Genomic DNA, 123,327 nt, shown 5'->3' on the forward strand with positions numbered 1-123,327 from the left:
ACTCGATCGATTCGAATAAAAATAACACAAATAAAAATTTATCTTATCCCAAAATAGCTCAAAAAGTAATATAAAATAAAAAGAGATTTAACTATTTATAAATTTTGAGAGTTAAAGTTATTATTATGTTAATTTTAAACTTGGACAAAAAGAGTTCAAGTCCCAACGTGAGAATAATTGTCAAATACAATGCCTAACTTGGATAAAAAAATCCAAGCGCCAATTAATGTGAGGAAAGTTGCTAAGTTCAGGTCTTAAAAAGTTGCTAATTTTAAATTCTGTCGCTATTAATCAACTAGTGTCAATTTTTTTAAATAATTAAATAATTATTTTATAATTTTTTATTAAAAATAAATTTATTAATAAATAGTAATTCACCCTATACTTAATTAAGTTATGATATTTGTATCATGGGCCAATTGATGCAGATGGTCATCCCATTCTCCTCGAAAAGCCTCTTTACTCGTTTTTCATCGTGATGGACGTTGCCGGCCTAGCGAGCTCCTTGACCTCAGTGGTGATCTTCCTCTCTATCCTCACTTCTTCGCTCGAGTTCGAAGATTTTCGTCACCAACTGCCTCGGAACCTCTCGCTCGGTTTCATCTTTCTGTTCTTATCGGTCACCAGCACCATGCTGACCTTCACAGCCACCATTTTACTTCTAGTTCATTTGGAGAAGAAGGGGACTGCAACGCTAACGTATGCGGCTGCATTCCTTCCCATATGCGTATTTGCAATGTTTCAATTCCCTTTATACTACCAGTACTTCGTTGCTGCAATGGATAGCGTATTTGATTTCCTTAGGAATAATTTGCCTGGCAATTCGGAATTTCTAAGGATTAAAAATGATTACCGAAGGCCTGGAGTTTTGTTTAGTGTTATGTGTTTAGTTTTTTTTTTTTAATCACGTTACAGTATTTAATTTTATCGTTATTATTATAATAAATGCACCGCCCATAAAAAGGCAATATTTTGATGTTTGCTAATGCTATCCACTTTTGTTCCAACGTTTTTTCTTTATCTTGTTTTAAAATATATTATTATACAAATTAATTAAGTTTGAATCAATTCAAATTAATCGTAAAAGTTATTAAATTAAATTAAAAATAATCTAAACTTAAAATAACCTAACTGTTTAGAGATTACTTAACCTCGATATAAGAATTCAATTAAAATTTTTGAATGAAGTGAAATTAGAATAAATTAAACTCGAAACAATTCAAACATAATGATAAATTTTAAAATCTAGATTAACTTAGACTTTTTCAATTCTAATTTGAGGCTTTTTGATCTTCAAGATAAGTATAAGCAAGTGGGTTTTGTATTCTCTTGAGCCCAATTTTTATTTTGAGATGAAATCTAATTGAAAACATACATAGTTTATTTTTTAAATAGAATAAGAGGGATATTTTGTCTTAAAGATAAGTAGGAAAGGAGCATCTCATCTATTCTTTAAATTGCTTTTGTATTATTCTTAAGCTAAGAGCTTAAAATTAAAATGGTATTTCAACCTACCTATCCACACTTTATGGTTATTTTTTTTAAATTTTGGTACAACACTATATGATTGAATTAGTTAAAGCCATATGTTATACCCATATTATTACTATTATATCAAAGGAATTATTACTGTTATGATAATAGTTTTTCGATTTACATTAATATTATTGTTAATGTAAGAATTTTTGAGTTTGAGTGTACTAAAATATATTATTATCTTATTTATACGTTAAAAAAAAGTTATAAGTAATTCTCTAAGTATTATATAAAATAAATATTTTATTTAAAAAATAACTTTTTGGAAAAAATTAATAATATAGAAAATAAGTAATATCAATCAAAAATGCTTTTTGCTCCCAATTCCTACCACCAACCCCAACACCAACCAAAATCAAGGGTTAGGTAAAGGACAAACACCCATCCACCCAACTTCCTCTCTACTCCTTTAACTTCCCTTTTATATGTATCTAAATAATTATGATAAAAGATTTGGTTTAAGCGATTGAATTAAAAATTAATTTATTTCGTAATGTGATTAATGAATTAAATTGAATAATTAAAAAATAACAAAAATCAATGAAAAAAATTACTATATTTTAACTCATTTTTCTTATGAAAAATAAAATTTCATCATTTTTTTCATTTTTGAAAATTTTCTTGATTTTTATGTTTATATTATTTTAATAAACCACTCAATTCAAACAACTCCGGTTTTTTCAACCACGAAAGAAACCTACTGCCTACTAGACAATGAAACGGCGCTCTTCATTGTCGTTTCGCTCGTTCAAATCCCCTCAAAACACCGCCGTTTCCCTAACTGGAAAATGGCAAATGACACACAGAGAATGCAACAGTGTAAACAACGCAAATAAATATTAGTGTAATAAAAACCACTCTTATTGTTCTTACACAGATCCAAGCACCCAATCACAAAGCCGCCACCAATCAACTCACAAACTAAATAAACTAAAAAGAACAATGTATTCCTCATTGAATACTAACGGCAACGCTGCAGCCTTTGAAACAGGGCCGGTTTCGGGACGTTTCGCCGCCGTTTACAGTGAAGTCCAGAACAGTCGTATCGACCACGCTCTTCCTCTACCTTCCGTTCTTAGAAATCCTTTCAAAGTCGTCGAAGGTCCTCCTAGCTCCGCCGCCGGCAACCCTGGTTCGTCATTCTTCTTCTTTTTTGTTTACTTGCATGAAAAATGCAAGTAACGGTGAAGTCATTAGCTCAGTTTCACTGAACTGGAAACCTTGCTTTCATTTTTTGGCAGATGAGATTGCGAAGCTGTTTCCGAATCTATTCGGACAACCGTCGGCAATGTTGGTGCCGAACGAAGTGGATTCTCTCCGATCCGATCTGAAGTTGAAGATCGGCGTCGTTTTGTCTGGAGGACAGGCACCTGGAGGTCACAATGTGATTTCTGGAATTTTCGGTTAGTACTTTTTTTCCTTTCAATTTCACTTTTCATTGCTTGTGTTTTTTTAAGTATTATTGCTATTTGTGATAATGGAAGTCAAACGCCGCCGTTTTGAACGACAGATTACTTGCAAGATCGCGCCAAAGGTAGCATTTTGTATGGATTTAGAGGAGGCCCTGCTGGGATCATGAAATGCAAATACATTGAATTGAATGCTGATTATATTTACCCTTACAGAAATCAGGTATCTTTTCTTAGTTTATACATGATGGATTCGGTTATAAAAATTGAAAAACCGTTTTAACCGATCGAACTTAGCAAAGACTGAACATATGTTGATTCATTGGTTAAATCAAATTAGATCGGATTTAAATTTTGATTGAAAAAATATTATTTATGTATATTTAAAAGATAAAAAGATTATATATATATTCAAAGATAAAAATTTTTAAATTATCAAACATGGCTAAAAATTGCTCTTTCTGGAAAAATGCAACAGTTTAAACAGTTTGAAAGGTACAAGTTCATGTTATTACCAATGTTAGTCCTATGTTGTCTTATGCTTTCATGTATGTACATATACAACATGTCTGCTAAAGCAAAGATCACAACTGATTGTGTTTCTTTATTTATATTAACCAGGGTGGCTTTGATATGATCTGTAGTGGGAGAGACAAGATTGAAACTCCCGAGCAGGTAAGCGCCTTTCCATGATTCCTATAAGTTATTCGAGTTTTTTGTTATCAAGTAATGATGTCTGAGTAAAGCGGGTGTAACTTTCAGTTTAAGCAAGCTGAAGAAACAGCAGTGAAGCTCGACTTGGACGGGCTTGTGGTTATTGGTGGGGACGACTCGAACACGAACGCTTGCCTCCTTGCTGAAAACTTCAGGTACATATACCTCTATCCTGATCTCTTCGCTGGTGTAACATATACCTTATACCTTCTTTTCCTTTAGGGGTAAAAACTTGAAAACTCGAGTGATTGGGTGCCCAAAAACGATCGACGGTGATTTGAAATGCAAAGAGGTTCCAACAAGTTTCGGATTCGATACTGCCTGCAAGGTAAGGTTATATTTGCTTTCACATTTTATATACCGCGTCCGTCCGCTGGTACGTACTAATGTCTGGTTACCTTTGTATAGATATATGCAGAAATGATTGGCAACGTCATGATTGATGCACGGTCGACTGGAAAATATTATCACTGTAAGTGCTTCAAACGTACAAATTTCACGAACCTTTTGAAAAACGGTTCATACTTGTGTGTCTGTTCACTTACGCCACTAAACGCCTGTTTATTGTTTTTGTAGTTGTGCGGCTCATGGGACGTGCAGCTTCGCACATTACTTTGGAGTGTGCTTTGCAGACTCACCCTAACATTACCATTATCGGAGAAGAGGTATCGTTTTTTCCACCATCTTCCACTGCTTGTCGAGAATAAGTTTGATTCATTTCATTGGAGTATATCTTTTCGCAGGTTGCTGCCAAGAAGCAGACGCTTAAAAATGTTACGGACTACATGGTCGATGTCATTTGCAAACGTGCTGAACTCGGTTACAACTATGGTGTTATTCTCATACCCGAAGGTCTTATTGACTTTATTCCCGAGGTACTTTCGGTCTTCAGCTGGCCTATTGTCATAATGGTTTCATCATCCTGATATTTATCTGCTTTTACGTGCTTCCAGGTCCAGCAGCTTATCGCCGAACTAAACGAGATTCTGGCACATGATGTTGTCGATGAAGATGGGGTATGGAAAAAGAAACTTACCAACCAATCTCTAAAGCTTTTCGAGTTCTTACCTCAAGCAATTCAAGAACAATTGATGCTCGAAAGAGATCCTCATGGAAACGTTCAGGTATTACGATGTTCCTCAACCAATCTTTGTTTGCTGAAGTATTATTTGTTGGGTTTTCAACGTTTGTTTGGTCTGTTTTTTGTTACTGTTAGGTCGCTAAAATCGAAACGGAGAAAATGTTGATTCAAATGGTTGAAACAGAATTGGAGAAGAGGAAGCAAGAAGGATCTTATAAGGGCCATTTTAAAGGACAATCACACTTTTTTGGGTACATAATGCTAATGGCATCATAAGTAAGTTCAAACCTTGCCATAGAGAGTATTTTTCCTTATATGATTATTATATATATGCAGATATGAAGGAAGATGTGGTTTGCCAACTAACTTTGATGCCTCCTATTGCTATGCTTTGGGCTACGGCGCCGCAGCTCTCCTCCACAGTGGAAAAACTGGGTTGATATCATCAGTTCGTTTCCGCTTCTTAACTATTGTCCTTCTGCGTTGATATCGTTATTCAATTGTGTTTTTAAACTTGTGAACCAAGTATTTTGATTTTCTACGTTTGTAATGTTTGCAGGTGGGAAACTTGGGAGCCCCGGTTGAAGAATGGACGGTCGGAGGGACTGCTCTTACATCGTTAATGGATGTCGAGAGGAGGCACGGTATGGTTACTTCACCTTATCACTTCAAGCATTTTGATCACTTTACTAAAAAAAAAACCAGGCAAATTAGTCCTTTAGTTAAAAATTTCAGCATTTTTACTGTTTAAAATTGGCCATTGTACGTCATCATAATATACACATGGCATGCCATGTATTATTGTCTAATTATTCCGTCAACCACGTCAGTTGATAACCGTACAAATGGATGAAACTTTTAACAGAAAGGACCAATATACTCTTTGAACTAACATATAGGAATTAATTTGTTTATTTTTTTAATAGAAGGCGGCAAAATGCAATATAACTCCTAGTATATGGACCTCTATGGTGCTTTTACCGCTAGTGAAGTGTTCGGAAACTGTAAATGGAAAACATAATGAACACGAGATCAACATGGTATAAATTATGCTCACAAGAGATAATATTTAAAACATAGTTGCCCGATGGCCTAATCCACGAATGAGAGGAAAATCCACTAAATCCGAGGAGCTCTGAAACAAACCCAAAATTTTTGCTTTCCAGGAATACACTTTATCCCGTTATCCCGGTGTTTTACCAATTCCTTCTCACATCCCTACAAAACCCACCTTCTATACAGAGATCACATACTCTACATTTATAGATACTATTACTTGATCATTAAGAAACTTTATTCTCTACAATTTATGACCTTTATTAAATAAACTTAAACACCAAGTAAACTTCAACCAATATAATTGTACCATAACCCGAACTATTGAAATGTGTTTGCAGGTAAATTCAAGCCTGTTATCAAGAAGGCAATGGTAGAGCTTGAAGGTAACAATATAATTTTTGTTGTTTTTGTTCATTATGCTACTGGGTTCTTTTGTTGGACCAAATTGAAACAGAGGCAACAGTTAATTTATTTTCTTGTAAAAAATCATACAGGTGCTCCATTCAAGAAATTTGCTTCGGTGAGGGAGGATTGGGCACTTAAGAACTGCTACATTAGTCCTGGTAGGTTATGAATTTATTTTTAATAGTATAGGGGCTAAATTGATTAAGTTACTTAGTCACATTCACTTTTATGTTTTTGATGAATTTTTGGTTACAGGTCCCATTCAATTTGTTGGACCATCTTCCAATGCTGTTAGCCACACTCTTCTCCTTGAACTTGGTGCTCAAGCTTAGAATTATTGATTTAAAATTTCTGCTTTCACATTAGCTGAGCATGAATGAGAGACATTTTACATTTTTTAAACATAATTTTGTTGAAGATTATTATTATTATGCTTATTATTATTTTGAGGTTTTTTAAGGATTAAATTAATAATACATGGATATTGATGGTCTAAGAACCGATTATACGTTGCATTTCCTTTTTTATTTTTATTTTGTTATCATACCCGATTATACAAATCAGTAGATAATGTTTTGATTGATATGACTGGAATTGAGTGGAACAAATTGGTGAAGCAAGTTGATTGTCTAGAATAGTGCGTGCCTGTCGGAATGGTGCCAAATTAACAGGTTTGAACCTAATAAGTAGCATATCGGAAGGGAAACTAGGGTATGGGGGAAAATTAAAAAGGAGCTTTAAAGCGGTTAATTTTATTTAAGCGTTGAGCCGTCTAAATTTGAAGGTTCACTTAAATGTTACGTTTGAAAAATAGATTTAATAAAAATATTAAACTCTATTTAAAATAAGTGTTGTATGAACATGTTACGTGTAGTTATTTAATTATTTTATTAATTACGTTAATAAATAAAATTATAAAAATAATTAATTTATTTTTCAATCTAACAAATAAAAATATACTTATTTATTTTTAAATAAAAAAAACAAAATACAATTTAAGTATTCAACACTTTCTCGACTTTATTTCAAAACCCAAACGGTCCTTTTTTATCTCCATTAACATATAACAAACAAACCGTTTAAAATCAAGTACCAAAAAGAAAAGACTGTTTAAAATCAACCAATTGTACATATATTTTTTTTTATAATAACGTTGATTTGATGTTAAGTTCCTTTCTTTATTATATAATTATGTGGATAATAAGGTGATTCCGATGTGGGCCTTTAAAACCACTACTAGTCGATATAACCTTTTTTCCACTGGTTTTATTAGCTAAGACTAGAGACTTGGTGGAAAAAGTTTATAAGGTATTCGCACGAGAGTCGACAGTCGTTAGGGAAAGTTTTTAGAAGAATTATCAGAAGAGTTTAATGGTGTTTGTGTAGAGTTTCAGTCATGAAAAAGAGTTTTGGCGACTCTAAAAAACTAGGAAATTTAGGGTGTATTTACTCTTTTGTTTATCCGAGATTACTTGTTATTAGCCTTGTTGAAAGTATATACTATTTATGGTGACTTCATATTGAAATATTACAGCGAGGACTTGGAATATTTTTTTAGTAAAGTCTTTTGGTTTTTACCCTTTACTTTAAACGTGTTTTCTATGTAAAAATCATTTCTCATTTATTATCTTATTTTATGGTTATTATGGTTGCTTTGATGTTGATTGAAGATATATTATAGTATCGCATTTATTGTAATTGCCGACTTATATTCATTTGGAGAGAAAGCACATTTGTAAATTTAGTTTCTTTATGTTAAAGCTTTTATTAGATGCGATAGAAGTATTTATCTTAAATAAAATTTAACATAATTTTATAATGTCTCACGTGATTGTGAATATAAATGTTCTTAATTGGGTAAACCTTTAAATAAATTTGTCTATTTTAATCAAGTGATCGATCTTACTAGATATCTTGATGATGAGGTAAAATGAAATTTTTTATTATATTAGTAAGTTAAAATTAAGTATGTTGATTGAGAAATAATATGCACATATATAAATTACCCCAATTGATTATTGAAATTTAAATTTTAACAAAGTCAAATATTAAATAATAAAATCAGTCCAAGTCCAAATATTCAAATTAAGTAAGTACATACTATTAATTAATACTAATTAATTCACCAACCTCCTTTAGTTACTAGAAAGGGAAAAAAAGGCAATCAAATAAAGTACAAACTCAAAGCTTAATCATTCCACTTTAATACTTCAAATTGGGGTTTTAACTTTGAACCCTTAATCCTCTTCTTTTAAGGCATTTGCCACCATGTGCTAAGAAAAGTGTGTTGATAAAAAGTGGGAACTTACTATCTTAATTTCTCTTTTTTATTTTACCTTTTAATATAATCTAATAACATCTGATTTTTTAAATTTAATTTGTATAGTTAAAAAGTTGCTTCATTATCTATAGTTTTGTTATGATACTCGTTGGTTATTTGACTGGTCCCGACTCATAGTTTACATGGTTCGTACTTTAATTTCGTATGTGAAGTGTTCGCGTTCTTTCATAAGTTTATACAATATATATTTACACCAACATGCAAACGAACCCAACATAAAAACACGTATTAATATTAAAGTAGGGTATGTATTGACGTACATAAAATTTACCTGTACACTTACACAAAAATATGTAATAATTTTAATACGTGTTAGATGATGATACTGACATTATAACAAAAATAAAATAAAAGTGATTTGATAGATATGAAGAAAAAGAGAGGCTATCTTTATAATGATAATATTTTTTGAAATATTTTAAGTTATTGTTATAACGAATTTAGTAATTAATTATCCGTAATTTAATTTTGTTATTATCTCACTTAACCTTATAATTTAATGATAATATAATAGCATTAATTACCCAGACTTAAAAGATAATTACAATAATCAATAATAATGGTTGAAGGAGGAAGTGATGGTCAAATATATATATATACTCCAATATGATTTAATGTATCTGTGTTTCAAATTACTTGAAAACTTCATTTATAGAACCTCCTCTCACCACCATTCCAGGTAGCAGCAGCTGTTTATTCCTTGTTCACTTTCTTTTAAAAATTTTAATCACAATTTCTTATCATGCAACTGTTGATGGAAATGACGTAAAGTGAACAAGAAAAAAAAGCTTTAGTTGCTTGAATGGATTAGCCTTACATTGCCTGTCCCGCCATAATCTCCCGCCAGTTCACCATCACCAGTTCACCACCACCACCACCTTGGCTTCTCACTACATCAAACAACCAGTGACGTCTCTCTTTTAACCTTTTCCCTTTGCTCTTTTGTGATGGATTCCCATACCATATATATAATACAGACGAGTTTGTTGCTTTTAACCCTAAACGCTAAAAAACAATATCAACATGTCTAATGATTGATGGCATAAACCCTAACATCAACAACATAGTCTAGTCCAGAAAATCAATACACTCTGCGCCAATTTCATGCCAAGATGAAAGGAGCATAGCATATATATACACATAAACAGCTTTGCACCCAAAGTTTGATCTTTCTATGATTTCGTTCTTAATTTGAACAATACACCTGCATGCTTATATATTAACTAATTAAACAAACAATATCACGGAGTGGATTAGATTGAGAGTCGGATTATTGTTTATCTCTTTTAGTAAAAAAATTTAATCTATATACATTAGATTAAATAGTAAATTAATTATTTTATTAAAAAATATTTTTATTTTTATTATTAAAATTAATTTATATATATCAAAATAAATTACAAGTGGCACTGTGCGTGTAACTATATAATTATTCTATAAATCAAACTAATTTTTAACGATAAAAATTAATTAATTTAAAAATAATTAATTCACTTTTTAATCTTTATTGAAGGATTTATGATAATAATAATAAAACTATCGAATGAACCATTCAAGCATATCCTACTGGTGAAAGTACCATTCAAGCTTAACCACGATTATTTTCGAGGTTAAAACTAATGCAAGGCAGCCATTGCAGAACATAACTAAGCAGGCAGTGACAGAAAGTGGTAGTGTTAGAAAAAAATTAGGTTTGGTGGGATTTTTATCATAGGGAGACAATTTGTTGTAACTTGATTGAAGCCGTATCCTATGGTGTCCTAATCCCTAACACACACTCATAGTTTACAGCCAGACCTAGAGTGAGAAAGTACTCAGAGCCTTTAATGTTAGAGAGAGATTATATATTCGAAGTGTCCCACTAGCTTGACCAGCTTTCTTTTTTTTACAGTTGAAGTCCTTCACTTTTTTCTAGGTTAAATAATTGCGGATTAGATGCTATGACTGTGACTAACAATGAGTGTAAATAGGTAATTGAATTTTGTCCATTTTGTTCATCAATCCCTTAATCTTCACTTTACTTGCAGAAAATGCTTTTACATCAACTCACTTATCTCGCCTGTTACCCAACCATGAACAAAATTCTGGTTTTTGTTTAATCATTTTACAAGTTAGGAGTAAATATTTGCATATATACAAATATTATTAAAATCCAGTAAAAAAATTTATTATTTGACTTTTAAATTTGATAATTATTTTTATATTAAATTTAAATTTAGTAATTATTTTTAATTTATTGAAAAATATTTATTTTAATATTTTTAATATATTTAATATTTATATATTTTAAATTTAATTTTATATAAAATGATATTCAAATTTCAATTTTTTAAATTAAATTTAAACAAAATTTTAAATTTAGATTTTAAATCAAATTAAATCTTAAAATTTTATTTCGGTCCGACCTAGTCGGTGGTTACATAAGTTTTAGTCATATATTATAATAAAAAAATAAACTAACATTGCCTACACCTCACTAAAATATACTTCACCAAAAATCAATACTTCCTGCACGCCCTGCACGTGCAGCCCCATGTGGTCACTTTACAACCTAGACAAAGAAGCCAACGAAGTCAAGACCCTAATAACTCTTTAAGCACCCATGTGGTCACTAGAATGCGGATAAAATTTTAATTTTTTATAATTTATATTTTTATAATTTTTAAAAAATTAAATTAATTTTTTATAATTTTAAGAAGTTAAAGTATAATTTTATCTTTACTAATTTAAAATTTATAAAAAATCTCAATAACCTAAATAATAATTTTATATTTTAGAAAGAGTCGAAACCTACCAGCCCCCTAAATTTGTCCTTGGATCTCACCAAATGAGAGAGGGGATTTTATATACCGATCATACAAACACCATCCACTTCTTACATTTAGAATCTTTTTGGATAAATTAATGCATTTATTTATAATTTATTTTAGTTAATATAAAAATAATAACACTAAAATTAAATACTGTAACGTTAAATAAAAAAATTAAGACCCTTAATTAATTCTCTCACCAACAACTTCTTCACGATCTTGCAAATCTCTTTGTAGGACTCCATTTATTAAGTAAATCATTTTCAAGTCTAGCCTTGTCATTAGTATCAACAAATATATAATTTCTATCAGCCATATAAAAATTGAAGTCAAAGATCTCATTATAATAGAATATCGTGAGATTATTTTAAATTAACAGTTAAAATAAAAAAATATTAATTTACAGTTGATCATATAATTTATAATTTGTATCGAAAAATATGAGTTTACCTTTTATCAATTCAACAAAAGAAAATTTACGTATTCAATGATCAATTTATAGTCAATTTAACAAGAGAACATTAACGTATTCAATAATCAATTTAGTATATTTCATACTAATGGTATAATTTTTTCAATTTCTAACGTTACTTAATTAAAAATGAGTTAACTATAATAAAAACATTACCAAAAATTTCGCAAATAACACACATTCTAAAATTATGATATGTGAGGTAAACGGGTAGTAGGGTTTGAACCTTGAAGTAACATAACATAAATGCTAAAGTTGAATGAGTGGACCGATTGATAATGATAAACCCTAAAACCCAGTGTATGAACGAAAACTAAAGATCAGCACAGTACGTACAGATTTATATTCGGATTTGTTTGCTCTTCTTCCCCTTGATTTGATCGTTCCTTTCTTTTTCTAAAACAACAAAAATAAAATCCCCTCTCTTCTTTTTCTTTGATACTTTGCCAGTAATGGCAGCCATCACTGGCAGTAACTGCAGCAAAAGAAGGTGAGAGGTTTTTTTTTTTTCCTTCATCGGGAAGGTAAAAGCTTTAGCATATATATCCCTACTGCACTGTCAACATTGAACTTCAAAAACACTGCTATCTTGTCTTTCATGGTGCAAAAATGACTAGAAATATAAATCACCCACGTTTCACAGTTGGCTGGGTTTTGTAGCATAAATCTCGTGGAGAATTTTAGAGATATGGTTTAGTACCCTAAGTGAAGAACAACTAGGAAAAGATAAGACAGTGAGAGAGAAAGAGAAAGAGATAATGGAAGGTGGTTCCAATAGCACTTCTTGCATGTTGGCTTTTGGACACAACAATAATACTTGTAATGGACCATGTCATGTGTCTATGATGCCATCCATGTCTTCCCATCATCATCATATGGACTCGAATAATCCTTTATTTCTTCCTTTACCTCCCACCAACAATCAAGACCCGAACCATAATAGCACCAGTGGTTCACCCTCTATGATCCTCAACAATACAGGGTGTTATTTCATGGAGAACAATAATAATGATGATGATGGCAGCTCTTCTTCTTCTATGAAAGCCAAGATCATGTCTCACCCTCATTATCACCGTCTGTTGGCCGCTTATGTCAATTGTCAAAAGGTGAAACCTAAAAAAAGAACCAAAACATGTTTATAACCTTTGTTTCTTGTCATGTATCATTTAGTTTTTTGTAATAAAAAAATCTGCAGGTTGGAGCACCGCCTGAAGTGGTGGCGAGATTGGAAGAAGCATGCGCGACTGCTGCCACCGTGGGGGGTACTAGTAGCACCAGTTACATAGGTGAAGATCCAGCACTTGATCAGTTCATGGAAGCTTACTGTGAGATGCTGATTAAATATGAACAAGAGCTGTCTAAACCATTCAAGGAAGCCATGGTTTTCCTCCAAAGGATCGAGTGTCAATTCAAAGCCCTCACGGTCTCATCTTCAAATTCTGGTGATAATACTCCTCCAAAGTTAAAAACTCTCTACCATATGCATATCTGGGTTTCTTTGGACATGTTTAGCTGCAGTGATGATAACAAAATATTGTAAATGGTTTAGAGGAGATTGTTCCTAGGGCACTGCTCAAGTTTTTTTTTTTTTTTTAAATTTGAGATTGAACAAAATTCGTAAGAAATTAGGGTTTGATCAAACTAGGGTTAATATAGTGAAAAGTTAGTATTTGTAAGGGATATATTATATATGTGAATTAGAACCCTAAATTTAGTTGGTTCAATCAGTCGGGTTTTATTTTAACATGAGAAAATTGATCGGACCAATTTTAATTTAAAAAATGATCAAATCAAATCGATTTTGATTTGGTCGATTTTTCGATTAACTGACTTTGAGTTAGAGTTAGATTTAGGGTTATTAGGTTTGGTTTATATCAATATATATTTATTATATTTAAAATAATATAATGAAAGTCCGTGAAAACCAATAATTAATTGAATAAACTAATTAAATCAAGATCAAAACCGACCAATCAGTTTTACCCGATTAAACCGAAATCAAAAAAATCGAAAGGGTAAGCCTTTTCAGTTAAAACCAAAAATTGCTCTTACCTACTTAAATTTGTGACAAGGGTCTTGCAAAGTTGTAAAGGTTCATAGGATAAAGGCTGATGCTGGTAAGAGCATATATGCCACCAACAGCATAAATAAGTGGTGGTTAAGTTCCTTGATGGCATACCAAACCCCTGGGTTTCAACCCTATTCTTGTCATCCTTCCCACCAATTTGTAATATGTACCTATAAAATAGAATATATATACACCAATAAACACCGTGGGTTTTCACCACTTTGTGATGCTTCTCAAAGCATTTGATCATCTGTCCGTTACAGTTGCCATGAGGAGTGAAACTCATTAGCAGATTATATGTGTTTGAATGTTTTTTTTTTATTTTTATTTTTATTTTTATTTTATTGTCGCTGCTTGGCTTTGAGTTACTTGTTAGTAGTAATACATACACTAGCATCTCTATTGTAGACATTTGCAGTTCTTTTTGTTTCTTGCCGCTCATGTTCACGCTTCATTCAGACTTCAACTTACATTATTTAGCCCTTGCTACTTTATGATTGGTTTATATATCAAACAGGGTGCTCTCTTCATGTTAGCTACAAAAGTTATATATATATATATGAGCTTAAGCTATAATACTAATGTTTCTCCAATGTACTCTTCCATATTGATGTTGTTCTTAACTTAGTGAGGCCATAGTTGCTGTTAATGTTGTATCATATGAGGAGATCCTCATATGAATATGAACTTTTTTAGTTAATGGAAGGTTTAATTGAAGTAGACCCTTTTACCAAGAGATTGTATTTTGCTCCTCCTCAAAAAATGGAAAAATTACTCTCTGTACATTAAATCAAATAGTAAAAAGAATTTATCAATTTTTTGAGTAATGGAGCGAAATGTAATCAAACTTTTAGTATAAAGGTCTCCATGGTACTTTTACCAAATCTTTTAGTATAAGGGTCTCCATGGTACTTTTACCATATCTACATGTTCATGTGAGAAGCTTTACTAATTTTATTATGCATTTCAGCTTATGGTACTGAAACTTTTGAAAGGAATGGATCATCTGAAGAAGAAACTGATGTAAACAACAAAAGTTTCATCGATCCCCTCGCGGAAGATCGAGAACTTAAAGATAAACTTTTACAGAGATACAGCGGATATTTAGGCAGCTTAAAGCAAGAGTTTATGAAGAAAAGGAAGAAAGGTAAGCTACCTAAGGAAGCCAGGCAACAATTATTGGATTGGTGGAGTAGACATTACAAATGGCCATATCCTTCGGTAAGTATGACGTTCGACAACTTAATAGTGCCATCAACAGCTTATATCATCAACTTAAAATGACCGAAACTCGATCCGCAGGAGTCGCAAAAGCTTGCCCTGGCGGAATCAACCGGTTTGGATCAGAAACAAATCAACAACTGGTTCATTAACCAGAGGAAAAGGCATTGGAAACCATCTGAAGATATGCAGTTTGTGGTAATGGATGGTACACATAATCAACACTATTTTATGGATAATGTTATAGGCAATGCATTTCCAATGGATCTTAACCCTACATATCTCTAAAAGATGAATTATATATGGGAAGGAAATTTTAAAAATTGCATTTTATATGCAGACCTATTCATATTTATGCCATGTTATTTATATGCATGTACATGTTGTAAGCAACTTTTGAGGCTATAGTATTGCCACTTTTTTATGTAGTTTGATCTAGGATATGGAGATCATTGTTAGTTTTTGTGTTTTCTTCTAATAATTGTTATTACACATGGTTTTAAAATAATATCAGATTGCTATCAAACAACAATATGTGAATACTCTGTTTTAAAATAATATCAGATTGCTATCAAACAACAATATGTGAATACTCTGCAACGGCAGTTTTTTTTTTTTGGTAAAATTGCCATTGAGGTCCTTGGAGTAGTTGGATTATATTTTGCTCTCTATATATAAAATTGGGTAAATTAGTTTTTGCTGCTTAATTTTTGGTTAAAAATTCAATTTATTTTTATGCAAGTGTTGATGTTGTAGATAGTAATTAGACAATGACATGTATTTTATGTTAATTTGGATGAACTAATTTAACTAAAATAGATGAAATTTTTAATAAAAAGAAATAAATGTTATTTTAATAAATGTTATTTTCAATCGAGAGTAATATGTCATCATTTAATAATAAAAATAAATAAAATTTTAGTAGAATAATTAATTTATTCTTTAATAGTAAGGATTAAATTTGTTTATTTTTTAATAATAGCAAATGCAATTCGACTTTTATTATTCGGGATTTTATGACACTTTCACTTAGTTTCATGTATTTTCAAAATAAATAGGAAAGAAAAAATATCGTAGAGTTTCTTGTATTAAGAGTTAGATTATATTTTATATTATTATTTAAAAATATTTAAATTAGTTTTTATATGTTGGATGTATTTCATTTTGACGTATATAAATTAATTTTTAACCGTATAAATTAATAATCTTTAATCAAATTAATTTACTCTTTAATTTGAGATATAATAACTAATTTATTCATTTTCTAAATAAAAAAAATAAAATGTAACCCGCATTAAATTTTAATGCGTAGATTTATTACCAAGAACTGATTATGACATTTATCTAATGAACAAAAGGCAAGCGATTAAAAGGAAGTCTTTGAGCATTAAACATAAAAAGGACGCAAGTGTGCTGACACAACGAGTTTTTCTCTCTTTTCATCAACGAACATTGTCCTTTTCTGTCATACTTCTTTCTAAATGTCCATATTCCATTCACGCAACTTGTGTGGCAAATTCTAGTCGAATAGAGCCAAAGACAAGGTGATTGAACATGAGAAACAAAGACCAACTTGTGTAACATGGGAAATGTCACGTACTTGCTTGAAAACTACAGAAAATTATTATTTTATTACTATGATGCAAAAAACATGAATGTGCATCAGGTTGTCCAATAATACACCTATATATTTGCACTGTAAACACTATAATAAACTTTTAAAAAAAAGTGTCAATGTATGAGATATAATTACATAAACTTGATTTCTCTTTCGATTTACGGGATTGATGGTTTTCCCAGACCTTAAAATGAAAAGTCCCCTGCCTCATGATCTGGAGTCTTATACCCGAATCCCGATTCATCGCTTGGTCGCCGTTTCACAACACTTGCCCTTTGTACTAACCTCACTAACGCTTGCACGACCTCAGACATGGGAGGTCGAAACTCGGGTTCCGGCTGCAATAAAACAAACAAAATAAAAAAGTCAATAGTATGTCGTATGATCGTGTTCTTCACTTGATACTTTATGTACACTAGTAAGTTCCTTTACCTGAACACATAGAGCGATGATGTCGGCAAAACGCGACAGAGATTTTGCAGGATACATGCCATTGAGTGTAGGATCAACCATTTTTGCAAGGGCATCGATATCGTGTAGTTGTGGAGTGGCCCATCGGACAAGTGACTGTTCTGATCTCACCCTTGAACTAGCACAATGTAACGAAATTTTTAGTATTGTAACAATGGCAATATATAAAAGAACATTAGCTAGACAATGGGTTGTACCTGTCTAGTGGTTTCCGACCAGTTAGCAGCTCCAACATCACCACCCCGAAGCTATACACATCACTCTTTACGGTATATATTCCCGACAATGCAAACTCGGGAGCACTATAACCAAATGAACCAACCACCTGTGTTGAAACCTGCCGCTCGGTATTTGGATTAAGAGCAGCTAAGCCACAGTCGGACAAGTGCGGATTGAGTTCATCATCAAGTAAAATGTTTGCCGACTTGAAATTTCTATGTACAACTGAAGGCAAGCACACTTCATGCAAGTACCTGAAACAATGGTTCGTCAAAAACAGCTGAGGGATAGAGAGACTGAAAACAATCGTACACATATAACATACTCTAAAGCCCGAGCAGTGCCGAGTGCCACTCTGACACGTGCATTCCAGCTTAATGTCTTGCCACCGTCATCGGAAAAGTGCAGCATATCATGAAGGCTACCGTTGCCTACATATTCATATACCAAAAGACGCTGTCCATGCTCGGCACAGTATCCGGCCAATGTAACTATATTAGGATGTCTCAAACGTGACATATTGGAGATAGCTTCTAGAAAATTGTCTTCCTCTTGTAATGATAATGCAGCATTGTCTATTTTTTTAATAGCCATTGTCTAAGATCAAACAACGTAAAGAATCATTAGTTATCACAGTGAAAAATGATGTGTTGTTTAAAAAATGAAGCTACCTTTCCGTTTGGAAACTCGGCCTTGTAAACACGACCGAGTGAACCTTCGCCAATAAGGTATTCTTGACTGAAACTATTTGTTGCTGTTTGTAAAGCTGCGACGGTATATGATGTAGCGGTGATCGGTGACTTCATTCTGTTTAGAGATCCATTTTTGGAAATCCTATCGACTGTTGTCACCTTTTCTGCTGGTGGGGGTTTCAAATCTATAACGGCAGCAACACTTTTCACTCTCTGCTCTTGCATCTCGGTATGTCCTGTAAAAACGAAGCATAATACACGTCCAGCACCATTAGTACACTCAATGCAAAGCAACATTCGGTTTCACGGGTTCAAGCAATATTTAAAATATAACAATTTCACTAACATACCATCATTGAAGCCAGCTGAAAAACTTCCCTTTGAAGCTCTTGCACCGCTCACCTTCCTTTTATTTTTATGAATACAGAAAACAACAGCAAGTAGTACAAGGACAAGTAGCAACAAAGAACCAAGAACAATGCCTACAATTTGTCCAGCCGATGGTCCCTTATCTGAATCTGAAGATTGAGCATCGGAATCGAGGGATTTATGAGTTCCTGGTCGAGTTTTATGTTTATGACGAGATCTACCAGGTGGAGGTGGACTATATGGTAGTGGCAGAGGAGCAGGTCCATTGGCAAAGGAATTCCCATCATATCTGTTTCGTATTTTTTATAGCAAAGTCAAACATTTGCATAAATATCGAAAAATTTATATTGGCAGCAATGATATACATTGAGACTTACATAAAAGTCGGGAGTGAAAAAAGCTCTTGAGGAATCCATCCACTTAAATTGTTGTTGGCAACATTTCTGTTTCAGAATCTAGGATACATAAGAACATACAAGAGAACATGTAGACCAGACAGCAGTACACGAGAAAAGTTAAACTTACAGAGTGTTCAAAGGTAAACCCGAGAGAACATTAAGAGAACCGGAAAATTGATTGTTCTGCATATACCTGCCACAAGTTCATCAATAGAACTCGGTCACGCTTTATAAATATCTGAAACCCATTTTTCCTTTTGTTTTAGCTCTTAATGAAGCAACACTTACAGCGCCGAAAGAGTGGTCAATGAGCTAAATGAAACAGGTAGATCCCCACTAAAATTGTTGAAGGAAATATCCCTGCATATTAACAAGGAAACCGAATCTTATTCAGCATGGAAATAAACTACGAGTACCTATAATAATATGGTTTAATGTTATTAAGGTATTATACATAGAACAAAACCAATAGATTATAATAATACAAAAGATTGAGTTCTCTTACAAGGTCCCGAGGTCCGTAAGATTAGCAAAAACATCTCCAACTGAAGGGGAAAGTGAATTATGGCTTACGTTCCTATAACATGAGGATTTAGGATTAGGAAAACGAGAGGAAATTCGATTTGCCACTCGACTGTGAGATATATAACTTACAGGTAAGTAAGAGTAACCATAGTGGAAATGGAATAAGGAAGACTCCCACTTAAGTTATTACCTGCAACATTCCTGAATCATATAACAAATAAACCATTTTAACATTTAGCATCAAAATGAACTCATTATAATGATAGAAACAAAACGAATCAGAGACATTACAGGCTCGTAAGAATCGGTGGCAACTGATACGGAATCATGTCATGAATGTTGTTGTTACTCAAATCACTAACATAATACAAAGAAAAAAAAGGTAAATTAACTAGTTAGATGATTAATAAAAGAGAAACGTTCTCCATATATTGAAAACTCAAGCAATGAGACCATCTTACAGTGTTTTCAAGGACATGAGATCATTGAGCAAGTATCCCATAGTTCCAGAAAGTCCTAATCCAGAAACGTCACTGTTAAACAAATAACAACACCAATTAATGAACCAAAACTGATCAAGAAGGTACAAAATTCCAAAAAACCGAATAGATACATTCTAAAAATATGTACTTTCATACATGGAAACAACAGCTGAGCCTTCACAGGCAACACCTTTCCATGATTCTTCACATGGATCATTACCATCACTATTCCAATTTGTTAACTCGGTAGGACTGTTCAATGAAGTGTATAAAACCTGAAGAGCTTGAACTGCAAACAAATAAGTAAACAGCTTAATAACAAAATCCCATGTTCCAAAATCATAAATCAAATACAGATTATATTGAATTAAATCTTCCATCTATATGATAAAATGTCACCTCACCATAACCAAATATAACTAAAACCCAGAATTTGTAGCTTTCTTTTGCTATTGTATACTATAAAAAGTATCACATATTCCCCAAAAATAACAATATCACAAAATCAAAGCAAAATATTCATTTTCTCCCTTCTTTTCCTCACATTTTCAAAAGATCATACAACAAATCAATGAAGCCAATGCCAAAAAAAGAAACCCAAAAATCTAAAAAGAAAAAATTACCATCGGTAGAATCAGTGAAACATTGAGCTGGAATGAAAACAGAGATCACCAAACCGACTAAGATTAACTCAGTAAGAAACAAATGAGTCATGGGAAGAGAAAAAGCTTTGTTAATAAAACCCATTATCGGTAGCTTCATTTCTCTCTTTGGGGTGTGGAGAAAGTGGTCGTCTTTTAGTAGTAGTACTAGTGATAGTAGTTTACACTTTACAGTTGATTTTGAGCAGTGTTTAGAGAGGTGAAAGATCAGGTGAGGTGTAACATATGATAAATAACCATGGAGGAGCAAGCAAAGGTGAAGAAGAAGGATGAAGATGAAGTGAATGTGAAGAAGAAGAAGCTGTAGTTGTTGGGAGGTTCAGTGGTTGGGGACATCGCCATTAAAGGAGGAAAAAAAAAAAAAAGGTGAAAAGAAAATATATCGATTCGAAGCTTGAGAGTAGTAATGAAGAGAGAGTGTTAGTCCTTTTATATGTATATTATAATGTGAGAATGAGTGTTATGCTTTATTTGTGTCGGCGAAAATTGAAATAATTTTTTAAAATTTTAAGGTATTTTGATAGGTGATGCGTTTATCTGGCTTAATTTAAAAATAATCGTGGTAAAATTAAATATTATAATAATAATATATTGTGAAATAAAAATTATAATCATTAATTAATATTATTTTATTAATTATGATAATTCAATAATGTAATGTTATTGATAATGGGTAAATTTTTATTTTTAAAATTCATTTATTTTATAATTTTAATTTTATTAATATAATATTTTGGATAATTTAAATTTGAATAAAATAATTTGAATATTGTGATAATTTATTTCAAAATGTGTTTTTTTAATAAGTAGTTATTTACTAATTTATCATATTCTACCCTCTTTTTCTTGAAAATTTTAACCTTTATCAAACACATGACTTAATGAAAATTCAATATTAGTAAAAAAATGGTTTATTTTCCTCCGACCCTAGATTTTTAGAATTTTGAAATTTGATTATTTTATTTTTGATTCGAGAATTTGATCAATTAAAGTTTAATTGATTAAAATTGAATATTTTGGTATTTTAATAATTTAAAATTGTTGACGTGGATAATTTGACAAATTTATATTTAATGTATTAATTATGTATAAACCGTACTCAACAAATCACAAGATGCCACTTGTTAAAAATATAATAAATATTTTTTAAATTTTGCATTGGTTTAAAGATGATGTGTCGTAATATGATTCGTTGATGGTGTATGAACTCATATCCATTAGTGCATAAAATAAATCCTGATTTAACGAAATTTAATCTTTAATCTTTAGATCAAGGCTAAAATCGAGAAATTAAAAGGAAGATACTAAATTGAAAAGGTACAAAGAGTCCATGGACTAAGAACGAAATGAAACCAAAATTCAATGAATAAATATAGAAAATTTTGGTTCCGAGCAGGCAATGCAAGCAAGGTATGACACTTTCTCAAATTCTCACAACTGTCCCTTTCAAGTTTTTGATATATAATTATATATATATGAATTTTAATTTAATTTTAATTTTATAATTATTAATATTATTATTAACCTTACATCATTTTATATTTACATTTTACTTGTACAAATAATTATAAATGAAAGTACATGCAAAGTGTAAAATTGATCAGTTTAATCTCCGCACTATTTTAAAAATTAAATAAAACTAAATTGTAATAGAATTAACGATTTACTGTTTAAAAATAGCATAAAAATATTATTTTTATTTAAAATTCAACTCCAAACAAAAAGAATTATTTACAAAACCATAATTTTTTTTCAAATTATCAACTCTGTTAAACAAAAATTATTTTTAATGACAGTAAATGTTGACATTGTTGAAATTTAATTTTATTTAATTCTTTTTAACAGTACATGGGGTGAATTAATTCACTTAACAATAGAGATTAATTTGATTCAATCTTTACCAATAATTAAATTAACCTAAAATAAAAATAATAATTTTTTTCCAAATATGCTTAATTACTTTAATATTAAAAATTCTTATCAAATTAAAAATCAAATATCACATTTAATATTAAATATTAAGTCAAAATTGAGATGCAATTTTGAGAGTTATTGCTCATCATTGTCTAGATTGATTTGCTATATTATTTTAAATTCGGTAAAAATACTACGGAGATCATTATATTAGAAGTTAAATTGTATTTTGTTCCTTCTACTAAAAATTGGTAAATTAATCTTTGTATGTTGATTAAAGATTAAATTGGTCATTTTTGTTAAAAATTCCATCATGTTATATTATTAAAATTTGGCGTAATTGACGGAATAATCAGATAATAACACTTGACATTTTACATGTACCTCGTTTTAACTTGTGATAATTAGTTTTTAACTGTGAAGGACACAATTCACATTTTATCAAGAGTCTGTTCTTAAAGCAATAAAATGTCCCTACTCACAAAATTAAAAATATGAAACTTACCAAAAATGTCATATGCTCAATGTGACACCTTCCTTTCAATGGCTGGTAGGTCATAGGTGTAGCATGAGAAAATTGAACATTGATGAGAAAAAGAAAGATCAATATGTAAAATGCCAAAGTTAAATGGTATAATTCCCCTTGCAGTCCCGCTTAAAATTTTAGAGTTCAATGTTAATCCTTTTTTAGCTTTGATCTAATGAAAATTTACGTTTTTCATCATCCAAAGAATTATTTATTCAATTTGGACCATTTTAAAACAAATTTTTTTAGCTTTGGTTCCTCGAAAGTTTCTAGTTTTGTCTCAACAGCATCTAATACAAATTTCTCGAGTCCATCCTTAAAATTGATTAGAACTCAAATGGTTCAAACATGCTATGACTAACTGAAAAAACTTAAAATTAGTCTTCAAAATAACTCTAAACCTTAAAATGGTCGAAGCCATGACTCACTAAAAAAAACTTAAAACTAGTCTTCAAAATAACTCTAAATCTTAAAATGATCGAAATACGTAATAATATGACTAAAAAAATCCAAAAGCAACTCGAATTAACCCTAAACTAAAACCAATCTAAATCAAATTAATTCAAAAAATTTAAAACTCAAAGCAATCATATATATAAAAAAAAAAACCTTAATTATGGTAAAAGTATCATGAAGGTCCCTATATTAAGAGCCAAATTACAGTTTACCCTATTTACTCAAAAAATGAACAAATTAGTCCCTATACGTATTTTCAGAGAGCAAATTGATCTTTTTTTGTTAAAAATTTCATCTTATGCCTAACAGAATAACCAGACAGTTACATGTGGTGTGCCGTGTGTACCTCATGTTAATATATATAAACTAATTTTTAATAATAAAAATAGATAAAAAATTTAATAAAATAACTAATTTTTTATCTAATGTACATGGATTAATTAATTTTTTAGTAAAGATATAAAATATAATCTGACTATTAATACAATAAGTTAATTTTACCGCTAATTTGCCCAATTCACTGTGAGTGCGTGATATAGAAATGTGGATAGTGATGGTCCAAAGTCGGTGCAGGGACCCATGCAAATAAAGGCCCACCCTCCTAAAAGAGGGTATGACTCACTGAGTCAGGGTCCTGATTGAGTGACCAATCAGTTTCCCATTAGAGGAATTTATGAAAACGACTAAAATGTCCAGTTGTTTTTTCATGGGAAAACACAAAGCTTTTCCCCTTTTTTATAAATTTGGAAGCTTTTTGGATCCACTACTTTTTTTTTTTTTTTTTTTAGCTTTAAATTATGAAAATCCAATTTTACATAAGGAACCCACCTATTTATTAGTTTTTTACAAATTATATATCACTGTCCCTCACGGTCTTACCGAACAAAAAAGTCGTATTTTTTTACTGAGTATTATTAATAATAAAGAATGACGTGTGTTTGGATGTACTGACGTACATTATCTTCTTATTTATAGATTGGAGAAGAACTATAGATAGTTCTATGTATTGTGTTAAAAAAAACACAGATATAATCGGGATTTATAATAGAATTGTTTAAAAAAGTTGTAACTTTTGGTAAAAATATTATGAAGGTCATTATATTAAGAGTTATGTTATGTTTTACTTTATTTACTCAAAAATAGACAAATCAAATTATGTACATTGGATCAAAGAGTTTAATCATGTTTAGTGCTAAAAATTGGCGTGGCTAATGTGAAGATTTTACTATTTATAGAATTTTTACAAAGAAAATCTTTGTATTCATATATTTACACGAGAATATTTGATGTATTATTAATGAAAATCTACTAGTGCTTCTCTTATGTATCGTAGAACTTAGATACTTAAGACAATATATACGGAGTAAGCTTATTGGCTTGGATTTGTTTGTCATTTTCCTTCCACTTTTATTCTTTTTGCAATATTTAATGCATTATGATTTTACCTTCAAAATAAATTTAAATCATGTTCTTAAGATAATTATTAACAAAATCTTGATTAACACTAAATTTCATCATACTGCAACATGGGTGAATGAAAATATTTTATATTAGAAAATATATTTATAAAATTATTTTTTAAAAAATTATTATAGGTGGAGTGGTAAGAGATATTCACATGAATTTATTGATATTGTATTCGATTCTCAAATGACGTTTTTCAGTTGTTTTATTAGAAGATTATCTAAAAGTATGAAAATACTAAAATATCATTATAATAATATTAATCACTCTTTAAAATAAAGACATTTTAATAATTTCACATTTTAACAATTACTAATGAATTACAATTAGAGGTCTGGAAAAGCTAAAAAAGTAAAATTCTAATTTTGATCTTCTTACTACACTAAAATTTAATATTTAAATCCATATTTTAATTCGATATAATTTAATTTTTTATTTTTATAATATTAATTATTAATCTAATTTTTAACACAATTAATAATATTAACAAATCAAACTAACCAATAACATTACAAAAATAATAGCATCAAACTATGAAAAATTAAAAATATATTAATTAAAATTAAAATTTATCGTAATAAAAGACTAAATTCATAACATTTATAATTTTATTTTTATCTATATTTAAAAGTAATCAAAATTTATTATAAAATCGAATTAATAATAATATATTATTATTATTGGTTTAATATTGAGAAGTGAGAATCCAACATGTGTGACTTTGCCCGTGATCTGTCTTAGATTCCTTCAACCATTAAAAAAATAAAATGTAATAAGGAAAGATCCTAGTCAATGAGCACGCCATTTTGTTACTCAACTTATTCACGAGATCCATAAATTAATTTTAATCATATCATATTATAATATTATTTTTTATATATTAATAATTAGTACAGAGACGAAATCAGAAAAATTTTGAGAAGTTAGAATAAAATTTATATAATTTTTATGATTGTGAAAATATAATTTCATCATTTTAATAATTTACATATTTATAATTTTTAAATAATTAAATTAAAATTTTATATTTTATGATAAAATATAATTTTATCATTATTATTTTAAATTTTATTGATTATAAAATACATAAAAAAATTATTTTAAGAGAGATGGAGCCCTACCACACTCAATTGGGAAAGTTGATTGTATGTATGTCTATTATATTATACATTTGTCACTAACAAACACTTTTGCATTTTTATTACTAGAATCTTCATATATTGCTTTAAAAAAAATATTTCTATTTATGTTTATTAGAGTTGTGTGGCTCGGATACTGTTTAATCTAGTTTAAAAAGTTTGTGATGTAACTCACTTATATTAAAGAAATAAAATAGAGGGGCAAAATAGAGAATCTATGGGATGAAGGATCGAGGGCTGAGTCATGTCGCACAAGTTGAATTCGACAGAACTATACTTCTATTAGACATAATTGATTATAACAAGGTTGTTTAAACCCGTAAAATGTGCGTAGTCAAAAACCTTTTGTATTGTGGTTTTTCAACATTAGTGAATTTCTCCTCTTCTCCCCGTGATATTTCCCGATAAAGATTTTTATGTAAAATCTGTGTGTTCTTATTTTTTTTTCTTATTACTTTACGATCATTCCTACTACTATTATTAACGATAGTATAACAATACATATAATTTTATGTACCATTGGTAAATAAGAATGTGAATAAGGGCATAGTTAAAAGTTTTTGAGATCGAAATTAAATTATATATTTTCAAGAAAACTAAAATATAATTTTATCATTTTAATAGTTTATATCATTATTTAAAAAAACTAAATTAAAATTTTATCATTTGAAGGTAAAATACAATTTTACTATATAAATTTAAAATTTTATAAATTTTATTTTACCATATGAGACAAAGACAATAGAAAAGCTTAATCTTTCATATAACAATTATGGATGATCCATAGAGAATGGAGCTTATAATATAAACAAATTATATGGCTCAATTAGTACGGGAGAACAAAAAGTGAAATCTTATGTCTATTAGAGGATGTGGGAGCGTAGGCTTAGCCAAAACAAAACTGACTACTTTATACTCAAAAGTTCTTACACTTTTTTAAGGGTTTTTTTATTCGGTTAAATTATAATGTGGTCCATCTCCTATGCTTAAATTTAAATTTATATCCTTTAATTAGGCCTATCCAAATTATGACATTATGAAAATGGATGGTTAATATATGTTAAATTAAAGTATATAAATGAGAATTCAAATTCAAGCATATTAGAAGGACCAAAATTAGAAATTGACCTTTTATTCACATGAAAACATTGAAATTCGTTAAATAAATAATAATTTAATTAAGCAAAAAAAGGGTACTCGAAACATAATAAGATAAAAACAATACTTTTAAATTTTATTAGGGTAGAATTAAAAGGGTATATTTATCTAAAAAATTTAAAGAAGTCCCTGTCCTTATTACAAACATATATGAAAGAAGGTTGACAAGATGTACAGACCCACCATAATTCATAAACCATATTATTGCAATTATTTTTTTAAAGGAGACAAGAAAATCCAAACCAAAATCTAAGGAGAAAAATTAAGGAAAGAGTAGATTGGTCATAGAAGCCGGTGGATGACGATAAATATAGTAAACCATATTGTCTTGTTTTGTAATATTGCAAATTTTGGTTTGGCTGGCAATGGCAGGCTTGCTGGCAAGCGTCCATCGTTGCACCTCTCATGTCTAATCAATTTATTTACTTCCATGAGATGAAAATATATATAATCATTGCACCGGTTCATTCCAGAATTGATTGAGTATTGATTTTTGTTTAAATTGAGTTTTTTTTTTAATTTTAATAATTTTTTAACGAAATCGATTGAACTAACCAACTAGTATCATAATCGGTTCAACTATTAATTTGATTTTAAAAATATTATTTTAAAGAAAAGGGTTAATTCACTGAATACTTCTCTACTATTTGAGGTGATTCTAAATTATTTTTAAACTTTAAAATGTTTTAATTGAGAATTAAAAGCACTTACGATAATTAGGCCTTTCTATTAATCTAAAAGTCAATTTAGGCGTTAAATGTAAATCGGATTGTAAACATGTGTACTTATCGCATAAATATTTTGGATCTAACATGTTTTAAAAATATATATAGTGTCAGTAAAGTTTAGAAGGGCTATTTTCAATGGTGGATTTGGGATTAAGTTTTAAAGGTTTAATTAAAGTTTTTCAGAAGTCTAGGATTTAAATATTAGGGACCTAATAAAAATTTTAAAAGGTTTGATGATATTTTTAAAAATTTTGAGGGACTTAATGAAAAATTCTCAAAAATTTTAGGGGCTTAACGATATCCTAGCCCGATTATTTATGCTATTTCTAAATTAACCATGTAATAAACATGAATGAGTTTATAATTTAATTCATGTATTTTCTTTTTAGTTTTTTAAGGTATCTATTGGAACGAGTCAATGACTCTTACTATCTCATTTAATACATGATTAAGATAAAGATCGAACTCTCGACCACTAATTAAAATTAGAAAAACTCTACTATATCACTTAATTCTCGTGAATAATAACCCATTTATTTTAAATATGCTTCCCTTATGCTAATAGCTAAACTAAAGAAATAATTTAATTAAAAAGATATTATTACTTTTAAAACTCAATTAAAATATTTTAAATTTTAAAATTAATTTAAAATCCGAGTCATAATTTAAATCCTAAAAAATTCATTTGTTGAACGATGTTTTCAATTCTTTCATCACATAATAATAATAATAATAATAATAATAATAAATCACCAATTTGCTTTAAGATTAATTATTGCTTAATTTAGTATTTGAATGTATTATTTTTATTTATTAGTCTTAACAAGAGCGACAAGACAACGTAACATGCAAAAACAATATTATTTTAGTCACTTTAAACAAAAATAAATTCTTGATTGCACTCTAATTTTCCTACAAGACATAACAAGTGACCTAAAATTAACATAAATAAACCTTACTTTTGTTTCAAATTTACGAATTGTTTTAATAGTAAAATTTCCATGCATAGGTAAAAGGGTTGAAACATAATATTTTATTATAGTAATGTTTTAGATTTATGAGTAAATTATTTGCAAAGAATCAAAACATTTGTCAAATTATATTTCTATATCCAGGGTGGATGTAGTGCGTTTGTTTAAAATGAAAATTTTCATAAATTATAAAATTATATTTTAAACTTCCAAAAGATAAAAATTTAATAATTTAAAAATTATAAATATATAAACTATTAAAATAATAAAATTATATTTTTATTATAATAAAAAATATATAATTTAATTTCCATCCTTCAAAATTATTTCTAACTTTGTTCCTATTTTCTTAAATCATATTTATGGATTCTCCATTGATTATATTCGTATATATGTGAGTGATATCCACTTTGTTTTTGTCATTTTCTTCAACTATAAGTAAAATAACAGTAATAGACCACATGAGGGCCATATCATAAAAAGCTGGTTATTGGAAATTGTAATATAATAAGAAAATATTATATTACAATGCATGGTTGATTCAAAGAATAAACTATCTGCAATGAATATAACTTGGACCGATTTTGGGTAGAATGAATTTCAAGTTTGGGTTAAATTTTTATTTTATTTTATTTTTAATTTATTGAGAGTTTAGGGTTTGGGTTATTTTTATATTTGGATTGAATTTAAGTTTAGGGTTTAAAGTAAAATAAATTTGAGTTAAGTGAAAATCAAATTATCTATTTTTTTATAATTAAATCAGATTATTTGCATGGTGATATTTTAGTCAAAAGGTTCAACTTGTGAGATATGGGATCTTAAACTAGGATGAATTTATAAGTTTTCTTTAGAGAGGATAGGAATTGAGATAAATGTTTGAGAAATCAAAACAGATTTTATCGTTTTTATGGGATTAAATGTAATTTCTTTATTTTTAAAATTAAAGTATAATTTTATATTAAATTAAATTTTAATTTAATCATTTAATAGAATAAAATTTTTATTTAAAGGGATAAAATTTTTATTTAAAGGGACCAAAACCCTTACTTATCTTTGATTTACTCATACTCTCGACGTATGTGTATAAATATACCAATATGTCACTTTGTATTAATATAACTTCAAAGTTTCAATATTTTTCTTTGCGACCAAAGTGAAAATTTCAATCAATCAATTCAACAAGTTGACATGATATGGCGCGCACATACTTACATATATATATTGCAAAATTTTTCTGTATCCTATAATTATATTAAATTTTGATTAAATTTAAAGTTAAGTCAAATGCCTATTTAGAGAATAAATGTTTAATGATGCATTTTTTTTTCCATTGAGAGGCATTAAACTTCTTGACTCAATAGGCATTGAGATATATACTATTGTATAATTGTAAAAAGGGATAAACATTAAAATCATACATAAGTTTTGGCTTAACGTGCGATGTTTATACATGAACTTTGGGTTTGTGTGATTATCTATGAAATTTTGATATGATTCAATTTCAAAAATCATTAACAACACTATCGAATTAGCACTATTTTACGTTATATATTCTATACACAAATAATTATATCAATCTAATATAAAAATAAATGTAAAAATTGAATCAAAATCAAAATTTTATATATACATATAAACCATAATTCGAATTTAATGTATATAAATTACACCAAATTAAAACTCACATATTAAACTATAAATTGGACCAAAATTGATGCATGAATTTAATATTTATCCCTAATAAAAAGGAGTAAACTTTATTAGGCTAGCAAGCAAAGCAAAGCAAACGCAAAAGCAAAAAGCTTGTAATAAAAGAAGGTTCTTAACGGTTAGGTTCAACGACTCCAAATCTCACCAAACTCAAACGGTAAAAAAATAAAACTTTACTTTTGTGATAATGAAAATGAACTTTTTCTTTTATTTCTTATTTTTTATGATTGCATTTGAGGAAAAAAAAATAATGGTAATGTGGCCCAAACATTTGTTTGAAATGTGATAAGATTTTGATAAAAATATAAGTTTAGAAAAATAAGATTGGATAAAAAAAATAATGTCCATTTATTTCGAGTAAAATTTTTTTGTTCGGGCTTGTCTAACCGAATTTGTCCAAAAAAATTATTTTTATTTTGATACTTTTTGTTGTTATTTTACTATTATATTGTTATTATATTGTTGTTATTGTTTGAATATTTTTATAACTTTATTTTATTGTTAATTTTGTTATTATTTTAAAAATATTTACTTGTTTAGTTGCACTTATTTTAATATTATTTAAATATAAATATAATTTTTAATTTATTGAGAAATATTTATTTTAATATTTTAGTATATTTAATAAATTATTTTTATATAAAAATAATACAAAAATTTAATACAGGCGAGTTAAACTTTAAATTTAAATTTAAATTTAAATAAAATTTTAAACTTACTTTTCGGAGTAAATCAAACCCTAATCTATAGAACAGGTATAAATTTTTGTTACTGTCGGCCCGACCATCAAAATGTAAGATATGGGAACATGGATTATGGAAATTTAAAGTATAAAAAGGCTTAAGCTCACCAGCAGAGGCAGAGCTAGCCATCGAGCCCCAGTTTTGTGATAGATATAGGACCCAGCCCATCAATGCGATTGATAATAGATTCAGTACACCGAGCAAATCTAGAACCCATGTGACCCAAATCCTAACGATCCAACCCATAACCTAACCATTAACTCTAATTATTCCAACATCATCCCCCAAATCAAATCATGTAAATTAGTCGTTTAAATAAAAAAGTAAGTTAAAATTTTAACCCATTTTTATTGCAAAAAATTTTATTCTGTATGATAGCATGAGATAAATATGACACATCATGTATTATTGTTGGGTTATTCCGTCAACCACTTTAGTTTTTAACAGTACAATTGAATGCAATTTTTAACATAAAAAATCAATTTGCTCATTTTTTTTAGTAAATGAGACAAAATGCAATTTGGCTCCTAATATAGAGGCTTCCATGATACTCTTATAGAAGTGGACTTTAATAAATATAGGTTAAATTTTGTTATTAGTCCTTGTGCTTTGTTAATGTTGTAGATTTAATCCTTATATTTTAATTTGATCAAATTTGGTCATTGTACTTTTCTATTTGATCAATTTTAGTTTATGTACTTTTCAAAATTTTAAAATTTCAATCCTGAACCAAATAGTAACATTTAAATTTATTCAGTTAAATTTAATTATTAGTGTTGCATTATGCATACATTTGTAAATTTCATTCATAGTCTTCAATTGAGTCAATCGAAATCCCTATACTTTTCAAATTTGCAAATTTTAGTCTACGCATATGTCAATCGTTAATCCATTACTTGAATTTTTAGTGAGTAATATATGTAGATAACAAGTTGATATGTCATTACACAAATGATAATCTATTTACCGCATCAGATTTTGGAAATAATAAATGAATTTAACAGTTACCATTTTGATGAAGATTGAAAATTTAAAATTTGAAAAGAATAGGGACTAAATCCATAACTTTCGTAAAATGCAAAGACTAGTAGAATTTAACCATAAATATATATTTAATGTGAAATGTGAATTATGATATCAACAAAATTTATATATTTTAAACTCATATGTTTAGCTTGATAATCAAGAATTATTTACCCATAGAATTCATTCAAGTTCGAGCTATTAGGGGAGCAAGTGGTAAACCTTTATTTATGCAACTCCCTTTCTATATAATGTATGCGTGTGGGGATATTCCTACTATGTGTGTGTAAGTATTAATCCTCTAATTGTATAATATCCGGATAAATATTCTATGATTTTGTCGTAAAAAGTAAAAAAATAAAATAAAATGGAGCTTATTTAACTAAAACTTCAAAATGAGTTGAAATGAAGTGACTTAAAAACTTATTCAATAAAATTGAATGACTCGTATCTACAATTTATAATATCTCGTAGTGGTTATCTCTCTTTTTATTGATATTAGCCAAAAGCTTCACACGTGGTTAATGAAGAATAAATAAACTTATGCTTTAGGTCATTCTAATTCTTACACTTTTTTGACTTTTGAAATTTTTGTCCCGATAAAACACTAACTACCAAATTCGTTAAGTTAAGTTAAATTTTGTTATTTCTAAAATATTATGCTATAAACATATTATTATATTTGGAATGGCACATATTATTTAAATCATAATTAAAAATTCAAAATTAGATTAAATTAAATTGGTCAAAAATTGACCATTTCATCTCACTTTTTTTTGTTTTTTTTGTTTACCGCCTCCTTTCTTTTACCTTCTAGGACCAAATAGATTTCTTTATTACTAATTTAGTCCTTACGATACCACAAACGCTGTCGTTCTATGACTTCTTATCTGTTTCATTCTTTTTCGCTTTCTCAGTGCCTGTTCTGGTCGATAAGACTCATCGTCGGTTCAACGAAAACAATGTTTGAACATCAAACATTGGCGATTTTGTCGGATTATTTATATATATTTATATTCAATAGAAATGAATAAGAGAGCATTGGCCATTTTGATGCGAGCTAGAATGAGACCTAATCATCTCTCCAACTTCGCCCTTTCTCCCATTTCCGTAAGTGTTTTTTTTGTTGCAAAATTAGGATTTTTATTGTTTGATTTATTGTGCTCTGTTAGTTGAATTGGTTTTGATTAAAAGCGAAATTAATGAATTTTATTGATTTAGTTTTGAATTTTTAATTTTACGACGGAGTGAGGCTAATCAAAATTCTGTAGGTAATCAAATGATATTAAATAACCTACTCTGTTGGTTGAATCGTTTGACTAATTATGAATTCAAAATTTATTGCAGCTTGAAGACAAAATTAGGATTTTTTTTATTGTTTGATTCATTGTGCTTTTTAGTTGAATTGTTTTTGATTAATCACGAATTTAATGATTTTCGTTGATTTAGTTTTGAATTATGCATTTTACGACGGAATGAAGTTAATCAAATCGTATCAAATTCACTAAGAAATCAAATGCTATTAATTAATCTACTCCTTGGTTGAATCGTGTGACTAATCATGAATTTAGTTTGAATCATTAATTAACCGCAGAATGAGTTGAGTCAAATTCTGTCAAATTCTCATGGAAACCGATCCAGTGAAAATGGGGAGCATCATGCCATGGAACATGGAAAAGAAAAGCTCAATCATCAAAGGTTTATTATTTATGGTATTGATGTTTTTCACAGTTTGGAATACAATTCTTGAATTTTAAACTATGGGAAGTGTTTTTTGTTAACAAGATCATTTGAGGTTGTACGAGAATCAATGCACTCCGTGATATCAATGAATAAAACTGAAGTTGGTGATTCTGTACTTAATGAGTTTTTGGAGGTAAATTATCTGTAACAAGCGATTACTGATTAATTTGAGTTCTTGTGTTTACGTTGTGCTTGATAATGTTGTAAAATGTGGTATAATGCAGGGTTATTGTAGCCTTTCTTTTGAGAACCGTAGGAAATTATTGCTCGCACTTGCCAAAGAGTATGATCTCAACAGGGCACAAGTTCGTGAGCTCATAAAACAATATCTCGGACTTCAGCCACCTGGTGATGAGCTTACTGTTGCTGCTGTTTAACCTTTTTTGGATTCTTGTTTTTGTGGTTAGTGGGATTGAGTGGTGCAGAGTTTCGTTGTTTCAGGGAGTGAAGCTCAATCAGGAGGAGTTGAAGATGAAGGCTTTCTTTCAACTTTCTATCGCATAGAGAGAAATTTGAGACATTCCCTTAAACCAGTATATGAAACTCTATTTGAGAGACTTAACACGCACCCTGAAGGGCTGAAGTTTTTGACCATCATCCGGGCTGATATATTATCCATTCTCACGTAAGGTTATAATCCGTTTTATGAGATTTCACCTTATTTATCTTTGATTTATTCATCATACTAGTACTTTCGTTTTATTCAGTTGAAAAGCGTGTTAGAATGTGGTGTTTTTCACTTCTAAGTTATCATGCAAAGTCATAAAAAATAACGAACAAGAAATGGCTTTTGGCATTGGAATTCTTTGAAAGAGACAAGAGCTGAATTATTAAAAGATTTCTTTATATTGTTCACAGTTATTGTTGATGGCTTGTTGCAGATTTAGATCTCAGTTATACATTAAATTGTTAAAATATTGAAATAAAATTAATTCAAATGTATAATATGAACTAATTTTTTTTTCAGAGAAGGAAATATTGCTTCATTGCGAGCACTGGATTCTTATCTGAAGGAGAAGCTTACAACTTGGCTTAGTCCTGCTGCTTTAGAGCTCCATCAGATTACATGGGATGATCCTGCTTCTTTGCTAGAGAAAATAGTATTTTATGAAGTTTGTTTCTATTCCCCTTCTTGCTTGCTCATATTTTAGATTTTTTTTGTTATCCAGCCCTTTATTGTCTAATAATCAAATATTGTCCAGGCAGTGCATCCAATCAGTAATCTTATTGACCTTAAGAGAAGACTGGGAGTTGGTCGTCGTTGTTTCGGATATTTTCATTCAGCCATACCTCGTAAGTAGTTCCTTTTACTCCTTAGGGGGAGTGGGATTGTTAAGTATGATACTACCTGCAATTTCATCTGTCCTATTCAGTCTCTCTCTCTCTCTATCTAAGTGTTCCGTATTTCAGGTGAACCTCTTATTTTTATTGAAGTTGCACTTTTGAAGAATATAGCAGAGACAATACAGGTGAATTTCCTTTAACTGTACCAACTACCAAACTTTTTTTGTTGTCTTCTTGTTTGTAATATTCTTGTGATTGATAGGAAGTTTTGTGGGATAATCCTCCAATTGCTGAAAGTGAGGCAACTTGTGCATTATTTTACTCGATATCATCAACTCAGGTATAACGATTTTCTCCCCTCTTTTTTATTTGTAAAAGATATTAACTATATGGAACATAAAGAAAGATATCATAGCGGCTAGTTATATGGTTTATGTAAATGGACTTTTTGTAGCAAACTTCATTTCCTTGAACCTGATTGCCTTTCTTATCTTTCCCAGCCTGGCTTGGCTGGAATCAACCTAGGAAAGTTTCTTATCAAACGTGTTATAACGTTGGTGAAAATAGATATGCCACACATTTCTGTAAGTACTTTTCTTTGATCAGATTTCTTAATCAAACAAAGCTGCAAGATTAGTGTTGCATGTTCAGTTAGAATCCTCTTACTGTTCGCAATCTGCACTATGAGCTAGTATTCTGTCCTTGTTCGTTGTCTTGCAGTGGGACCAATATGTAGATATTTCTATAGATTTTCAATTATATACTTGGCATTGTACAGGACATTCCCTCGACCGGTTTTCTTACACATTCCTTGAGATCTGTGCACTGGGTTTGCACAACTTAAGTTTTGCTTGAGATGATGCTTACTGACACTTCTTTTCCACTTACCACGAAGGTGTTTGCTACGCTTAGCCCTATCCCAGGATTCATGCAATGGCTTCTGTCCAAGTTGGCATCTCAATCGAAACTTGCCAAAGCCGAGGACATATCACGCTCATCTGCTGATAGATCCAGATTAACTTTTTATGAGAATATACTTGAACCAGAAGAAGAAAGAGCACTAATAGACTCATCGGGGTAAGCTCCATTTTGTGTGTTTGTGTACGTGAGCTCAATCGGACTTTTGGATTTTCTGAAGTTGAATGGTTTCTAGAACACTTTTCATGCCATCTGGAATATGGTTTTTAGTAGAAGCCGATTCATAATATTAATTTCCCAATTTGAGACCATTGTGATTCTTAAAGTCGACTGAGTGATAACGAAGCACATGGAATATGGATGCTCAAGTCTGTTTGATGAATCATTATTCTGTATTTCCTAACCCTTATTGTGCTCTTGAAATGTGATTTACAGAGTCTGCATATTGCCGTTATCTGTTACAGGGATCTTGCTTCTGGAAAAAGTGGCATGGAAATAATGTTGAACTTGCTAACGCCGACAACTCATGAGTGGACTAATTCAGATAAATTGCTTTCAGCATTAAAACCGCCTCTAATGCGACTATGTGCCAGGTATATTCTCTCCATCGAAATTTCTGTCTGTTATTATCAACCAAGTAGCTTTATCTTTAATTTCTTTCATTCTTGTGCTACGAGGAACGGAAGAATAGAAACTCATTGAACTGTATAGAGTCAGATTTTTTGGTTCTGTACTTAACATATGGAGCTTATGTTCCTTTGGATAAAATCAGTTTGACTCTAATTCCTCGAATTTAGGTACCTTCTGCAAGAGAAAAAGAGAGGAAAAGCTCTAGATTCTGTTGCAAACTTCCATTTGCAGAACGGAGCGGTACGTAACGAGATTGCAATCATCTATCAACAAAGTCCTTTTTGCAAAACAGATTGATTAGTTTCAAGATTCCCCTCTATATCTTCAGAATTGGTTAAAAGAGTCTACGTTAATTTATCAATTAAGTGCTGCACTAATGGATCGACAAGGGTAACCAAGAGAAAATGTTTTTCGAAGATGCATGCTCTTCTCTCTCTTGCACATTCGTGTACTCTCGTTTTAAGTTCCGATTTCCACTCTTGTTTTAATCACTTCAAATATGGAACAGATGGTTCAAAGAATAAACTGGATGGCTGACCAATCGGAAAAAGGCTTAAAACAAAGTGCAGGTATCATGGTGAACTATGTCTACAGGTAATTTTTTCTGTCACAACTAAATAACAAAACTCTATAATTTATTTAAAACGATAATAATTATATTAAATAATGACTTTCAGGCCCGAGAATATTGAGGAATATGCTCAGTCATATTTCAGCAAAGGACATATCCACTCTTCCTATGATGTGAAACGTTACATTCAGGTACTTTAAATAGTGCATTCAACAGTATGAACTTTTGGTATGCATGGAAGATAAAAGTACCTTGGAGGCTCCTGTATTAGGAGTTAGATTACATTTTGCCCTATTTACTCAAAAAATGGACAAATTAGTTCCTGTACGTTAGATTAAATGTAAACTGATACTTTCTGTAACATTTTCTATCCATTTCTACAGTTAAAAACTGGTGTAACTAGTGGAATAACCAAATAGTTGCACATGATGTGCCATGTATACCTTGTACTAATGTACAACAATTGGTTTTTAACAGAAGAACCAATTTACTCTTTTATATAGCGTATAAGGATTCTTTTGTCCATTTTTTTAGTAGAAGAGGCAAAATGCAATTTGATTCCTAATACAACGGCTTCCATAGTACTTTTACCATGCATGGATAATCCTTGATTTGTTAAAGATTGCTTTATTGGTTTGATGTGTTTCCTTTGCCATACTTGATTTTGCAATTGCTATGGTTTCAGCCGGCATTGGAAAACGAATCCAAGGACAGCTTATGATGATCAACGGAAGATAATTCAAGTACGATTTACGACTTACAAACTTGTTATATACTTTTGATTTCTCAATATTCAAAGATACTTTGATGTTGCTGCCTGTGTATTTGCCTTAGCAATGCAATATCTTGTTCCATGAAAAACATTCTTAGATATTGTTCCTAACTTTCAATATAATGCTTCTATATATTACTTCTTTTTTATACACTGTATGTACTACAGATTTTGATACACCAGTACTGGGTACCCCGGAATAATCCCGTCAGTTATATGACCTATCTGATATCTTATCGGCAAGCTCAAGTCGAGCATCGGATCACTTGCCGGTTTCATTTTCAGTGGCAGGACTGGTTTCTAAAACATATTCCCTCATGAGTTTTGTATTGGATTCATCTACCATCTGCACAACAGACCAAGAAAAATACACAACTTTTATGAATAAGAATCCATTAGAATAACATCTAAGGCTTACACCATGAATATATATACATGTGTATGCATGCATGCATGCATGCACGCACGCACACATGCACACACGCACGCACGCACACATGCACGCACGCACGCACGCACGCACTAATACATACAATCTTGAGGATTAGCTAAGGGAAATGGTTTCTCTGACCTTGAAAGCTAAGCGCTTCAAGTTGTCCCACTCGAAGTCACGTTTGCAATATGCAGATCGAACCTATATATATATATATGTATATATAAATTATATAAAACAAGCTTTAGTCGATCAATTTTTAGCAGAAAAATGTAGAAGAAAAAATATTTTGCAGAAAATATCTAAGCTACTGACCTCTAGGATGCGTAGGGCTGTCGTGAGGCGGATGTGGTGCCAAATGGGGATTCCAATGAAATTTATTAAATATTGAATTGAACAAATCAATAAAAAGAATGGTGAAATTATGGTTTTGATCCTGCTCAAATGATATATTTATTATTTAATCTCTATACTTTAGTTTAATATTATCCAATTCAGTCTTCTACTTTTATAATATCATTACTTAATCCAAATAATTTACGCTTTAACTATTTTACTTAAAATATTAATATCGATTATTTTCTTAAATGACATGCCATTTTACTTCATCATGCAGGCATGGATTATTGTGCTGGTGGCATTTTAATCACAATAGTTGATTGTGTTGATTAGTTAAGAGTAACTAATAATGTTATAGAAGTAGAACATAAATTATGTCAAATCAAAATATATGTACTGAGTCTCTAATTTGAGTACAATAGAGGGATTGAAATTGAAATTTAACCTAAAAGAGATTGAGCATTAATTAATTTAAGGTACATACCTAGAGCTTTATGCCTAGAAGATTCCCTCATCAAGCTAGCGCAAAACTCATCCCCATCATTCAACGAGTGAGTATCCAAAAACTCCATCAACTCCTCGTAAGCTTCAGGGTTATAGCTCTGCCTCCCATCAAATAAACACATTAAATTGTTTAACAACAAGGTTTTAACAGTATCATGAAATCGAACCATGATTAATGAAGAGAAATATGAACCAGAAGAGGGTACCTCAAGCTGAGCACTGACAATCTTAACAGCTATATAATTAAAGAAATTATGGAGGTTTTTAGCTGCTTTGGCCTCTGGTGATGCTTCTCCAAACCCTGCAATTAAAAAAAAAAAAACACTTTTCTCTTTCATTGTGTTTTGATTCAATGAGAACAAGCCATGGATGATGAAAGAGGAAGGGGTATAATTACATACCAGGAACAAACATTTTGTGACAGTTTAAACGTGTGGGATTGTGGGGGCTGGAGCTGCTGCTTCTTTGTTTGCATGGCCAACAATGGAAAAAACCCTTTTCTCTATTTATTGGTAATTTAGAATTGAGAAAAGAAGGGTGAGGGAATGGAACAATGTTCACGGCAAGGCTCTCCATTGATGTTTGTATCAAGAAATGAATAATTTTGATTAGAGAGGGCTTCTTCGATTTTGGATAAAGTTATAAGCCTCAAAGCTCTGTTATGGACTGAAATATCTGCACTTCACTGCAAAAAAAAATCTACCGGCCAACATGTGGAATGTACACTTGTTATAGACCAGTGTGGACCACCCTTACAGGTGGAAATTCCAAGGGTTTATTTCTAGTTTTAGCCCTTCGTTTGTACTGAAAATTTGGATTTAACCCCTTTAGGATTTGGCATAATGTGGCTTCCTATTGTTATAATAGGGTAAACTATATCCAATGTTACTAAACTATTAGTAACTTTACGTTTTGGCTACTCAACTTCACATAGTTACAAAATGATAATTAAATTATTTGAAAGTTTTCATTTAAGTCATCGGGCTATTAAAATCGCTAATGTATGGCTTTTTCTAATTGCACAGCTTGCACTAATCGAAACATCTTCTTCCCTTTTTTTCTACAGTTTAATTTTTATCTGTGAACCAAAATACAAATAGCTTTCTTCTTTGATCTCTAACACTAACCGTTAGATCGATTTGGATCTAAGGTCTATTCTTATACTCATCAATGGGTATTGATCCACTGTATTACTCATTGAATTGTTGCTTAGAGCTAACTACCCAAATTAAAAAAAAAAAATTAACAACCCAGTGACTTAAATAAAAACTTTAAAATAATTTAATGACCATTTTATAACATTTTAAAATTGAGTGACCAAAATGTAAAGTTTTAAATAATTTAGTGATCTTGGGTGTCGCATACCCTTTATAATATCATCAATATGTTCAAATTTATAACACTGCTAGCTTTTTTAAGCCCAAATTCAAATATTAATTATTATGGGAGGGGTTTAATTGAATATCAACTAATCTGAACATAATTAGCCTCAGATTGTAAAAATGATGAGAACAATTGTAGTTATAAAAAAAAAAAAACCTTAAGCCTTTGGTTAATATATAATTTATTTGATACAATTGCGATTCAAACCCAATCTTATTCTAAGAAAAATGAACATTCGATCAATAAGTCATAACTTGATATTCAATATATAATTTATTTATTTAATAGAGCGAGTTTATCTAATTAATTTCTATATAGAATAGAGTGGCTATTAAAATGAATGGTTTACTGAGTATAAACTATGAATCAAAAATGGAAAATCATAAAGATGGAAAAAGCTTTCGATTCTAGTCATTTCATTATATTGAGAACGAGTTTCCGTTATTATATGTTTGCTCTAGTTTTTGGTGTTTTTGATGTTGAAATGGTTTTCTTATCCATGGACAATGAATTTCAATGTATTTGCATACTCGTATTCATAAAAACTTTTATTTTCGTACTTATCTTAATTGTTTTTTCAATTTATGCAAGACGAAAAGGAGCACTGAGATGGTTTTAATTCTTGAATATTCAAATAATAAAGAAACATAAAGTAAAAATAAGAATAACATTCAATGTGAACGTCCATCAATAGGTCACAACTTGGGGTTCAATGTATAATTTATTATTAATTGCACATAGTTAATTAAATTTTCAGTGATCATAATTTGTGAGACTAAGTGAAAAAAATTACATAATCATTTTAATCGCAGCTACTAAAATTATCGTTTAATAATATTATAAAAGTAGAGAAACAATATTATATTAAATTAAATTAAAAAATTAAATTTAAAATTTAAAACAATAAATAATATTAAAGGATAGTGATGGGCCTTGATTGTAAAATTAGAAAACCAATATGTTAGCAACTTAGGTGAACCATTCTCTTATTGGGTTTTACTTTTCAATCTTAACTTAAATTATAGAGAAAAGAAATGAAAAAGAAATATTTATTCATTTTAATTTAAACCTCAAAATTGTATACGATTAATTCTGTTCCATATAAAATAATTTAAAGTTGAAATAATACGAACAATAATAATTTGATTTAAAATACATGAGTCTCAAATTTAAATGATTCAAATTTATGACTCAAATTGTTAGAGATAATAATGGGCAATTTATTTTGTTTAGAATAAGACGTAAAATCGCATTTATAAGGTGATTTTGATGGAAAAAAAGAGAGATTGGAGTTAATGAGAGAGATAAGGAAGTGGTTGTGTTGCCTCTCCCCTTAGGTTGTAGACTATTTATATATATATAAATTTCATTGTCTCGAGGTGTTATGTGTTAAGTTATTATTAGTGGGTTTGAGGTAAGTAATTAAGTGATATGAGTTTATAAGTTTAAGTAAAGTGGTATTATGATGTGTCCTACATTACTTTGGATGGTATATGATAGTTGAAACTTGACGTGATAATTAGTAAACGAATTTCGTCTAAATTACATTAAATGAAATGTGATAATTGAAGTTTAGCATGACAATTAATAAGTAAGTCTCATTTGAATCACTTAAAATAACGTGTTATAATTAAAATCTCAAATTATAATTACTAAATGGGGCTCGCTATCAAAATAAAAAAATTTTGTGAGAGATTTGAATAACTTAAAATAACGTATTATAATTAAAATCTCGAATTATAATTAATAAGTAATGATCGCTATCAAAATCAGAAATTCTTGTGAGTCATTTATGATGTTGATGTCATAGTAAGAAAAAAACATTTTGCGTCAATAATTCAAAGGAATCACCAAGTGAAAGCACAAGGACAAACCTTCCCATACTTAATTCCCTTGTCCGATCTTCAAATTTTGAAGATACCAAAACACCATTACCAACAAATTTACATTACCCTCTTTTTGGCATTTCCCACCCAATTTTTCAATAATCTCTACCCCCCCCCCCCTTCAAAATGATCACATTCTCACCAATGAAATCGTCACCGCCTCCACCGATCTTCCCACTCTTTTTTCATACCCTTCTCTATTTATTCATCCATGTCCAAGCCAACTGCAAAACCGGATGCAGCCTCGCTTTCGCTTCGTATTACGTATGGGAAGGATCCAACCTCACTTACATCAGTACCCTCTTCAACAAACCAATCTCCGATATCCTTCCGTACAATCCCACCGTTTCGAATCCGGATAAAATCGATACCGGGACCCGGATCCACGTTCCGTTTTCGTGCGACTGTTTGAACGGGGATTTTTTGGGTCATACTTTTGGTTATTTGACGCAGTTTGGGGATACGTATGATAGGATTGCTAGCAACGCTTATGCGAATTTGACGACGGAGGATTGGGTACGAAGGGTTAATGTTTATGATCCCACCAGGATACCTGACGATGAAGTTATTAATGTTACGGTGAATTGTTCGTGCGGTGATCGATGGGTTTCGAGAGATTATGGGTTGTTCGCGACGTACCCTATTCGACCCGGTGAGGATTTGGAGGTCATTGCGGCGGAGGTGAACGTGGCGGCGGAGCTGATTCGGAGGTATAATCCGGCGGTTAATTTTAGTGCTGGAACTGGACTCGTGTTTGTGCCGGCAAAAGGTCAGTGATTAGTACTACTTTTTAAACTGACGTTATTACAGTTGAATGATACTTAATTACAAAACTGGCGCCTAAATTATACTGTCTTTTCATTTAAGTACTAAAGCAAAAGTATAGTTTAAACTATCAAATTTTTCCGTAAAAGAATCATAGAAGCCTCCATACTAGAAACTAGATTGTATTTTACCGTATTTACTATAAAAATGAGTCAATTAGTTTATGTATGTTAAATCAAATAGCGAATTAATTCTTTTATTTAATTTTTTTTATTTTTATTGTTAAAAACTGATCGCTTTACTCAGTATGAGGTACACATTTCGTCGACCACACTAATTTCTAATAGTAAAAAGATTAATTTATTCTTTTGTCTAACATATAGAGACTACTTTGCTTTTTTTTTTTTATATATAGAGATAAAATGCAATCTAACTTTCATGATACTTTTACTGCATCAATTGTCTTATTTTGCGTATAAAGTATACTACCTTCAATAAAAATGTGTTCATAGCATCATATTTTAGATAAAATAATACAAAATTAATAGTTTAATTATCATTAGATGCTTACATGGGAAATAATTTTTTTAACATTAATTTTATTACCAGTTCTTGTCATATATGCTCTTTTTGATGCAATGCCTAGAACTACTCATAATCCCTTCTCAATCCTTAAATGGGAAGATAATGTGCTTCAACGCACTCAAATTCACGTCCTTTTACACTAACAATAATACCGATGTCAATCAAACTAAAATTCAATCTGTAAAAAAAAAAAATTATACTGTTTAACATAATGCTTAAAATTATTTATAACCTTCTCTCTAACCCCTAAATGGGAGGATAATGTGATTAAGCGCACTCGAATCTACAGCCTTTTATACGGACAACAAAAGTCATACCAATTAACCTAAGACTCCATCAACAAATTATTATTTTTTTAAATGCTTGACTACTTAAATTTTTTCTAACAGTGTTACTGATTTAGAGTAAGATATAACATCAACATTAATTATAATGAAAAGATTAAATCATATTAAATTAAAGTAGATGGATTATATAAGTATAATATAGAAAGATGAAAGTTAGAATGGGGACATTTTATGTCAAAGGATGGGACAAAAACATGTGACGACAGCTGCAGCAATATATAGGAAAGGGTAGATGTTAAAAAGAGGTCCAAATTCATTCAGTGCTCAACTTTTTCTTATATTTTAGTCAACACGGTATGAGTTTAATCAAAGTTTTGACACCTTCTCCTTCTACCTTCGGTGGAGTGTAGGCGCGCACTTGTTGGAAGATAATGCCTATATGAGAGTTTCCATTTGGAAGTTGACTGGAAAACAAATATACTACCCAAGTTTCAATTCAACTGCTTATATATATATATATATATATATATATAAACCACAGGTGGAGTTAGGAAATTTGGATGGTAGGATTTAATTTTTTAAAAATAAAATAAAATGTTTATAAAAATTATATAAATTAATGTATAATACAGATGGATGTAAGATTATTTACATAGTGTTTATAATATGAAGTTGCTCACAAATCTAGATTGATTGTAAAGTTTTATAGTCTAAACTTAATTCTTTTGACTTTTTTCCACATTGATTTCATTAGTGAACTTTCTTTTAAAATATTTTTATTGATATTAAACATTAGGACAAATAAATTTAAGTTTTAAACACGAAAGTTTTATGAAACTATCATACAACTTGTAATTTTTTTCAAAAAAATTTAAGTAATTTTTGGTGTTACGAGAATACAATATATAAATTTTTAGGCTAAGGTTCACAATAATCATTTGGCAATAACAATTTCTAAATAAAAATACTGAATTTCTAATCAATATTCAAGAAATTCAAGATTATAAACACAATCATTCCTAATTTCTTTAAAGATTTGTATTGATTAACCTTTAAAATTATTATTCAATCAAGATGTTAGGGATCTCATATAAAATTAGTATCTCAAAATTATTCAATCAATAAGAAAATTAAATTTTATATATTAATTTTATAGATATTAGTGGATTTCAATGGGGAAAAGATTGAATTATTTTCATGTAAAATAATTTTTTTTCCAGAAAATTTCATCAATAACTTTTATCTTTTTTTTTTTTTGAAAGAAAAGAAAAATTACAATTAAGCTATATCAAAGGAATTAGCTATGAACTCATGTGACTTTTCTTTCCTATTAAAGGCTATTTTAGCCATTCGATCTGTTTTTGCGTTTTCTTCTCTAGGGATGTATTTGAGTGCCCATTTTTCGATATTCTTCAGGAGATGATGAATACGTCTGATTATCGTTGATTTCGAGAGTGTTGAATTCAGAATTTGGATAGGGTGTTGATTTCTTCTCCAAACTATCTGTTTGTATCAATACTTCATTTCTTTAATTTTTCTAAGTCAGTGATAGACCATCCAGTATTGAGCATTTCCCTAGCTGTCTATAAAAACCAATGATCCAATTTTCATGGTTGCCCGTCAAGATCCCTTCTGCAGCAGTATTGCCTGAATCTATTTCAACAGAACCACTAGATCTTAGTTTCAACCATCTGTCTGTTACGTTAACCTCAACTCTCGTCTTTTAAAAAATATAAAGTACAATTTTCTTTTTCTAAATGTCACCAATGTGCCTCCTCCCATGGTGAATAGAGAAAACAGTATTTTGGAATAAAGATAGCAACCAGGCAAGGTGAGGCTGGATGGTTGTTTGCCTGTCTAGACCCCAGTTTGATACACCCCAACATAACATGACCTCAACCCAAAGTTAAATATTAATTTATTTGCCTAGAATCTAACTTGAAAAATCAAAACTATACTTAACTCTAACTCAATCGGATATGCTCCAATATTTAATTTTTTTATATTTTTTAATCACAATAGAATAATTATATATAATTTTAATTATTTTTTAATGATAATTTTATTTGGTTTTTTTTTTAAATAATTAACTTTTCTCCTATGCAGACCAAACTGGAAATTTCCCACCATTAAAGATCAGGTAATAGATATTAACCATTTTTTCTTACATCCTTGGACTAATTTGTTAAATGCCCATTTTTATTCAGTTTAACTAATGATTCTATCATTGTTCTTTTTCTTTTTTCTTCATTGCAGCACAACTGGTAGGATCAATCATTACATATATACTCATATATATCTTCAATGCTCAAATGGTACTTGATGTTGTGGGATTTGAACCAGGGATCTCGAGTAAAGTTATCGCTGGCATATCTATTGCTGGAGTCACCGGCGCTTTACTGTTAGGATTTTTCGTACATGCAGGCATTTACAGAAGAAAGAAAGTCGTCAAAGCTTCGTTACACCCAGAAGCATCACCGGACCACTACATTCAACTCGGACACGGTGAGTTTTTCTGTCTTGTAATGGTTATTGTAATGTAAATTGTAGCTATTGAGGTTAAATTCTATGTATGCAATGGTATTGTGTATTTAGGTTCCGGAGGTACCCTGAAGAATAATTCAGAAACGACCGCTCTCGTCACTTCTCCGGGCCTCACCGGTATCACAGTGGACAAATCCGTTGAGTTCTCATACGAAGAGCTTGCCAAAGCAACCGATAACTTCAACATTGATAATAAGATCGGACAAGGAGGCTTCGGTTCCGTTTACCTCGCTGAATTACGAGGCGAGGTACCCTGTCCTAAGCTCTTGCTCGATGTTTAAACAAGCTAATGAAGTGTACCCCAAACTCGAAATGAATCCATTTTTTTCGGTCCTATTATATGCAGAAAGCTGCAATCAAGAAAATGGATATGCAAGCATCAAGGGAATTCCTTGCTGAACTAAAGGTTTTAACACATGTTCATCATTTGAACCTGGTAATGATAATTTCAACCGATCTCGAATCAATCTCAATCGTTAGCGTTTACGTGACGGTATATTAAAATTTCGTGCAGGTTCGTTTAATTGGATATTGTGTCGAAGGTTCCTTATTCTTAGTCTACGAGTTCATCGAGAACGGTAATTTAAGCCAACATTTACGCTGGCAAGGTGAGAAACAAGTACTATATTTACGAGTGATCTGTGCTCAGTGAGATATAACATGGTTTTCATTTTTGCAGATAGAGATCCGTTGCCATGGTTAGCAAGGGTGCAAATCGGTTTAGACTCGGCCAGAGGACTCGAATACATCCATGAACATACTGTCCCTCTCTACATTCATCGTGATATAAAATCGGCAAATATTTTAATCGACAAGAACTTTCGAGCTAAGGTTGTCGAATATTTTCTATATAACATACCAAGAACTAGTATAAACCGAAGTTAACGGGTGTATGAACAGGTGGCTGATTTTGGGTTGACGAAACTAACTGAATACGGAAACACTTCGTTGCAAACACGTCTCGTTGGTACTTTCGGATACATGCCACCAGAGTAAGAATATGCATATATAATTTTTCGGCTTTCTTGCTTGTTGAACAAGTAACTAATTTGCCTCAAATGTGGCATTGTATGAAGATATGCTCAATATGGTGAGGTTTCCCCTAAGGTTGATGTGTATGCTTTTGGAGTTGTTCTCTACGAACTGATATCCGCCAGGGAAGCTGTCGTCAAGACGAACGAAGAAGTAACTGAATCAATGGGACTCGTCGCATTGGTATTTAATCGACTTTATCTTATCCCTATTTAGTCACTACTCGTCATTTCAACGAAATCTGGTTTTATATCCGCAGTTCGAAGATGTTCTAAACCAACCCGATCCAAGACAAGATCTGCAAAAACTAGTTGACCCCAGACTCGGCGATAACTACTCTTTTGATGCCGTCTTCAAGGTGAATTCTAATTCCGAACCATAACCAATAACAGTACAGACTATGCTAACAAGCTGTTTTTACGGTTGCAGATGGCACGTCTCGCCAAGGCTTGTACGCAAGAAAATCCTCAGCTGAGACCGAGCATGAGAACTATTGTCGTCGCACTTATGACACTGTCGTCTTCAACCGATGATTGGGATGTTGGCTCGTTATACGAAAATAAAGCTCTAATGGACCTCATGTCGGGAAGGTAGCTTAGCCAGAGTCATTAAAGGGGTTAATCAATGAATAGGCTGTGAATACTTTAAATTTTAATAGGCTATGTACAGTTTCTTTCACCAAGTTCCTTTTATTCTGTGTTAAGTATTTCCCAAGAAATATTTTAGGGTTAAATTGGTGATGATGAGAAACAACAAAGCAAAAAAGATATAATTATTGTTGTTTACACTTTACACCACAGAATGATTTTTTTTTTTGGCATTATATATTTGACCATTATCTTCCCCACTAAGAACTACTACTTCATAATTGAGCTAAAACAAAGGAACAGTTCTCCTATTCTTTATAAATTTAGAATTTAGTCCTTTATTTTTACATTTTAAAATTCAAGTCCAATTATTAATAATAGTAAAATAATTTTGTTAAATTCAGGTTGATTATGACATCAATTTTTTAGTTACATTACTACTAAATGAGTGTATTTTTTTAAATTTCAAAATATCATAAACAAATTTACAGTCTCTTTGAAAAAAACATGATGGGCTTGTTGAATTAAACCTTAATAATGTTTTCTTTTAATAATCTTATTATAGATTCTGATCATATCCGTTCTTTTTAACAAAATGTCTAAAACTACTTATAGCTCCTCCCTACTCCATAAATAAGAGAATAATGCGTTTCAGCGCATTTGAACGTACATTCTCATGCTAATTAAACTAAAACTCAATCGACATTAATAAATTATTATATGTGAACCAAATGTATATATAAATTATAAATTGTAGCACCCAATTCATCATTAAATTAAATTCTTTAGATTAAATTTGAATTAATTTTATGTTTAGCTAATTTTTTGGTCAAATTTTAAGTTTTAACTGTTTTGAATTGATATCCTTTTAAATTTCAAATCAAATCATTACGAATATAAAATAATAGGACGTCCATTTTCAACATATTATGATGTTGGTTTTGTTTCAAAGAAGAAGCCAAGTCTTTCAAGTGGATAATATAGTCTTAAATAAAATAAAATAAAATAAACATGTTTTTTTAAATAATTCTATTTAGTCTATATAGTTTTCAAATTGGTCAATTTTAGTTCATTTATTTTCCAAAATTTTAAATTTTAGTCCTAACTTAAACAGTAGCATTGAATCTATTTGGTTAAATTGAATTACTAGTCCTGTACTATACATATAATTATTGATTTAGTTCATATTCTCCAACTAGATAATTCTAAATCTCTATATTTTTTTGAAATTTGGAATTTCAATCTTGACGTTACTAACAATCAAATAACTGGGTTTTTAGTGAGTAATATATGAAAATAACAAGCTAACATGATATTACACGATTAAAAAAGTTGACTGTATTAGCAATTTTTGACCTGAATTTTGAGATTTGAAAAGTGGAACGACTAAATTTCCTTAAACGAAAGTATAGGGACTAAATTCTAATTTTGTAAAAATTATAAGGACTTATTAAATATTTTGACCTTTGAAATTTAATGTAAGCCCTTTCTTTTTGCCTTTGAAAAATAAATTCCCCTACTAACAAAAAAGGAAAAAGAATAAAAGTTGGGAGAAAAGAAAGTAGGTGGGCATCACAAATTGCAAAGTCCATCTCTATGTATAGTTGCCAGATATTATTACAATAATGCAATGTATTGATTGTGATACATCCATTTGTATCTTTGTTTGAGTTTAATTATGTAGTTTTTATTAATGAAAATAGTAATTTCTAAAATTAAAATATTTAAGAGTAAAATTATTTTTTAACGAAAATGTTTATTAAAATATTAATTTTTTTATTAATTTTGGCATCACAACTAACGTAATAGTTTACATGTATTTCATGTTTGCATGACAAGATTTATCATATCTATCATGTCAACAAATAAGAACTAAATTAAACGATTTAAAAGATTGAGTATAATTTAACTAAAAAATAAGAACTAAATTTAAGGTTTAGGGTTTATAGTTTAACATTTATTTAATTTATTAGGTACACTTATTCTCGTTTTACTAATTCAATTCATATTTAGATATTTTAATTATTATCCATAGAGATCTTGGATATTAATATTTGAATATCTATTTTCTATCTTCAATTATTAAATCATGATATTTATTAGATTCAATATCCGAACAAAAATTAATTAATTAATGCTCGATGGTAAATGAATTTAGATTTTAAAGCATTTTTTGTATTCAAATTTTATAGAAATTATAAACATCTAATCGTTATTTGGGTTTGAGATTTGGATTTTTTGAATTAAGTCCGATTATTTTGAATTATCTGTGTAAAAATTTTACGTGAAAATGCTTTTGAGAAAAAAACACGAGTAGAAAAAAAGAAAATTTACTATGTCGAATTCGAATAATGCAATATGAAATACGTTTAAGTCTATTTATAGGCTTAAAAATTTTATTCTAGTTAAAGTCAAATATAAGTAATGCAGTAGGATTAAAACATCTTATTTTAATCAACATCAAATAGAGAAAGTAAACTTTTATACGGATTTTACTTGTATAATACTCGGCCTTCGCTATGATTTAAATCTGTGACTTTTGCAAATCAAATATAATTAAATCAAAATTTAATTTTAATTAAAATTTGGGACCCAAATTGAATATTCGAATTCTAGTAAGTCCCTCTTCACGTTTCTTCGTGTATTTTCTATTCTGTTCAGATAATGATTTCAATATGCAAGCAAAAGGAGATAAGATAAATGGACGGTTACTTAGAATGCACGTGTCAACTCTTTATACAACTTTGTAGATGGCCCAATTCCTAAACCTGCACTATTTTTAGTAGGGTTAATTGCGTTAAACACCCCAAAATTATGTCTTAAATTTGGAAACATTCAATTGAATCCTTAAATTAAAACATCATTCCAATTAGGTACTTTTGGTAATTTATCTATCAAATTTGATATTAAATGTCAGTTTTAACATCAAATTTTACGGTTAGACTGAAAATAACAACCTGATCGAAACGATACTTTAATTTGAGAATTTAATTGAAACGTTTGAATTTTAAGGACCAATTTAAAAATTTACCCGTAATTTGAGACTGTCTAACGAATTAACCCTTTTTAGTATTATACTGTTTGTACCCATAAATTCAATCCTTGTTGTCCTCTCTTATGATAGCCACGTCAGCTTACGTCATATGCACGCCACCACATCACCAATCCCGATCCAACTCTCCGAACAACTCACTCGCTTTCTCCATCATCTGTCTCTTTAATTTGATCGGTCGGTTTTCTCACTCTCCTCCGCCGCGACTCTTAACAGAATGCCCATCCACAAAATACAGTAACAGTAGCAACACCCACGTGGTAGCTTACCGACAGTTAAGGCAACCTTTTTCTCCTCCCAATCAATTTATTCCTCAAAATTTATAAAAACATCCTTGTGTTATGTAATTTTTATACATTTAGTCCTTACACAATAATTTAATTATTCCTAACCCTTTACTTTTTAAAACGTTTGTTTCTAAATTCATTTTTTTTCGTTAATTCTGTCGAGTAATTTGAGATGTTTTAAACCAGTGGTATACATATGTTGTTAGAGTTTATGTGACTCGAATCCAATTATTTGGGCGAGAATCAGATAGAATTATATTTTTACTATTTAATTTTGATTAGAACAAGTTTTAACCCTTAAATATATATATAATCGAAATTCTTCTTATATCATTTTTTTAACATTAGTGAATTTTTCTCTTCTACTAGTAGTTTTTTTCTAAAATAATTTTCACATAAAATCAGATTCTTGTTTTTCTTTTCTTATTATTTTACAATTATTTTATTGCCATTATCGACATTTATTATATCATATTTTATCATTTTTATAGAGTAATGATATACTATTTTTCATATTTTGTTTTCTTTTATAAATCAAAGTGTGTATATCACATCATCATTACATTGCTTAGAAAAGCATATTACATTAAATTATTGAGATAATACAACATTTAGTTTTTGAATTCGATAGTTTTTTAATTTGGTCCTTAAATTTTTTCATTGGCATTTTTAATATTTGATAACTTTTCTCAATTTAATCCTTAAACTTAGATTTCTTTAAAATACTTGAAAATTTTAAATACATATATATAAAATCTAAAAATAAAAATAAAATATTCAATTTTCAAAAATTGCATAGCATAATTTTATAGTGCCACGGTATTGAGAAAAATTGCTAAATTCTGAGATTAAAATGGACCAAAAAATATCAAATTCAAAGTCTGAATATTTCTTTATTCCTATATTATTTAAAAATTAACAGTAAAAATTAACCTCAAAACTAAAAAATAGGATTAAAATGAAAATTATAATAAAAAGACTAAAATCGAAAAGAACACATAATACAGGGATTTTATATAAAAATTGACATAATTTCACTAATTAGTAAGAACAGAAAGGAAAAAAAAGACAAATCGGTCAATTTAGAACAGGGACATGAAAAAGAAAGAAAGAAAGAAAGGATCCCTCAAATAATGACAACCCAAAGAAAAAACTAACACTGCAGTAACCACTCACCACCACCATTATATCTGTTTTAAGCCAAGACAAAATCTTTGTAGGGAAAAATAAATCCCACTAAATTGTTATAAAATACCCTTTGGTTTCTTTTAAATTACTGTTTCTAGCCTTTATTTTTGCTTTTTTATCCATTCCCTGTTATGGAAGAAGCTGGATTTTCTGTAATTGTTTACAATTGCGTGTGTTTCACTTTCCCTAGCTAAGTAATGGAGGAATGTTCTTGCTTTGTTTGATTTCTAAAGCGATCCAAACACCCACTAATTCAATTTATGATCTTCAACAACCAAACCAACAAGAAAATTAGAAAAAAAAAGGTACTTTCTTTGTCTATGGTTTTTTTTAGAACAGTATAAAAACTGTTCCTTTTTCTTTCACTTGAAGAGTCTCAAAAAAAAAAAAAGTAAGGATTTTTATTCCACTTGATTGAATCTGGGTTTTTTTTTGGTTTAGAAAATAGCTGAAACTTTGGGAAAAAAAAAGGAGAGGCGATTTTGCTATGTGTTTTTGCTTTTAAGACATGATTTAGCTGTTTGGTTTTTACGTTTTAGCTAGAATCTTACAACCTTAGAGGAGTTTAATTGTTTGATTATGGTTTTTTTTTCTTTTGCAGGGGGGTTTTTTCTTTTTATGTAAATGGCGACATTAGGTGATATAGGGGTTGCAGCAGCTTTTAATCTGCTTAGTGCATTTGTGTTCTTTATAGCTTTCGCTGTATTACGGCTTCAACCGTTCAACGACCGGGTTTATTTTCCGAAATGGTATCTTAAGGGTTTACGAACCAGTCCGGCTAGTTCCGGCGCGTTCGTGAGGAAATTCGTTAACTTGGATTTTCGATCTTACTTGAAGTTCTTGAATTGGATGCCTGAAGCATTGAAAATGCCCGAACTCGAGCTTGTCGATCATGCTGGGTTGGATTCGGCTGTTTATTTGCGCATTTACTTGATAGGGTATGCTTCATTTTACGGTGTTCGTTAATGTTGGGGCCTTTTTTGGTTCCTTTCCGGTCAAGTTTCGTTATATTCTTGATATTTTGTATGCAGGTTAAAGATTTTTGTCCCTATCACTATTGTGGCGTGGGCGGTTCTAGTACCAGTTAATTACACGAATAAAACATTGGAATTGCAGTTGAAGAATGTAACTTCGAGTAATATTGATAAGCTCTCGATTTCGAATATTCCACTCGAATCAGATAGGTCGGAGATCTTGATATCATTTGCTAATTACATTTGTGTTAAATCTGTTATTCTGATAGATGTTATACGGTGGAATAATACGTAGTCTTATGTTGTAGGTTTTGGACCCATATTGTTATGGCTTATGCTTTTACGTTTTGGACTTGCTTTGTGTTGCTAAAGGAGTATGAGACGGTCGCATCTATGAGGTTGCACTTTCTTGCATCAGAAAAACGTAGGCCGGATCAATTTACGGTAAGTGAACATTCACTTGAACATTGCCGTTAGTGTAGTTTGGTAAAAGTACTATGAATGCCCCTGTGGAGTCGGATTGCATTTTACTCCCTCTACTCAAGAAATGGGCAAATTAGTTCTTATTCGTTATATCATAGAGCAAACCAGTCTTTTCTCATAAAAGTTTCTTCCATTTGTACCCTTAAAAACTGGCATGACTGAAAGAATAATTAAACAGTGATACGTAGCATGCTATTGTACCTCATGCTGATGTATAGAGTAGTTTTGAATTGCAAAAATGGATGAAATTTTGACAGAAAGATTGATTTTCTTTTATTGTGAAGTTCTTAAGAGTATTGGCTACAATGAATCGTATATTTCGGTTTAGTGTAAATGCTTCTTCGTGGAATTCGATTGTTGTAGGTGCTTGTTCGGAACGTACCACCAGATCCCGATGAATCTGTTAGTGAGACCGTGGAGCATTTTTTCTTGGTCAATCACCCAGACACTTATCTTACAAATCAGGTGAGTTCCTTTTGCATTTGTTTTACTCGGTTAAAAGATTACCGTAGAATTCGGTTTACGGTTTAGCCCTTTTTGAAAATACATGTAGGTAGTATGTAATGCAAACAAACTTGCTAAGTTGGTGAAACAGAGGAAAAAAAAGCAAAATTGGCTTGATTATTACCAGCTGAAATACTCAAGAAATAATGCACAACGGCCTATTATGAAGGTAACTTGCTACGGTCCATCATCTGGTCCGTTTTTACTTTATGTTTCGTATTTCTTCATAAGCATCTTATTATCTCTTTTTATCAGACTGGTTTCCTCGGGCTTTGCGGTCAAAAAGTTGATGCAATTGAGCATCATGAAGCTGAAATCAAGAAGTTATCTAAGGAAGTAAGCATTTCTTTTTCAACTTGCATGCTCATTATGTATTTGTACTCCGTTTTATTTTCTTTCAACGTGTGATGATGTGAGTCACAACTTTTCATATTCAGATAGCTGAAGAGAGAGAAAGGGTAAAAAAAGATCCAAAAGCAATAATGCCGGCTGCGTTTGTTTCGTTTAAATCACGATGGGGAGCAGCTGTTTGTGCTCAAACACAACAATCCCGAGACCCAACTTCATGGTTAACAGAATGGGCACCCGAGCCATGTGATGTCTATTGGCCGAACCTACCGATTCCTTACGTCTCGTTGGCAATTAGGAGGTTGATCATGGCTGTAGCATTCTTTTTCTTGACTTTCTTTTTCATCATCCCTATCGCATCCGTACAAGCTTTGGCTAGCATCGAGGGACTCGAGAAAGTAGCACCCTTTTTGAAGCCCATAATCGATATGTGAGTTACTTTATAATAGTGAAACCTTGAGTAATCAATCAGAATTCATTACAATAACCATCAGTTTTGCTCCCTTGGCAGGAAATTTATTAAGTCGGTTATCCAAGGTATTCTACCCGGTCTTGCATTGAAGCTCTTTCTTATTTTTCTGCCGACTATATTGATGATTATGGCCAAGTTCGAAGGATTCACGTCAAAATCGTCTTTAGAGCGGAGAGCAGCAACTCGATACTATCTTTTCAATTTAGTGAATGTTTTCCTTGGCAGCATTGTTGCCGGTAGTGCACTCGAGCAACTAAACGCATTCATTAAGCAATCGGCAAATGAGTACGTATTCCTTTAAGGGTCAAACTATGATTTCGATTCGTTTTCTATGCTCAAATATAGGATTTATTCCCCGTGCTTTAATTTGGACTTACTAATGATGTTATAAAGTAGAGGGACCAAATTATGCAAGCACATGAACTAAATTCCAAATTCAACTATAGTAGAGGGATCAAAACCAGAAATTTACCTTGCTTTAAGTGATGCAATCATTTGGGAGATTTCTAAGTTTACAATTGTTTCTACCATTTCGAAAGTTGGATTTCTGTATTTTTCTTTAATTTTCGATCATTTGTTACAGAATTCCGAGAACAATTGGTGTAGCTGTACCATTGAGAGCAACGTTTTTCATTACTTATATCATGGTTGATGGATGGGCGGGAATAGCCGGAGAGATTTTGATGCTAAAACCGCTTATAATTTACCACCTGAAAAACTTTTTCTTGGTGAAAACTGAAAAGGATCGAGAGGAGGCAATGGATCCTGGGAGCTTGGGCTTCAACACTGGAGAACCTCAAATACAACTCTATTTTCTACTTGGCCTCGTTTATGCTGCCGTGACACCTGCTTTACTTCCTTTCATTGTAATCTTCTTCGGGCTAGCTTACGTCGTCTTCCGTCATCAGGTAATATTTGGGAAACGGTAAAACGAATCATTTTGTTTACATTTGTTTGATTTCCTTTTCTTTTTCCTTGAAAATGTAGATAATTAATGTTTACAATCAAGAGTATGAGAGTGCCGCGGCATTTTGGCCCGACGTCCACGGACGCATAATAATTGCATTGCTTATCTCACAAGTCGCCCTTATTGGATTATTAACTTCAAAGAAAGCTGCTCAGTCCACACCGTTTCTCATTGCTCTCGTCGTCCTCACGATATGGTTTTACACGTTATGCAAAGCCCGTTACGAACCTGCGTTTGTTCGATATCCTTTACAGGTTAGTTGTCTTTTCTTTTTCTTTGCATATTAGATTTAGTAGTGATGGTTTCTTCTGTGTCTCGAGATATTCAATTGTTAAAATATGCTTAAAGCTATTCTTGGTAGATTTTAAATTTAGTCCCTCTATTTCTATTTTAAGAGATTTAGTCTCTCTACTTTTACTTTTCCGTTTTAAAAATACTAGATCAATTGTTAACATCATTAAGATTCTTCCATAAATTCAAGTTTATTACAATGCGGTTTCTTTCTTTTTTTGTTATGTGGCTACCAAGTGTATGAAGATTACAAGGACTAAATTTCTAAAAATATAAGTAGTGGGGCTAAATTTTTAATTTACAAAGATTACACGAACCTGCTATTATCCCATATCCTTTACAGGTTGGTTGATGCCTTGATGATTTCTTCTGTGTTTTGAGATATTTGATGGTTAAAATATGCTTAGTCTTCATATTCTTCATACATTTGTTTCCAATTGTTAACACCGATAAAATTCTCTCTTTAAATTCAGGTTTGTTACAACACTTTGAGGATTCCATTCAAAAGTTTTGAAATTTATAGACCAATTTATAATCTAGGCAACAGGTAGAGGACGTTTATTGAAATTAACCCTTTATTTCCTTGTTCAGGAAGCAATGATGAAAGATACCTTGGAACGTGCAAGGGAACCAAACCTCAACTTAAAACCGTATCTTCAGAACGCATACATCCATCCGGTTTTCAAAGAGGAAGATGAAGAGGACGAATTTGATTTCAAGTCTGAAAACGAGAGTGTTTTAGTACCCACGAAACGTCAATCTCGAAGAAGCACTCCAGCACCTAGCAGAATTAGCGGTGCATCTTCACCATCGTTGCCGCCAGAGGTGGTTCCCGAACATCCGGAGCGTGCAAGTTAGGTACCGATGTGTGTTGCTTGATGTTGTCGTTTATACTGTATATTTGCAACATCATGAAGCTGTAAATTAAATGAACAAAATAGTGAGAAGAGGATAGCCAAGAGAAATGGTCTTGGGGACTACATTGTTAAAATAGACTTTGTATGAGGATGATAGAGTGAATATTTGTTTGAGGATTGCTTTTGATTTGTTTTATTAAACCCAATAAGTTAATATGCATGAAGTGGTGTGATTCGAATTTTAATTTAATTTAACATAAAAAATAATAAAAATGAAATTAAAATGTTTCTAAACTCATAATATTTAATTTCTACTCAAAATGTTAAAATCGAGTTAATTGCATCAAACATATTAACCGATATTTGATCAATTAAAATTACATATAATTTGTATTATTAATTATTAATTATTAAGTTGAGTTAATTCAGTTAATTACCTGATTTTGAACCGAATTATTCGGTAACCGAACTTTTAAAAAATCATTAACCGACCTCCAATTGCATTAGATCGGTTAATCGACCGATTAACCGAATTAGATCTGTTCGACTGATTAATTCGGTTTTAACCAAAATTTGAACACCCTTAATAAAAGAGCTCTGCAACAACATGGCCCATCGAAACGATTCTATATGAATTAAATTATATCATAGGAATAAATATCAAATTTATACATGAACTTTAATTTGGTGCAATTATACATATAAAGCTTGAATTGTGATTTATATATACACATGAAACTTTGATTTTGATTCAATTGTGCATATTTAAAGAAATGAATACATATATTTATTTTCATACCGGATTAATATAATTGTTTGCGCATGCGATATATCAACATAAAATGGTAACGGTAATGTTGTTACTGATTTATGAAAATTAAATCAAATCAAGATTTCGTGTATAGAATCGCTCAAAATTAAAGTTTATGTATTAAATTACACATTGGATCGAAATTCATATATAGTTTTGATATTTATTTTAAAATAATTTGTACTTAAAATGACTCGAGCATGTAATCCCAAATTACTTGAGCATTGAATGATTTGGCTCAGAAAATCAATTGATAAATTAAATGACTTAAACCTAAAATAATCAAAACTTAAAATAAATAAAACTCAAAATAATCAGAATCTAAAATGATCTAATCTGAAAAATCACCAGACAAATTAAATGGCTCGAATCCGTACTAACTTTAACTTCAAAATGAATGGTATAATGACTTTGTATTTATATTGATACCTAATCTTTTAAGATCAATATCTAAATTAGATAAAATATTCGACCCTTAATATTGAAGATATTAAACGCTTAAGGTTATTTAAACCATGATGTTTTAAATTATTGCAACAACAACAATTTCCATAAAAATTATACATATATTAACTTTCATGTAATAGAATTCTTTGTATATCGTATTCTATATAAATATAACGGGACATTGATTTTGACAACTAGATTCATTTTGATTCATGAATTTGGATTCTATCGGGATTTGATAATGTGATTAGTGTTACCGGAACAAGATCGGATCAAATGAATCGTGGACTGATCGATATAACGGTCTAAACAAATGGGTTGAATTGATTGATTTGGAAACTGTTTGAAATTAGTAAAAATAAAAAATTGAGACAAAAATCAACAATTAAACAGGTTGAACTAGTTTAATAAATCTTTTATGAATTTTTACTAATTATTTAAATATTGTTCATTTGTCAGTTCAACCTATCGAATTGGTGGTTAAATCTATTCAACCATTGGTTCAATTATGAAAATATTAAATGCGACACTCTGAAGCTTTACCACATCATCACTTGAAATTTTATACAATTTTTTTTTAATTTTCAAGTAATGAAACTACACAATCTTAGAATGTCTCATCATGAAACTTTCATATTTTGCAATGATCAAAATAAGTACAAGCGTCAAAGTGAAGAAAAAATATATAAGTACTAAAGTGAACTTAATTGCAAAATTTAAATATCAAAAATTATATTATCCCAAAACAAAAAAAAAAAAACAAGAACTCTAACTGAATTTGCTGTGGTCTTGTCTCGGAACCTCATCCATTAAAACGATATATTAAACCGTAAATTACATTAGTAGTTGCATAATTGTTAGTATAATTTATAACTGATGTAAGTAAAAGATTATGTAAAATATATTTATTAAAATTGCATATAAAAATTTTAAAGATTATGAATGATAATTATAAGTTTAAATCTTATCATAGATTATTTTATTAATTTTATATATAAATATATAAAAAAAAACACTCTAATTAAATTATAATAATAATATATTTATTAAAAAATTAATAGTATATATAAGCAGCCGCTACATAAACCTACACGGAAACAGATTTGAAATACTAGTCGCTGAAGCTAGTCCCCCGTTTCTTCTCTGGCAATTCCAATTTCTCTCGTTCTCTCGTTATCTTCGAAGAGAATCAAGAGATTCATCATATTTATTTACATCTGTAAAACTAAATAAATAAGGGAAAAACTATCAATTCTACGCCTTATAATCAACCATTGTTTAAATCTCAATAATCGGTACGTGTTTTTTCTTTTATCAGGTCGGTCTCAGACTCTTCAACTCTTGTATGATTTTTTTTTGTGTGTGTTTATTTTCGTTTTAAGAAACCTCAATTATGCTTTGCTTTGGTGTTATCTTTTTTATTATTTGCTTTAAAATTTTTGTTCTTCTTTGTAATGCTTTGCCGCCTCGATAAGATTTCTCCGCGGTGAATGAACGAATTTCTTGATAATCGAATTTTCATTAGATTTTTGTATGTTAATATTTTCTTTTTTAATGAATATAATTAGGTTTAGTTAATCTGAGTAAATGTAGGTGGTTTTGGTTTCGGATTTTGTTTTATTTCGAAGGATCATTGATTGATTTGAGCCTTTTTTTTTTTTTGTTATGAATTTAATCTTTAGATAATGTATGAGCTTTGGCTTTGATAATCACACTGGATCCATGACTAAAGTTTGTTGAGTTTGTTGCTTGCTTATATAATACTAACGAGGATTTTAGATTTTTTTTTGTACAAGGTGATTACTAGAAAATATGAAAAATCACAATTTTTTAACGTTTGATTAGCATTAGTTGTTACAAAGCATGAATATTTGTATAATCTTTGCAGTGAGAATGGCGGACATGGTTGCCAAGGGAGAACCGTCGAACAATCGTACTGGTCATGGTATGCAGGTAGGCTTTTCATGGCATGTTACAAGGAAAAGGAATGCTGGCAGAAAGAAAAGGAAGGGCAGTGCAGGACAGTTTTTGACCGGAAGCAGAAACAAGAATCCGTCAAAGAAAAGAAAGCTAAGGAAAGAGATTGAATTTTTAGAGGATGAGAAAGTTCCTAAGAGGCATCGGATTGGAATAGACAAGATGACTACTTCTGTGGAGGAAGATGTGTTAGATGAATGGGATGAAGAGGCTACCGTGTTTATGAACATTAAAAAGCGGAGCAAACGTAGAAATTTGGACAGTAAGATGACCGAAAGAATCCCTCAGGAGAATAAGAAGGATGCAATGAGTGAAAGAAGCTCTGAAGAGACTAAGAAGGAAAACTGCGATCGTTTTATGAACGTTAAAGTGCGGAGCAAAGGCAGAAACTTGGTTGGTGCGATGACAGAAAGAAGCCCTCAGGAGAGTGAGGAGAATGCAATGACTGAAAGTAGCCCTCAGGAGACTAAGAAGGAAAACTGTGATCTTTTTGTGAACATTAAAGCGCAGAGCAAGCACAGGAATTTGGACAGTGCTATGAATGAAAGAAGCCCTCGGGAGACTAAGAAGGATGCAATGATCGAAAGAAGCCCTCAGGAGACTAAAAAGGAAAATTGCTATCTTTCTATGAACATTAAAGCGAATCTGGACAGTGCTATGACTGAAAGAAGCCAGCAGGAGACTATGAAGGAAAACTGCGCTCTTTTTATGAACATTAAAGCACGGAGCAAACGTAGAAATCTGGACAGTGCGACAACCAAAAGAAGTCCTTGTGAGACTAAGAAGAAAAACTGTGATCTTTCTATAAACATTAAAGGGCGGAGCAAAGGCAGAAATTTGGACAGTGCAATGACTGAAAGAAGCGGCAATGATAGAAGCACAAAGAAAAATGTTGCGGTATTGAATTTATTTTTAGTTCTGCAACTGATATATCCTCTTCGTTTTGTTTATTCTTTTTGTTATCCTTCAAATGGAGATTATTCTATTTCATATTTGTTGCTTCACAGGAAATCGAGGGATCTTGCTTTAATCAGGACAAGAGAAAAAATTTCAAGTGTCATCAGTGCATGACTGGAAGAAAAGCTGTTGTTCCATGCTTGAAATGTAAAGAGAAAGTGTATTGCACCGTTTGTATAAGACAATGGTAACATTTTCAACATGATGATCTTGAACTTCTATTATTAATAATCTTGAAGTCTTGCTCATTTTTCTTTTCTGCTATGGTTATTATAGGTATCCGAATATACCAATAGAAGAAATTGCAAAGCAATGCCCATTTTGTTGCGGGAATTGCAACTGCAGTATCTGTTTACAATCCAGTGGATTAATTAAGGTCTGCTTTTCTCCTTAAGTGACTGGAAATTGAATTATGTACTGGATTAAGGTTTATTCTTTTAGATAAACTATCTATTAATTAATATGATAAACATGTATTAACCAAGATAACAATGACATTTTTTCTCTAGCATGGGACCATGAAAAATCAATGGAACTTTCACCAAATAATTTTCTTTTTGTCTATTCTACAGACATCAAAGAGAGACATAACAGATGAGGAAAAGATTAAGCATTTGCAACACTTGATTGAGTCAATGCTTCCCTTCATGAAACAAATTTGCATAATGCAAAAGCAAGAGACAGAGGTTGACGCTAACATACAAGGTACTTTTTTTTTCTATTATTTTTTTGAACTTTTCATGCATGTGAAGTTTCAAATAGTTCCTGACAAATGGTTCTTTATATAGGATTACTACCTTCTGACGTTGAAATACAACAGACTCTTTGTTATGCCGATGAACGTGTCTATTGGTAAGCATTTCCTCTCTACATAGGCATACAATTTATCATGTGATTATATCTGTTATCCACAAGTTATCATTGACCGTCTTTCTCATATTGGAACAGTGACCACTGTGCAACTTCAATCTTCGACCTTCATCGTAGCTGCCCAAAATGTTCATATGAACTCTGTCTTAATTGTTGTAAAGAAATTCGGGAAGGAATCCTTTCTATCCGCGATGATGTTGCTTATGGATACAGGGACAGAGGTTGGGATTATATGCATGGTGAAGACCCTTTACCAGAATCTTATCTTCAAGAAAAAGTTGAGAAACAGCCCAGGCCCTCAATTCAGTGGGAAGCCAGTAATGATGGAAGTATTACTTGTCCTCCAACGGAAATAGGCGGTTGCGGTGATTGCAGATTGGAGCTTAAACGTATCCTACCAATGGGGTGGATTTCAAATTTGGACACAAAGGCATGGGAAATATTAAGCAACTGCAGAATTAGACAATGGCTTCAAAAGACATTAAATGGGGATAATACTTCCGGAGAAGGACATATTGACAATGGCTTATATTCTTCAACTTCAAATGATAATCTTGACGAAGGCTTTCGTCACTTTCAAACCCGATGGGCTAAAGGTGAACCGGTTATAGTTAAGAATACTCTTGCAAATTCATCCGGTTTAAGCTGGGAACCGATGGTAATGTGGCGTGCTTTATGTGAAAAGTTGGAGATGCCTGAAGTTAAGGCTATTGATTGTCTAGCTGGCTGTGAGGTGGAGATCAATACTCGACAATTTTTCAAAGGCTACACAGAAGGGAGAGCGTATAATAACTTATGGCCAGAGATGCTAAAGTTGAAAGACTGGCCACCATCTGATAAGTTTGAAGATCTCTTGCCTCGGCATTGCGACGAGTTCATAAGCATGTTGCCATTTCAAGAATACTGTGATCCTAGGTCTGGTATCCTTAACCTTGCTGTTAAGTTACCACAATGTGTTCTGAAACCAGACTTGGGCCCAAAAACATATATTGCTTATGGGGTTGCTGAAGAGCTTGGAAGAGGGGACTCTGTTACAAAGCTTCACTGTGATCTATCAGATGCGGTACGCCTTAATTCGCCGAAAATTCTTGTAGCCTAGATTATTATACTTACTACATATACAACGATGTCGTGTAATACGAGGGTGCAACATGTTGAGATTGACTCTATTGGTTTTAGGTGTAATACATTAGTTCACCCAACAACTAATAAATTTCTTTTCTCTCTCAATTATAAAAAATTACAAAATAATCACTTTACTATTCAATTTTATTTTTTTATCAACTGATTTTTTGGTGTTTTTGTTGTTACTTTAACTAGCTAGTGATTAAAAAAAAAAAAAAAGACAACTGAACAGTTAAGTGATAATTTTGTAACTTTTCCTAATTTAGTTACCAAAGAAAAAAGGAAAACCAAAACTGAGTGATCTCTACTTTAATTTACCCATTGGTTTTCTATCTCATGCTGCTACTTTATTACAACATCTACTAACCTTTTGTCTTTAATTATCAATTGGTGAAGGTAAACATTTTGACACATACTTCAGAGGTAGCCTTAAGCGATGAGCAGCTTGCCGCAATGGAGAAGTTGAAAATGAAACACAAGGCACAGGATGAAAAGGAACGTTTGGAAAGAGAGCGACTTAAAGAAGGCGTCGATGAATCGGAAGCCACCAATTGGGGTGATAATATACTATATGTTTCCAGTGGTGAGCTTAGAGGAGCTTCAATTCCGGAACCCTTGACCAGCAGAAAGGAGACAGGTGGTGCACTGTGGGATATTTTTAGGAGGGAGGATGTCCCTAAACTAGAAGCTTATTTGAGAGAGCACTACACAGAATTCAGGCATACCTACTGCTCCCCAGTTGAAAAGGTAAGCCATGGGGGAGCACTTTTAGAATTAAATCGACAAGCTTACTGCTGGGTACTTCTCAAAAGAAGTTTTTTAAATCGTAATAATGCTAAACCCTTTGGCCATCTGCATTGAACGGAACACTCCTTTAAGTGGTAGTCACTCAACGTTCTTGATGGTTGCGTTTATGATCAGGTAATCCATCCGATTCATGACCAATCATTTTACCTAACCGCGGAGCACAAAAGGAGACTAAAGGAGGAATATGGTTAGTACAAAGAATGACATATTGATATCTAATGTAAAAACTTTGCCTATACCGTGTTTTTTCATCTTTTTCCTCATGCAAGTGTGTACGTGATTCCTAGGAGTTGAACCGTGGACGTTTGAGCAAAATCTCGGAGAGGCTGTTTTTATTCCGGCTGGATGTCCACACCAAGTTAGAAACCTGAAGGTATTTAATTAATACATAATCGTTCCATGTTGTGCAACACATGTTTATGGTCTCTCATAGCAATGTTTTCCAGTCATGCACCAAAGTCGCCTTGGACTTCGTTTCTCCAGAGAATATCCAGGAATGCCTCCGTTTAACAGAGGAGTTCAGGCAACTACCCAAGAACCATAGAGCCAGAGAAGACAAACTTGAGGTAGGCACATCCTTTCGTTGATGTTTTGACTTATTTATTTCCTTCAAAACCTTACTTGCAAACGATTTCGTGTAAACAGATAAGGAAAATGATTATTTATGCAGTAGAACGAGCTGTTAAAGAATTATCTGAACTGATATCAACTCCAAACTGAAGCACGCTTCTCCAACTGCAACCGTGGAACTGACCTTTTTGTATTCGCTCGGACAATTGTCAGAGATATCCGGGCTGGGAATTTCTTTACTTTTCCCCGGGGCATAGCTTGACCTTTTTGTATGCAACTTCATTTGGAATTGTTAGAGACCATCCGGGATGGGAATTTATTTATTTTTCCCCGGGGTCTAACTTGACCTTTTTGTATGCAACTTTTGGAGCACATAGCTGTACTTGCTTACAATAGATACTAATCATTTTTACTATTCCATCTCTTATATATTCTTCGTAGACCTGATAATATATTGTCAACATGAAACGATTACACAAAACATAACCAAAAAAAAAATAAACACAATAAGAATTCGTGCAATTTCAAAACATGGTAAGAATATGCTTGACACTAAAAAATACGAAATGAAATATGAATTCACGAATAGCTAAATCTATTAAGATGAGCAATCACAAACGAAATATTTTATACCTTAGTTATGCTACATTTGCAGGTTGAGTCTAAGTTCGATTAGTATGAACATTGTTATCAATGTAGGAGACGTGAGTTCGAGAGCACTGATGCAGGACTATGGGTAATTCTAAACATTATATTCAAAACATTATATTCAAAAAGAGCAGATATGATCAGAACTTATAATTAGACTATTAAAAAAAAAAAAAAGTTATGCTACATTTAACAGAAGTATTATTTTTTTCAAAATGTCCTAATACATAAGTCAAGGTTAGTAAAGAATAGAACTAACTATAAATTATAAATGTAGTAAAAGTCACAGTCAAGGTGCTTACCATTGGGTTGTTTACTGCCAGATGCTTTTGCCATCGTCTGCAATCGACAAGCTTAACTGCGTCTGAAATCTATACTTTTATTTATTTATTTATTTTCATTCGTAAAAAGTTGTCGTATTGCTTAAATAAAGATGTCCAACCTCTGTTTTAAAAATAATTAAAACAAAATTATTAAAAAAAAGACAACAACAAAACATGAATATATGTATAGCCAAATATAGAAACAAATAATAGCAAGCAAAAGATTCAACTACCTAATATCATTGTTAACCATTTAAATTAGTTAATGTGTTTTTCATTTTCAATCAAAGACATGTAAATTATTAAAAAATTAGTTTCATATATTTAAATCATAAATAAAAAAGTTTAAAATAATTTTGATGTTCTTCAAAAGAATTATGAGTGATGGGTAAAATGCAAAGATAAATCCTATTGATACTAAGAATTTATTATGCATTCAAAGTAATAAGCAAACCAAATCAACAATCAATCAATAAACAAAATAAATGGATGGACAAAATTTCATTGTAGATCTAAACCTAAAATCTAAAATATTAAAACCTACTCCATTAGCATTCAAACAAAGTGTTCATCACAAACAACCAAAAACAAATAATACCTTTAAAATCCCCCCCACAACATAAGGTATATCTTACTTTTTCTTTGTAAATTCAAAAAAGAAATTGTACAATTTTAAATCATACAAATTAAATCTTCTAACAGAGAAATCAGATGAAGAGAACTTGCCTTATAACAGCTTCCCTAAAACCTCTTCATATTCCCTTCCATTGAGAGATCTAATCCTTCCCACATAAAAAACCAATAGAGGTGTACACTTGGAGGCCTCTATTTATAGGTTAATAATTAGTTAGGGTTCCCAAAAGAATATTAATGAAATGACAATATTGCCCTTTTCTTTTAAAATCTCCACAAGAATATCCCTGTTTGAATTAGTAATTGACTAAACTACTATTAGAACTAAATTTAGAATTGAATTCAAATTCAAATAATTATAGAAACGTATGTATAAATATTAAATTAAATTTAACGCCGCGACCTACTGCACTAATATTTCTTCCCAATTCTTTGTCTCGCTCACCGATTTTTACCATGTTTGCTTTATTTGAATTATCAACGGTGTCTTTTATTGTGAATGAACGGCGTACAGAGTGGTGTCGAGGAGCCGCCATGCGCCTCTTGAGAGACACGGCGGCGTTGGGTGGAGGGGTTGGTTTCCTTTGACGTCTCCTCGTGATCTGCAAATCATGGTTTCTTGCACGATTGAGTACTTGCTTGATCCAAAAAGCCCGAAATATGTCGACAATCTGGTAAATTTTAAGATTTTAAATCTTTCTACTTTTTTTTTAATTTAAAATTTTTAAATTATAGTTGAAATTGTTGAGTTTTTTTATGGCTGAGTCTTTCGGGAGGCGTATATAAAGTCTGTGAACCCTACAACATTTTTTATTGTCCTCGGTCTTGCTTGTAGTGACAAAGATTGATTTAATCTTTTAAAAATTATAAAGATATTAATTATTATAAATTATAAATTTTATTTCTTTTAAGTATATATAACTTAATTTCTTCGAAAAAAATTTAATTTCACCCTTGTTGAGTTGTAGTTCTCTCTCAATTTTGTGAAGTTTGAGTGTCTGGTTCTAGTTAGAGAGGCTTAATAGAGTGGGATAATATTAGGGTGGGTTTGGATAGTCGATTGGATGCGGTGCAGTATGTTTAGTTTATTTTTTATCTCCTGCTATAATATCGTTACAGTATCTAATCTCACCACCACCCTATTTTTACTCTAATCGCAATTAAACGCACCGTCTATTCAAACTCACCTTTAGATGAGTTGAGGGTTTTGTCAACTTTAGATGAATCTTTTGAAGACTTTTCTTGAAAGATAGACAACATGAACAAATTTCACCAAATGCAAATATTAGATTGTTTTAGGTGGTTTAGGCACACACTTGAAATTCCTCTTATGAGACAATATCAAAAGACTTGTTTGAGGTTATGTTTGATAGGTGATATTTTATAGACTTCTTTCGAGAAAGTCAGTCATTCGAGCCATGATAGGTTTTTTTATAAAAATAACTTAAAAATTTTAATTAATTATTAAAATGATTTATTTTTTAATTAAACACAAAAATCACTTACAGTAAAAGTTAATGGAGCTACAGAGTTTGACACCATCATCATGCCACGTCAGCAATCAGAAAAAAATTAATTTTTTGGTGAAGCCATGTAAAATGGCCAGTATTTATACATGTTATGCTATTCTATATGCTTCCACTAAAAAATTAATTTCTTTTTCTTAATTTCTTTTTCCTGATTGTTGATGGCATGTTGGTGGAGTCAAACTCTTTGGCTCCACCAACTTTTACAGTAGATTTTAAGTTATTTTTGTGTTTAATTAAAAAAATGAGTCATTTTAATAATTAATTAGATTTTTAGGTTATTTTTATAAAAAAAGTGGCCATAATGATTTGCTTTGGGAATTATATACTTAAATGCGTTATTTGATGGCAAATGAACCATGAGGTGCTCTACAACTGCCTAAGAAGTGCTTAGACTGTTTAGAGGTGAGGACAAAACCTTGAGAGTGTATTAGTTCTTTAGCAATGCCCAAAGAAGATTGTTGAGGTTTCAACTTCTTCGAAAGAAGCCTGTGAAGTGCCATCAACCCAAAATTGGCAAATTCTTCAACATGTTCGATATTGTCTCTAGTTAAAATTGTCTCTTGACTCTACTGCCCCTAAAGTGATGATAGATTCACAAAATAAGAGTGCTTGAATAGATGAATTATCAAACAAATTAAAAAGTTTACAATTAGTGAGATTTAAACTCATGCCTAAAATGAAACACGAGTCCAAGTATACCACCACTTGGGCTAGTCCAATATTATCTTTGGTGAGAACTTTGTCTCCAAACTCTATCACACTTGAAGAGACCACAAGGAGTCAGCATGCCTTATCGTGTACCTGAATAGACGAGGTTATGACAAACTATAGAGCCTAGAGATGAGAAGGCTCGAATCCCTAACCTATATAGTTTATAGGTCAATGGGAGAGCATGGAATTAATCCAAGTGGTTTTATACGTGTACTCATACCTCATTTAAGGTACGTGTTCAAACACCATCAACTGCAAATTTTTATGTTCCTTTGACAATTCACTTATTCAAGTATCCAACAAGACAACGTGTTTAGTAGTCTACTAACTCTAAACAAATAATACTTCACAAATTTTTCTAAAAATATTTTAAAAAATCCCAGAACTGATTTGTAGGATGTTTCACATCAATAAAAACACAGAATTTTTGCTAATGCTTTCCTAATTCTAGAAACTAATCAAAAGAAAATTTTATCATCATTGACTATGCAAAAATGTCAACGAGCCTAGGCTCGTGCAACCATGTTTGTATGGTAATGAATAATATCTTACCAAACAAAGCTTAAGTAATATATATATAGTCATTAGATCGTGTTTGCCACCTACTCAGTACTCAACTCTTCTATAAGATTCAATTGTGTGGCCAAATTTACGAACAAAATTAAGCCATGGCTTCCCTTTCATGTCTTGTATTGCTTTCATTTATTTTCTCAAATTTTGCTCATTCACTAGCAGGTTATTACACCTCTAAACTACTTGCATACAATGTCCCTAAGAAACCCATGAATGTAATAGACTCCTGCTGGCGAACCAAGTCCGATTGGGCCGTCAATCGCAAAGCCTTGGCCAACTGTGTGGTCGGCTACGGTAAAGCAACTCTAGGAGGGAAATACGGAGCGATTTACGTAGTTACGAGCCCTTATGATGATCCCGTCAACCCTAAACCCGGCACGCTTCGTTATGGTGTTATTCAATCCGTTCCTCTTTGGATCGTTTTTGCTCGAGATATGGTCATCAAACTGAAAAACGAATTGATAGTGAATAGTTTTAAAACCATTGATGGTAGAGGGGCTAAAGTTGAGATTGCATATGGACCTTGCATAACAATTCAAGGTGTTACCAATGTTATAATACATGGTATTAGCATTCATGATTGTAAACCTGGGATGGTCGGTCAGGTTAGGAGTTCCCCGACACATGTAGGGGTGCGCGGAGGGTCTGATGGGGATGCAATCAGCGTTTTCGCGTCTTCAAACATTTGGATCGATCATTGTTATCTCGCACGGGCTAAAGATGGTCTTATTGATGTGATTCATGCTTCAACTGGCGTCACGATCTCTAATAACTATTTCACTCAACACGATAAAGTCGAGCATTAAAGCTTATGAATATTTTAGGTAAAAAGACCTCTTCAGTCCCACTCAATTAAAAAAAATTGAATAAATTGGTCTCTATCAAAAAAATTGGAGTAACTTAATTCCTGCCAATTTTAAAAGTAAGCAATTAAGTATAATTAATTACGGTATTAATGTCTTTCGTCAATTGTGCATAATTTTGATTGGTATAATAACAAATTGAGCCTTTGATATTTACATATTTTGTTAATTTGGTCTTGATTATTAAAAAATCAACAAATGTAGCCTTAACGTTTACATATTTACAAAAATAGTACGGGATAAATTTGTTAAATCATAATCAAATTGATAGAATGTGTAACTTATGAGAGCTAAGGTTATTATCGTACCAATTAAATTTATGTAAATTTGATGAAAAAATATTAACGTGTAATTATTTATCTTTAATTGTTCAATTTTGAAATTGATAAAGATTAAAATACTCTGATTTTTTAGAAAGAGATCAATTTGCTCAATATCGAAATTAAGAGAAATTGAAGAGGTCTTTTTACTAATATTTCCTTATATGGTACCGTTTTATTGTACTTTTAGCCAATTAATTATGTTCTAACGTGTTGCAGGTAATGTTATTAGGACACAACGACAAGTTCATTGCAGACAAAGTCATGAAAATTACATTAGTTTTTAACCATTTCGGTGAGGGACTTATCGAGAGGATGCCGAGGTAAACGAAACAGGCTAACGGGCGTATTAGTCTCTAACCGTAACCGCGATAAATCGATCTCATGTTTACATATTTTCGGGCCGTGACAGGGTCAGGATAGGCTATGCACATGTTGCTAACAACAAATACGACGAGTGGAAGATGTACGCCATCGGTGGCAGTGCAAATCCAACCATTTTCAGCGAAGGAAACTACTTCGTAGCGCCCGATAATCGTAGTCCCAAGCAAGTTACGAAAAGAGAAGCAACAAATTGGCAAAACTGGAAATGGCAATCGTCAAAGGATGTGTTTATAAATGGTGCATATTTTGTACCATCCGGCTATGGTAGCGCTGCTCCTCTCTATACTCGAGCTCAATCGTTCACTGTTGCTCCAGGATACATGGTCCCAGTTTTAACATCAAACGCCGGTCCTTTACGTTGTCTTGTCGGGAAACCGTGCTGATTTGTTCGACTTACGGTCCGGTTTTTACCATTGGCAGACGTTGTTGTTCAGTTAAAAGAACCAAATAAAGAAAGTTATGAGCTTTTTCAGGTTAAAATATGCCCAGGGTCATTGTACTTTCCTAAAATTTAAAATTTAGTCCTTATACTTTTTTATTTAAAAATCTTACTTCCTCCGTCAATTTTTCCCATAGGATGGATGATGTGGTTGTTATAAAAAGAAAAAAAATTTTCCTCTTTTGTCAATTTTGTTTTTACTCTATAAAAAATATAAAAAATTTAAAATTTAATTTTTGTTACTTACAACAAAAATGTGAAAATTTAAAAAATTAAAAATTCTCTTTAAATAATTTTTTATTTTTATTTATAATTATTTACTTACTTTTAAAGAGTAAGGACCAAATTGATAAAATATTATAAATGCTAAGGGCTAAGTGAGCTATTTTACCTTTTTATAACAGTCACATTGTGAATTATACTGCGAGATTGACTGAAAGATCAAGACTTTTAAATAAAAAAAATGTAGGGACTCAATGTCTTAAAATTAAAGCTCAATGCAGAAGAGTAAAGAGAATGTTGGCATATTTAAACTTTTTTTAAGAAACATATGGCATCAAAATCACAGCTACAAAATGAAGACTAAAAAGAACAGAAGTAGCCATTTGCTTTCACTTTGCTCACATAAACACACACTTTTGTTCAAAAAAGCCTATTTTCATTACTTTGAACCCCACATGTTATAGGTGCTTTAGCTCTCAATTTCTTGACGAACCAAATCCCGACCCCAATTCCTACGGCTCCGGCAGCTGAAACCCCCATCACGGCCCCTGAAACGATAAAAAAGGCTTGGTTTAATCTTTTGATTTAAGATATGCATGTCCATCATCAGAAATGTTGATATAATCAAAATTTTCACCTGCAATAACACTGGCTTTACGATGCTCTGAAATGTCAAGATCTACACAACAGATAGAACTAGTATTAGGCTTATATGAATCCGAGAATGTACATTATTATCTATAAGACGTACCTTTACAATAGGATGTAACGTTTCCCTTCTTACATAAGCACAAGAAATTTTGTGTTTGTGTATCAAATCCACATGTTCCAGCTCCCTTGGATGGATCTTGACATTGAAGGCAATGTGTAGTTACTGGAATGTCAAAATCGACCCGAATCCCGTATTCGGGAACTTGGCTGGTAGGAGAATCTGTAGTTGTACTTGTACCTATAGTCCTCCAATACACACTAGTATATGAAGCACAATATTTCAACATTAATCTTAAGGACTCTGTTGCTTTAGGGTAGTAAGAACAGCACGAGCTTCGATCGAGCGCCGTGGCACATTCGGGTAAGTGCCTACAAAGGTAACTAGCACTATCACATGACGAATCGCACCGGTCCGGGAACCTCTCGCAAAAGACAGGCTTCGGTTCCACGATCACATAATCTTCACTACAGTTGAAGAAAAGGTAGTCATTTTGAGGGGACAAAGAGAAACGTGTGCTCGTGTCGAGGCTAAAAGGCCTAGTCGGGCGAAAGTTGTCCCCGTCTTGACAATTCCACATATACGGATCGACAACGAGAACATGAGGGTCGGAGTAACTAATGCTGTGTACAGGGTATCTACCAGAGGGAGTACGGAGTTCGAGCTTACCAAGTTCAGAACAATCGAGTATGTGGCGATAATACGGGCTGCCGCAACCATCATCGATCCCGAGAGGGTAGTTTATAGGAACGTTACCACAACTTGTCCTACAAAGATTTGATTGAGCTTCAATGAAGGTAATAATCATTAGGAGACATACACAAAGAAATGAAGAAAATTTATGTTGTGATTTGTAGGTGAAGACGATGAGAGGATCCATCATAGTCATGGTGGAAATTAAATTGAGACAGGTTCCATGGTTGGGATTTCGTGTTGTCTTAAAAAGCAATTAAGATCATCAGATAAAATTTAGAAAAAAATAAAAAGTGATGTCTTGAATGTTAGAAACAATCTGTCAAATGTTGTTTGTTTTATTGTCATTCACCTTTTTCTTTTGGTATTCCCTGACATATGCTTTGCTTTTGTGCTTTTATTATTTTTTAATTTAATATTTAATGATTTTATATTTTTCATTTATTAAAATTTTATATATAAGTAATTTAATAATTTTTAAGATGTTTACATTATAGTATTATATATTACTGTTGATTTTATTTTTATGTGTTAATATAATATATAAAAAATGTAATATAATAAGTTATAAACTTAAAAAAAGGGTAAGGCTGAGTTGAACTCAAGAAGACTTGAATGTTTGAGCTCGAACTCAATCTTTATTTTAATCAGACCTAAATTTTTTGTCCATCCTCATTTTTTATATCTAATATTTTCGCCTAAACTCCCCCAAGCCCAACCGAAAGGACTTTCGAGCTTGGGTGTATATTCTTGATTAAGGGGTCTAATTGCAGCTATTTACTATGTTCACTTTCTTTTCCTTTTTCTTATACATTTTATAAGAATGGTTAAATTTCAGTTTTAGCCTCTCTAATATGTCTAAATTTGAGATTTACTCTTTATACTTTAATTTCTAATATAATTTTATCTTTATATTTATATAATGTTATTAATTAGTCTAAATAATTAATATTGTTAGCTTTTCGATCAAAATGTTATAAAATTATAAATAATTTGACACAAACAAATAATTAATTTAACACGAAAACATGGTTGGACTATCCTAATATAATTAATTAAAAGCAACTTAAATTTGTATTGTAATTAAGCTAAATAAGCATTATCTCTAGCCTTATTGGCGACCACTAGTTCGACAATATAAAAAATTTGGGCTGAACTCCATCTTCATATTTAGGACCTTATGAGCTAAAATTGGGCCTAATGACACTTCTAATATTGCAACTTTGCAAGAGATATATATAACTCTCACCTTTAGAAATGGGCCCTCTCTCAAATGAAATGGTGATGTGCCCATTTTTTCCTTCTCCTTGGACATTATTACGGATTTAAGTGGATTTAGGTGTATAATCTTGGATAATTAATTAAGGGTGTGATAAGTTTTGTTGATGGATGCAATCTCTCTAGATAAATTTTCGAAGTTTTGTTTGTCGGGCATTTAACACTGCTTCCAATAATCGAGGGTATTGTCTCTATACCAAAATTTTGTGAGACTCGTGTGCGTTCATAGAGGGTAGCGCCTCAGTTGGTAGAGATACAATCTGCAATAGCTCATGGGAGAGGTATTAGTATTGTGCGTAATATTAATTATAGAGAATGCATGTTGGGGAATTCAAACCACCAATCAAGGCTAACATCTCTCTCGTGAGCTATTGTAGATCGTAACTCCACTAATCAATATGCCCCTTTTCGTGAACCATACACGACTCTTTACGAAAGCTGGAGAAAAAAATCCTGATTGTTGACATAATATCAACTGCTAGATAAACGACACTTCGAAAATTTTTCTCGAAAGATTCGACTTCCCTCAACAAATTTAAAGATAATTCACAAAATGTATAAAAAAATTGACTAATTAACAATTCATGACTTACTTTGGAAGGTATCTTCATCCTTTCTTAACTCTTTTAACACAATAAAATTAATATTTGAAATATATTTAGTTAAGATCGAAATATGTTGAAACGTAAATATATGACAAGATCCGTACTTAAAATTTCAAAAACCTCAAATTTCTCATTAAACCAAAAATAATAGAACTCTATAATTAATATGATTTGTATTTGATATACTTTAAAAAGTTTTGTATTTGATATACTTCTAAAATCATATAATATCATCTCATAAATAAAAATTCACGTACCCTATTCTAGGATTAACATATGTTTTCTATGTGCGGATTCGCCTGCATGGTGATGCGAACCCACCCCATGTGAGCTCAGGAAATGATGCGAACACCTCACGTGCGAACTTAAGATGCGAACTACGCAGGCCATAGGTTGGGACCCAATCTGTTAATTGGGTAGCGGTAAGTTTCTTTCTCAGAAATCCCCCACCTCGCAAAGCCAAATTTTTAGAATAGTCACTTTATAACTCTTCCTTGAACTAGGTGGGGGACAAATTGTAATGGTACTCTTTATTACTGGCCCGCTACCTAATTACCTGTGACATGCATAGTTCGCACCACCATGCAGACGAACCTACGGGTAAAAGATATATGCTAATCTTAGAACAGGGTTTAGGGATTAAATATATAAATTATATTTATTATTTTCAGGAAACAATTATATTTTAAAAGGAAAAGTAAAGAAATCATCTACGTATGTAGATTATAAATAAAATTAAGATGATACATGTGTTTTATATTTTAAAAATTATAAATATTTATATTTCGTAATTAATTTAATTTTATTATTTACAATGCATTCGTAGAGAAAACAATGGCGGTGGAAAATATTTTACACAGGACAAAGAGAGGAGAATTTGATGACCAAAACCATAGAAAAGTTTTCTATCTTAGCACTCAACCCCATTGAAATTATACCATACCATGTGACAGCTGCTTTTTTTTTTCTTTTTTTTTTTATCATTAAAGTTTTAAAACACCCTTTGAAAGTTGAAGCCTACAATACCTAAATGCATGCACACAATATGCAAACTTTTATTACAAAGTTTGAAAAACAAGACCAAAAGAACAGACTTCATGTGACCACAATCATCAATTTTAATTGCTAATCATCTCCTTCTCCATCTCCATTACCACTTCACAACCTAATACCATGTACTTTATTCAACTTTCAACATTGTTGGTTTGGTTTATGTGACTGAGATTTTGGTTTAATGATAAGATTAAGATTTTCGGAATTTTGAAATTTTAAATTCAAGTCTCACTATATTAATTATGGATATTGGGATTAAGTTGGGGACTTAATTAAAATTTTTAAAAATTTAAAATTTTAATGATTTTTTTAATTTAGGTTCTAATTAAAATTTTTAAAAATTTTATGAGATTAATGATAATTTTAAAATTTTAGGAGAACTTAATTAACATTTTGAAAGGAAGTTGCTTATGCTTATAACAAAATTCCACCATGATTTTTTCTTTTTGTAAACTACACTAAGTAATCACCTAACTATTAGTAATTTTTTTAGTCACCTAACTATGAAAAGTTATAAATTGATAACAAAGACAAGCAAAACTGCAAAAATAAAAATAAAATAAACAAATTACACAATGTCTTAATGTTGAAGGTTAATTTTTTTAAGAATTAATACTAAATTGACTTAATTTATAAATGTTGAGACTTAAAGTTGCTATTATGTCAATTTTAAAAGTTGTCACCGTTAGCCAATTGGTGACCAAAAAGACAAAATTAAATAGTTGAGTGATCATTTTGTTACTTTTCGTACTTAAGTGACCAAAATAAATTTACTAATAATTAGGTAACTACTTGTGTAATTTTTTTTAAATGAAGGGATAATATATAATTTGGCCCCTGAACTTATCCATTTGTACCTAGTTGGTCCCTCTACATATTAATACTGTTAGTTTGTACTAACATGGCAAACATAAATTAAAAATCTATAAATTAAAAATTATTTATGTTTGCCACACGACGTTATGAGAGATTGCTACGTAGCACAACCAAGATTACTTTTTCTAGTGGGTATCCTTAATTCTCTTTTTTCTTAAATCTATCCATTCCATATCCAAAAATAACCCCTCCCATGAATTTTTCAGATTTTGAGCCACATTCAAATTCAATAATATAGAAGTATAAATTGCCAAAATGAAAAAAAAAATTAGAGGGGTAAATCAAACTTCTATAATCTATAATGTAACTTGAATGAAATGAATAGAAATTGAATGATGAATGAAAACAAAATAATAAAATCGAAATGTACCAATTTGATTGACGGAATACAAGTTCAAGGACCAACTAGATTCAAAAAAAATAAAAAAGGACAAACTAGGTATAAATAGATAAATTCAAGGGCCAAATTTATATTATCCCTTAAACTAGCTGCATAGATAGATCCGTACATAGAAGTTCCTATAGGGAGTAGGGGGAGGGTTCACATGGAAGCACGTGGGGCGTGATAAATAGCGGAAGGATGATGATATTATTTTTGTACGGCTGCATGAGGTACGGTGCCACCCACAACGCTTCACGTTGGGAACTTTAGTACTTTATAGGAAAAAAATAGTTTGGTCTAATTCGAGTTTTACTCCCTCTATTATGTTGAAACCGAGGATTTTAGTCCATTATTTTTAATTTTACATGATCTGGCCCGTGTACTTTTATAATGTTATGAACAAGTCTAAATTGATAATATTATTAGTTACCATCGTGGTGAAGAAAATTTAAGTATTACAAAGCAAATATAAGACATATATAACTTACCTAGACTAGAATAGTTTTAGACAAGACTCATATGTGGTGTGTTTCAAATAAGAATAAATCTGAATAATGTTCACACATAATTTATTCAAGCTGAGACTCGAACTCAAGAACTTAAGGTCTGGTAGAATACGGTTGATTGAATTTCAAAAAGCTTTGATTGTGTAAGACATGGGAAAAAAATCATTTCATCACTTTAATTAATGGTGAATTTTAAAATTAAATTTTAGGGAATCAACGAAATGTTGAAAAATTTTGGGAGAATTTTATTAAAATTTTCAAGAAAATAATAAAAATTTCCAGAAAAATTAAAATAGGCCCCGCTCCTTTTACCAACACCCCCTAGCGTCAACGATGACAACCAAAAAGGTTATAAAAGTATGAATTAAAGGGAAAAAGATGAAACCCCTAATTTCAACACAATAAAAGGACTAAACTCATAATTAAACCGAAAACCTCCACCCATGATCAGAACCATGATGTCAATCAAGTGGATTGCACGGAAAGTCAAACAAAACGTATCCGAGTTGTCCATTATTATAATTACACCTCTCCACAATCCACGAAACTACCTTCTTCTACTACTTCATTGAATCAAATTGACCTAAACACACACACTTGCGTATATATATACATATACATATAATAAATAATAAATTTAATATACTAATATCAAAGTTTTTTAATCCTACAAGCAAAATTAAAATACTGACATAACAATATTTTAATTCCAATTCATTTGCTGAGTGTTTGTTTTTCTATTTGCTCATCTTCGTGTGTGTATATATATATATAAGATACGGTCTATTAATATGAATGACATTCACTAACACATGTTATCTCACTAGAAGTTACACATGTCTTTAAATATTTTCCTATGGATATGGGCAAACAAAGACAAGTGATGAGCACATAAAAAAACAGATGAGCTACAAAACGAACACTACTATTAATATATCAAATAATTATTCTTATTATACAATTTATATTATCTCATCACATCCATTTTTCTTTACATTTTATTCAATGCACACGTAGTTACCTGGAAGTCTCCTACTAAAAGTCTACTACTGTCTCTGAAAATACAAAAAAAAAAAAAGTTACGTGTCAAAGGGTAGTAGCTGTATTAACTTGACTTTGATTATTATATACCCGAATATTCCACGCAGTCGAGAAAAAAATAATTATCCCTTTTTTCGTTGGAATTATCATATGTTGTATCTTTGTGATGCGTAAAAAAAGGTTAAATATCATATAAGGTCCTTATACTGTGTGTTTTGAAGGAAAGAAACAAAATGGATTGACGGATAGGGTATTGTGTACTTGAAAATTGAACGGAATTATTTAAAATGGAACAACATTTTGTTTAAAAAAAATGAATGAAGTTTGCTTTGTGTGTTTCTAAGCTTTTCTACTTCCCCACAACAAAAGTACAAAAAAAGAAAAAAATATGAACATGTCATTAATCTACTGATCATGATTTTTTAATTATTGCCTATTGTTGTTGTTGTTGCTGCTGTTCGGGTGAGTTCCGCCGCTGATGATGGAGGAGATGGCAGCCGCGAGGGCGGCAGTGAAGTTGGGGTCGTTTGTGATGGCGGCGGTTGCGGCACTGACTGTGTCGGCTAGCGTCGGAGGCTGTTGTGGCGGAGCTTGGTGTTGTTGTTGTTGTTGGTGGTGGCCTAATTGGGAAGACCCCATTTCTTGGGATAACTGCAAGCCTGAGAATTTGGACTGATTATTATTGTACAATGGCTGGCCAAAAACCTGAGGCAATTGGGGGGCGGAAACCGGCGTCGGTTGGCCGGGAAATGGGACTTGGAACTGTGTCGGCGGAGGCGGTGGCCGTTGGAATTGCAGAGGGTTCGGCGAGTGTGTAAGGTCCAATGTCACGGTTGGGAATGGGGCAGAAGCTGAAATAGTTGCCATACTTGAGGAGCAAGGAAGGATTGCCCTGGCTAGTAAGTTAGGGTTCATGATTCCATCGGCACTCGGCATTGAACCTGAAAGCAACATGCTAGCAGCTGCTGCCGTTGTCGATGCCATTGCCATGGCAGCCGGTGGAAGTGGGTGGTTGTGGTTGCCCTCGTAAGTTGTTATCAATATTGTTCTATCATCCGCACAACGTTGAACCTGTGAATCAACGTAAATACATTAGTTTATGGACTTGAAATAAAGATAAGATAAAAAAAGGTTAATTCACTAAAAGTCCCTAAACTATGCCCAAAATGTTGAATTGGTCCTTAACTTCAAAATATTCTCAAAATATTAATATCTCGTATTAATCAGGTCATTCTATTAACTTGGACATCAAATGTAAGTTCAAATATTATCTAGAGCATATTTAAAACTTCACATGTGCACTTATTGCATGAACTAAAAGCTAATCATATGGTAGGAATACGTGTTACTAATCTGACAAAAGCAACCGATCGATATTTGAGGGACCATCTTAAAATATTTGAAGCTTAAGGACTAATTCAGAATATAGGCAATAGGTTAGGGACTTATGGTGAATTAAACCAAAAAGCTAAAAGATATTGAAACATACTTGTTTCCGGACCGGACAACCGACGGCCATGGTGCACCGGTAATAAGCTCGAGGACATGGGTTTCCTTTCGCCATCTTTTGACCATATTTTCTCCATTGACATCCATCAGTAATCTATACACCAAATTAACAATCAATTAATTCCCACAACAATCCGATAATTTCACAGCTAAAAGGTGATTAAAACTTATAACATGTACTGATATATACATACCATTGGAGCTTCCGATCGAGCTCGAACTGAAACACGAGCTTTCCTCATGGTTGCTTCAGTGGATTGATCAACTGGTTTCCCAGAATTCAGTTTTTGAACTTTACAATTTGGTCCCCAACTCTCAGATTCCGGGCTTTCTTCTCTATTCACCCTCTTCTCCACGTTACTCGGAGGTGTCCCAGAACGTGTCCTTTCTTCCGACGACGAATGAGATATCGTCTCCGCCGCTTCTGCTCCGGCAGCCGAGGGACGGCGTAGATCCAAAATCTGTAACGGCGTCACCTCTTCGGGTTTGGATTCTTGGATAGCTTGTGTTTCTCGGTTCCTTTGTGGGGGTTGTTGTTGTTGTTGTTGCATTAAGGTGACCAGGTGCATATGGAGAGCACTGTAATTGTTACTTACATGGCTGAGCATGTCTTTAAGCTTCTGGTTCTCAGCATTCATACGTTTCAATTCATCTTGTAATTGAGCCAGCTGATAAATAAATGAATAAATAAGATTAGAGGGATTGAATATAAATAATTTAAAGGGTACAGAGACTTGCGTTTAAATTAAACCAAAATTTTTCTTACTTCATTTTTAGCTCGTTTATCTTCCATATCCGATGAAACACCGTCATCAACAGTTGATTGATCACTTCCGGCAGTGAGAAGCAACAATCCAGTCTATAAATTCAATGAAATTAAATATAAGATAATTTAAACAAAAAAAAACGATTCAAAAAAAAAACCGAACCGAACTTACATTTACATCCAAATCAGACGCCGGAGCTTCTATACTCTCCTTTTTGACATCATCAACGACCCTAACTTTCTTATCGGAGAAAAAATCAACCTCATCGACGAGAAGCTTGGTATCATCAGACGGCGAAGAAGAAGCTGAAGTTCCACGGCGGTCGTCATCTCTCGACCCAGCAAGACTAACAGGGAACTGAAACATGTCTCGGTGGTGGTGGTGTTGCTTTAACCCGAGAAAAGAACCGCCGGCGACGTTGGTGGTGGAATTGGATTTGTTTGTGAAGAAATTACTAGTAACAGGATCGGAATCAAGGGTAAGACCCCATCCTTTGCCCATAAATGTAAAAAGAAAAAAAAATAGAGTTGGGATTAAAGAAAAAGAGAGCAAAAATCAGCAAAAAAAGTTTGTGAAAATCTGTGAAGTTTTGGAACGGTGCAATGGGGTCGGCTATAAAAAGGGTTTGGAATTGGAAACGAAGACCAGATTTTTCACTAGTTTTTTTTTTATGTTTTACCAGTCGTTTACAATTTTGGATTTTCTTCTTTCTTTTTTTGTTTTTTATAAAGAAATTAATGAGATTTATTTATTTATTGTCGTTGATATTGTTTTTTGCGTCAGATGGTGCGTCAGTTTCCAGCTGGCAATTTGACCCTTTTTGTTTCATTTCCTTTTCCCTTGTGAAAACTATTAGCAAGCTATCCTTTTACATGTTTGGAATTTAGTTCATATATTTTTTATTTTTAAGAATTTAATTTTTTATTTTAAAAGTTATTAATGCTATTAAAATTTTTATTAAATTTGTTAAAACGATATTTTAAAATTAAAAGAATACTCATTTAATAAGTATGAAATAAAAATGTGACGTTCTAATGAACTTGAATTAACAAAATAATTTTAACAATGTTAACAGTTGAACTCGTATTTTTAAAATCTAAAACATAGAATGACTAAATTCTAAATTTACGAATAATTAGAGACGTTTAACACATTTTAATCTATTTACAAATATAAGATGAATGATATTAAATAAGTTTTAAATATAAAATATTAATGCAGTAACCAATGCATAATGTTATGGTGAAAGTTTTTATTTGTTTTATTACTAGAGTGGTAAAAATTGGATATTTTATATATTTTTTAATATTATTCATGCACCAATCAATCCATAATGTTCTAGATAGTGTGATCGGAATTGGGCCAAAGTTTTAATCGGTGTGGAAAACGGACGTAGTTGCATTAGATTTATTATTGGAACGGTGCGCACCGATCGGAACAATTTGAATCAGTGCGGAATTGACTACACTAGGTGTAGTCGAGTTGAGTAGAACCTAAATAGTAGCCAACTCAAGCTTAATTTGATTACTCGATTAAGATTATTTATCGATTTTTGTATTTGAATTCGAGCTCGGTTAAATTTGTTCATACTTAAATCTTTCTATATGGTAAAAGTAACAAATAAATTTATAATATAAAATATATATTAAAAATAAAAAAGTCAATTAAGCTAGCTAATTGTTCGAATAGTGTGTTTTAGAGCTTGGTTTTTACTCAATTGTTGGCTTGAAATCGACTTGATAATTACTAAATCGACTAAAATCTCTTTTTCTATGCCTTATTACCATTTTTGGACCATCTAAATTAACTAGTAGTGTAAACGTGTGAGTGTCTGATGTTAACCTTAAATTTTGATCTGACCGATTTAAATTTTAATCTAAATTGATTCAATTTCATTTTAAAATTTTAATAATTTAAACCCAAATATTATATTAAACCTAAAATTAACTCAAATTAGAAATAACTTAAATTTGGAATAAATGAAACAAGTAATTAAAATGACTCAAAATTTGTACTCTAAGACATAAGACCTCGGCCTTTGTTAAAAATCCTAGTACTTATTGACTCATAATAAAATTTATTTAATTTTACTTTAATAATATAGTTTATTAACTATATATATAACATTATAGAGTAAAGTATACTAATTAGTGACTACTCATATAATTTAGTTCAAATTATATTCGAATTCGGATTGGGAAGGGACGTGTTTGAAAGAATGGAATTGTTGGAAGGTTTAGAAAAAAAAAGAAAAGAAAAAGGTTTCGTCTACATTTCGTCAACCAAGTTTGACTCATTCTTTAAGATTCAAAGAAAGAAAACATAAAGAAAAAGAAAAAAAAGAACAAAAAATAACGAAAGAAAGAAAAATGAAATATCCACCGCCCCGAAGGGTGCGGCGCGTTCCACGTGATTTTTTTAAAAAAGGATCCAAGCCAAGTCAACGAATTTGACGGCCCGGCTCTCTTATATGACTGGTGACCGGGTGGGCCAGTGTCTTAGTCTCTCCTTGGTCCCATGTAGCATCCCGCTCCCACGTTTCAGATCCGTTCTCTATTGACTGTTTACCGGGTGGGACCGAGTGATTTGCTTAGACTTTATTTTTATTTTATTTTTATAAAAGGAATATTCGTTATTATATTATTACTTAAGTGTAAACTATAACTGGAAGATAACCCTTTTAAAAATTTATATATATATATATATATATATATAATCCATATAATATTCAATCAAAACTGAAAAGTCTATAATCAAAATGTTTGAATAAATTACATGACTTTATGTAGTTGGATGATGTAATTTAATCCTTTTATTTAATCCTTTTCAACGTATTATTTACGGTCTTTTTAATTATTTAATAATTTTAACACATAATTTTAATATTTTTTCACCATGACCCATGAACCTTGAATCTTGAACCCCAAACTCTTAATATCAAACCTAAACTCGAACATTGCAAGATTTAAAGTAAAAAAATTACTAAAATGATGTATTAATAACATAAAAATTTTAGTAAAATGTCATTAAATAATTGAAAAAAAAATAATGTGATAGGAAGTGCCTATAAAATAATTTCTTTATAAATCATCTAGTAGAATTATTTGTTTATTTTTCAAAACATTGATTATAAATAATTAATGAGTTTTTTTTTTACTTTTGTTTGTAAAATTGAAAAAAAAATCACGATTATAATAAAATAATAATTATTCATAAAATAAATTACATTTATTTCATAATACTTGGGGCAAATTATTATTATTTTTCAATTTTCTTGACAATTAAATTAGGTTTATTTATTTGTGGTAGAGGATATATATGACAAGCTGGCAGAGTTAAATTTGTCAACTTCAAAATTCAAAGTCATTATGAAAGCCCAAGCAAGGTCATTATCGTTTAAATCATATCTTGACTTCTAATTTTATTTTTTTTTTAAAAAATTAATTCTTACTTCAACCAATCAAATTTTTTGTTTTTATGATCTTATCTTCTTCCATGATTACTCTTTTCAGTTTTCATGATGAGCAACTAATAACATTATAAAAGTAAAAAAAAAAAAATATATCTATTAAGGGATTTCTAATTCCTTCGAGAAAAGTCCTCGAAATATTATATCCTTGTAGAAACAAGTGGTAGGGTTCCTGCCCATAAGTGTCATATATGTTATAGGGCATCGATGATATTTTCTAGGTGAGTGACTATGACTCTCGTAGAAGACAATATTAACACATTAAACCCCTAAGGAGTCAACCTCCTCTCAGCAATATCAAATTAAAATAAATCACAAATTAGAGGGATAAAATCATAATTATACCATGATTCCATTAAGTTACTAGTTCTGTGAAATTTACTTTAAAAACCCTACTGTAATTATTAAATGAATCCATCCAAAAACCATACACATGACTTTCTCAACTTTTAAAAATTGTAGATATGGGTTTTTTTCAACATCTAGTGACAACCTTTATTTCACTTTTCTTTTTGGTCCTTCACCTTTAATGTCTTATTTATGATTCCTTTTGGAACAAAGAAAAAAAACAAGATAGATGTTGAATGAAGAGCCAAAAGTTGATGACTAAATTGAATTGTTTTCCACAACATATTTATGCTTTAGCTTCCTTTCTTTACCGTGACTTCCCCGAGGCTTCTTCTTTCAAACAAAACGTGGACGTCAAAAGAATGGAAAAATTACAAAAAAAGGGGATGTCGGCATAAATTTTGACATTTTGATTGGACCCAAAGACTTATTGTAAACCCCTTTTTCTTTGGTATTGGTTTCCGTACCTTAAAATATTATTATTATATATCTAAATTCTAACTTTTTTTTTTTGGCTTTTTGATTGTAAATTTAAAATTTTACATCTCCTGTTTATGAAAAATAAAATTAAAAAACTCATGTTTTAAACACTTTTGTAATATTATATTGAAATTTGAGCATATATCGATATTTATCATTACATATTTATTATTCAATTTATTTTACTTTCTGAGAGGATATTAGCTTTGAATATTTATTATTCGAATTTATTTTTATTTTTGAAAATAACATATTAGGATTTAGATAATTACATTCAACTCTACCTTTTGTTTGTTTTCAAATTACTAAGTTAGCAGATAGAAGTATTGGATTTGGATAGTAATACTTGAATTTAATGTGAAAAAGGGTAAAGTTGATAATTTTGTGCTACGGGGTTGAGATAAAATAATAATTTTTTAAAATAATAAAGTAAAAAAATTTTCATGTTAGGAGGGCTTAGATTGAATTATTATTTTTCAAGGATCAAAATATAATTTTACTATATGAACCAAGGGACTCTATACATCCCCTTGAATATCTTTCTTGAGTACCCACGCTCAAGTCCCACCATGCGCGATTGCGTTGTGTGGGTCTCAAGTTTGTTTTAGTAATAGAAATGATGAAATTCTTAACAGAAATGATTAGTTTACCATTTTTTTTTCTAGTAAAGGGGGCAACATGCTAGTATAGAGGCTTTCATGGTACTTACCATTTATAAATGTAAATATATTTGTAATAGAATTAGTACTTGGTACATTGGTAATGTATTTTTTTTATTCCTCAAGCAACCTTACAAAATTGCCCACATGTTTATTTTTTAAATATTAATTTAGTATACTCCTATAGGACATTTGTTAACCCTCCTTATAGAGTTTAAAAATTCAACTGTAGTATACCAAATATTTTTCTTTCTAGTATCATTCAAATTTACATGTTCATATTTTTAGAGAAATTACAAATATCATTCAAAGTTTCAAACATATGACGCCCAAAAAGCAATAAAATTAAGGAGAAAAAAGGGACATCATAGTATGATTAGTATTCCCTATAAAGAAAAATATTAATTTCAAAAGCTATCAATAAATTAAACAAAAAAAACCGATTGAGTGTTAGCTCGGTTGACATATGCATTGTTGCCAATACAGAAGAAAGTGAGTTCAAGTGCGCTGAAACGCATTATCCTCTTATTTATGAGTTAAGAAGGAGTTATGAGTAGTTCTAAACATTATGTCAAAAAGAGCAGATATAATCACAACCTATAATGGGATTGTTCAATAAAACAAAAGCAAAAAGAAGAACAGTAATATGTCTTGTTCATTGTAAGAGATTAATTAAAAACGTGGGCTATAGAAACAAAATATTTAATAGGTTACTTCAACCATTTGGGTATCCATTATTCTTTCATACATACATAGTCAAAAGCTGCGTCTCCTAGTTGAGAGAAATATTGAATTTTTATTTCATGTTTTTTTTTTCTTACAATAACTTCAATGCAATGTTCGAATTCTAATTAGTCAAAGTAATGGCAGCCATATTTGGTGAATCCTTCGAAGAAAAAATTGGCTTAGCAGACGTGCGGGGAGGAAAGAAAAATACAGTGAAAACCTACCAACTATTTTTGACGATTATTATAAGGGACAGACCCACAAATTTTTAGGTCAATTTATGATTAACGTATGGATGGTTTACGTAATAATGATATTCTAGATGCATGCATGTAACTTTGAAACAAAAATATTATATTTAAAAAATAGGTAAATTAGTTTTAAAATGTTAGATTGATTAAAGAACAAACTGATCATTCCGTTAAAAATTGATTTTTGTATGTTAAGATGAGGTATACATAACATGCCATGTGTAATTGTCTGATTACTCTGTCAACTTTGTCAATTTTTAATAGTAAAAATGAATGAGATTTTTAACAGAAAAGAGCACTTTGCTCTTTGAGTTAATGTACACGAACTAATTTGTCTATGTTTTAAGTAAAGTGGGTAAAACTCAATCCTACTCCTGGTATAGAGGCCTTCATAGTACTTTTACCCCAACAGTCACTAAAATGTATCCGTGAAATATTACTGTGAATCAAATTGAAAATATTCCTGTAATAATTACAGATGCATTACTTTAATAATAACTCCTGATTGAACCAAAAAAAATGCATTAAAATTTTGATTACGTATTTTCAATATACTCCACATGATTTTTCGAACTAACATTCAAGCTTAAGTTAATAGTTTAAACTAACGGAAAATAAAAAAAATTAATAAAATACTAGTACTTTAATGATCTGATTAAAATATTGTGAAATTTGATATAATTTAAAATCTGAATCGATTCAAAATTTAATTATATCGGATGCAATTAATAACATAAATTATGCAAATAGAGAAAAAAAGAAAGTAGTGTCCATATCTCTCATTGTGAAATCATCATCCTTTTTTCTCTCACCCCATAGAAGAAGAAGCTATGTATTCTGAGAAAATATTATAGAAAAATATCTCACAATTTTTCCTATTACAATTTAGTTCGTAATAAAAAAAGAGAGTATATTCCAAGAAAAATAATTAATTAATGGATTTTGCATTAAGGTCCAACCCAAAATATAGAGTGCATTGAATCTGATAACAAGGTTATGATATAATTAATAAGGTAAAGCTAGCTAATTAGCTATACTTTAATCCCACATCATGCTGGCTCGTTTAGGGGTTGGTTTAGTGTTTAAAAATAATTTTTAGGGTAAATTACAATAGAGGTCATCAAACTATGTTTTTTTTATTGTTTAACTATGAAAAGTTATAAAATGATCGTTTAGCTATTCAATTTTGTCTTTTTTAGTCACTTGCAAGCTAACGTAAAAATAGAAAAAAGCTAACAGTACCTAAGATAGTTGGGTGACCAAAAAAGACAATATTAAATAGTTAAATGACTATTTTATAACTTTCTATGCTTGAGTGGTTAAAAAAAGCATAATTGAGTGACTATTAATATAATTTACTGTTTTTTTAATAATTTAAGAGCATAAAACAAAAGATAACAATGGGCTCTAATTTTGTAACATGTGTACATGGTAATGACACATGAAACAAATATTAACAACAACGTGTTAATTGATTGGCATCGTTGTTATTACAATAATAAAAATGTAACACCCCGAACCCGAGACCGTCGCCGGAGTCGAACGCGAGGTGTTAACAGACTTCAACCCACTTATTGACAATTTTCAGACAAGCTGCCAATCTGAGTACTAGTCGCTCCAAAATTCATAACTTGAGTTTTACAACTCGAAAATCAGTTCCGTAAATTTTTCCTGAAACTAGACTCATATGTCCATCTACATATTTTTTTCTAGAATTTTTGGTCAAGCCAATTAGTACAGTTTATTAGTTAAAGTCTCGCCTGTTGTAGGGATCGACTACACTGACCTTTGTGCGTTACGAATTGGATATCTCCCTGTACAGGGCTTCAATACTGATGCCGTTTGTTTCTATAGAAACTAGACTCAGAGAGGAATCTACACATATATGGAATGACTCCTAATTATCTCTGGTTAATTTACAATGATTTTCCAAAGTTGGAACAGGGGATCCAGAAACCGTTCTGGCCCTATTTCACAAGAACTTTAAAATCTGTTAACTTATAACTCATATGACCATTTCGTTTCTTCCATATGAAAGTAGATTCATCAAGGTACACTTACATAATTTATTTGCTATTTAATACCATTCCTACTATTTTTAGTGATTTTTCACATCCACGTCACTGCTGCTGTCAGCATCTGCCTTTAGTAGGCTTTACCTATTTCATACTTTCCATGATTCAATTGGCCCTTTTTACATACATAGCACAAAGCGTGATCATGATTAACCATTCCAATGGCTAATCGTTTCAAAATAATTCCATACCTCATAAGGGTCAACATACAAACGATTATAGTTCTATGCTAAAACGATATAAGCCATTTTCGCATGGCTATCCAAGTTTACACAAACCGGAAGGTACATGACCTTCAACAAAGGATGGTCCTATACATGCCATTTCAAAGTTCAACCAAAATTTGTACCAAAATGGGGCTTCGATAGTGTGGATGACTTGACTTCTTTGATCCCGAATCCGATAGCTAACGAGCGAAACCTATAAAACAGAGAGCCAAAGCAACGGGTAAGCATTTTAATGCTTAGTAAGTCTCATGCAATGAAATCAGCTTTGACTAAGGTATTTTATTCACATGGCTAATTAAACCACTTTACTAATTCACATTCCCATACTCATACTTATTTCACATCACCGACCCTTATGTTTATACACAAAAGAACAACTTAGCCCAAGGCGGTAGCTCGTTTATCAACTTAGCGCATACTTACTTGTAAGAATTCAATTAGTACAAGCACATACAAACATACCTCATTGCTGGAATTTTCACAAGTGTATAAGCTGAAATTTTCACAGCAAGATTGCTCACTTCGAATCACATACTTTCGATTTAACCGGATATAGCGACTCATACGATTGCCTTGGTCATAACCCGGTTTGGTGACTTGCACAAAGGCCTTGGTCTTAGCCGGATATATCAACTTCGCATTTAATGCCTTGGTCTTAGCCCGGATATATCAACTCGCACGAATGCCTTCGGGTCTTAGCCCGGATATATCAACTCGCACGAATGCCTTCGGGTCTTAGCCCGGATATATTTCCAATGTTCACTTACACATATATCAATATTCAAGACACGTCCATAGTTCATTTTCGTTACTAAAGCTCTAACACAAAATATTTATCAACCTTTACTATTTCGGCTCAATGGCCACACAAACAAGGAGCATAATTTTGATATAATTCAAGTAGGGTCATCACTCGAAGACTTACCTCGGATGTTGTCGAGCGATTTCGACGGCTATTCAACTACTTTTTCCTTCCTTTATCGGATTTAGCTCCCTTTGCTCTTGAGCTAATTCACACAAATTTAACTTATTAAAATCTCATCATGATAGCTTATGGCGAATATGACAAGGAGTGTAAATGGTCATATGGCCATCCTTTAGCTCAAATACACAATGGTCATGCACATTTTACATCACAACAAGCAATTCAATACATTCAAACATCAACGTGAAGTTCAAAGTACTTGGCCCTTATATACATTAGGCATCAAAGTTGCATATGTACGAAATCATAAATCGAACTCAACACATTAGTTAATATTCCTCTTAGCGAATTTTCTAAGCCAAGAATAGGCATCAATATGCTTGCCTCAAACCGAATGCATGCACACTAATTACCCCTCATGTGGCGAATATACACTTAATACCACACAAAAAAACAGCATACATTTTACTACTAACACATTACATATCGTAATTCATTGCACATCTCTTATTTACTTCATAATCAACACATCATCACAAGCAAATATACACTTTGAATTAGTATATATGTCATACCAATCCATCATGTGCAAACATATATTCATGTAGGTGCAAGGGCGAATTCTCAAGTGGCTTATATCCAAATATATACACATTTCCAAAGCTTAAATCTTACTTACCATGCAACATGCATGAATTATACTTATGGATATATCATGGCGAATACCACAACACCACACCATTTCAATTTGGTCATGGTGAAACAAAGAACTTAGTATCTCATTCAAAAAAAAATGCTAAAAGAAAATCTAAGAATCTTCAATCCTCCATCACATGTATCACTTTCAAGCTTGTTATTTAACATGCAATGGCATTAACACCACATTCACTTTGGCGAATTTCATTCCCATGACATAACAAGGATTTGAACCATGGGCTAACAAGAACATTAAGCTAGCAACTAAAACATGCATGAACCTCAAACATACCTTAATCTTGATGCAAGTTTAGCCAACCTCTTCCTAATCCTCTTCCAAACCAAATATGAAGCAAAACTCCTTCCTTATCCTTAGTATTTTCGGCCAACAAGAGAGTGAAAAGAGATGAACAAAATTTTTTCTTTCTTTCTTTAGGACATTCGGCCAAGCTATGGAGGAAGATGGACACTTTTTTTTTTTTGTTTCTCATCTACTAACATTAATTGTTTATTCCATACCCTTATTTTATTCTTTCCATCATAACCCATTTACCAAACATGTTTCATGACATGATTTTTGCCCATAAATCCTTGTCATGGCGGCCACTAGCTATGGGGGAATTTGACATGCAAGTCCATTGTTTTGCATGCATCCTTTAATTAGTCATCACACATTTCCCTCATACTTTCAAAGTTTATTACTAGGTCCTTTCTAGTGAAATTCACATCTATAATTCTAAATCAAAGCATAAAAATATCACACATGAGTTAACACACATTATAGGCAATAAAATAAATATTAAATTATTTTTATGCCTTGGTTTTGTGGTCCCGAAACCACATTTCGACTAGGGTCGTTTTAAGGCATCACAACTCTCCCCACTTTAGAAATTTTCGTCCCGAAAATCTTACCGTAAATAGGTTTGGATATTGCTCTTTCATAGAGTTCTCGGGTTCCCAAGTAGCTTCTTCTATCCGTGTTTGAGCCATAACACTTTCACTAGCGGAACCCTTTTGTTTCGCAACTCTTTCATTTCACGAGCTAGGATACGAATCGGTTCTTCTTCATAACTCATATCGGCTTGAATTTCAACCTCGATGGACTAATTACGTGCGACGGATCAGATCTATAGCGTCGAAGCATTGAAACATGGAAGACGTTGTGAATCTTTTCAAGTTCGGGGCAAGATCAAACGATACATAATCGGGCCAACTCGTTCGGAGATTTCAATGCGGCCCAATGAATCTCGGCTCAACTTGCCCTTACGGTAGAATCTGAGTATCTTTTCCACAGCGAAACTTTAAGAAACACTTTATCTCCCACGATACTCAATGTCCTTTCGTTTCAAATCCGCATACGATTTACGACGATCGGAGGCTATCTTGATTTTCACGGATTACTTTTACTTTCTGCTCAGCATCTTTAATCAAATCCACTCCAAAATTTTGTTCTCACCGAGCTCGGTCCAAAACAATGGTGTACGGCATTTACGCCTCGTACAAAGCCTCGTAAGGCGCCATCTTAATACTTGATTGAAAACTATTGTTGTGGCGAATTCAATCAAAGGTAGGTACCGCTCCCATGAACCATCGAACTCGAGGATGCAACATCTCAACATATCCTCAAGTATCCGAATTATACGCTCGGATTGACCATCGGTTTGGGGGTGAAAGGCGGTCTTTGAAATGCAACTTGGTGCCCAATGCTTCTTGTAATTTCTTCCAAAATCGCGAGGTGAACCTCGGATCTCTATCCGACACAATGTAAATCGGTACTCGTGTAATCTCACAATCGAGAAACGTACAATTCAGCTAGTTTATCCAATGAAAAATCCATACGCACGGGGATAAAGTGAGCCGACTTAGTCGGTCTATCAATAATAACCCAAATTGCATCCTTCTTACTTGCGACAACGGCGGTCCGGACACAAAGTCCATTGTGACTCGATCCCATTTCCACTCGGGTATCGTGATCGGTCAAAGTAACCTCAAAGGCACTTGATGCTCCGCTTTCACTTGTTGACATATTAAACATCTTGCAACAAAGTCGGAGATGTCTCGTTTCATACCATGCCACCAAAACCGACGTTTCAACTCATTGTACATCTTCGTACTCCCGGGTGGATTGCCATTCGGCTACAATGAGCTTCGTTCTCGAAATTATCGAAATAAGTTCAATTCTTTGGAACACACAAACGACTTCGAACCTCAAACAATCGTCATCATCAATTTGAAACTCCGATTCCTTGTTCGAACACACTCAAATTTCGTTTTGCACGCAACTCCTCATCAACTTTACGAGCTTCACGAATTTGATGAGTCAACAATGGTTTGGCCTTTAATTCGCTACTAACACATTGTCGGGTAGGATAGACAAGTGTACATTCATCGTCAGTAAAGCAAGCGGTGATTTCGGCTTAAGGCATCCGCAACCACATTAGCCTTTCCGGTGATAGTCAATGACCACTCATAATCCTTTAACAAATTTCGAGCCAACGTCTTTGTCGCAGATTTAAGTCTCTTTGAGTCATCAAATATTTGAGACTTTTGTGATCCGAATACACATGGCACTTCTCACCAAATAAGTAATGTCGCCATATCTTTAAGGCGAATACGATGGCGACCAATTCGAGATCATGGGTCGGATAATTTTTCTCATGTGGCTTTAATTGTCTCGACGCATAGGCCACAACTCGACCTTCTTGCATCAATACGCAACCTAACCCAAGTAGGGAGGCGTCACTATAGATGACAAACTCTTTGCCGATTCGGCCAGTACTAATCTTGGAGCTTCCGTCAAATGAGTTTTCAATTGGTCAAAACTTTTCGACACTTTTCCGTCCATTCAAACTTGACATCTTTACGAAGCGGTTTACGTCATGGGTGTGGCTATCATCGAGAATCCTTTTACAAACCGTCGGTAGTAACCAAGTCCCAAAAGCTCGAACCTCGATAATATTTCTTGGAGGTTTCAGTTAAGTATGGCTGAAATTTTGCTTGGGTCGACTCGAATACCGATCACGATACCACGTGACCCAAGAAGCTAACCTCTCTTAACCGAACTCACACTTGCTAAACTTAGCATATAACCGCTTATCCGTAAAATTTGCAACACTAATCTCGGTGCTCGCATGTTCGGTCTCATCTCTTGAATAGACCAAGATGTCGTCGATGAACACAACTACGAACCGATCCAAATATGATCTGAAGATCCGATTCATCAAATCCATAAATACCGCGAGGCATTAGTGAGCCCAAACGGCATCACTAAGAACTCGTAGTGACCATATCTCGCTTAAAGGCGGTTTTGGGTATGTCCGAATCTCGGATTCATGGCGATAATAGCCCGATCTCAAATCTATTTTTGAGAACACCGAGGCTCCTTCAGTTGATCGAACAAATCATCGATACGTGGTAACGGATACTTGTTCTTTATTGTCACTTTATTAAGTCGGCGATAGTCGATGCACAACCTCATGGTTCCGTCCTTCTTTTCACAAACAACACCGGTGCACCCCAAGGTGAAAAACTCGGGCGAGCAAAACCTCTATCCATCAACTCTTGCAACCGAGCTTTCAACTCCTTTAATTCCGTTGGTGCCATACGATATGGAGCTATCGAAATCGGTGTGGTCCTGGTACAAGCTCAATGCCAAACTCTATCTCCGAACAGTGGCAAACCCGGCAATTCTTGGGAAAACGTCCGGTATTCACAAACCACCCAAGCAGATTTGGGTTCTATTCTAACTCCTTATCATCAAGTACATACGCAAGGTATGCTTCACACCCTTTTCTTACATATTTCGGGCCAACATTGATGATATTACGGTGGCAACCCTTCAAGTTCGTAGACTCAACTCGGATCATCTCGTTGTTTAGCATCTCAAATCAATAGTCTTGCTTTTGCAATTCACAACCGCATCATGCACGGTCAACCAATCCAACCCAAGAATAACATCAAATTCATCGAACGGCAAAAGCATCAAGTCCGCGGAAAAGCAGTACCTCGAATTACTAGGGGCATTTCTTACACACTTTGTCGACCCAGCACATAACGACCCAAAGGATTTGACACCGAATTACGAACTCGATGAGACTCAATAGGTAAAGTCTTCTTGGATGCTAAGGTTTCGCATATATAAGAATGAGTAGAACCGGGGTCAATCAAAGCAATCACATTAGTATCAAAGAGAGTGAAAGTACCGTAATAACATCCGGCGAGGAGGCATCCTCGCGTCGCAGCGTATAGCATAAGTCCTAGCTGGGCGAGCCTCGGATCTGGTCGCAGCATCTCTAGATCCTCTCGACCACCACTAGCCTTGCCCGTATTTCGGATGGTCTACCTCGGCGGTGGTAGTACCGGTTTCCCACTCCGATCTACATTCTGCTCGGACAACCTCGGGCAATCTTTAATGAAGTGGTCAACTGATCCACACTTGTAACAGAGCGGTCACGGAATCTACAGACTTCAAAATGCCATTTGCCACAATCTCGGCACTCAGTCCTCTCTCGTCGATCATTCCCACTCTGGCGATCAAGTGATTCGTGGTCACAGGGGTCGATCGCGATCTCGTCTAGAAAAGCCCGAAGTGTCTCTAGATCGGCCTAAGCCATCTCTAAGTTTCTTTGATGATATTGGAAGGGCTTCCCGAATACCTCTTCTGAAACTCCCTTGCTCCCGCTTCAGCTTTCCTTTTCTCCATACTAAACTCCTCGGCTTTGTATCTCGCTCGACGAGAGTCACAAACTCTCAGATTTCAAAATGCCAACATACGACTTTATCTCATCATTCAGTCCATCTTGAGCGTTTACACATCACGACTTCGAAGAAATGCATTCTCGCGTGTCTGGCTAAGCCTCACGAATTTTCGTTCATAGTCGATGTAAAACATGGAACCTTGTTTAAGTTCGAGAAATTCCTTTCGTTTTTGGTCCATAAATCTCGATGATATACTTTTTCCAAACTTCGGTTTGGAAGAACTCCCAAGTTACTTGTTCGCGGGCACAACAAGTCAGTACTCCACCAATAGTAGGCGAAATCACGTAGCAAGGAGATGGTACACTTTAGGCATTCATCGGGTGTACAAGATAGCTCATCGAGTGCGGATCGTGTTGTCCAACCAAAATTGACTTGCTCGGCATCATCACTATCCGTAGCTTTAAATTCAGTAGCCCCATGTTTTGGATTCTATCAACTGGGGCTTATTCGACCTATTTGGTCAATTCTGGGAGGCATTGTAGGTCTTGAAATGTGTTTGTTGGGAATGGAGGTTGTGGAACAGTAGTATTAGTTCGAATGTATTGGTTGAACCAATCATTCATCACGCTATAAAAGGCTTGTCTAGCCTCGTCATTCGGATTACTAGCAACAGGTTGAGAGTCCGCCGCGCTGTCCCTTGTCTTGGAGCAGCGCCACACTCTCCACATCATCAGCTATCGCTTCGGTTGGGATCGGGATCCATTACTATAAATAAACACAAGTTCAAGCGTCGAAATCACCACACTATCATATAATCACATAAAATGGCATGTATAGCTAGACCCAAACGCATTACGGTAGTCCTAGAATCGACTAAACCGTAGCTCTGATACCAATAAAATTGTAACACCCGAACCCGAGACCGTCACCGAGTCGAACGCGAGGTGTTAACACTTCAACCCACTTATTGACAATTTTCAGACAAGCTGCCAATCTGAGTACTAGTCGCTCCAAAATTCATAACTTGAGTTTTACAACTCGAAAATCAGTTCCGTAAATTTTCCTGAAACTAGACTCATATGTCCATCTACATATTTGTTTCTAGAATTTTGGTCGAGCCAATTAGTACAGTTTATTAGTTAAAGTCTCGCCTGTTGTAGGGATCGACTACACTGACCTTTGTGCGTTACGAATTGGATATCTCCTGTACAGGGCTTCAATACTGATGCCGTTTGTTTCTATAGAAACTAGACTCAGAGAGGAATCTACACATATATGGAATGACTCCTAATTATCTCTGGTTAATTTACAATGATTTTCCAAAGTTGGAACAGGGGATCCAGAAACCGTTCTGGCCCTATTTCACAAGAACTTTAAAATCTGTTAACTTATAACTCATATGACCATTTCGTTTCTTCCATATGAAAGTAGATTCATCAAGGTACACTTACATAATTTATTTGCTATTTAATACCATTCCTACTATTTTTAGTGATTTTTCACATCCACGTCACTGCTGCTGTCAGCATCTGCCTTTAGTAGGCTTTACCTATTTCATACTTTCCATGATTCAATTGGCCCTTTTTACATACATAGCACAAAGCGTGATCATGATTAACCATTCCAATGGCTAATCGTTTCAAAATAATTCCATACCTCATAAGGGTCAGCATACAAACGATTATAGTTCTATGCTAAAACGATATATAAGCCATTTTCGCATGGCTATCCAAGTTTACACAAACCGGAAGGTACATGACCTTCAACAAAGGATGGTCCTATACATGCCATTTCAAAGTTCAACCAAAATTTGTACCAAAATGGGGCTTCGATAGTGTGGATGACTTGACTTCTTTGATCCCGAATCCGATAGCTAACGAGCGAAACCTATAAAACAGAGAGCCAAAGCAACGGGTAAGCATTTTAATGCTTAGTAAGTCTCATGCAATGAAATCAGCTTTGACTAAGGTATTTTATTCACATGGCTAATTAAACCACTTTACTAATTCACATTCCCATACTCATACTTATTTCACATCACCGACCCTTATGTTTATACACAAAAGAACAACTTAGCCCAAGGCCGGTAGCTCGTTTATCAACTTAGCGCATACTTACTTGTAAGAATTCAATTAGTACAAGCACATACAAACATACCTCATTGCTGGAATTTTCACAAGTGTATAAGCTGAAATTTTCACAGCAAGATTGCTCACTTCGAATCACATACTTTCGGATTTAACCGGATATAGCGACTCATACGATTGCCTTGGTCATAACCCGGTTGGTGACTTGCACAAAGGCCTTGGTCTTAGCCCGATATATCAACTTCGCACGAATGCCTTGGTCTTAGCCCGGATATATCAACTCGCATACGAATGCCTTGGTCTTAGCCCGGATATATCAACTCGCACGAATGCCTTGGTCTTAGCCCGGATATATTTCCAATGTTCACTTACATATATATCAATATTCAAGACACGTCCATAGTTCATTTTCGTTACTAAAGCTCTAACACAAAATATTTATCAACCTTTACTATTTCGGCTCAATGGCCACACAAACAAGGAGCATAATTTTGATATAATTCAAGTAGGGTCATCACTCGAAGACTTACCTCGGATGTTGTCGAGCGATTTAAACGACTATTCAACTACTTTTTCCTTCCCTTTATCGGATTTAGCTCCCTTTGCTCTTGAGCTAATTCACACAAATTTAACTTATTAAAATCTCATCATGATAGCTTATGGCGAATATGACAAGGAGTGTAAATGGTCATATGGCCATCCTTTAGCTCAAATACACAATGGTCATGCACATTTTACATCACAACAAGCAATTCAATACATTCAAACATCAACGTGAAGTTCAAAGTACTTGGCCCTTATATACATTAGGCATCAAAGTTGCATATGTACGAAATCATAAATCGAACTCAACACATTAGTTAATATTCCTCTTAGCGAATTTTCTAAGCCAAGAATAGGCATCAATATGCTTGCCTCAAACCGAATGCATGCACACTAATTACCCCTCATGTGGCGAATATACACTTAATACCACACAAAAAAACAGCATACATTTTACTACTAACACATTACATATCGTAATTCATTGCACATCTCTTATTTACTTCATAATCAACACATCATCACAAGCAAATATACACTTTGAATTAGTATATATGTCATACCAATCCATCATGTGCAAACATATATTCATGTAGGTGCAAGGGCGAATTCTCAAGTGGCTTATATCCAAATATATACACATTTCCAAAGCTTAAATCTTACTTACCATGCAACATGCATGAATTATACTTATGGATATATCATGGCGAATACCACAACACCACACCATTTCAATTTGGTCATGGTGAAACAAAGAACTTAGTATCTCATTCAAAAAAAATGCTAAAAGAAAATCTAAGAATCTTCAATCCTCCATCACATGTATCACTTTCAAGCTTGTTATTTAACATGCAATGGCATTAACACCACATTCACTTTGGCGAATTTCATTCCCATGACATAACAAGGATTTGAACCATGGGCTAACAAGAACATTAAGCTAGCAACTAAAACATGCATGAACCTCAAACATACCTTAATCTTGATGCAAGTTTAGCCAACCTCTTCCTAATCCTCTTCCAAACCAAATATGAAGCAAAACTCCTTCCTTATCCTTAGTATTTTCGGCCAACAAGAGAGTGAAAAGAGATGAACAAAATTTTTTTTTCTTTCTTTCTTTAGGACATTCGGCCAAGCTATGGAGGAAGATGGACACTTTTTTTTTTTTGTTTCTCATCTACTAACATTAATTGTTTATTCCATACCCTTATTTTATTCTTTCCATCATAACCCATTTACCAAACATGTTTCATGACATGATTTTTGCCCATAAATCCTTGTCATGGCCGGCCACTAACTATGGGGGAATTTGACATGCAAGTCCATTGTTTTGCATGCATCCTTTAATTAGTCATCACACATTTCCCTCATACTTTCAAAGTTTATTACTAGGTCCTTTCTAGTGAAATTCACATCTATAATTCTAAATCAAAGCATAAAAATATCACACATGAGTTAACACACATTATAGGCAATAAAATAAATATTAAATTATTTTTATGCCTTGGTTTTGTGGTCCCGAAACCACATTTCGACTAGGGTCGTTTTAAGGTGTCACAACTCTCCCCACTTTAGAAATTTTCGTCCCAGAAAATCTTACCGTAAATAGGTTTGGATATTGCTCTTTCATAGAGTTCTCGGGTTCCCAAGTAGCTTCTTCTATCCCGTGTTTGAGCCATAACACTTTCACTAGCGGAACCCTTTTGTTTCGCAACTCTTTCATTTCACGAGCTAGGATACGAATCGGTTCTTCTTCATAACTCATATCGGCTTGAATTTCAACCTCGATGGACTAATTACGTGCGACGGATCGGATCTATAGCGTCGAAGCATTGAAACATGGAAGACGTTGTGAATCTTTTCAAGTTCGGGGCAAGATCAAGCGATACATGGCGGGCCAACTCGTTCGGAGATTTCAGCGGCCCAATGAATCTCGGCTCAACTTGCCCTTACGGTAGAATCTGAGTATCTTTTCCACGGCGAAACTTTAAGAAACACTTTATCTCCCACGATACTCAATGTCCTTTCGTTTCAAATCCGCATCGATTTACGACGATCGGAGGCTATCTTGATTTTCACGGATTACTTTTACTTTCTGTTCAGCATCTTTAATCAAATCCACTCCAAAATTTTGTTCTCACCGAGCTCGGTCCAAAACAATGGTGTACGGCATTTACGCCCGTACAAAGCCTCGTAAGCGCCATCTTAATACTTGATTGAAAACTATTGTTGTGGCGAATTCAATCAAAGGTAGGTACCGCTTCCCATGAACCACTGAACTCGAGGATGCAACATCTCAACATATCCTCAAGTATCTCGAATTATCGCTCGGATTGACCATCGGTTTGGGGGTGAAAGCGGTCTTGAAATGCAACTTGGTGCCCAATGCTTCTTGTAATTTCTTCCAAAATCGCGAGGTGAACCTCGGATCTCTATCCGACACAACAAATCGGTACCCGTGTAATCTCACAATCGAGAAACGTACAATTCAGCTAGTTTATCCAATGAAAATCCATACGCCTGAGGATAAAGTGAGCCGACTTAGTCGATCTATCAATAATAACCCAAATTGCATCCTTCTTACTTGCGACAACGGCGGTCCGGACACAAAGTCCATTGTGACTCGATCCCATTTCCACTCGGGTATCGTGATCGGTGAAGTAACCACGAAGGCACTTGATGCTCGCTTTCACTTGTTGACATATTAAACATCTTGCAACAAAGTCGGAGATGTCTCGTTTCATACCATGCCACCAAAACCGACGTTTCAACTCATTGTACATCTTCGTACTCCCGGGTGGATTGCCATTCGGCTACAATGAGCTTCGTTCGAATTATCGAAATAAGTTCAATTCTTTGGAACACACAAACGACTTCGAACCTCAAACAATCGTCATCATCAATTTGAAACTCCGATTCCTTGTTCGAAACACACTCACCCGTTTTGCACGCAACTCCTCATCAACTTTACGAGCTTCACGAATTTGATGAGTCAACAATGGTTTGGCCTTTAATTCGGCTACTAACACATTGTCGGGTAGGATAGACAAGTGTACATTCATCGCTCGTAAAACAAGCGGTGATTTCGGCTTAAGGCATCCGCAACCACATTAGCCTTTCCGGGTGATAGTCAATGACCAGCTCATAATCCTTTAACACTCGAGCCAACGTCTTTGTCGCAGATTTAAGTCTCTTTGAGTCATCAAATATTTGAGACTTTTGTGATCCGAATACACATGGCACTTCTCACCAAATAAGTAATGTCGCCATATCTTTAAAGGCGAATACGATGGCGACCAATTCGAGATCATGGGTGGGATAATTTTTCTCATGTGGCTTTAATTGTCTCGACGCATAGGCCACAACTCGACCTTCTTGCATCAATACGCAACCTAACCCAAGTAGGGAGGCGTCACTATAGATGACAAACTCTTTGCCGATTCGGGTTTGTACTAATCTTGGAGCTTCAGTCAAATGAGTTTTCAATTGGTCAAAACTTTTCGACACTTTTCCGTCCATTCAAACTTGACATCTTTACGAAGCGGTTTACGTCATGGGTGTGGCTATCATCGAGAATCCTTTTACAAACCGTCGGTAATGTAACCGCAAGTCCCAAAAGCTCGAACCTCGGTAATATTTCTTGGAGGTTTCCGATTAAGTATGGCTGAAATTTTGCTTGGGTCGACTCGAATACCGATCTGAGATACCACGTGACCCAAGAAGCTAACCTCTCTTAACCGAACTCACACTTGCTAAACTTAGCATATAACGCTTATCCCGTAAAATTTGCAACACTAATCTCGGTGCTCGCATGTTCGGTCTCATCTCTTGAATAGACCAAGATGTCGTCGATGAACACAACTACGAACCGATCCAAATATGATCTGAAGATCCGATTCATCAAATCCATAAATACCGCCGGGGCATTAGTGAGCCCAAACGGCATCACTAAGAACTCGTAGTGACCATATCTCGTTCTGAAGGCGGTTTTGGGTATGTCCGAATCTCGGATTCGCAACTGATAATAGCCCGATCTCAAATCTATTTTTGAGAACACTGAGGCTCCCTTCAGTTGATCGAACAAATCATCGATCGTGGTAACGGATACTTGTTCTTTATTGTCACTTTATTAAGTCGACGATAGTCGATGCACAACCTCATGGTTCCGTCCTTCTTTTCACAAACAACACCGGTGCACCCCAAGGTGAAAAACTCGAGGCGAGCAAAACCTCTATCCATCAACTCTTGCAACCGAGCTTTCAACTCCTTTAATTCCGTTGGTGCCATACGATATGGAGCTATCGAAATCGGTGTGGTCCTGTACAAGCTCAATGCCAAACTCTATCTCCGAGCAGTGGCAAACCCGCAATTCTTGGGAAAAAGCGTCCGGTATTCACAAACCACCGCACAGATTTGGGTTCTATTCCTAACTCCTTATCATCAAGTACATACGCAAGGTATGCTTCACACCCTTTTCTTACATATTTACGGGCCAACATTGATGATATTACGGTGGCAACCCTTCAAGTTCGTAGACTCAACTCGGATCATCTCGTTGTTTGCGCATCTCAAATCAATAGTCTTGCTTTTGCAATTCACAACCGCATCATGCACGGTCAACCAATCCAACCCAAGAATAACATCAAATTCATCGAACGGCAAAAGCATCAAGTCCGTGGGAAAAGCAGTACCTCGAATTACTAGGGGCATTTCTTACACACTTTGTCGACCAGCACATAACGACCCAAAGGATTTGACACCGAATTACGAACTCGATGAGACTCAATAGGTAAAGTCTTCTTTGGATGCTAAGGTTTCGCATATATAAGAATGAGTAGAACCGGGTCAATCAAAGCAATCACATTAGTATCAAAGAGAGTGAAAGTACCAGTAATAACATCCGGCGAGGAGGCATCCTCGCGTCTTGCGTATAGCATAAGTCCTAGCTGGGCGCGAGCCTCGGATCTGGTCGCAGACATCTCTAGATCCTCTCGACCACCACTAGCCTTGCCCGTATTTCCGGATGGTCTACCTCGGCGGTGGTAGTACCGGTTTCCCACTCCGATCTACATTACTGCTCGGACAACCTCGGGCAATCTTTAATGAAGTGGTCAACTGATCCACACTTGTAACAGAGGCGGTCACGGAATCTCTGACTTCAAAATGCCATTTGCCACAATCTGGCACTCAGTCCTCTCTCGTCGATCATTCCCACTCTGGCGATCGAAGTGATTCGTGTGGTCACGGGGTCGATCGCGATCTCGTCTAGAAAAGCCCGAAGTGTCTCTAGATCGGCCTAAGCCATCTCTAAGTTTCTTTGATGATTGGAAGGGCTTCCCGAATACCTCTTCTGAAACTCCCTTGCTCCGCTTCAGCTTTCCTTTTCTCCATACTAAACTCCTCGGCTTTGCACGCTCGCTCGACGAGAGTCACAAACTCTCGGTTTCAAAATGCCAACATACGACTTTATCTCATCATTCAGTCCATCTTGAGCGTTTACACATCACGACTTCGAAGAAATGCATTCTCGCGTGTCTGGCTAAGCCTCACGAATTTTCGTTCATAGTCGATGTAACCATGGAACCTTGTTTAAGTTCGAGAAATTCCTTTCGTTTTTGGTCCATAAATCTCGGTGATATACTTTTTCCAAACTTCGGTTTGGAAGAACTCCCAAGTTACTTGTTCGCGGGCACAACAAAGTCGAGTACTCCACCAATAGTAGGCGAAATCACGTAGCAAGGAGATGGTACACTTTAGGCATTCATCGGTGTACAAGATAGCTCATCGAGTACGGATCGTGTTGTCCAACCAAAATTCGACTTGCTCGGCATCATCACTATCCGTAGCTTTAAATTCAGTAGCCCCATGTTTTGGATTCTATCAACTGGGGCTTATTCGACCTATTTGGTCAATTACCGGAGGCATTGTAGGTCTTGAAATGTGTTTGTTGGGAATGGAGGTTGTGGAACAGTAGTATTAGTTCGAATGTATTGGTTGAACCAATCATTCATCACGCTATAAAAGGCTTGTCTAGCCTCGTCATTCGGATTGCTAGCAACAGGTTGAGAGTCCGCCGGCGCTGTCCCTTGTCGGGGCAGCGCGCCACACTCTCCACATCATCAGCTATCGCTTCGGTTGGGATCGGGATCCATTACTATAAATAAACACAAGTTCAAACGTCGAAATCACCACACTATCATATAATCACATAAAATGGCATGTATAGCTAGACCCAAACGCATTACGGTAGTCCTAGAATCGACTAAACCGTAGCTCTGATACCAATAAAATTGTAACACCCGAACCCGAGACCGTCACGAGTCGAGCGCGAGGTGTTAACGACTTCAACCCACTTATTGACAATTTTCAGACAAGCTGCCAATCTGAGTACTAGTCGCTCCAAAATTCATAACTTGAGTTTTACAACTCGAAAATCAGTTCCGTAAATTTTTCCTGAAACTAGACTCATATGTCCATCTACATATTTGTTTCTAGAATTTTGGTCGAGCCAATTAGTACAGTTTATTAGTTAAAGTCTCGCCTGTTGTAGGGATCGACTACACTGACCTTTGTGCGTTACGAATTGGATATCTCCTGTACAGGGCTTCAATACTGATGCCGTTTGTTTCTATAGAAACTAGACTCAGAGAGGAATCTACACATATATGGAATGACTCCTAATTATCTCTGGTTAATTTACAATGATTTTCCAAAGTTGGAACAGGGGATCCAGAAACCGTTCTGGCCCTATTTCACAAGAACTTTAAAATCTGTTAACTTATAACTCATATGACCATTTCGTTTCTTCCATATGAAAGTAGATTCATCAAGGTACACTTACATAATTTATTTGCTATTTAATACCATTCCTACTATTTTTAGTGATTTTTCACATCCACGTCACTGCTGCTGTCAGCATCTGCCTTTAGTAGGCTTTACCTATTTCATACTTTCCATGATTCAATTGGCCCTTTTTACATACATAGCACAAAGCGTGATCATGATTAACCATTCCAATGGCTAATCGTTTCAAAATAATTCCATACCTCATAAGGGTCAGCATACAAGCGATTATAGTTCTATGCTAAAACGTATATAAGCCATTTTCGCATGGCTATCCAAGTTTACACAAACCGGAAGGTACATGACCTTCAACAAAGGATGGTCCTATACATGCCATTTCAAAGTTCAACCAAAATTTGTACCAAAATGGGGCTTCGATAGTGTGGATGACTTGACTTCTTTGATCCCGAATCCGATAGCTAACGAAGCGAAACCTATAAAACAGAGAGCCAAAGCAGCGGGTAAGCATTTTAATGCTTAGTAAGTCTCATGCAATGAAATCAGCTTTGACTAAGGTATTTTATTCACATGGCTAATTAAACCACTTTACTAATTCACATTCCCATACTCATACTTATTTCACATCACCGACCCTTATGTTTATACACAAAAGAACAACTTAGCCCAAGGCGGTAGCTCGTTTATCAACTTAGCGCATACTTACTTGTAAGAATTCAATTAGTACAAGCACATACAAACATACCTCATTGCTGGAATTTTCACAAGTGTATAAGCTGAAATTTTCACAGCAAGATTGCTCACTTCGAATCACATACTTTGAGGATTTAACCGGATATAGCGACTTCATACGATTGCCTTGGTCATAACCGGTTGGTGACTTGCACAAAGGCCTTGGTCTTAGCCGGATATATCAACTTCGCACGAATGCCTTGGGTCTTAGCCCGGATATATCAACTTCGCACGAATGCCTTGGTCTTAGCCGGATATATCAACTTCATACGAATGCCTTGGTCTTAGCCGGATATATTTCCAATGTTCACTTACACATATATCAATATTCAAGACACGTCCATAGTTCATTTTCGTTACTAAAGCTCTAACACAAAATATTTATCAACCTTTACTATTTCGGCTCAATGGCCACACAAACAAGGAGCATAATTTTGATATAATTCAAGTAGGGTCATCACTCGAAGACTTACCTCGGATGTTGTCGAGCGATTTCGACGGCTATTCAACTACTTTTTCCTTCCCTTTATCGGATTTAGCTCCCCTTTGCTCTTGAGCTAATTCACACAAATTTAACTTATTAAAATCTCATCATGATAGCTTATGGCGAATATGACAAGGAGTGTAAATGGTCATATGGCCATCCTTTAGCTCAAATACACAATGGTCATGCACATTTTACATCACAACAAGCAATTCAATACATTCAAACATCAACGTGAAGTTCAAAGTACTTGGCCCTTATATACATTAGGCATCAAAGTTGCATATGTACGAAATCATAAATCGAACTCAACACATTAGTTAATATTCCTCTTAGCCGAATTTTCTAAGCCAAGAATAGGCATCAATATGCTTGCCTCAAACCGAATGCATGCACACTAATTACCCCTCATGTGGCGAATATACACTTAATACCACACAAAAAAACAGCATACATTTTACTACTAACACATTACATATCGTAATTCATTGCACATCTCTTATTTACTTCATAATCAACACATCATCACAAGCAAATATACACTTTGAATTAGTATATATGTCATACCAATCCATCATGTGCAAACATATATTCATGTAGGTGCAAGGGCGAATTCTCAAGTGGCTTATATCCAAATATATACACATTTCCAAAGCTTAAATCTTACTTACCATGCAACATGCATGAATTATACTTATGGATATATCATGGCGAATACCACAACACCACACCATTTCAATTTGGTCATGGTGAAACAAAGAACTTAGTATCTCATTCAAAAAAAAATGCTAAAAGAAAATCTAAGAATCTTCAATCCTCCATCACATGTATCACTTTCAAGCTTGTTATTTAACATGCAATGGCATTAACACCACATTCACTTTGGCGAATTTCATTCCCATGACATAACAAGGATTTGAACCATGGGCTAACAAGAACATTAAGCTAGCAACTAAAACATGCATGAACCTCAAACATACCTTAATCTTGATGCAAGTTTAGCCAACCTCTTCCTAATCCTCTTCCAAACCAAATATGAAGCAAAACTCCTTCCTTATCCTTAGTATTTTCGGCCAACAAGAGAGTGAAAAGAGATGAACAAAATTTTTTCTTTCTTTCTTTAGGACATTCGCCAAGCTATGGAGGAAGATGGACACTTTTTTTTTTTTTGTTTCTCATCTACTAACATTAATTGTTTATTCCATACCCTTATTTTATTCTTTCCATCATAACCCATTTACCAAACATGTTTCATGACATGATTTTTGCCCATAAATCCTTGTCATGGCCGGCCACTAGCTATGGGGGAATTTGACATGCAAGTCCATTGTTTTGCATGCATCCTTTAATTAGTCATCACACATTTCCCTCATACTTTCAAAGTTTATTACTAGGTCCTTTCTAGTGAAATTCACATCTATAATTCTAAATCAAAGCATAAAAATATCACACATGAGTTAACACACATTATAGGCAATAAAATAAATATTAAATTATTTTTATGCCTTGGTTTTGTGGTCCCGAAACCACATTTCGACTAGGGTCGTTTTAAGGTCATCACAACTCTCCCCACTTTAGAAATTTTCGTCCCGAAAATCTTACCGTAAATAGGTTTGGATATTGCTCTTTCATAGAGTTCTCGGGTTCCCAAGTAGCTTCTTCTATCCGTGTTTGAGCCATAACACTTTCACTAGCGGAACCCTTTTGTTTCGCAACTCTTTCATTTCACGAGCTAGGATACGAATCGGTTCTTCTTCATAACTCATATCGGCTTGAATTTCAACCTCGATGGACTAATTACGTGCGACGGATCAGATCTATAGCGTCGAAGCATTGAAACATGGAAGACGTTGTGAATCTTTTCAAGTTCGGGGGCAAGATCAAACGATATGGCCCGGGCCAACTCGTTCGGAGATTTCAATGCGGCCCAATGAATCTCGGCTCAACTTGCCCTTACGGCCGAATCTGAGTATCTTTTTCCACGGCGAAACTTTAAGAAACACTTTATCTCCCACGATACTCAATGTCCTTTCGTTTCAAATCCGCATACGATTTCGACGATCGGAGGCTATCTTGATTTTCACGGATTACTTTTACTTTCATTCAGCATCTTTAATCAAATCCACTCCAAAAATTTTGTTTTCACCGAGCTCGGTCCAAAACAATGGTGTACGGCATTTACGCCTGTACAAAGCCTCGTAAGCGCCATCTTAATACTTGATTGAAAACTATTGTTGTGCGAATTCAATCAAAGGTAGGTACCGCTTCCATGAACCACGAACTCGAGGATGCAACATCTCAACATATCCTCAAGTATCTCGAATTATCGCTCGGATTGACCATCGGTTTGGGGGTGAAAGGCGGTGCTGAAATGCAACTTGGTGCCCAATGCTTCTTGTAATTTCTTCCAAAATCGCGAGGTGAACCTCGGATCTCTATCCGACACAACAGAAATCGGTACCCCGTGTAATCTCACAATCGAAAACGTACAATTCAGCTAGTTTATCCAATGAAAATCCATACGCATACGGGGATAAAGTGAGCCGACTTAGTCGGTCTATCAATAATAACCCAAATTGCATCCTTCTTACTTGCGACAACGGCGGTCCGGACACAAAGTCCATTGTGACTCGATCCCATTTCCACTCGGGTATCGTGATCGGCTGAAGTAACCCTGAAGGCACTTGATGCTCCGCTTTCACTTGTTGACATATTAAACATCTTGCAACAAAGTCGGAGATGTCTCGTTTCATACCATGCCACCAAAACCGACGTTTCAACTCATTGTACATCTTCGTACTCCCGGGTGGATTGCCATTCGGCTACAATGAGCTTCGTTCGAATTATCGAAATAAGTTCAATTCTTTGGAACACACAAACGACTTCTGAACCTCAAACAATCGTCATCATCAATTTGAAACTCCGATTCCTTGTTCGAACACACTCACCCGCTTTTGCACGCAACTCCTCATCAACTTTCGAGCTTCACGAATTTGATGAGTCAACAATGGTTTGGCCTTTAATTCGCTACTAACACATTGTCGGGTAGGATAGACAAGTGTACATTCATCGTCAGAAGCAAAGCGGTGATTTCGGCTTAAGGCATCCGCAACCACATTAGCCTTTCCGGGTGATAGTCAATGACCAGCTCATAATCCTTTAACACTCGAGCCAACGTCTTTGTCGCAGATTTAAGTCTCTTTGAGTCATCAAATATTTGAGACTTTTGTGATCCGAATACACATGGCACTTCTCACCAAATAAGTAATGTCGCCATATCTTTAAGGCGAATCGATGGCGACCAATTCGAGATCATGGGTCGGATAATTTTTCTCATGTGGCTTTAATTGTCTCGACGCATAGGCCACAACTCGACCTTCTTGCATCAATACGCAACCTAACCCAAGTAGGGAGGCGTCACTATAGATGACAAACTCTTTGCCGATTCGGCCGTACTAGTCTTGGAGCTTCCGTCAAATGAGTTTTCAATTGGTCAAAACTTTTCGACACTTTTCCGTCCATTCAAACTTGACATCTTTACAAGCGGTTTACGTCATGGGTGTGGCTATCATCGAGAATCCTTTTACAAACCGTCGGTAGTAACCGGCAAGTCCCAAAAAGCTCGAACCTCGGTAATATTTCTTGGAGGTTTCCGAGTTAAGTATGGCTGAAATTTTGCTTGGGTCGACTCGAATACCGTCAGATACCACGTGACCCAAGAAGCTAACCTCTCTAACCGAACTCACACTTGCTAAACTTAGCATATAACCGCTTATCCGTAAAATTTGCAACACTAATCTCGGGTGCTCGCATGTTCGGTCTCATCTCTTGAATAGACCAAGATGTCGTCGATGAACACAACTACTGAACCGATCCAAATATGATCCAAGATCCGATTCATCAAATCCATAAATACCGCAGGGCATTAGTGAGCCCAAACGGCATCACTAAGAACTCGTAGTGACCATATCTCGCTTACGGCGGTTTTGGGTATGTCCGAATCTCGGATTCATGGCGATAATAGCCCGATCTCAAATCTATTTTTGAGAACACCGAGGCTCCTTCAGTTGATCGAACAAATCATCGATACGTGGTAACGGATACTTGTTCTTTATTGTCACTTTATTAAGTCGGCGATAGTCGATGCACAACCTCATGGTTCCGTCCTTCTTTTTCACAAACAACACCGGTGCACCCCAAGGTGAAAAACTCAAGGCGAGCAAAACCTCTATCCATCAACTCTTGCAACCGAGCTTTCAACTCCTTTAATTCGTTGGTGCCATACGATATGGAGCTATCGAAATCGGTGTGGTCCTGTACAAGCTCAATGCCAAACTCTATCTCCGAACAGTGGCAAACCCGCAATTCTTCGGAAAAACGTCCGGTATTCACAAACCACCGCACAGATTTGGGTTCTATTCCTAACTCCTTATCATCAAGTACATACGCAAGGTATGCTTCACACCCTTTTCTTACATATTTCGGGCCAACATTGATGATATTACACCGGCAACCCTTCAAGTTCGTAGACTCAACTCGGATCATCTCGTTGTTTGCGCATCTCAAATCAATAGTCTTGCTTTTGCAATTCACAACCGCATCATGCACGGTCAACCAATCCAACCCAAGAATAACATCAAATTCATCGAACGGCAAAAGCATCAAGTCCGCGGAAAGCAATTACCTCGAATTACTAGGGGCATTTCTTACACACTTTGTCGACCAGCACATAACGACCCAAAGGATTTGACACCGAATTACGAACTCGAGAGACTCAATAGGTAAAGTCTTCTTGGATGCTAAGGTTTCGCATATATAAGAATGAGTAGAACCAGGTCAATCAAAGCAATCACATTAGTATCAAAGAGAGTGAAAGTACCAGTAATAACATCCGGCGAGGAGGCATCCTCGCGCGCAGATAGCATAAGTCCTAGCTGGGCGCGAGCCTCGGATCTGGTCGCAACATCTCTAGATCCTCTCGACCACCACTAGCCTTGCCCGTATTTCCGGATGGTCTACCTCGGCGGTGGTAGTACCGGTTTCCCACTCCGATCTACATTCTGCTCGACAACCTCGGGCAATCTTTAATGAAGTGGTCAACTGATCCACACTTGTAACAGAGCGGTCACGGAATCTACAGCTTCAAAATGCCATTTGCCACAATCTCGGCACTCCGTCCTCTCTCGTCGATCATTCCCACTCATGGCGATCAAGTGATTCGTGTGGTCACAGGGGTCGATCGCGATCTCGTCTAGAAAAGCCCGAAGTGTCTCTAGATCGGCCTAAGCCATCTCTAAGTTTCTTTGATGATGTTGGAAGGGCTTCCCGAATACCTCTTCTGAAACTCCCTTGCTCCCGCTTCAGCTTTCCTTTTCTCCATACTAAACTCCTCGGCTTTGTCGCGCTCGCTCGACGAGAGTCACAAACTCTCGATTTCAAAATGCCAACATACGACTTTATCTCATCATTCAGTCCATCTTGAGCGTTTACACATCACGACTTCGAAGAAATGCATTCTCGCGTGTCTGGCTAAGCCTCACGAATTTTCGTTCATAGTCGATGAACCGACATGGAACCTTGTTTAAGTTCGAGAAATTCCTTTCGTTTTTGGTCCATAAATCTCGATCGATATACTTTTTCCGAAACTCGGTTTGGAAGAACTCCCAAGTTACTTGTTCAGCGGGCACAACAAAGTCGAGTACTCCACCAATAGTAGGCGTAATCACGTAGCAAGGAGATGGTACACTTTAGGCATTCATCGGGTGTACAAGATAGCTCATCGAGTACCCGGATCGTGTTGTCCAACCAAAATTCGGCTTGCTCGGCATCATCACTATCCGTAGCTTTAAATTCAGTAGCCCCATGTTTTCGGATTCTATCAACTGGGGGCTTATTCGACCTTATTTGGTCAATTACCGGAGGCATTGTAGGTCTTGAAATGTGTTTTGTTGGGAATGGAGGTTGTGGAACAGTAGTATTAGTTCGAATGTATTGGTTGAACCAATCATTCATCACGCTATAAAAGGCTTGTCTAGCCTCGTCATTCGGATTGCTAGCAACAGGTTGAGAGTCCGCCGGCGCTGTCCCTTGTGCGGGAGCAGGCGCCACACTCTCCACATCATCAGCTATCGCTCGGTTGGGATCGGGATCCATTACTATAAATAAACACAAGTTCAAACGTCAGAAATCACCACACTATCATATAATCACATAAAATGGCATGTATAGCTAGACCCAAACGCATTACGGTAGTCCTAGAATCGACTAAACCGTAGCTCTGATACCAATAAAATTGTAACACCCCGAACCCGAGACCGTCGCCGGAGTCGAACGCGAGGTGTTAACGAACTTCAACCCACTTATTGACAATTTTCAGACAAGCTGCCAATCTGAGTACTAGTCGCTCCAAAATTCATAACTTGAGTTTTACAACTCGAAAATCAGTTCCGTAAATTTTTCCTGAAACTAGACTCATATGTCCATCTACATATTTTTTTCTAGAATTTTTGGTCGAGCCAATTAGTACAGTTTATTAGTTAAAGTCTCGCCTGTTGTAGGGATCGACTACACTGACCTTTGTGCGTTACGAATTGGATATCTCCTGTACAGGGCTTCAATACTGATGCCGTTTGTTTCTATAGAAACTAGACTCAGAGAGGAATCTACACATATATGGAATGACTCCTAATTATCTCTGGTTAATTTACAATGATTTTCCAAAGTTGGAACAGGGATCCAGAAACCGTTCTGGCCCTATTTCACAAGAACTTTAAAATCTGTTAACTTATAACTCATATGACCATTTCGTTTCTTCCATATGAAAGTAGATTCATCAAGGTACACTTACATAATTTATTTGCTATTTAATACCATTCCTACTATTTTTAGTGATTTTTCACATCCACGTCACTGCTGCTGTCAGCATCTGCCTTTAGTAGGCTTTACCTATTTCATACTTTCCATGATTCAATTGGCCCTTTTTACATACATAGCACAAAGCGTGATCATGATTAACCATTCCAATGGCTAATCGTTTCAAAATAATTCCATACCTCATAAGGGTCAGCATACAAACGATTATAGTTCTATGCTAAAACGTATATAAGCCATTTTCGCATGGCTATCCAAGTTTACACAAACCGAAGGTACATGACCTTCAACAAAGGATGGTCCTATACATGCCATTTCAAAGTTCAACCAAAATTTGTACCAAAATGGGGCTTCGATAGTGTGGATGACTTGACTTCTTTGATCCCGAATCCGATAGCTAACGAGCGAAACCTATAAAACAGAGAGCCAAAGCAACGGGGTAAGCATTTTAATGCTTAGTAAGTCTCATGCAATGAAATCAGCTTTGACTAAGGTATTTTATTCACATGGCTAATTAAACCACTTTACTAATTCACATTCCCATACTCATACTTATTTCACATCACCGACCCTTATGTTTATACACAAAAGAACAACTTAGCCCAAGGCCGGTAGCTCGTTTATCAACTTAGCGCATACTTACTTGTAAGAATTCAATTAGTACAAGCACATACAAACATACCTCATTGCTGGAATTTTCACAAGTGTATAAGCTGAAATTTTCACAGCAAGATTGCTCACTTCCGAATCACATACTTTCGGGATTTAACCGGATATAGCGACTCGCACGATTGCCTTCGGGTCATAACCCGGATTTGGTGACTTGCACAAAGGCCTTCGGGTCTTAGCCCGGATATATCAACTCGCACGAATGCCTTCGGGTCTTAGCCGGATATATCAACTCGCACGAATGCCTTCGGTCTTAGCCCGGATATATCAACTCGCATACGAATGCCTTGGTCTTAGCCCGGATATATTTCCAATGTTCACTTACACATATATCAATATTCAAGACACGTCCATAGTTCATTTTCGTTACTAAAGCTCTAACACAAAATATTTATCAACCTTTACTATTTCGCTCAATGGCCACACAAACAAGGAGCATAATTTTGATATAATTCAAGTAGGGTCATCACTCGAAGACTTACCTCGGATGTTGTCGAGCGATTTCGACGACTATTCAACTACTTTTTCCTTCCCTTTATCGGATTTAGCTCCCTTTGCTCTTGAGCTAATTCACACAAATTTAACTTATTAAAATCTCATCATGATAGCTTATGGCGAATATGACAAGGAGTGTAAATGGTCATATGGCCATCCTTTAGCTCAAATACACAATGGTCATGCACATTTTACATCACAACAAGCAATTCAATACATTCAAACATCAACGTGAAGTTCAAAGTACTTGGCCCTTATATACATTAGGCATCAAAGTTGCATATGTACGAAATCATAAATCGAACTCAACACATTAGTTAATATTCCTCTTAGCGAATTTTCTAAGCCAAGAATAGGCATCAATATGCTTGCCTCAAACCGAATGCATGCACACTAATTACCCTCATGTGGCGAATATACACTTAATACCACACAAAAAAACAGCATACATTTTACTACTAACACATTACATATCGTAATTCATTGCACATCTCTTATTTACTTCATAATCAACACATCATCACAAGCAAATATACACTTTGAATTAGTATATATGTCATACCAATCCATCATGTGCAAACATATATTCATGTAGGTGCAAGGGCGAATTCTCAAGTGGCTTATATCCAAATATATACACATTTCCAAAGCTTAAATCTTACTTACCATGCAACATGCATGAATTATACTTATGGATATATCATGGCGAATACCACAACACCACACCATTTCAATTTGGTCATGGTGAAACAAAGAACTTAGTATCTCATTCAAAAAAAAATGCTAAAAGAAAATCTAAGAATCTTCAATCCTCCATCACATGTATCACTTTCAAGCTTGTTATTTAACATGCAATGGCATTAACACCACATTCACTTTGGCGAATTTCATTCCCATGACATAACAAGGATTTGAACCATGGGCTAACAAGAACATTAAGCTAGCAACTAAAACATGCATGAACCTCAAACATACCTTAATCTTGATGCAAGTTTAGCCAACCTCTTCCTAATCCTCTTCCAAACCAAATATGAAGCAAAACTCCTTCCTTATCCTTAGTATTTTCGCCAACAAGAGAGTGAAAAGAGATGAACAAAATTTTTTCTTTCTTTCTTTAGGACATTCGCCAAGCTATGGAGGAAGATGGACACTTTTTTTTTTTTGTTTCTCATCTACTAACATTAATTGTTTATTCCATACCCTTATTTTATTCTTTCCATCATAACCCATTTACCAAACATGTTTCATGACATGATTTTTGCCCATAAATCCTTGTCATGGCCGGCCACTAGCTATGGGGAGGAATTTGACATGCAAGTCCATTGTTTTGCATGCATCCTTTAATTAGTCATCACACATTTCCCCTCATACTTTCAAAGTTTATTACTAGGTCCTTTCTAGTGAAATTCACATCTATAATTCTAAATCAAAGCATAAAAAATATCACACATGAGTTAACACACATTATAGGCAATAAAATAAATATTAAATTATTTTTATGCCTTGGTTTTGTGGTCCCGAAACCACATTTCGACTAGGGTCGTTTTAAGGCTGTCACAAAAAAAGATGTGAGTTCAGAGGTATTTATGTCCACTTTCTTTTAATTTAAGAATTAAGGAGGAATTATAAGTAAAAACAAACATTGCGTATAAAAGAAAAGTATTGTGAAATCATCAAGAGTATTTCATCTATCAATGGCCTTGATCATTTTAGGGGCAAATGCAAAAGAGTAGGTAGAATATTAGTCTCCCTAAAATGATAAAATTATTTTTAAATTTTTTTAAAAATTATAAAATTATAAAATAGTATAATGTTAAAATATCATCACTCTATTTCCCCATCAAAAGTACTTTTTTCACCGGTGGCGCATCCAGCGAGGCTGGAAGGGATTCTGATCTTCTCTAAAAGGGAAAATTTTTTATTTAGGTGATTTTATAGTTTATTAAATTTTAAATTACAACTTAAACTACAAGTAGTGCAACTTAAATTGCAAAATATATTCATATAAGCTCATCAATTAGTTAATATAATTTATCTTCCTTTGGTCTCTCTACAATTTCCAAATCAACTTTGTGATTGATCACCTCATAAAATAAGTTTTAAAAAATCGGAGATAAATGTCAAAATTATATTTGAACTTGATTTAATGTGTAATTTGGTATATAAAATTCGATTTTGTTATAGACATAAAACTTTGATTGTAGTTCAAATGTACATATAAAACTTTAATTTTAATTCAATTATACGTATTTAAAGAAATAATTACATTAATTTATTTTTATATTTGATAAATACAATTATTTTTATATGAAATATATAAACATAAAACGATGTTATATTAGCAACCGTGTTAATTGCTTGTAAGAATTGAATGAAATTAAAATTATATATATAAAATTGCATACACTCAAAAGTTCCCGTATCAAATTACATATGAACTAAGAATGGGTAATAAGAACCATATCAATTAGCTACATAATGGGAGTACTTTAATTAGTGTAATTATTAATTGACAAGGTTATAAATGTGGATTAAGTCACCAGTTTACCAGTATGATAAAAAATTATTAAAAGTTCAAAAAAAAAGAAGAAAATATTTTAAATTTTTTTAATTCAATCGATTCAACCGACTCACACTAATTCTCGATTTGATCATATTAATACTATTCGTCAAACTGATACTTTAACTAGAATTGACCAATCCAATTCAAATTACTCGTCCGATTCGATTTAAAAAAAGCATCCTCAAATGTCAACAAACCTTAATACTTCACACCTAACTATGTCATACATAGCTACCTAAAAAAGCTATGTTATGTATGTGATTTATATTTTATAATCAAAATCCAAAATTTCAAGCCAAACATTAAAACAAAAATCAACATTGGGGAAAAAATGGGATAAGTTGACTGTGATTTACATTGACCATGAGAAGGTACCCACGTGGCTCAGGTACTTGACGTGGAAAATTTGGTGTCGTGGTTAGGTAATAGGTTGTAGAGTACTAGTGTACAACCATGATTAAAACTATATTACAATATAAGTAAATTATATCGTTAATCACTTTAATTATAGTTTCTTTCTAATTTTATTATTTTAATTTGTTTTGTTAATTTGATCACTTAAAAAAAAATTAAATTAGTCATTCTGCCATTAAATGGTAATAGAAAATTAACAATACATTTGTACAAAAAAATTTTTGGGTGACCAAAATAGAAACGACCCTTATTTAAAATGATTGGCGAACAGTTTACTTTAATTTTAGAATGATTAACATGCAAATACAGCATTAGTCTTCCGTTACCAATTAATGATAGAGTGATCGGTTTAATCAATTTCTATTTTGGACGATCAAATTAACAAAATTCTTTTTGAGGCGACCAAAATAAAAATGACTCATATTTAGAGTGATTAACTGAATAATTTATCCTACAATATATATTAAAAACAGAACTCAACAAAGTTTTGGTATTGATGACAAGGATCAAGCCTCCGAGATTTTGATGATCTAGATTCGATTTTTACATCGTGTAAAACATATGTGAATTATCTTTAAATTTATTCCGATTTAAATTTATTCACTTATAATATTTTTCTCGCTTGATTTCGTATTAATTTTATATATTACATTTAAATATATGTTACTTATAATTGTACCTATACTTTTAACAATAATTTTGTGATAGCATTAGCAGATGGGCGTATACAATTTAGTGGACTATATTAATAAATCTGTCCAATTTTCTTTCAACTATTTTTAAATCTAACACACAATTAAAATGGATAAATTTCAATTAGTGGGCCGATTGAATTATAATTTAAGGAGAAAGACATATATATAGAGAGAGAGTTATGTGATCTGAATCTCGTTTGATTCGATTTGAAATGTTCAAGATTTAACTTACTTGTTAAAGAAATAAAATAGAGAGGCAAATTGGGGATCGATGGGACGAAGGACCATGCCGCACAAGTTGAATCCACAATATTATACTTTTTCTATTAGACATTATTTTTCAATATTAATAAATATCTCATCTGTTACCCGTAATTTTTTCCAATAAAATTTTTTTATATAAAATTTATGTTCTTATTATTTTGCAATCGACATATAATACAATAATATATATAGAGGATATATTTTGTTATCCACAATAAATGGATTAGGTGCGTCGGCTAATTTGAACATAAGTAGGCAAAGTTTGAAGTGTTGTTTTCTAGGTTAATTCTATCAGAGGTTCTCAAATTATAACAATTTTACAATTAGAAAGATTCATATTTTTTTTCTACCATACTATCGAGTTTTATAGGATATTGCTGATTCTAGTCCATTCATTTTATTTAAGACGCGAGATTTGAATCCTTTTTTTCTTAATTCCTTAATAAAAAGTCAAGTTTCATTCAAATTAATCACTTTGACTGAGATTTCAAAATATTTTAATCGAAGTAATTAAAATAGTAATAATGTATTAATTAACTTCTTCTAGTAGTTTAGTCGTTTGCTTGAACATTAAATACTAGACTAGATCAATCATGAAGCATTAAAATATGTCGATCAAAATTTAAGCTAAAAGGTTTGAGTTTAACGTGTTAAAAAATAGAGAAAAACAAAATGTAATTTTTAGCTTTAACTTTCGTCTTTTATTTTTTTAACACATTAAATTCAAGTTAGCATAATAATAATAACACACATCTTCAAATTTCGATATACTAATTCTAAATATGTTCTGTGTCAAATCCGAGTTTGAACCAAGCTAACAACTAGATTAATAAAAAGGTTTTATTGATACAATATTATTATTTTAAAAACTCAATTAAAATCTCGAATTTCGAGGACCATACTAAATGGATTAGATTAAGGATATGCATGTGCATGATAACTATTGTTCGACATTTCAATTAGTAATAATTTCTTTTGATGGAGCAAATAGTAATAAATTTGATAGTTACATGGAGAGTAACATAAAATATATAATTATAAAGTTGAACCAAAAGAGTACAAAAAACAAAAACTAGTGAAGACTAAAAACTTTGCCTACATATTGCACTAAACATCAATCACTTTCATTATCTTGAATTGACTATAAATTAATTAAGTTATTTGCATTATTAATGTATTTGACAAGGATGTTTCCCTTAAAATTGGTATTTACATGGATAATTTTTTTATATTTTAGGGTCCTTTAGATGGATGGTGCGTTTACTAACAGTTAATGTAAAAATAGTGGTAGTAATAAGATTAAATACGATAACAATACTATAGAATGAGCTAAAAAGAAAACTAAACACTCGTCCAAATGGGGCCTTAACCACTGACAGAAAACTATATTATCTTAAAGCCAATAAAGTTAGGGTTAGTTGCATTAGATATCTCTAAGTTATGACTTGGATTTTAAATGGTCTCCAAATTTTAAATTGTCCCATTTGAGTCCTTAAAATATTAGTACCGTATCAACCAGGTCAGTCAATCAATCTTACAATTAACTTAGATATTAAATGTCAGTTCAAATACAACGTAGCATATATTTAGAGCATGTGTGGGTTAAATTACAAATACGTATATACCTACTGCATAAACAGTATGGGATTTTACATGTTAAATCATCTGAATCGACATTTAACGTCTAAACTAACAATTAGATTGATAAAAAAATTAATTACTGTTATATCGATATTTTAAGAATTCAATTTAAATTTTAAAATTAAAGTACTAATTTTAATTAAATTATAAATTAAAATATACTAATGGGTTTATTCCAAAAGTTTAGCAAACTACAACCATCCAAAATAAAATATGTGGTTGAGCTTGAATCGCTCATTTTTCCTTCACGTGCATCTTGTTTAGCTCGACTGCCCATCAAATCAATAGAAAACTACAATGATTTGAATTATGTGTTTTAGTAATCGATACTTCTTTTGTTACACATTTTAGCGGTATCGGTTAAGCAAAGGCGTTGATCTCTCTAAAAACACAATGACAATATCATATATAGGTGTTATTAGTATATTAGTCCTTAAATTTTATCCCAATTTATGGATTGGTTCTTAAAGCTATTTTTACTAAAAAAATAATATTTGAACTATCAATTTTCTCTCGTTTTACACATACAAAAAAATACAACATCTAATAAGAATGTGCAATGGGTCACGTTTTGATAAAAGAACTTTAAGGATCAAAATGGTAATTGAGATATATTTTAGGGGTCAATTTAGTAATAAAGTCATATAGATGAAAATTTTGGTCTTTTTTGATTGGCCACGTGTTAGTACCCTTAAAGACAAAGTTGAAATTTGGAAGAGAGGTTAGCTTGGTCATGGCGGAGAGATAGAAGGGTCAAACAAAAACAACGGCACTAGTCTTTTCGTTAGACAAAATTGACTAAGTGAAGAGGGGACCATAGTGCAAGAAATTTCCACCACAAAGTACTTAATTTGTTGAGGTAACATACGATGCCTTTCGCATACTGATGCTACGGGGTTGGTCTGCCACATTCACTTCTTTTTCTTTGGGGTAAATTATACTTAATATCACTAAACTATTAGTAAGTTTATGTCTTGATCACTCAACTTTAAAAAGTTACAAACTGGTCATTGGGGCTATTAAAATCATTGTTGTATGACATTCTCTATTTACACTACCGGCACCAATTGGAAGCTCTCATTCCCTCTCCTCTACAATAACTTTCTTTTTCAATTTCTGACACTAATTATCAGATCAACTTAGATATAAGGTATGTTCTTCTTTTCGTCAATGAGTATTAATCCACTAAACAGATCATTGAATCATTACTTGAAGCTCCACTAGTCGAACCTTTTGTTTTTAAAGAAATTAACCCAATGACTTAAATAAAAACTTTCAAATAGTTTAATGACTTAAATGAAAACTTTCGAATACTTCAATAATTATTTTATAACTTTTTAAAGTTAAATAATCAAAACGTAAACTTAATAATAATTTAATGACATTGAAAATAATTTACCCTTTTCTTTTTTTCCAAAACGTAAACTTTGTTCCTTCTCTTTGAATTCCTTCTCGTAATAATAATAATTTTAAAATTTAAATACTGCCCAAATATTTCAATAAAAATCTATTATCATTTCTTCCCACCACTCATTAGCACTTTCCCTAACCACATAATTATATATGTTGCATGTATAGCTTTATACAATATTACTAGTGAATCATCTTATAATACATTATCATAATTAAAAATAAAATAAAGTCATACAAGTGTGTTATGTGATACAATTCATTAACAAATTTGATTATTTGTTAAAAGTTTTAATTGTTTATATTTGCTTTTAAGGGTGCTTAATGAAGTATTAATACGTTGACAATATCAATACTAAAAGTGTTTATGAGTTAAGTTAGACCTAAACATTATATTAATACACTTTATGTTTGTCAAGTTTAACCCGACTTTATATATGAGTATAAAATTTTGTTCAAGTCCGCTTATAATTTATAAATAGTAAACCAAAGTCCACCTTAAAACTACCCATATTATATATATCCATCTTAATATTTTTAATGCTTACATAATTCTACTATAGATTTAATTTTTGTGCATTATAAATTACATAATATAAAAAATAACATAATAAAAGGTATTACAAACTTAAAAAAAAATTGGTCGGATCAAGTTCGGGTATTGAATATTTAAGTTTGAGCTCAACCCATGATTTAAATGGACTTAGTCTTTTTACCTAATCCCATTTTTTAGCCTAATAATTTTACCTAAACTTTTTCAAATTTCAAACGAACTTTTAAGTTTCGAAGAATAATCTAATCTATTAATAGGTGTAATCCGTACATATACATAAATGGAGAAGGAAAAAGAGTTCTTTCACAATAAATTGTGAATACATCAATTGTCAACTTTACATGGTTGAAAAGCAAATTAAATGAACCTTGACCTTACTCAACAAGGTAAGAAAACCCCAAACCTCCAAGGCTTTGTCTATTTGTCTCGAAAGAAAGAAGAAATCAAATTTAAGCATCTCACTCGAAACAATCTCTTCACCAAATAATTATAAAAAAAAATGCAACATGTCCACCAACCTACCAAACAAAGGCGTAATCATTGGACCAAACTAGCTAATCCCCTTTAGACAACAAAGCTTTTTATGTATGAGCATGTAGGTGCTTGTCAATCACCTATTGAGAGTTTTTCGAGTAACCTCTCATAAGTTAGATTTATGTATTAACCCCATAAAAAGATTAACTTATCACCACCGTCGAGCATGATTACTCTACCATATCAATACCTTAATTTACACCACTCATCCAAGCTTCCTCCAACTATCCTGAAGCTTTTAGCATTACCTTGTGAATCTCCACCCTCCTCCATTACTCAAAACTTTGTATCAACAAATATAACCAAATAGTCATATAGAT

At 33.0% G+C, this 123,327-nt stretch overlaps 11 protein-coding genes and 1 long non-coding RNA gene across 15 annotated transcripts; 7 read left to right on the top strand and 5 right to left on the bottom strand.

Annotated features, from left to right (window-relative positions):
* The first annotated feature begins 2,175 nt into the window (after window positions 1-2,175).
* Window positions 2,176-6,703, top strand: LOC108457798 (pyrophosphate--fructose 6-phosphate 1-phosphotransferase subunit beta). The gene is made up of 16 exons (XM_017756945.2): window positions 2,176-2,668; window positions 2,778-2,939; window positions 3,047-3,168; window positions 3,567-3,620; window positions 3,708-3,814; window positions 3,882-3,987; window positions 4,068-4,131; window positions 4,236-4,324; window positions 4,403-4,534; window positions 4,613-4,783; window positions 4,876-4,991; window positions 5,077-5,188; window positions 5,300-5,384; window positions 6,138-6,182; window positions 6,294-6,362; window positions 6,460-6,703. The coding sequence occupies exons 1-16, from the start codon at window positions 2,479-2,481 to the stop codon at window positions 6,534-6,536; spliced, it is 1,701 nt and encodes a 566-aa protein (XP_017612434.1). The 5' UTR covers window positions 2,176-2,478; the 3' UTR covers window positions 6,537-6,703.
* Window positions 6,704-12,075: 5,372 nt separating this feature from the next.
* LOC108460892 (homeobox protein SBH1-like) lies at window positions 12,076-15,648 on the top strand. The gene is made up of 4 exons (XM_017760588.2): window positions 12,076-12,933; window positions 13,023-13,269; window positions 14,866-15,116; window positions 15,198-15,648. Exons 1-4 carry the CDS (start codon window positions 12,586-12,588, stop codon window positions 15,402-15,404), a joined length of 1,053 nt encoding a protein of 350 aa, XP_017616077.1. The 5' UTR covers window positions 12,076-12,585; the 3' UTR covers window positions 15,405-15,648.
* Window positions 15,649-16,716: 1,068 nt separating this feature from the next.
* Window positions 16,717-20,990, bottom strand: LOC108460891 (protein STRUBBELIG-RECEPTOR FAMILY 8-like). The gene is made up of 15 exons (XM_017760586.2): window positions 20,514-20,990; window positions 20,047-20,179; window positions 19,870-19,941; window positions 19,700-19,765; window positions 19,538-19,609; window positions 19,389-19,460; window positions 19,172-19,243; window positions 19,011-19,076; window positions 18,863-18,928; window positions 18,467-18,774; window positions 18,096-18,352; window positions 17,750-18,021; window positions 17,403-17,678; window positions 17,167-17,323; window positions 16,717-17,072 (listed from the first exon to the last, which is right to left on the bottom strand). Exons 1-15 carry the CDS (start codon window positions 20,650-20,652, stop codon window positions 16,920-16,922), a joined length of 2,181 nt encoding a protein of 726 aa, XP_017616075.1. The 5' UTR covers window positions 20,653-20,990; the 3' UTR covers window positions 16,717-16,919.
* A 12,263-nt stretch (window positions 20,991-33,253) lies between these two features.
* Window positions 33,254-38,391, top strand: LOC108457877 (uncharacterized). 3 transcript variants are annotated; one of them, XM_017757069.2, is made up of 16 exons: window positions 33,254-33,494; window positions 33,956-34,082; window positions 34,170-34,260; window positions 34,352-34,475; window positions 34,569-34,752; window positions 35,095-35,239; window positions 35,330-35,420; window positions 35,538-35,596; window positions 35,674-35,751; window positions 35,912-35,995; window positions 36,307-36,488; window positions 36,794-36,922; window positions 37,127-37,199; window positions 37,468-37,553; window positions 37,637-37,721; window positions 38,216-38,391. In XM_017757069.2, exons 2-16 carry the CDS (start codon window positions 34,048-34,050, stop codon window positions 38,249-38,251), a joined length of 1,482 nt encoding a protein of 493 aa, XP_017612558.1. In that variant the 5' UTR covers window positions 33,254-33,494; window positions 33,956-34,047; the 3' UTR covers window positions 38,252-38,391. The 3 variants fall into 3 exon arrangements, with proteins under 3 accessions (XP_017612558.1, XP_017612555.1, XP_052876555.1); XM_017757066.2 differs by having other exon boundaries at window positions 33,979-34,082; XM_053020595.1 differs by having other exon boundaries at window positions 33,428-33,494; window positions 34,026-34,082.
* A 12-nt stretch (window positions 38,392-38,403) lies between these two features.
* On the bottom strand, window positions 38,404-40,283 carry LOC108457878 (chaperonin-like RBCX protein 1, chloroplastic). The gene is made up of 6 exons (XM_017757070.2): window positions 39,980-40,283; window positions 39,785-39,879; window positions 39,559-39,676; window positions 39,051-39,067; window positions 38,874-38,936; window positions 38,404-38,648 (listed from the first exon to the last, which is right to left on the bottom strand). Exons 1-6 carry the CDS (start codon window positions 40,152-40,154, stop codon window positions 38,565-38,567), a joined length of 552 nt encoding a protein of 183 aa, XP_017612559.1. The 5' UTR covers window positions 40,155-40,283; the 3' UTR covers window positions 38,404-38,564.
* A 2,507-nt stretch (window positions 40,284-42,790) lies between these two features.
* On the top strand, window positions 42,791-48,914 carry LOC108458112 (lysM domain receptor-like kinase 3). Its single transcript, XM_017757379.2, has 12 exons — window positions 42,791-43,616; window positions 46,591-46,624; window positions 46,741-46,748; window positions 46,828-46,989; window positions 47,080-47,276; window positions 47,375-47,464; window positions 47,543-47,636; window positions 47,708-47,859; window positions 47,929-48,020; window positions 48,105-48,243; window positions 48,320-48,418; window positions 48,490-48,914. Exons 1-12 carry the CDS (start codon window positions 42,974-42,976, stop codon window positions 48,652-48,654), a joined length of 1,875 nt encoding a protein of 624 aa, XP_017612868.1. The 5' UTR covers window positions 42,791-42,973; the 3' UTR covers window positions 48,655-48,914.
* A 4,118-nt stretch (window positions 48,915-53,032) lies between these two features.
* On the top strand, window positions 53,033-58,290 carry LOC108460527 (calcium permeable stress-gated cation channel 1). 2 transcript variants are annotated; one of them, XM_017760042.2, is made up of 12 exons: window positions 53,033-53,479; window positions 53,776-54,112; window positions 54,206-54,358; window positions 54,457-54,592; window positions 54,995-55,096; window positions 55,185-55,304; window positions 55,391-55,471; window positions 55,573-55,913; window positions 55,995-56,240; window positions 56,539-56,863; window positions 56,943-57,176; window positions 57,805-58,290. In XM_017760042.2, exons 2-12 carry the CDS (start codon window positions 53,799-53,801, stop codon window positions 58,069-58,071), a joined length of 2,319 nt encoding a protein of 772 aa, XP_017615531.1. In that variant the 5' UTR covers window positions 53,033-53,479; window positions 53,776-53,798; the 3' UTR covers window positions 58,072-58,290. The 2 variants fall into 2 exon arrangements, with proteins under 2 accessions (XP_017615531.1, XP_052875862.1); XM_053019902.1 differs by having other exon boundaries at window positions 53,066-53,565.
* A 2,112-nt stretch (window positions 58,291-60,402) lies between these two features.
* Window positions 60,403-65,883, top strand: LOC108458513 (lysine-specific demethylase JMJ29-like). The gene is made up of 11 exons (XM_017757936.2): window positions 60,403-60,623; window positions 61,217-62,202; window positions 62,313-62,449; window positions 62,539-62,638; window positions 62,835-62,967; window positions 63,051-63,114; window positions 63,211-64,195; window positions 64,654-65,004; window positions 65,179-65,251; window positions 65,352-65,437; window positions 65,511-65,883. The coding sequence occupies exons 2-11, from the start codon at window positions 61,222-61,224 to the stop codon at window positions 65,649-65,651; spliced, it is 3,051 nt and encodes a 1,016-aa protein (XP_017613425.1). The 5' UTR covers window positions 60,403-60,623; window positions 61,217-61,221; the 3' UTR covers window positions 65,652-65,883.
* Window positions 64,501-66,722, bottom strand: LOC128281883 (uncharacterized). Its single transcript, XR_008272163.1, has 2 exons — window positions 66,585-66,722; window positions 64,501-66,077 (listed from the first exon to the last, which is right to left on the bottom strand). It is a non-coding gene; the product is annotated as an uncharacterized LOC128281883 (long non-coding RNA).
* Window positions 66,723-68,855: 2,133 nt separating this feature from the next.
* On the top strand, window positions 68,856-72,164 carry LOC108460565 (probable pectate lyase 16). The gene is made up of 3 exons (XM_017760093.2): window positions 68,856-70,845; window positions 71,454-71,557; window positions 71,647-72,164. The coding sequence occupies exons 1-3, from the start codon at window positions 70,147-70,149 to the stop codon at window positions 71,999-72,001; spliced, it is 1,158 nt and encodes a 385-aa protein (XP_017615582.1). The 5' UTR covers window positions 68,856-70,146; the 3' UTR covers window positions 72,002-72,164.
* Window positions 72,165-72,582: 418 nt separating this feature from the next.
* On the bottom strand, window positions 72,583-74,000 carry LOC108459934 (uncharacterized). The gene is made up of 3 exons (XM_017759330.2): window positions 73,031-74,000; window positions 72,917-72,958; window positions 72,583-72,827 (listed from the first exon to the last, which is right to left on the bottom strand). The coding sequence occupies exons 1-3, from the start codon at window positions 73,875-73,877 to the stop codon at window positions 72,700-72,702; spliced, it is 1,017 nt and encodes a 338-aa protein (XP_017614819.1). The 5' UTR covers window positions 73,878-74,000; the 3' UTR covers window positions 72,583-72,699.
* Window positions 74,001-79,700: 5,700 nt separating this feature from the next.
* On the bottom strand, window positions 79,701-82,394 carry LOC108458062 (probable WRKY transcription factor 31). The gene is made up of 5 exons (XM_017757303.2): window positions 81,870-82,394; window positions 81,698-81,790; window positions 81,126-81,599; window positions 80,912-81,025; window positions 79,701-80,493 (listed from the first exon to the last, which is right to left on the bottom strand). Exons 1-5 carry the CDS (start codon window positions 82,197-82,199, stop codon window positions 79,849-79,851), a joined length of 1,656 nt encoding a protein of 551 aa, XP_017612792.1. The 5' UTR covers window positions 82,200-82,394; the 3' UTR covers window positions 79,701-79,848.
* Window positions 82,395-123,327: the final 40,933 nt, after the last annotated feature.

This window comes from Gossypium arboreum, chromosome 10 (assembly GCF_025698485.1).
Source record: "Gossypium arboreum isolate Shixiya-1 chromosome 10, ASM2569848v2, whole genome shotgun sequence".
In the NCBI taxonomy this organism is placed as follows: Eukaryota; Viridiplantae; Streptophyta; class Magnoliopsida; order Malvales; family Malvaceae; genus Gossypium; species Gossypium arboreum.

Bases quoted from the DNA above. Each gene is read 5' to 3' on its own strand.
- LOC108458513 (XM_017757936.2), top strand. From the start codon at position 61,222: ATGGCGGACATGGTTGCCAAGGGAGAACCGTCGAACAATCGTACTGGT. The intron at 63,115-63,210 runs GTAAGCATTTCC...ATATTGGAACAG, and splicing joins GCCGATGAACGTGTCTATTG to TGACCACTGTGCAACTTCAA. The intron at 65,005-65,178 runs GTAAGCCATGGG...GTTTATGATCAG, and splicing joins ACTGCTCCCCAGTTGAAAAG to GTAATCCATCCGATTCATGA.
- LOC108458112 (XM_017757379.2), top strand. From the start codon at position 42,974: ATGATCACATTCTCACCAATGAAATCGTCACCGCCTCCACCGATCTTC. The intron at 47,465-47,542 runs GTAATGATAATT...AATTTCGTGCAG, and splicing joins ATGTTCATCATTTGAACCTG to GTTCGTTTAATTGGATATTG. The intron at 48,419-48,489 runs GTGAATTCTAAT...TTACGGTTGCAG, and splicing joins CTTTTGATGCCGTCTTCAAG to ATGGCACGTCTCGCCAAGGC.
- LOC108460891 (XM_017760586.2), bottom strand. From the start codon at position 20,652: ATGAAGCTACCGATAATGGGTTTTATTAACAAAGCTTTTTCTCTTCCC. The intron at 19,461-19,537 runs GTAAGTTATATA...CTCATGTTATAG, and splicing joins ATGGTTACTCTTACTTACCT to GAACGTAAGCCATAATTCAC. The intron at 18,929-19,010 runs GTAAGTTTAACT...ATTCTGAAACAG, and splicing joins GGTTTACCTTTGAACACTCT to AAATGTTGCCAACAACAATT.
- LOC108459934 (XM_017759330.2), bottom strand. From the start codon at position 73,877: ATGACTATGATGGATCCTCTCATCGTCTTCACCTACAAATCACAACAT. The intron at 72,959-73,030 runs GTACGTCTTATA...TCTGTTGTGTAG, and splicing joins CGTTACATCCTATTGTAAAG to ATCTTGACATTTCAGAGCAT. The intron at 72,828-72,916 runs GTGAAAATTTTG...TTATCGTTTCAG, and splicing joins TAAAGCCAGTGTTATTGCAG to GGGCCGTGATGGGGGTTTCA.
- LOC108460892 (XM_017760588.2), top strand. From the start codon at position 12,586: ATGGAAGGTGGTTCCAATAGCACTTCTTGCATGTTGGCTTTTGGACAC. The intron at 13,270-14,865 runs GTGATAATACTC...TATGCATTTCAG, and splicing joins GGTCTCATCTTCAAATTCTG to CTTATGGTACTGAAACTTTT. The intron at 15,117-15,197 runs GTAAGTATGACG...CTCGATCCGCAG, and splicing joins ACAAATGGCCATATCCTTCG to GAGTCGCAAAAGCTTGCCCT.
- LOC108457878 (XM_017757070.2), bottom strand. From the start codon at position 40,154: ATGGAGAGCCTTGCCGTGAACATTGTTCCATTCCCTCACCCTTCTTTT. The intron at 39,880-39,979 runs GTATGTAATTAT...TTTTAATTGCAG, and splicing joins TCACAAAATGTTTGTTCCTG to GGTTTGGAGAAGCATCACCA. The intron at 39,677-39,784 runs GTACCCTCTTCT...GATGGGAGGCAG, and splicing joins TTGTCAGTGCTCAGCTTGAG to AGCTATAACCCTGAAGCTTA.
- LOC108457877 (XM_017757066.2), top strand. From the start codon at position 33,411: ATGAATAAGAGAGCATTGGCCATTTTGATGCGAGCTAGAATGAGACCT. The intron at 34,476-34,568 runs GTGATGAGCTTA...TCGTTGTTTCAG, and splicing joins TCTCGGACTTCAGCCACCTG to GGAGTGAAGCTCAATCAGGA. The intron at 35,597-35,673 runs GTGAATTTCCTT...TGTGATTGATAG, and splicing joins ATATAGCAGAGACAATACAG to GAAGTTTTGTGGGATAATCC.
- LOC108458062 (XM_017757303.2), bottom strand. From the start codon at position 82,199: ATGGGCAAAGGATGGGGTCTTACCCTTGATTCCGATCCTGTTACTAGT. The intron at 81,791-81,869 runs GTAAGTTCGGTT...TTGAATTTATAG, and splicing joins CGTCTGATTTGGATGTAAAT to ACTGGATTGTTGCTTCTCAC. The intron at 81,600-81,697 runs GTAAGAAAAATT...TTTATTTATCAG, and splicing joins ATAAACGAGCTAAAAATGAA to CTGGCTCAATTACAAGATGA.
- LOC108457798 (XM_017756945.2), top strand. From the start codon at position 2,479: ATGTATTCCTCATTGAATACTAACGGCAACGCTGCAGCCTTTGAAACA. The intron at 3,621-3,707 runs GTAAGCGCCTTT...TGTAACTTTCAG, and splicing joins AGATTGAAACTCCCGAGCAG to TTTAAGCAAGCTGAAGAAAC. The intron at 3,815-3,881 runs GTACATATACCT...CTTTTCCTTTAG, and splicing joins CTCCTTGCTGAAAACTTCAG to GGGTAAAAACTTGAAAACTC.
- LOC108460565 (XM_017760093.2), top strand. From the start codon at position 70,147: ATGGCTTCCCTTTCATGTCTTGTATTGCTTTCATTTATTTTCTCAAAT. The intron at 70,846-71,453 runs GTCGAGCATTAA...AACGTGTTGCAG, and splicing joins ATTTCACTCAACACGATAAA to GTAATGTTATTAGGACACAA. The intron at 71,558-71,646 runs GTAAACGAAACA...GGGCCGTGACAG, and splicing joins CTTATCGAGAGGATGCCGAG to GGTCAGGATAGGCTATGCAC.
- LOC108460527 (XM_017760042.2), top strand. From the start codon at position 53,799: ATGGCGACATTAGGTGATATAGGGGTTGCAGCAGCTTTTAATCTGCTT. The intron at 56,241-56,538 runs GTACGTATTCCT...CATTTGTTACAG, and splicing joins ATTAAGCAATCGGCAAATGA to AATTCCGAGAACAATTGGTG. The intron at 57,177-57,804 runs GTTAGTTGTCTT...TTCCTTGTTCAG, and splicing joins TTGTTCGATATCCTTTACAG to GAAGCAATGATGAAAGATAC.